General features: G+C 38.4%; 2 long non-coding RNA genes across 2 annotated transcripts; one reads left to right on the forward strand and one right to left on the reverse strand.

Moving 5' to 3' along the window:
- Nucleotides 1–19765: 19765 nt before the first annotated feature.
- On the reverse strand, nucleotides 19766–57625 carry LOC137850074 (uncharacterized). The gene is made up of 4 exons (XR_011092240.1): nucleotides 57257–57625; nucleotides 56388–56541; nucleotides 28741–28828; nucleotides 19766–21050 (listed from the first exon to the last, which is right to left on the reverse strand). It is a non-coding gene; the product is annotated as an uncharacterized lncRNA (long non-coding RNA).
- LOC137850073 (uncharacterized) lies at nucleotides 24033–59416 on the forward strand. Its single transcript, XR_011092239.1, has 3 exons — nucleotides 24033–24327; nucleotides 53909–54053; nucleotides 58144–59416. It is a non-coding gene; the product is annotated as an uncharacterized lncRNA (long non-coding RNA).
- Nucleotides 59417–144179: the final 84763 nt, after the last annotated feature.

Consider the following 144179-nt stretch of genomic DNA (forward strand, 5'->3'; position numbering starts at 1 on the left):
TATAATGTTTTAGCTGCAGTAAACAACATTGCCGTGGCTTCGTGACTCCAGAGAGTAATCCTGCTAGCAAATTCTCCCCTGCTGCTTCAGAACTGTTAAATAACTATTTTCCTGCAATTTATCTAAGGCAAGACCTGGAGTATTTTCATAAGCACCACCAACTCAGGCACTGCATAGCAAGATGATACAGAGCATCAGAAACAGGACCTTAACCTTCCTTTGCAATCACTGGTGGATGTTTGGGCTTCCATAGGAGCCCCGTGCTGAACTGGGGGTTTTCTTCAGATAAGTGAAAGGAAATTATGTCAGTACAGTAGTGTGTAGACTCCTTCAGTGTTCTGGGGTGCATGTGAGAGCATATGGCTATACCTAAGGCATCCCTGTCCATTTTCTGTTTTTCAGTGAATGTCTAGTTTATACTAGATGCAATCCAAAGATAAGGAATCAGAAGCCAAGTCTGGTCCTCACTAGTGCCACAGGAGACCATGTAAAGTCTGCAATAGACAGGTGGTGGCCATGCCAGTGGCAAGGCCTTTGTGCAAGCACTATCCCAAGGCTGTCAATCAGTGCAACTTCACATGGACCCCGTTACAATCTCAGCTAGAGCCTACTAGAAATCTTCCAGAGTCCAGAAATGTTCTTGGAGGTCTGGCAAGCACCACTTGCAATAAACAGCTTGACTGTGGCAACCCCCTTCCAGGGACTAAAGAGCAAAAGGTAATGCCGCATATGCATGGTCTTTCCACTCCAAGAGATCCTTCAGAAAGGAATTCAATGTGTGTGATGAGTGATGCAACCACCAACGTGTAGGGTTTTTGGGTACTTTTTCTTGAAATAAGATATCTAAATGCTGCTCATGCCTGCATTCCATGTTCTGAGCTACATACTCTGCAGTTTGCCTGAGAGAACAATTATTAAGCCCTTTATAAAGCCATTACAGCCATGTGTTTATAGGCATAATTAGCTGATGGCATCATTGCCTTTCTTCATTGATGTGTGATTGTACCAATTGAATAGAAAGCTGATATTGAAAGGAGTGATCTGTACAAGGAGCAAAACTGCACCTGTAATTATTCTGGATCACAAACTTTTGCACAAATAGGAGACCTGGTTTTAAAGCTGTTGTTTAATACAGGGATTTTTCCATCTTGGCATTTCTATCACACAATATGAACTGCATTTAGCAGTTTATTTTCTGCTTTTAAGTGGTTATAAGATTCCGAAAACTTGTAAGAATTACACCCTATAAACCACAAAAGAGAATATATTCTTTAGATGATTAGGAGAACAGAAATTAATATTAAAATATATATATGTATTATTTACATCAAAATGTGCTTTGCTAGAAAGTATTAGTTCATCCATGCAACAGTGTAAGACATTGATGTTTTAATTCACATCTGTAGCATTATTACACTTAAATGAATAACACTGAGATGCTGAAAGAATAAATCACCACCTATCAAATAAAAACCTATCATATCCTAAAGATTTAATGGCAAATAGCTCACCAGTGCTCAAAAATAGGATAGCTAACTGCAAAGCTGTAATAACGTCTCTGAAGGAAAATGGGCATTTTATTAACTTTGCAGAAGCTGATGCTATTATTGATAACCCATCCTAAGAGATGATTTAATGGGATTTAGCTAATATCATAAAACTTTCCTACAGCATGTGAAAAAATAGTCTAATCAATATCTAGACAAAAGAAAGGATGGAGAGGAGGAAAACACTGAGAAGGGATGATGATACAAGACCAGGTTAGATGGGATTTTGAGCAACCTGATCTAGTGGGAGGTGTCCCTGCTCATGGCAGGGATTGGAATTAGATGATCTATAAGGTCACTTCCACCCCAAGCCATTCTGTGTTTCTGTGATTTTATAATGAGGAGAACACTAAAAATCAGAAGCATTTTGCATTTCTTGTATCACCCTTATTCTTGTATGGTTTCTTCCTCTGTAATATCCAGAAGTGGTGTCTGGGTTGTGCCATACATCCCTGTCGGTTATAATGTGAGATGACATTTTTAGTTCACACTACGTCAGTTCCTGTATCTTTATTTGGCATTGATTCTTACCCAAACAACTTCTATTGGCATGCTCGTTGGCACTGACATAGGTTATAAATGGAAAATAAATATATCCATTCAGATACAATTCATAAGTCATCAGGATATTGTTCTTTCAGTTCTACTCATAGTTATTTGTCTCTGGATGACAGGGAGTACTTGGTCTTGCAACTGATCCTGTTAAACCTTAATAACTGTGCTGTTAACAACCTTGGTACAGATAAAATAAGATAATTTTTGCTCATCACACAGAAGTGGTAATCATGGTCAATACAAAATACTATAGGATAACATAATGGATTTTTTTTTTTTCCTGGAACATTACAGTAATGGAAATGGGAAGAAATATAATACTACAAGGAGAGAGTGGTACTTTTAGAATGATAGAAAAGTAGAACTATAAAATATTTTTGAGGTAGTGGGAAGATGTATTCTGCTGTCTCTTCTAAGAAAGATGGATCTTGACATATGCTCATTTAACTTATTCTTAAACAATATCTCCTCTTCCTCCTTGCAGTCTATTTCAGTTCTTCACTATCTCTACTAAGGGAAAAAATGTCTTTTAAATCCTCTTTTACTCTTTGAATTTTTCTCAATACAATTTCACCCCCCTATCTGTTGTAATGGCTATTGTTAGCATGAAAAACAGATTATGCTTTTCTCTCTTTTTTTTTTTTTTCAGCAATTTTTTGTTATCAAATATCTCCTCAGTCTCCTCCTTTTTAGACCAAACAATTTAATATTTTTTCAGTCTTTCTGATTTAGTAGAGCTTTATAGTTCTCTCATCATTCTTGACATTTTCCTTGGGACTCTCTTCATTTGAAATGTTTTGCTCAAAACTGGGTTCAGCATTGCATCTGCCTCAGCATGAAAAGATGTTTTCACATTATGTGGGCTGCCGCCTTTTCTGCATGTCCTGTGGATATGCTATTTATTTTTTCACAAGTAGAGCACTGTTGACTCATGTCCAGCTCCTGTCTACTACAACCTCAGACCCTTCTGTGAAGATGATTTTCCTAACCAGTTGTTCTCTATCCTGTATTTAAACAGATTATTTCTGTGCAAGTGTAGAACTTGGCTCTTATCCTCCTTTGAATTTCATCTATTATTTCTACACTGTCTGACCAATTTGTCAAAATCACTTTCAATACTTATCTTGTCCTCCAGTATGCTTGCAGTCACTCACACTTTCACATCTATTGCAAAGTTAATAAACATAGACTCTATTTCAAATGTTATGTAATTAAGAAAAATATGAAACAAACCCAGAACCAGGTGAAACTTCATGCTAGGCATCCATCTGATTACTGGTAAATATTTCCAAGTCATGGTTAAAAAAACAGCCTGTGGTACTTTAATCGACATCATATGTGAATAATTCAATTGCAACAATATCATTTGAGCTACTTGGAGTCAATATTTGTAAACAACAGCCAGCTCATATCAAGAGTTGAGTATCTGATATCTATATTCTTGCTTATAGAAAAAAAAAAAAAGTGATTTAAGCTGTTCTTGACAAATACATAAAACCTGTTTTCCATCTCTTTTTCTATGTGTTTGTAGGTATCTAAACAGGTATCTAAACTAATTATTCATTACATAATTTATTTGGAATTTAGGTTACAGCGATCAGTGATCCATTCATGTTTTCTTTTTTTTTTTTTTTTCCCTTAAACATCAGCACTTTTACCTCTATGATTACTAAGAGATAAACACCAATAGCTCTGAGATTGCTTCTATCATTTATTTAGGTATACTAGAATTATTTTATCACACCCAATGAATTTAGATTTTATACAAAAAATTAGCAGAAGCTAGATGATACTGGGGGCACTGAATCTTTGAAGATGATAACAGGATGAGTGTGAAGCCCTGTGCAGTTCCCTTCACTCATAATGGGGCAAGTGCATGGATGAGTTACTGGTATGATCAGGGGAATGGAGACCCTAACAAGACTTTATGAATGTAGCTTCTTTATTCTAGCAAAATAAAAGCAGAAAGAGTACAAAGTTGCTGACAACAGTACAGATAGCTGTAATAATTAAGACAGCTGTAAGACAGTGCATACACAGGTTTTGCATGCTTGGCTCACTGTGGCTGTCATTAATACTTCTGTTAGGAGAGCTGCTTTTGATTAACTAGAGGTGAAAATTTATGGATTTTGCCATCACGATTGTTTGAACCAGAGTTGGGAATAACCTTAACTGCCAACTGTGATTGACACAACAAGTTGTAGAAAATCTAACCCCACTCTGCAAAATATAAAGGGAAAAGAAAGACAGAATGAGGAAGACTGAGAGAAGTATCCTTTGAAGTATGCTCTCCATACTAGCAGCTAGAGTAATTAATGTAAGTGATGTGCTGAACATTTATCTACATTATAAGACATGGGTGGCCAGGGAGAAGAGATCATGTATTGCTCTGTATTACATAAACTGCCAAGCAGATTAATGATTCCTGGAAAAATAATGATCAGAAAAATGACAAAGATTTTTTTTTCTCCTCTAAAGACAGATAGAGACAGCTCAACTTGCTACAACAGTACTGCCAAACAGACAGGAACATCTGTTTGTACTGTTGTGACAGTCAATGATTTTAAAGACACCAGGTGCCAGGATTATGTACCACTAAAAGATTCACTTTTTAAGCCCTCAAGTTCCGTGCTGGCAAACATCCAGAGGGATCAAACTGAAAGATAAATTCCCTGTGACATAAGTGTCATGCATTTGTTTAAACTGAAGGTGTGAAATGTTCCAGTGCTGCTATGACAGCAAAGAATTCGATTTCCCCTAATTATGGACCAAAGTTTTCTCTCCTGAGCAGCTCAGCACTGCTGTTAAAAGTAACCTGCCCTCACCATGATGAGAGTTGTCATGTTGTGTTAATGCAATCTCTGAATAAAGAACAGCCTGTCAAAATCTAGGAAAGATGAGTGAATAGTGAATAGTTTAATCAGTCATTTAATTTTCTTTAGTATATCTTGACAAAGTATTTTCCAAGAATAAGAGTTTATTCTTACTAATCAGTCAAAGAAAATGTAGGTGCAGTCTTAGTTCATTTAACTCAAATGGGTTCATGAACTGAAATTCACAGCACATACTGCTATCGGGGTACTGTTGGGATATAATGTCCATATTAATGGCTGATGTTGGAAGACCACAATCCCCAGTTTGCCAGTGTTTTTACAGTTCTTCCTCTCTTTCTTTTCCTGTGATGTAGCTGTGAGCTTTTCAATCAAATTCTCTAGCAAGTAGTATGGAGAATCATTCTTCATTCTTCATTCTTCCCTTGGGGAAGAGCCCTTACTTTCAATCTGCTTCCACTAAGAAGATATCTAGACGACACTTTGAAGCATGGAATGTCTCTGTACCAGCAAGTTTTTCTCAGATTAGCAGGTTCTCTGTGAAACTGTACCTAACTGATTAAATGGCTAGGATAAATGATTTATGAGAAAAGATTAAAATAACTTTATACTTATTGCTTGGTTAAATTACAGTTACTCTGCCTTTAATAACGATCTACAAGTATTATTTGAGGAGCATATGTTCCTGGGATGGAGATGAATTGTTCACTGTTATCCAGGGACCTATAACTAGAAATACAGCTGCAAGAACGATAGAAAACCAATCACTGAGATGATATTTGCGATCCTTTTAGTCACTTAACATCAAGATTCATGCAAAACCAATTTCCTTGACAAGCAAGTTCATCAAATATTCACATCAGAGCTTTACTATAAACAGAGAGTACCATTTACATGCCTAGATACTCTCCTTGCATTTGCAATAGCTAAAAATCAGCTTAAAATGTCTTTGAGTACAAAACCATCCACTACAGAAACAGAGGCAATAGAAAGTGGCTGGGCAGAAAACAAGTAGCCAACTATGAGCAGATGTTACTCAAAGTGGTAATCAACGAACACTTAGGGAAAGGTCATCAGCAAGGCTAATATTAGCCTAAGGAAGCTTCATGTCTATCCAAGGACAGGGAGAAGACACAAATTAGTGCAGAAGGCAGAAACTCTGGTGCTCTGAATTGTTCTGAATTGAGTACCGTCTTTTGTGTTCTGTTGGTCAGTTGTGTTCTCCCCAGGCTACAGATGGACTTTATGAACACCTTACTCCACTGTCTGAGGCAGGCTTCTCTCAAACCATTCATCATGCAATTGTACAAAGACTGAGATCTCTTTCATGCACAGCAGTCATGGACTAGCATATCCACTGGAAATATCCATCAGGATTCATGGATTCATTCAAATGTGACTGCTGCTCTAGTTTAACTCTAGTTTGTTTGTTTTTTTGTTTGTTTATATTCAATTTTTGATCAAACGAATTAATTCTATATATTTAATAAGTGATGCTAAGATATTCAAACCATTTTGAGTAGATGGGATATTCTGGTAGAGTCTGAGGCCACTGAGTGCATTAGAGATTTTCATTTCTGACCCAGTTTTAATGCTGAATTTTAGGACCAATTAAATGACATTATCCCCTCCTCTTGCTTCTTTTCTTCTTTCAGTCATGTCTCAGCTGTGACTGAATAATGGAATAATGGTAGAGATCTGTGGTGCAACCAGCAAAATTTCCTCTGGGTAGTAAAGGACATTTGGAAACACCACTGTGCTTTGTGTCCTGGATACTTTCCAGGGTGGTTAGAGGACAACACAAGCCAGGGAAAGAACATCATGAGGACAGAAAAGAGAAGAGTCACGGCAGACTCAGCCCTGTGATTCTTGCAAGAGCATATACATGTATTTGTCCTTGGGTTGGACAGGTTGGATAGGGGTTGAGCAACATGATCTAGTGGGTGGCATCTCTCCCCATGGCAGGGGCATTGTAACTAGGTGATCAGTAATGTACCTACTAACCCAAACCATCCTATGATTCTGTGATTCTATGATTCTGATTGTGGACTGCTTCAGAAAATTTTAATCATATATTCCTCTTTAAGGCATGTATCTTCTTTTGTGAAGGGGGCCAGTAGAATTAAAATGAGGATGAATTACATAAGTATTTTACTACTAAAAAGCCTGCCACTGTATAGTGAAGAAAACTTTACTGCCAGACCCATGGATAATAACTTGAAACCCTGTTGAAATGTAATAAAATCAATATGATTGAAGATTTTTTTTGTCCTTATGTGAAAACCAAATTTTCATTGTTAACAGATTTGCTTTTTTTTTTTTTTTTTTTTTTTTTAATACACATCTACCCTGGTGTAAAATATTGGAGGAAGCAAGGCGCAGTTACTTTTATGCAGTTTCTTGAGTTGTAAGTGCTCTGAATTTTACACTGAGATAAATAGTTAATGTGAGTTTGAGTGTGTTTTATGGTGACATGAGAAGTTTGTGAAGGCATGGCCATTGCCTTTTTTTAGACCTTTCTGACAGATGAAAGGAGCCTTAATAAGAATGTAGAATAAGAATTTATACCCACTTCAAAGTTCCTTTATACTGCCAAAGCGGCAATTAGTGGTGTTTGTGCAAATGGCAATCAGACCCATGTGGTTTCAAACTGTTTTTTGATGTGTGGAGAACATCTCCATAGAATTATGTTGTGGGAAATTATATCTCATAGCTACAACAACATTATGTTTCGTATGGATAAATATGGAAAACAAATGTAATGCAAATTTATCTAGTTTACCTACTGTTTGTCAAGTGAAAGACTTTGGAGAAGAAGAGAAATTATTTCACTTGGTGAAAAAAAAAAAAAAAAAGTTTGGGGGTAAAATACTGAATGGTACATTATTTTGTTTCCGATCTGATCAGCCTCTGTGCAGCTTTGTCAACTTCATAAAACGTGTTGTTGTTAAGGGAGCTGCTCCTAACTTTTGCTTGTTTACTTTACCCTGCTGCGACTGGTGTTTGCTTTCTGACACTTGACTTGAATCTTGTCTGGGGCAGGGGGTGATCTCGTGTTATTCTTTGAATGCAGCGAGAACACAGAACTTCAAGGAGATTTTGAAGTAATGTAATAAGTAAATACTGATGACTACAGTATTATGATTACAGAAACAATAACCATTTTTTGGTGATGTTCCAGGTACAACAAATGCACCACAAAAGATCAAGTTAATAACTGAGCTAGAAAGAAAAGTCAGGGTTTGGTTCAAAAGGAGTCAACTTGAAGACTTGTTAGACTACCTGAGACTGAGGAGTCATTTGTTATTCTAGAGTAAATGAGATATGAAGTTGCAATTACTGATGATTTATCTATTGCATTTCAACCTCCTATAACTTCATCTGGCTAGAACTGGCTTCTATTCCTAATGCATTAACTACACAGATTAGGTCATATATTCCGGCCAAGATGAAGTCAGTGAGATACAGGGAGCAAAGTGCATGTTCACTTGGAGTAGGACTGGCAGTTTAAGTAATTTTTAAGTGACATTTCTGTTCATGTTATGGCTCAGAGGACCTCCCACTATCAGCTAGAAGCCTTAGAAACTCCTCCACAATGCTGCTGCCTGGAAGATGTTATTATATTAGTGCCATTACCTAAGCACCTACTGATGGCTTCAGATCCCAACTGCTTTGCAGCCTCGGGAGAGGGCTCCTGAGAGCTCCATCTTGTAATATTGTGATGCAAGATCAAAGTGAAAGAGTGCAAAAAAGCAGTGAAATTTTGCTTTGATAGACTAAGGAGGTACCTAGCCAGGATCAAATGTTTTCAGCCATGACTTTGAAACTTTGAAGAATAGGGAAATGGCTTGTGAGAATAAGGAAATAGCTTTGATAATCATAGGAAACTCCTTCCTTAAAAGAATGCCAGTCATGGAGAAGGCACAAAAGTACTTTTCCAAAAATGTAGTGAGAAACAGTCTTGGAGCATCTGGAAAATGAAGACAGTTTGTTTGATGCAATTGAGAGGCAGGTGGTTACGAATACCACCCATATGGAGGAATTTGAACCCATATGGAGGAATTTGAATGCAAGATTTACACAAAAGAAGGTACCTTGCCGTCTTGAGAAACAGAGATCTTTACAAGCGTTGGACAAAGAATGTTGCATGTGAGAAGCAATGGTGCTGGATTCATGGCTAGCTCTACCTCCTCCTCAAGTCAGAGTGAACAGGTAAGCGCCCTGTGCCTGACCCTCAGTGCCTGCTGGTGGTGAGGGTGCTGTGATGTGGGTGTCAAACAGCTATGAGCTCTGAACATCTCCCTGCACGTCAGCTTGTGTGCGTGGGCACCTGCATACTTTTGAGAGTCAGTCCTACCAAGATACAGCAAAAACATAAGACTCACTTTCTTCTAATTTTTTTCATCTCTGAGCTGCTCTTGTCTCACTACTGTATCCTCTCTCTATCTCCCTCCTTGCCCCCACCACAAATGGGGTTTACATGTTTTTACAGAGAAGTTTTCAATTCTTTATGGGGGGAATTTCCAAGGGACTGAGCTGCAAAGCCCAGAAAGAAGGAAATCTTCTTCCTCCTGGGTTTGTACGTTTTGCCCACTAGTACTGGGTCCGTGGAGATGAGGCCACGCAGGAACAGAGAGTCTGGGGGGAGCTGCCGCCCACCCGTGGGGGACCCATGCTGGAGCAGTTTGCTCCTTGGGGATGGATCCTGTGTGATGAAGACGTGTGGGAGCAGTTCTTGAAGAGCTGCAGCCTGTGGGCAGCCCCCGAAGGCTCAGTTTGGGAAGGACGGCATCAGGTGGGAGGGACCCCACGGGGAGCAGGGGCAGAGAGGGACCATGAAGGAGCGGCAGAGACGAAGAAGCATCAAGGGCTGACTGCAGCCCCCATTCCCTGTTCCTCTGTGCCACTCGGGGAGGAGGTAGGAGAGGGTGGGTGTGGGGAAGGTGGTTTTAGTTTGCTTTTAGTTCTCATTGCTCTAGTCTGTTAGAAGTAAACAACAAATTATGTTAATCTTGCCATGTTGACTCTGTTTTGCCTGTGATGGTAATTGTTGAGTGATCTCCCCATCCTTATCTCAACCCTTGAGCCCTTTCCATTGCATTTTCTTCCCCTCTTCCTCTGAGGAGGGGGAGTGAGAGAGTGGTGTGGTGGAGTTCAGCTGCCCAGCAAGGTAAAACCACCACACCACTGTGAACTCCTGGCCTAGGCCTGAGACTCCTGCAGGGACATCCACTGCAATGCAAACAGTACAAGACTAATTACTTTAGTCATTACCAACAGGGACTTGGATTGCTAGGTGGTATTAGGTTTGTACAGGATTCGGACTGAAAGTTATGTTAACTATTCTTCCTTCCATCATGCTGCACTTGCAATCTTGTCAGAAACCATATGTCAAACCAGCCTGGTGGGAATTTTTGTATTTGAGGTCTCATCCCTTCAAGACTAGGATTTATAATAACTATTATTATAAACTATAATAATTAACTATTTCAATCCTACTGAGCACTGCTGTAAATGGAAATTAATAGGTAGAAACAGATTATAGATAGATTAGATAGATAGATAGATAGATAGATAGATAGATAGATAGATAGATAGATAGATAGATGAATATTTTTTCCCAGGACAGACTCTTGCATGTTATTGTATTGATTGACATTGAACTGACTGGGACTTTGGCAATATGTAGTTATTGAATGATTTGCTATCCCTTGCAGAGTGAGGACTTCAAACATACTGATGCATATGAAGAACAGTACTTTAAATCGTTTAATATCAATAACAAAATTTTATTAAAAACAGGAGAAAAAAATGAAATAATTAATATAAAACTTTTTAAATAGAAAACTTTATTAGCTGTGAACCTATATTATGAAGCTAATTTTCTTCAGCATGCAAATTGATTTGTTTTACTCTTGCAAATAAAAAATAAAGTTGGATTTTGGACTTTAAGGGAAATTACCTTGACTGAATAATTATTTAAAAATGGGAGAAAGGGGGGGAAAAAGTTTCGACTGGAGATTTGAGTCCTCTAAATGACAAAATGATCATTACAGGGGGTAGTCTATTTACTGATCTCTTAATTTTTTTTATTAATAGGCTCATAATTTCAGCACAAAAGTAATTTCAGATTTCTCTGGATATAAATAACATTTTTCCTTGAGGTTAAAGAATAAAACCATGGTAATAAAACCATGGTTGCATTTCAAATATGTGCTGAACAAATTATACAGTCATTTAATTGTGTTGAGCTTTTACAAATCACCTAAATAAATTAATCCCATAACTCCTTTTTGTTTTCATCCTATCTGCTACTTTTGAAGATGGACTATACTACACATTACTGCATAGGCTAGAAATGCTTAATCATCAGACTAAACTGGTCCAGGTAGCTGAAACAAGTCCAGCCAAGGCAGCAAAAGCTATATCCAGATGGATTAATGCAAGTGAAAAGCATTACACAGAGGACAGTGATGCACTGACTTGTTTGCTTATAGTTCTTCATTCAGTGTTGGCATTGATATCTGTGCAGCCTCTCTGTCCTGCAATGGCTTGGCTTCACTTACCATGCTCTCCCTGCGCATTTGAAATATTTTAACAGTACATTTGGAATGTTGATTTCTGCTGCTTTACTCATCTGAAGAAACAGCTTGATTGTTAAAAATGTTAGTCCAATTTTGAATGTAGCAAATTTATAAAAAAATAAGAGAACTGGAAAAAGATGTACATTAACATAGTCATCAACATCACCAAAGTATTGGAAATGACAAGCACTGAGCCAAGTTTTGGATACAATTAAGTGACCACGTCTGTGATCCATATCGAAGTCATTTAAGTTTAACAGGCAAACCATATCTTTTTCTTTTGAACTCATTAATTTCCTCACTCATTTCTACCCTTTCATATACAGCTGCATATATATGTATATACACAAAAAATACAAATTAGTGTGTTTACTATGCACCTTTTTTTTTTTTTTTTTTTTTTTTTTTTAATGCAAGAGAAAATTCACAACATTCTTTGAGTAAAAGGAGAAGTGGGGGGAAGAAGATGTCAAAACTAATTTTATTCTTTACTGAGATCCTTGGAAATATAATGGAAATTATCTTTCTGTGATAGTTTACAATTACTGAGCAACCTTGGGAGATCAAGCAGAAAATCAATTTCCAGCTCTTGTGGATGGATGCATAAAATTTCTACTGGCCACACCAAATAGCTCTACATAATACAATATATCTTATATTTAAAGGCTATAACTTACAATCTTAAAAAAAAAAAAAAAATACAGTTATCCCATGATTTAAGCATTGACCTTTTAGTTTGGAAGTAGACTGTGGACTGAGAACCTGCTAGAGAACAATATAAAAGGTAAATGCAGTGTAACATGTTACCAGATTGCATATATATTTGTACAGTCTTGAATTAAGGTAATCAAATGGCCAAGGTTCTTAAGAAATGAACAGAAGTCCTTTTTGTTTTTTTTTTTTTTTTTTTTTTTTTTAATTTCATTCTGGTTCATTAAAGGCCTTTATTTAATCAAGGGCTGAAGATCTGTTGTAGGGACCAGCCTGACCTTTTGAGGTTTTATCTTCTGGTGCATCAGTTCTTGAGTTCTTGAGAGAATACGAAAGCAGAAGCTATAATTCCCTTTCCAAATGGCGTGTAGAAAACAGTCCTTTTTATGTTACTGTGCTGACAGCAGTGAGCCACGTGCAGTCCCATTCACTCACAGCTTTGCTTTCGTGACTTTCACTTGAACAAGGGAAACTACTTCCTACAGTAACTTTTAAAAAGACTTCTTTTTACTAGGTATTCTTGGGAGGGAATACTTTGATTTGAAACTACTTAAAACTATTCTATCACAAACTGCAGATTTTGTTAATCCATTTGCAGAAAAAATCACTTGAGGCATGGAAGTGCCAGACAATAAGAAGTCAAAGTCAGTTAAAAATGTTATAAAAGTAAACACCATAAGCCATGTAAGAGAGGACCTTTAGCCTCATGTTTGCTTCCTCAAAGTCTATATTTAGAATATATTTAGTAATATTTAACTATATTTAAAAATACGTTACTTTAGCTATATAGGGTCTATACAGCTATAAAATCGTCAGCAATACCCTCTGTAGCTAATGTGTTGATGGAAGCACCAAGTGCCACATGTACTTTTTCTGTCCTTTCACTTCTGTCTCGGTTCTCCATGAAGGTATAAAATCCACCTCAGGGAATTTCTCTGTAGCCTTTTAATATCTCGTGAGATTTTTTTTCCTTTTTTTTTTCTTTTTTTTTTCTCTTTAATTCCTCCTAGGCAAAAAAAAATACTAATTCTAAGAAAGCTAGTGATGATTAAAATGCTTACCTTTTTAATTATTATTATTATTATTATTATTTACTTTTTTCATATTTTCACATTTACTTTAATCAGAAAATATAACATTATTTTGTAATGATTTTCCTTAATTCCTTGCCTAAATTTCTTTGCCTTGCTAAAGGTCAGTGACTCACTGATATACTGTGTTAAATATATTGTACTTATTTGAATACCAACAGGTGTCATTCAGCCACCTGGCATCTGACAGACATATGTCTATGCTGCATACTACAGAGTTGCAATTATTGTCTATATAAAAGCCCACTGTGCAATCATCAAAGCCAGTAATTGCACTGATTTCATGGGGAATATAATGAAATCTAGCATGAAATCTTAGATATGTGGAAATGTTCATTTTTTCTCAACTGGCAGTAGTTCAAGATACATCTGGATGATGTGGTAAATTCTCTAACTTACTTCATAGTACTAGTGCTGATATTTTCAGTTAGAATTCATACTATGTATGAACATTGTATGTGTTAAGAAGGATTTACTTAATGCCTGGACAGTTAAAAGATTAAAACATCCATCAGTTTGTGCAAGAAATCTGTTCTTACATGTCATATCCCATTTCTTACTGCTTTGACTTTATCAGAGTTGCATGGGCTCATCAGGAGATGGGAACACCATTCCCCCCCCCCAAATTAACATGTAATTTATGTAATTTTACTCACTGTTCAAGAAATGTGATTCAAATTAAAATGGAATTGTAAAACTTCCAAGGTGATGCAAATTGAAAAGTTTTAGTACCTATGGGTCTCTTACCTCCTGTGAATGACAGTTGAGGTGATTGTCATGCCAAAATGAAGTGGCATTGGAAAGTGGGATGCAGGAATGAGCACATGGCAAAAAGCAAGACAGAACACTAAAGGGAAAAAAAAATCAAGACTGACAAACTATTTCCACATTTTCATATGAAAAGTAAATAGAAAGTTATATTGATATTGCACACAGATGCCTGAAAATTCTCTGGCTAATGCAGCAGAATTAGACATGCATGAATACTTAAATCAACAGAGTTTTAATTCATGGCTAAAACAAACTCATAATGACCGTAGTATATCAGCTATGTTGCAGCTGTCTCTGGCTATCAAAGCTTCCTTTTCCTGACCTTAGGGGACAGTAGCTCACTTTTAAAATGTACAATTCAAGAAAAAATAGAATTATTTAAAATACTGTGAATAAAATAATTGTATTTTGGTCACAAAGTAGAATATAATGTCAGGTAATACACACATGGACAGTTCATAGAAGACCATCTAATTCCTTCTTCTTCCATTGTGTGGAAGGGAACAGAAGGGCCTAAATCTTCTAAAGTACCTCAAGCCTAGCAGTTACTTCTTAAGAACAGTTTTGATTGAAGTCACTAAGGAAGACACCAAATGGGAGAGTGGTGGTGGCAAAATGATGAACAGTATAACCATTTCAGGATACTGCAGTTTATAATGTCAACACACTTCAAATGTTATTGCTTAGGGACTGTATCAGACTGTGAAAGAGGTTTGGGTACCAAGAACTGTGGCTTTGCACAGGCAAGTAATACTTTCATATCTGAGAACGGAAGAGAGATGGTGGACATGAGTGGGATCTTCATCTTCTTATTCTAATTCTTGTAGATTTACAAGTCATGCTCAGTCATCATTACAAGTCATCCCATTCCACACAGCTGCTAAACTAGGTGTGGGTTTACAGTGAAATTTTGAGAGGGTTCTGTTTTCTTCTCTTCCAGTTTACAAAGGTGCCTTCCAATTATTCTATTATTTGCAACCTGCTACAGTAGTGGCCAGGACTGGCAGTTAAGTCTCATTTCTGCCAATCCGGGTTGCCCTGCATCCAGACTTAGAGCCTGTCGACTTCAGAGAGGTGATACCTCAGGTATGTAGGGCTTGCAGTAAATCTGTGTGTTATTTGCCTTTTCCAATGATTTCTGCATAAAAGGGGTGCACTGTCGGTGTTTTAATGGTTCTTTCTTCCAATATGTGACGTTCATTATGTTAAGCTGCCAGGCTTAGATGTCAATGAGATTTTCTCAGAACAATTGTCTGCTTCATGAATAATCACATTTAGTCTGTTTGACCTGATAACACCATTTAGTTACATCCTATTTGTCTCACTAAGCTTGTGGAGGCATAAAGGAAAATGGAAGCGAGATGACTAAATATTTTTTTCCATCATGATGAACACTTCTTATTTTCCCTGTCTTAAACCAGTGTAAATGATGCAGAACACTAGCAGGAATCAGGTAGCATCAGCATCCAGTATCTATAACCCAAAGCATGAGTCTTTTGGTACAACCAAAATATGCCACTCAGGAGCAAAGTTAGGTGTAGAAAACTCACAGTAAAATGCTCAAAAGGTATTGAAATTGATTTGAATGTAGGAGTTGCTTTTGAATGTGAAAGAGTATAAGCTAGTAAATTTATAGAAGTTTTTCTGCTTGGTAATGCTTTTCACTATAGACATTGACTTCCTACGTATATACCAGAGTTTTATTACAGTTTTGACACAGACTAAAGCTATGTGCATACAACATTGTTCTGTCTTCTTCAGATTCTTGTTCCTTGATAATTAAGAGTTCTCTTACTTTGTGCTGATATTTTGCTATAGCATCTAGAATTGCTTACTGGACCCCTTATATTAAAGATGTTTGGTTGAGAGAGATCCTCTGACTTTAGCAACTTTTATATTGTTGAACTGCACTAATGGGGAAGAGTGTAGTTATATCTGAAGACAGAAGATCTTGTATTGTGACATGTTGACAATAGTGATGATGGTAGTAATAGTTCATGGAGACTGATGGTTACAAAATACTAGATTTCTAACTGTAAGTCAGTAAGAAAATTAAAATATAGGATCTTCTCAGGTAAGCAAGATAAAACACAATATTTTGAACATCATATTTTTACAGAGAATAACGTTATTTTCTCACAATTAAACAGAACTTTCAAGAGTATTGACTACCTTTATTATCAGCCTTTCATGGAAGTGACCATAACTACCACTCCCCTTTCTCAACCTTTCTGTTATTTTTTGAGCAAGTATTAGCCTCCCTTTCCTGCCCGACTGATTGATACCTGCTTTGATTCAGAGCAAATGTTCTTAGCCATGTGGCAGCTGTGGAGTTTCATACTGCTTTTTATAAATTTGGTGAACATTGTTGGTGCCCAAAATCAAATTTCTCCCTTTTTTATGATGATGTAAGTTAGTCTAATCAAAGACATTACCTTTCTAGACCTCGCTTGGCTAAGAGAAGAAATAACATGCTAGGTTCTTTCTCTGACTCTTTTCTCAGATATTTCCAAATATTTTATTGTGCTAATACTCTTGTTTTTCATTATGCCTATACACAATTCCAGGTTGACTTGGAAAATGGGACAGAACTTGTGACAGCTCCCTTTTCATTATAAGGAAGTTTTCTTAGCAATCTACACTAAGTGTTTACATGGTCCTCAGGTAGTGCCTTGCATATGTCACACTCTATGATGTTTTCCTCTGAGGCAGTGATTATCATCCCTTTTATCAAGAGAACATCATGACAGGAAATGGTCATGTGCCAAAATCAAAGCCCAAGACAGGACAGGGACTCTGCCTTCCTTGACCATGACAATGGCTCCCGAGCTATTCTTCTTTGCTAATATAGTATGGTCAAGTTTTGCTGGAAGTACTAAATTCCAAGGGGTTCCAGTTGAACAGTCTCATTGCAGTAGTTATAACGATTTCAGATTGGTCACTTATCATAGCACTGCACTGGAAATGTTTGAAATGAGGTGAAGGACAACTGATGCAGAGAAAGGTGTTATATTAGAAATGCCATATTGAATAGAACTGAAAGCACTGACCAAAATATAGATGAAGCTGGAAACAGCTTTTGCTTGTCTGTGAAATCCGTGATGGAAGGGCTGAGCTTCACTGATTTCAAGGCCACTAGGAAACACAATGGCCATCCAGCCTTAACCACTCATAAAGACACAGTGAAGAGTTTGGATGGTTAAAGAACATTAATCCATAAAAGGATAGTGGTCCAAACTACAATAATCAAAAATATTTTAAATCTATTAGAGAATATTTGTTGCATTCTATTCTTAGTAGACCTGGAACAGATGACAAATTCAGTCACAATTTTTGGAAATTCTTGTTACCCTTTTATTATTGAGAATATTAACTAATTGCCCTGTAAATGTGCAAAACATTCCCTATTTTGTATTTTCCTTTCAACTCTTACATCCTTAAATATTTTGTAACTGCTGGCAGTGTAGGTCTTGTTGCCTCCTCTGTGGTAAAAGTATACATAATAGATGAGCTCATTCAGTGTACCTCCTTTCCTGCCACCTGGTGTCTGTTATTTTCCCCCTTTCCTATGAAGGTCCAGTCTCTCCCTTGGATGTTTGTGTTCTGTGCATTGTAATGTTCAGCATACCTTGTGAATTTGGATCCACAGATACTCATTAAATCTGTAAAAGTACAGTAGAGTCTATATGGGCTTCTATAAAATCCAAAACATTGCATAACCTTCTTCCAACAATAAAATAGTCAGACGCATGCTTGGTCTTTTAAAGTGTAGGAACCTCTGGGAAAAATCAAATCTACTCCCTTGAAAATCCTTAGTTATTACTTGTATCATTACTACTCTGGAAATCAATAGTTTCAATGTGACCAGCTAATATTCCTTCTTTGTTGTCTGAGAAAATGATGATGATCCAGAGATGCCTTTCTGCATGTCTTTTCAATCTTCTCAGTGCATTTTCAGCCTTTTCAGTGTGATTTCAGTTGCAAAACTGAAAATTATATGGATTCCATCATTCTATCTTTAATTAGCTCCTTTTTTAGTGCAGTCAAGGAGATAAAAGAAGTATGATATTATTCTCTTTATTCCCTTAATTATGATAAATAACCTTAGAGTATTTTCTTATGTTGGTATGACTCTCTTACATGTTTTTTAGTGCCCCAAAAGCTTATATTAAAAGGACTTTATTGAAGGACTTCTGTACTATCATCTATAGTGGCTGAAGCATTCATAAAGGGTTGCTGTATAGTTCAGCCTTAACTGTATGGTATTAGAGTGTTTCTGTGGTGAGTATGAATAGCTGAGCTTTTAGCTCATAGATTTTATGAAAAAGGGACAAGTCATTTGCTCTCGATTTATATAATATTAGCCAACTTCCAACTTCCTTTTTTTTTTTTTTTTTTTTCCCTCACGACTTCTCTGGACATCTTATTTCACTGTATTCATTTGTCACTTTAACATACCTAACTCAAAATATATCAAGACTGGGGATTAGAAAGTAGTTCATCTTGGTTATTTAGGCTGTGCCATTTAATTTTATAGACCAAAAGAAAATGATATAAGGTTGTATTTGTTCTTTGATTGGATAAGCGTGCAAGCACTTATCAAATAAACAGTTATAGAAGCAAGTTCAGATGCATGAAATTGAAATTTGTTTTGCCATGAACATAAACTGTGAACAGAAATTAAGTCCAGGTGGGTGAAGAAAAACATAGCTGGAAGAGATTCAGCTACAAACATAAGTCTGCATCCTACTGGCATTTTATCCAATATCTTCTTAGCTTGACTGTCTCTTCTTTTGGTTTCATTTCTGCCCACATCTGAAGTCTCCCTGCTGCATCTTAAGCTCATTAATTCATATGCTTCACTCATTAACTAAAGAGTAGAACGGTACAAAAAAGCCCACTTTTTCTGGTTTAGCAGCAATACAAAAATCTATGCAGAACAGAAACAAATGGGAGGTGGAGAGGAAGCAGTTTAGACAACCAAATACTGCCTTCCTAACTAGTTGCAAAGAAGAAAACTGAAAAATTGGATTTTTCTTGAATCATTCAGAATGAAATGGAGCAATTTGGTCAATGTGGTTCACTTGAGACATCTGCAGAAAACAAACAAACAAAACCCCTGGAAACAGAAAGTAGAATTTTCATAAAACAGAGATAGGGGTGAGTCTCCCTGTGTGCATTATAGCTGTTAAAGTGCATTACTCATATAACAGTGAGTAATACAGTGAGAACAAGCACCATAATCATCTTTCTGAATGTACGTAATCTTAGATTACATAAGAGTTATTACTTCTGTGATACCCATTGTATTATTATTATTATTATTATTTATTTATTTATTTGCATCATAACTATGTGACGTGTATATTAAGAAATGCTGAAATAGAGGAGCTCTGGCGTAAGAGCTCAGTTTTTGTTGACTTCAGCCGTGGCCTTCTGACTCCTTGTTGATCTGACAGCTGGGCAGGAAAAGCTCAGTGTTGCAAACAGCGGGGAAAGAAGGGGTGCTTGAATGATAATTCAAAACCACACAGCTTGTTCAAACAGCTGACACATTGAAGGCAGCTACAGGAGGAGGGCAAGTAGTTTTTAATTTTAATTTTTTTATTTATACAAAATTCAGTGTATTTCTCACATGTTCTTATTTTGCCACCTTTTTAATATTGTTCCTGTATCTTAAACATGAAGTCTGAATCTACTCTATTAAGCATAACACAATAGAGAATTATTTAAGAGCAAGATTTTTTAAATTTATCAGTCAAGTGACCTGCTGATATTCCTTACACCCACTGACCACAATTTACATTGCATATGTGTGTATTCTGTTGTGCCAAACAAAATTGTCTTCATTGGAAATTCGCTAAAATGCACAGAAATAACAAACCTGAAAAGTCTTTATAAATGACAGAAAAGATTAGGAAATGGTAGATTGAGGTAATGGGAAACATTTAAGAATGGAGTGCAGTGCACTTTGGAGGAGAACAGTCCCTGCCTTTAACATCCTGGGTCCTGATGAAGGACGTTGGTGTCACTGTGACTTAGTAGATAGCCTTCTGCCTCCGGGACTGAAAGTTTTTGGCTCAGATCCATTTAGTGCATTACTGGGGAGGCTGTGCACATCCAGAGGTCATGTTTTGCGTGAGATGTGCAGTGGAGGTGGCTACAAAACTTTTCGACATCTTCCAAGCTCTTATTCCTGTTTTGCTTCCAGATAGAGCTCAATATTGTCCTCTGTTGTTCCTTGCACTTCCAAAGTGCACTCAGCAGCTGAGGTTAATTCTGAAAACAAATACGATAGCCCTCTTTTCCTTTGGATGCTCCATGCCTTTGCATAAGCATAGTCAAAAAAAAAAAAAAAAAAAAAAAAGTTCTCTGTCCTATTTAGTTTTGTTCTTCTTAATACTGTGGTGGGATGGGAAATTCTCTGGAGTAACCCAACCCTAATATTCCCCCCCTTTTTTTCCATAAATTTTTGTACATCACACAGTCTGTGCAGATTAGGGGTCATGGGTAAATCTAGGAATATAAACCTGCTTAAGGTCCTTTAGTATCAAACTGTCAATGTTTTACCGTGTTCTATAACGTTAATTCTGAGGAAATTCTCATCTGCCTGCATTGCCTCAGTAATGAGATCAGTTGTGACAATGAGTGACATCAAAATTTGGAGAGAGGGGTTGAAGTTCCATTTTGGGTGCTTCTGGAGGTTTCCAATGAACGGTTTTCCAGTGCTTGGGTGAATTTCTCTTTTTCACTCAAGCAGTCAGGTTTCTTTTCAGGTAGAGAGGGAGCAGAGTGTGTCTGAGGGTGCCTTATCAAGGTTTGCTGGGGGATGATCTTGAGCAGTGGGAGTCTGCCCGGTGCTCAGCAGGAGGAGTTCAGGTTGCCAAAGGGCAGGGGAAAAGGGCTTGGTGTTTTTTTCTGTGGGTCCATGGCTGGAAGTCCAGCTCTTGCTGCAGCACCCTGTAAAAACAAGATCCTTACAGAAAGGCAATTTTGGTTTTGTGAAGCCCTTCCATGTAATTATCCAATATAGAAAACGTGAAAATCTGTGTCAGCAGTGAGCCTGCTGGGACTCACAGCAGGGAAGAGTGTGATTAACAGACAAACACAGCAGCAGGCAGCCAGGAAGGGCTCAGCACAGAGGGAGAACTGGCTGGCTTCTCAAGGAATATGTCCCAGCCTGGAAACAAGAAGTGGGTGTATGTGTAAAGCCAGCGCCAGGAAAGAAAGTTAGAAAAATGAAAAGAATGGGCTTAAATCTCTGTTCCTGTTTCACTGTATATATGTGAGTGGACAGGAAAAGGGTAAGGGTAGGAAACTGGTAGAAAAGAGGTAGGAACAAGCTGTGTGGCTCAGAGCCTGGGCCTCAGATTAGACTCAGGAAAGCCTTTTTTTTTTTTTGACTGATGACATAATACTTGACTTTTGGATCCATCATGTATCTTGATGCCTCTGTTTCTCCTCCTCTCTTGCCTGCCTTGTTCTGATGAGATGGTACTGAAGCCAGTGGCAGTCTCTGAGGGCTGTACACAGCCAAAGACAACACAAATCCTTTCATAACTATGTCTTGCAGGTAATCCAGCACTATGCATATAGCTAAAGACAATCACAAAACCCAGAAACACATTCAAAAGCATTTCCACTACATTTTTATGGGCATTTCCAGAAATTGGCACCGTGGCACAGGCTCAGGTCTGTGTGAGACATGAAGACTCTGTGTGCATAAACTGATAAGCTGCATAAACTGAAGCCATGTGCATTTTCACTTTTTCTCCTGTCCATATAGAAGGGATTCATCTCACCTGACTTTAGGGTCTAGATGCAGTTGCATGATCAAAGGTGTCTGTGGTTGTTTGAAGCCATTGTACACTGTCATGAACATCTCCATACTGCTGCTATCTCAGTTTTGCACCTCTCTGAAATGGCTGTAGAAGCTGCAGGGAAAATACCACAACACCTAAAATGACATCTAAACTTAGGCCAATGTGTTTGTGTATTGGGGATCTACATGTATATCTTAAACATAACATTCCTGCTCTCCTTTAATAGGAAAGTTCTAGTTAAGGAAAGTTTATTGACTACCTCAGCAGACAGGAATTGCATCTAAACTCCACTGACTGCATTAACCAGATGTCTACTGACTATAAAAGAACTGTGATGGCTAGTTCAGATGTGGAGACATGCACTGCAGACATCCAGAGTGAATCAGGTAAATCTCAGCCGATACCAGAGCACTTGCTGAAGGACAGAAGCCTGTAGCTGCTCAGGTGAGGAATAAACATATGTAACAACAACAAAGTCATGCCAAACAAGTAGAAAATAATGGGGTATAAAAAACAATGTAAATAATAGGGATTTATGCACTTTTCTCATTTCATTTGATTTGCTTATTTGCTCTAACAGCCTATGTTGTAATCTCAAACTATTTGACAGCTGGCTCTTTAAGGATTTCAGCTCAAAGTGTATAGGATGAAACAGAAGAAAAAAAAAAAAAAGAGAGAGAGAGACAAAAAAAGGTTTTTTATGAAATCACTTTTAGTTTTTGTGTAAGTAAAAAAGCACAGAGAATTAGTCCAGAATTCTTGTATCAAGGTGTGTTAGAAGTCACATGGAAACAAATAAAACATCTAATCTTACCATGTGGGAGGAAGTAAGCCAAACTTTTAATTTTCAAAAGATACCTTCAGACTTTTCCCTCCCTTTGAAATATGCATGTAACTATGAATCTCACCTCTGAAACTTTAGAGGGAGAAAGTTCCCTTGAAAGTCCATAGCCTTTATCTCAAATGTGGAGCTTGTCAAGCTGTTTGATCAATGTCTGTGGATTAAAGCATTAGAATTTGAAAGGAAATTATACTTAAAATTGTTTGGGCCTGATTCTGTAATCACCTTCTGTAATCTATCATCAAGGTGAAAGATGGTAGTCACCCATGATGTAGAGTTATTACAAGTTCACGGTTATTGACCTGAGTCCCCCACACAGCCTGCCAGTACTAGGAAAGAAATATACAGGAATACAGTCATGGATTTTTTTTTTTTTCCTTAGCAAACCAAGAGAAAATCATCACTCCTACTTCATCTCTTATTTGCTAAATAGTGTTCTTCAGGCCATTTGCATTTCTCTTTCGCAATCAAGCCTGTTAAGCACAAGTTAAGGCTGCAAGAGCTTTCTACTACAATTCTGTCTTCTGTCCTCATTCATGTGTATCTGAAGTGATAAATTAAGTCTGAAGTTACAATATGCAAAGCTGTAAAATGCACCTCAGCCCACTGAGTGCTCTTGTCACCAATACAGAAATGGAAGACAGCTTCTAGGCTATTCAGGAGCATCATGCTACCAGTACAATTCCTAGTCTTTACAACAGAGACTCACCAAATGCATACAGAATTAAAGTATATAATTCAGAGTAGGTAGTGGGATGTTTATGCTTGTGGCCTGTGGAAAAATGTCCACTGGTATTTAATTCTATGCCTTTTGCCTGGTTAAGCAGTCACTTGGCTTGTTGGAGAATTCTTTAGGCACTCATTAAGCAGAGAGAGCTTCTATTGAAAAGAGACAGGGTCATAGTTAGGTTAAAATGAGTTCAATGTGTGTTTTCACATATACTGCTGGTACTGACAGAGTCACTCCAGGTTTGTGCTGATACCACTTACTTTTACATACCCATCAGAGCAACACAAGGCCCCTCACCAGGGTGCAAGACAAGTGAAAGATCAGCCTTTGAATCCAGATGATCTTCAACAGAAAAGTGTCCAGGAAGAGTTTTGGGGGGGTGGAGGTGGGGTACATATTTTTAATTTTCTATTTTTTAACCCCAAATAATTTGTGCATCTTCCCCCACTCTTCTCTAGCTAGACTGGTAGGATTTTTTCCTTTCATCCTTCCTGAGCCACACAGAGAGCTTTCCATCTAGCCTGTGTGTCCTCAGGAGGTCAGTGCTTGGTGGGTACAAAGATGTTTTGGCCTTGCTGATCCACTCATCCATCAGGGCCACTTCTCCAGTGCTGCATTAATGGAGATGGCATGCTGGGGGACAGGGCAAGGACACCAGGCTTTCTGGGTGGTGGGGAGGACTGGGAGGAGAGCAATACTGGGATGTGTTTGAAAAGGTGACCTTGGAGTATCTATACAGAGACACAGAAGACGTTGCAGCAGAGGGAGATCTGACTCCAACATCTGTGACGGAAAGCAAAGACCAACAAGTCCTATCTGGAAACTGGTTTGTTGATGAGTCAGGTTGGTTGATGTATCAAGTTTGTTTTTAAAAACATTTTTCAACCTGTGATTGTTTGCAGCAAGTTTCAAACCAGATTGTACTGGCAGAGCAGAGTATGTGTTCAAACTCCGCTGAAAGCCTGCAGCCAACAAGAGAGATAAAGGCATTCTGTTCCTTGCACTGCACAATAATAGAGAAGGCATTAACAATGCTGAACTGAAAAACAAGCACTCTGTTTAGATAGCTTTGTGCAACAATAACAGGAGCCTGTTCATGAGCTCAGTGTACTCTTTATTTACTAGGTACACTATGTACAAATTACACAAACTTACTCAAGCCCCTGGAATTACAAAATTCACAAGGTAATTAATCAGAGCTTGACAGCACAGCAGCGGCCACTTCACCTCAAATCCAGTGTCAAAGAGGGAAGATAATTTTGTGATGCAGGCACAAGCCTGTGCTAGAGGACAGCTGTTTTTTACTCCTAGCTTTGTGCAGTCAATTCTGCTTGAGTTCTCATGGGAATAATATTTCTGATTGAACAATCTGTCTGTGTTAATAATATACATGTGAAATTTGGGAGTGAGGGGGCAGGGTTATCTTTGGACATAGACGAATACTCAGCCCAATCTGTGATTAATCTTGGAAGTATCTATATGTTTCTCTAAAAAAAATAATTGCATGTGATATATATATATATATATATATATATAGTATGGATGACCTACCTAGTGCAGAGGCAGCAGCATCTGTAAGGTAAAGTGAGGGTCATCTTGCCTTCAGAGTTTCTTTTAGGATGTTTAGATTTTTTTTAAAAATTTTATTCTTGAAGTTCAAATCATTCATAAGGCCTGGGAAAACAGACTCTTGGTGTATGATTTTGTGAACATCTTCGTTGTCCAAGGAGCTGAGTAACTTGCTATTTATATGCCAAATGGGACAACAGAAGTATGAGTATTTGCAGTAAGAGGTCCTCAGCCAGGAACTATACTAAAAACCAAGTAGTTGGTTAGTACTTTTTGTGGTAATCATAAATTGCCAGGCTGCAAAGCAAATCTCTGAATAAAACTAAAACAAAGCAATCAATCAAACAAACTCCATAAAGCACATTTATGAAGTTGTGGAAATTCTGAAAGGAACTGAAATCCTTTTGGTGAGCAATGGTGTAGGGTATCCTGTCTTTCATAAAATTTTGCCACGTTGGCCTCTCCAGAGACTCCAGGCTCACATGAAAAAGATTTTGTCATTATGTTCAGCTTTAGTTTTAGGCTGTTTTGTTCAGTCACTGTGTTCCAACACTAACCACAGCAATGTGAAGTATGAACTAGTCCAGCACTGCTGCAGATTGTGAACACTCTAACAATGCTAGTCAATGTTTGCCTGTATCACAGATTTTAACTTTCTGATTGTTTCCTCTATAATGAAATATCTGAAAAACTTCCTGATGCTATAATTATCTCATGTAAGTCAGTAATAAAGTTAAATGTGTATGTTACTTGCAAAACCCAAGCTTTTGATAGATGTTTACAATTTTTAAAGCATGTTGGTTAGATTATATTTTTTTTTGGTCTCCCACTCTCAGAGGTGTACCTACACAGACCCATGGTAGCAGGTACATCTGTTTGGATATGAAAAAGGATATGAAAAATCTTCATAAATTTTATAAGAACTGACATATTTCAAAATTATTTTCTGTAAAATATATGGCCTATACAGAATAAGTGGTGGGGAGGAAAAAAAAAAAAAAAAGAAAGAAATTTTCACTGGCAGAATGCAATGGCAGAATGGCAGAATCCTTTATATGACTCTCCAGTGTCATTTGTTTCTATATATTTTTAATGAAAAATGGGAAATATGAACTGGATTTTATTGCCTTTTTGAAATAGCAGCATATGGAATTCTGCTCAGACTAGCAGTCTCTGAAATGCATGATCAAACTCTCTCTTAGATTTCCTTTCTAAAGATTTTTCAAAAAGGCTCAGTGGTGAAAAGCATCTTTCAAAAAATGTTTCTATAAAGGGTTAGATTCTAAAGAGGTTGGAATCTTTGTGCATGTTAACATATCCTGCTGTTACTATCATAGCATCTTCATGTAAAATAACGATAAGAAAAATGGTCTTCCTCTCTCAGCATTTTTTGCTCTTTTCTGTAAGAACAGATTGCTGTTCTACTATCTGTACTGAGTTTGCACCAGCTGTATCAGAAATTCAGCACAGGAAAGGAAAAAGGTCATTCACCTTGCAGATCCAACAGCAGAAATACTCCTCATGTCTTTGGCTTGAGACAATCAATATAACAAAGGGTTTGTTTCAGGTTATGTAACATTAGATGATGGGGTCACACATTAGGAGCTACTCCAAAAATAAAAAGGTTTAAAAAGAGAGAAGAAATGAATGAGATGTTCTATCTTAGCCCTAAGTTTTGCAGTGTAAAGGTACTTCTTGACTTCTGTGTCCAGCCTGGGGATTTTCTAAAATATCACAGTTTGAAGGTTTAGTTTGAAGCTTGATGCTTCATAAATCTAATTTTCTAGTGGATGTCCTTTATGACAATGAATGTTTTGCACATTCCTCTGAAAGAACGTAGAGAATTGAGTTTAACTTATAGAGCTATCTGTGTGGACATATAGCTTCTTTGATGCCTAAAATAAATTTTTCTTAGCTGCAAGTAGTGGCAGCTGCCAAAGAAAATGGAAAATACCAGCTTAAAAATAAGCAGAAAGCAAATGGGAGCTTCAAGATATATTGCATAAAAGAAGAGAATGTCTTTAGATATCCCTATCTGCATTCCCCCACAGCCTCACCAGCTTAGAGACTGCCACGTTGTGAGGTCTGTGAGGGAGTGTCTTCCCTCATGGTGCTCCACAGAAACTATGGCAAAAATTTTAAGACTGTTGAAGAAAAGAGGTCTGTGAATGATTTCACTGCAATGGCCTTGAGTAGCTGTAAGAAACTTCACAAGTTATAATGCATTGTTTGTTTGTTTTTTAGCCAATATAATAATTTTGGATTTTTGGCTTAAAGAACACTTCTACAGGGAAAGTTGTATTTTTTCTGTCCTTAGTCATGTCTCAGGTTCTCATTTTGGTTAAGTGGATGCATCTGTGCCTTTCCTGAGGTTTAGATGTCCTGTTTCATTATTACTTTAGTTTTCTCATAGCTGTTCACATAGATCCTACCCACTTCACCTAGCAGCCCACCTCACTCCCATCTGCGCTGGGTGTTTGTCCTTACACCAGTATGCTGGAAAAAAAAGAAAAAGCACAGTGTGGCAATGATTTACAAAGTCTGACAAAATGCCGAAACAATATTTCACACACCCCTCGGATCACAAAAGAGAACTTAATTTCTAGAGGGAACAGTAGCCATCTAACTAATTGATTTAAGCAGAAAACTCACTGTCAAGGTCAGACTAAAAACACAGTGAGGCAGGATATATTTTATTACATGGAACCTCTCAGTGTTTTAATTTGATTATGTTATTAGTTCCATGTAAGTGTATTAACCAAAAAGGCACGATTAGCTGAATACATTTCAGAAGTGACAAGGAGGCTGGTGTCAACATTAGCAATTCCACTATTAGCATCCAGACACTGTTTTTTTATCTAGGAAGGCAAGTAATCAAATTTTAAGGCAGAACTTCTCAGAAAAGACACCTGAAAAGTCCATCATGGAAAAGGAACATTTTGGGGATTTCTGCTTGTCCAGAGAGAGTAAAAGCCTCTGGTCAAATGGTCAAAAAAGGACAGCTAACAGTCTTTTGAAGGTCAATTTAACCTTGAAAAATAAAACTGGAGAACATGATTCTAAACAAAATTTCCAACAGCAGAGAGCAGCACTGCCATGAGGTCCTATCTGAAAAATCTTTGCACACTGACAACTCATGATCACTTTTTTTTTTTTTTTTAAAAAAAAAGCACAATATGTAATTTGATATTTTAAATATAAAGGAAGTTGACTATGCATCAAGTATATATGAGGACATCAAGGGTAAGACTGAATTCCATTAGACCACTATGATATTCTTCTGACCATTACAAAGGCAAACAATTTATCAAAAACTAAATCTGCTCTGAACCCTGAAGCTGCTCCTTATGCTTCTCTTAGCATTTGGGCTAATCTTCTGATTTTAAATATCCTCACTGAAGAAATAAAAAGCTGAGAACATTAGGAATCAGACTACATCTCTCTGGACACCAAAAGGCAAGGACAGACTGGGCACTATGTTGAAAAAGTACAAATAAATAAATAAATAAAACCAGTGATGTAAGAAGGAAATAAACCTGAAATTATGCAGGAATTATATATATATATATATAAATATTATTATAATATTATGTATGTAATCAGATCTGTGTTCTCCTAGGGTAAAATCTTGACTCCCTCAAAGTGAACAGCAAAGGCCTCCTGAAAATAAAGTGACCTTGATCTTACCTTTGATCAATCTGCAAGGTGTCAGGAGTGCTCAACCTTGGTGTTGTTGGCAGAGGCCACGTACACCTCCAACCCAGACCTACAGAGCCTGCAAAAAGGAAAGCAAGGCAAAACGTAGTGATGTGGTAAAAAAATACCTTCCCTGACCACGGGAGACCTCTCCAAAGGGAGGAAGCAATCAGATGGGATGAGAAGCCTGGAGGAGAAACTAGTGTCCTTCAGCCAGCATAGGTTGCTCTATCCCTCCAGCCCAGCAGCCTGTTTCTAGCTAGGGCATCACCAAACCTGGTCCTGAATACCCCCTTTTAACATTTTGCTGCAAAAAAAACTCTTTTTCCACTTCCTTGAGAGGTGAGAGGAGATGTCAGAAGAAATTCTTTGCCTCTTTGAGTTTAATGTAAGGTGAGTAAATCAGATGCTTTGGAATCACTTCATGGCTGCTCAAAACACAAACATTTGTCTTTCTGTTCTTCTCCTCCTACATATTTTGAATGAATTGGCTTTGTCATCTCAATGCAGAAAGGACAAAATCCAGGCTACCTCTTTTTAGTACCCTGATTTTGTCCTACCTGGACTTGGATATTTCATACCACTTTTCATTTGCAGGAAAAAATACAAGTGGTACTGTCTTTAGATTAACTCACTTATCTTAGAGTTGTATTGTTTAAGAAAGAATTTCTTGGACCTCTGTTATGTAATATGTGGGACATATGTATTGCGTATGTGTTATGCAATATGTGGGACAAACACCTTTAAAGGTTGAAGTTGTTTTACTTCCTTTAGAGTAGGTACTTGGACTTGGCTGCCTTTGTCCAGGAACAAATGTCTTGGGAAATAGTGATCTAGAGTAGGTTTTGTATCCATCAGATGCTGACGTAAAGTTACCTATTGGAAAGCTATGAAGGTCTGGGACACAGAGGGCTAGGTGAATGAAAAGCAAGGCAAAAACTGTAGAAACAGAAAAATATGTGCCAATCATACGTCTGTGTTGCTGTCCAAAAGAAGAATGTGAGCATATCAAACTATTTATTTAGAAAAGGTTGTAAAAATAGTGTACATCATTAAGCTTTTATCCCTGGGGAGGTAAAGAAAATATATTTGGATCTCTCTGTCAGACTGTCTATGAATTATTGAGAGGGAAATCGTCAGTGGCAGCCAAACTGAAGTCATGGGTTTACCCTTAAAACCTCGTCATACAAGCCATCATTGTTTCAGGAAATCCTGCTGGAATCACTGCGATTGCTACCATGAGTCCTTATTTTACAGAACTAGACTCTTTGGTACAGCACAGGAAACTCTTCGTGGTTTTGTGCTTATTGAAACAGCTATAATGTATATAAATTGAACTGAAGTCACACCAGTCACTGATATGAATAGAACAGATCAAACTATTCATTATGAACCATACTTATTATGAGCTCTGCTTTTATACTGAGTAATAAATTACCAAAATCCCAAGAATGAAACAATTTAATGTGTCTTCCTCACTCAATGATCCTTTCTGTAGATTGTATTAATATTAGTTATCAAACTCCAAGGTATTTTTGGACTGTGAGCAGGCTGCAAGGAGTTGTAGCTGTAAGCGAAGGCTCTCTGAGCTGGCCTCTAACTGTTTTTTCGAGCTTACCAAGACATACACCAGCTGGCACATTGTGAAATGTCCTCTTCTAGCTCAGCTGGAAGTGAGAATGAGACTTTGACAGTTTTAAAACAGCCCATCATTGCCGAAGGGAAGAAAGGTAACATGCTGCTCCAGGGCACTATTCCAGGGTTGAGTCCTCCACCTGTGTTGTTTTACAAAAGGTTTTTCCCAAGAGGCAGAGATACGACCCAACAATGGGAGGAACAGAATGATGTTTCCCACTAAGTTGTATGCAAGCAACAGGATAAAGTTATTTCTGGGAAATACAGTCCTGAAGATAACAGCTTTGGAGTGCTTTACTTGCCTAGAATAAAGAGAAAAAGTTAAAACTGTTGTAACATAACTTGCAACGTATTGGAATCATTTTTAAAGCTAAGGGCTGAAAAGAAACTGTATTATGTGATAGAAACTTAACACTAATAGTTGAAGAATTACTAAAACAGATACAAATTCTTAAGCTATTGGACATCAATAAATGCATTAATTACTATAACTACAAAATCCATGAGTCTCATAGGAAAGTATAGTCTTATATAAAACATTCAAATGCCCACAACTGATTAGCTAGTTAAGTCAAGAGCTTTTGAAGGCTGTAATGTAGTAAGATTTACTTCAAGAAATGGCACAGTTAATTTCTTATCACTGACAGCTTTCTGTTGCAAGAAAATCTATTTTTCTGCCTCAGGACTGTAGCTGATATGCCAAAGACTTTTTATTTTCTAACATATTTCTTTGGGCAGTGACATTAATGCTCTGACGCATTCTTGTAAAATTCAAGAACTGATCATAAAGTTTAAGAGAGATAGTTTTCCTTTGGAAATGTAAGTTCTTCCAGAAGAAAAAGAGTCCATAGTAAAATGTCACCTTTCATTGATTTATTTATTTATTTATTTAGTTTTTTTGGGAAAAGCAAACCCAATTGATTGGTCTTTGAAAGTAAAATTATATTAAAGATTACAATGACTTTTTTTTTTTCTTTTTTTCTTTTTTTTTTTTTCAATCTGCAACAAAGAAAAATATAAAAAGTATCTTACAGAGTATTAAAAATGTATATACTACTTTTGGTAAGACAGCGTGTTGCAGAAAGGCTTTAATGTCATCAAGTGATGTACAAAATTCAGATATCCCTTTTTAGCTGTAAATCTCCAGGCTTTGTGGGCCATATTTCCAATTTATGGTAATCCCCAATGAGAGTCTGAGGTTGGTACCCTAACTCACTTCCTGTGCACACTTAACCCCAATATCCCAGACCTGTCTGCCTGCCCACCTGCCTGGAATTCACAAGCTTCAGGGGTAGCTGCTTTGTGCCAATGGGCACCACAGCTGTGCTTTGGAAAGATACTTCAAAGCAAGGCTCCTCCAAATACCTTCTCACCTCATTACAGGCTTCAATTTCTTCTCTTTGCTGGTTAATATTGCAGGGTCTTTCTGCTGGACTAATACACTACTCTCACCTCAAACATTATAAAATGATTGTTCCAGGCATTAAAAGAACAAAAAAATCTCCTTAAAATTTGGCATTATTTATTGCTAGCAAGTATCTCAAAAATAGCAAGCTCATGAATATGAAGAACAAAAAATTACTTGAACTTTATGGATCACTGAAGAGATGAGCAGCCTTAAACTGGATGTTTTATAATAGTTATGAGAAAGGCAGTGTGGTGCAGTGTGGCCATACCCTGAATCCCCTGCTTCGCATTGCCTCTCCTCTACATTTTGGTAACAAAGTATTTGGTACCTTTTACTAATCCATTCATAGCTGGCTCTGCATTAATTGATTTTTTGAACACAGTCATCTATTAGTTAAAGCATGCAGCACAGCACATGTGGCAAATATGAAGTCGCCTTGGTGATTCTCACTAATGGCATCATCAGGTAGCTGTCACGTTTCCTGACTATCTCTAGTGAGCTTAATGCAGAGGATCCAGTCTCACAAACAGATTTTGCATGGAAAACAGGAAACTCAGTGCCACTAAAACACTAAATATAGGTGTCCAAATGTAGCTGTCTACATTTGAGTGAGGTGTCTAAGCGCTTGTTACAGTCAAAGTCTGGGTGTGATTTTACCTGCCTACTCAGATCACTTGGGATGCTGACCGTTGTACCCACCTGGCTCTTGATACCAGTCAAGGAGATGTCCATGGGTCTTTTCATAACCTTAATGATTCTATGATTCAAGGTGGGAGTCTTAAGTATCCTGAGGCATCTCAAATATCACCAGACACTTATCTGAGGGAAACTGATGAATCCTAGACCTCCACTGTTTGTAATGGGAGTTTAGTCCACACATAAACATCTGTATGCAAATACTCAAATAGGATGCATTTCAAAGGAGTATCATGCATACAAAAAACATTAATATAAAATATAGGTTTATGTCCTCAGCTTGAGGTTTTATATCCCCTTCTAGTGCTTTTATTTATTAAAAGAAAACCAACGAAAACAAACAAACAACTTTGGAATTTTGGTTATCCTGTTCATAGATCAAAAGAAAAGCAATAACATTTGCAGACACTTGCTAATCTCTTGATTACCATAACTTTGTGTACCTTTCCCTACTAAGACAACATGACGAATTTTATCTGAGTTAATGAGGTGGGTAGCTCTTAGCTGTAGCCCAGTCCTACCAAGACAGAGAGTGCTGAAATTGTGCATTAGGGTAGTTTCAGACATGCTGTGGCATGAAACAGGATCATGAGAATATACCAGGGATGCAGTCTATGTCCTTACACCAACTCAGAAAATTAAAGCCATTTCATGTAGGGTTACCCAATTGAGGAGAAAAAGGTCACTTTGTAGGGTTGATGCTAAATACCCTAAGGTGCACAGGATGAAGATATGCAAGGTTTCTGGATCAATTTAGCAGCCACTTGAACACAGTCATTTTAATTCCTTGGCAAAATTAGCAGCATGCTGTGTTAATGGTACAGAGAAACTGATGAAACAGCCTCTCACTTAGATTAATTCCTCTGTGCCTGCTTGTTCAGAGCACCTTGTCACTGATCCGCCTCGTGATGGTCGTCAGGACAGTACAGATAGATCTGACCCCAATGGCATTCTGTCTTCTGCTGACATATGGTAATGTGGCTTGTGCACTTACATAGGCCATAATAAGAAATATGACTGTTACATGACATTTCTATGACATGCAAATACCATGTATTTTTCCCCAGCTGAACAGATAACTTCAGTTTGTTAAAATGTTTACTTCTGGAACACAAAGAAACAGTCAGGAAACTGTTTTGCTATGATAGTATTGTTTGTGTTTTGATGTTTGTATGAGAATTTCATTAGGAGGCTTATATTTTCATCTTAATTTGGAATCGATATAATTTTTATTGTATTTGTACTGGTGTCCTAAAGAAGAATTTGGCCCAATGTTTTTAACATCATGGTTAATTCTCATACTTTGGGTTCAACTGGGAAATAAGAAAATCTTGATTACTCCAGGGCTTCTCAAAATTGACCAATCTATGAAGACATTAGGACTTCATCCTTTACTTGCACTGAATAACACTTACTTTGGGGGTTGGCTTGTATTGCTGAAACCTATGACCCAAATGCTTAGGCATTTGCTTCCTGTTGACTGCAGGGCTGTAAGGGAGCTATGAACTTTTAATCCATCTGGGCTAAGTGAAGGGACATTCCACAGTATTTCTGAGGGATGTAGGACTAAAGCCATACTGGAAACAAAAAAAAATATTAGCGTCATTAACAATGGTGTAAAGTGCTGATTGGGAATAACAGCTTTTATATATTAGAAATTGTGAAATACTGAGAAGAGGGGAAAATGTTTGAAAAACATTAAAAAATATTTAGAAGAAATGTAATTGCTGTTTACACTAGGGAGCTCACTTTGTCTTGTTACCTTTGATGTGGTAATTGTGATGAGATTGCAAAAACTCCTAGAGGTTCCATTTTGCTACCTCATATGTAGGTTCTTGAAAAGAGAGGTCCTTGAGTAATAATCTTGTTAATGAAACACTCTGAAGGAGAACAGCTGCCAAGAACCATGTCTGTATTCCTAACATTATAGAGCAGGGGAGGAAGCTCAGTTCGTGGCTGGGATTGACTGAAAAAGCAATGTTACATCTTAATATTACAAATATTAATGCAAATCATAAGGATTCATCACCAAATGGGAATGGTTCCAGTACTATTCTGCACAGATCTGTATAGCCAATATACACAGTGATTCAGAAAACAGTGGAACTAAATAAACAATAATGGCAGATTGATTAGACGACCCCTGAGTTTCACACCGCTTGGTGAGTTGGGCCTATCTGAAGTGTGTTTTAATACAGTCAAATGCCATGTCATACATGTAGAAACAGCTAATGCAGTTAAGAAGCTGGATTCCTAAGAGGGATTCATCTCACCTGATATCAGATGCCTTAAATATAGAAGTTAACACCTTATCTGGTCACACACCCCCATTTATAGTGTGTAGATAAAACCTTAAGTGTCCAATTAATCCAAGCCTAAAAAAAATATATCTAAGACCTATGAATTACTCCTAAAAGTATTTATTGTCTTTCACAGATTATAAAGGGAGTCTAGATACCTATAATTAACCTGTCTTGTGTAGATATTTCCCACATATGCTTCAGAAAACCAATTTTCTCTTTGCTATTGATCACAGTAATCCAGCATACAAGAGCACAGGCAAAGGTGGGCTCACTACAGCTTGAATTATTGTCAGTTTATAAATGCTATGAGATCTTACACCACTTTGGTAATTATTTATTATTAGTAGTAGTATTAATATTGGTATTGTTTGTTTTAAGCTTAGTAGGGAAGGTTCTAAAATAGGAACATTGTTTTGTCTGTCTCTTTGTATGCTCACTTGGTTAGGCTTTTGAACCACACAGAGCTGAGGACTCAGCTGGGGCTGTATAAACATGGGAACAATACCGAATCTCTGGCTGCAGGAAGCAGCAGGCCAGAAGATGTGATGAGGTGGATTTTACTAGGATCTTGGCTGCATGTTCAGCCTGATCTTATTCTGCAGCAGAGTTAGGATTTTGGGAAGCAGCTGTCATTGTCTTCTTGTAAAGTAATATCACATGTCCCTTTCTCTCAGGTCTTGGAGAAACAAGACTCCGGCACCTAAGGTCTTGATATGAGGTTTGTGAGTCAGCAGTCATAGTCACTCCTGCACTACAGAGTATGCTAATTAATTCAAAAGTGCTGTACTGCATATACATCTGTTAAATATAAGCTCAACCACAGAAAGAATATAAATAACATGCCAGTAAACCATGAAACAGCAATCATTTTGACTGCCTACAAATCCTCACAATTTCAAGACTGTTTCTTCTCAGTCCTGATATTGTTCCCAGAAAGGTTTCTTTTAGTGGGTAACACAGCAGGAGCATCTCAGAAAATATCCCATGCAGCAGTGGGTGTACTGAGAAAGCAAATGGCATGATCAAGTGGCTTCCCTATTGTTTTCTTGCTCCTAGCTTTTCTGCCTCAGCTAACAATGCAAATGTTGTTGATATTGTTTGTGCTCTGTGAATTCCTGCACAGACCATTTGATCTAATTTTTCAGGATTTTGTAGCAGCTAATCTAACTTCGGCAGAATTTTAATTAAGATATATGTATGTGGTATCTGAATAATGATTAAAGGATTGGGGATGCACATGACAAATCAGATGAGGTGCTACCTGTGGCAATGATGCTTGCTGTTCTTTTATCTCCACCACACAGTATTAGATGTAGCCTTTAGAAAAGTGGCTTGTCCATGTCAAACAGGAGATAATCTGGAACCTCTTTTTTTAACCATCTGTGCTTTGCTGAAGCCTTGTGAAGTGCCCCAGTGTCCTTGTTCTGTCTCTAATTACAATGCTGTGAATTCCTCTGGCATCTTTAGGCTTCAAAGACAAGCATGTGGGGCTACACGGTGTACATTTGTCTGCCAGATAAAGCCCTATTTCCTACATTCCTCTGATGTGTTGGTTTAGTTAGTTAGTTAGTTTGTTTCTGTAATGCAATATGGAGTACAGGCTTATGAACTGCAGGAATATTTAGCCCATGTGTATACTTACTATACCTCAGATTTGCATAACTTATTTATTTATATATTTATTCATTTATTTATTTATTTTCTGGGAATAATTAGATCCTCCTCACACTGGAGAAGTGGTTTGCAGATCATGATAATCAGAACTACATCAATTCAATTAAAGCCCAAAGAAAATTCCTGTTATTTCTCCTGTTATTATCAATGGGAAGGCCAAAAATAAGTTCCTACTGCTGCAATACCTTGCTGCACTAATATGGGTGACAGGAAATGTTTTTTCACATTGCCTAATTGAATGCCAGCACTGCTAAGAACTGATAGCAGCTGCTGGCAGATGATGCCATTTGTAGAATACAATAGCAAGTTTTATTGAGCCTACAAAACCAGAAGCTATGTGACATACTAGACACTCACAAAAAGCTCACCAAAAAATGATACAAAAAAAACCTACCTACACTGTGACAGGTAGGATGTCTGTCCGATGGATGGTGATTGTAGGAAACAGTATAGCACCATTCCAACTGAAAACTGCAAGGTTTATGACTTAGTCCTTGGGCTATGAAGCAACATCCAAGCTTGGCATCCCTGGAACAGCTTGAGTAATAGTAATATGGAAAATCTGACTCATGGCTACCCGAGGTTCCAAAGCAAGGTTTGGAATGAGACCTGTATTTATTTAAAGATATATTTCTTGGCAGCATTAGAGGGACATTACCACAAATTCTTTGTTTTCTAGCTAATTTATATGGTAACAACAGAAAGTTTTAGACCAGAAACTTTTTTTTTTTTTTTTTTTTTTTTTTCCTTTAAGGAAATATAAATTAAATTCCATTTTAAAAATTAATTCCTTTGAAATATTTACAGTTATACCTTCCAGGAGAAGACATAAAAGCTAAAAGCCCTTGCTAGGAAACTTGCATTAGTTTAGAAAACTTATAACAGTTTAGTGCATGATCACACATTTGTAAGCAGCATAGACTGAACTTGCAGTGTTGGGAATTGTGCTGTGGAAAGCAGTAGCCTGGAACAGAGTTAAGTTGATCAATGAGCAATCAGTGTGATGTTATGTCTGAGGGAGCTAACATGCATGGGGAAGGTACTACTGAGCAGGCATACAGGTCTGGTATTGCTACTCTGTAGGGAAGCAGTGAGGCAGGGGGTGTTTGGGGTCTGTTTGGTGGCCAAGAATCCATTGGAAGGTCAAGGGCTCCATGACTGATCTGGAGTGTAAATTCAGTATGGCATTTTTTTGGTGACACTTGTAGTAAAGTCACCCTTTTTAACTTATCCAAGAGAAATTTTAAGGATAACTTGATAACAGAAACTTAAGTGAATTGAATATTGGAGTGAATGCAGATCAGTTCAGGCTTGAAATATCCAATCAATTTTTAGCAATGAGGATAAGAGGTTATTGGAAGACAAAGTGGTAACACAAGAATATCTTTGGAAAATCATGTACTATCACAGGACTGTGTCAAATGTCTTGGCCTTAAAATAAGTGAAAACATACTTTCCTCACACACCCAGTTTCAATGAATAGATTTGCTATTGCTCCTTTCTTAAAGAAAATTAGAATTTATTTATTTTTATTTTTTTTCTAGTCCAGCAGTGCTGAATTAAAACTGAGTCATCACCAAATTTAGACACCAGTATTTTTTACCTTTTAGATACTGGAGCTTTCATCTCGTCCTCATGAATGGTCTAGCTGCACAAAACTACTCAGGAATAAAATCTCTGCCTAATGTATTCCATGCTGAATGAGCCTGTTTGCACATAAGGTGGGTAACTTGTGAGTAGTTGCCCTCCATAGCTCTATCTGCAGACATGCGGAGAACTTTTGACTTCATTTTAACATTGAGAAGCTGTCCATAAATGTAGACTATAGGCATATATTCACATTCTGTGAAGGGTCCTTCTACCAATGTCAAATAACCTTAATTTAACAGTGTAGTCTAGTGCACCTCTCCTTGATCCTCCTGGCATCATCAGTCTATGCCTGAGGCAATTCCACAGTGCCAGTGAAAATGCTAGGGTAAAACTGGAATATGCTTGGATATCAGTCCCATGGGTCTGGTTCTGACTTCAGCACCCTGAGACAGTGCTCACTTGTTCTTTTTAAAACTGCTGAGAAGTGGTCTGAGCACTGAGCTACAGAAGAGCTTTCCTTTCTAGAAATCAAAAGACAAGCTGAAAGGCAAGGAGCTAATTAAAATCATTTCCTCATAGCCAGCTGACATTGGAGTGCTGTTCACAAGCAATTGGGCCTAAAACATGTTGAGATTGTTATAGAAATCACAATTTTTAAAGGCAATATATTTTTTTCCTTGTTATTTGCTAGTTATATTTTAATCCTTTCAAACTATGTTTGTACAACCATGAAGGTTAGAATTTGTTTTTTATAAATTAGAGCATAAAGGAACAGTGAATTTTAGAAAAAATTCAAACACTTATATTATTACAATAGAAACTCCAAATGTCATCAATATTGAAATAAGGAGAAGTCAAGGCTCTCCTGACTATTTTCCAGAGAACCAGTGTGTCTCTTTACCTTATAAAGGACTATGCCATCCATCCACTTCAGCATTTTATTATAACCTGTGTAATCACTTAAAGATAGAAGATATTTTGGCTCCAATGGCATTATACAAAGAAATGAGCAGAAGCTTGTAATATTCACAAAAAGAGGATTTCACTGCAACGTTTTTACATGAAAAGCTATTATAGCCCCTTCCATCCTAGAGCTAAAAGGCAGACTGCTGTCCTCATTAATCAGCCTTCTCAGCTTAATAATATTTAGCAGTCACATAATACTTTGCATCCCCCAAGCACTGTACCAAAATTAAAGATCCTATTTAGCAGTTAGGCATGTAACTACCTGCTAAGGGAATGCTGATAGCAATCATAAGTATAAGAGGTTTTGAGTTAAAAAAAAAAAAAAAGAGAGAGAAAAGAGAGAGAGAAAGAGAGATTGAGAGAGAGAGAAACTGGATGCCTAAAATAATGCACACAATCTTAGAGGACTGTTATTTTTCCACTCTTACAGTGATTAGATATCATGTTGATAAATGCCTTGGTACCTCTGAAGAAAAATAGACCATCAGGGTGTTGTAATTTTCTGAGTTCCTGGGAATAAAGCATCTGAAAAAGCATCCGGACAGTAGTTTTTACATAGTCAGTTCACTTATGTCTGTCTGGAAAGCCTAGTGACTTCATCTCTGGCTACATTATTGAGTAATGTGAACAAATAAGATCTAAAGAAATAACATTTAATGTTTAGGGCCTGACATTCACAATACGCACACTTCAGAGGTTTTATATTAGGACTAAGCTGATCCCATGACCTGAGAGCCCTTTTACAGCTGCTGTGCATTAAGTGTGCTCCCGGGAGTACATCTTCTAGTTCAGCTTCATCCTGAAGGAATCCAGGTCACACACCCTGAGATTTGTGGTGCAAATCAAAGCATGGTAAATAGAGATAATAGTAAAATTGCTTCAAAATCTCAAACTTCATCTAAACTGAAACACTACTGTAGGCACCCTTGTTGGACTGGGGTGGAATGTGCTGTCTCTAACCCAAGAGTATAATCTGTACTGGTACACACTAAGGAGCACATATATCATTCTGAAGCACTGACTGGCCTGTTTTCAGGGAAAAAGGATATTCATCTTTCATTATGGATTATAATTGGCAGCTGGAAATAGAGGTGGGCGAGCTGGAATGATAGACATTGATATAACAAATAGTATAAGCATACACGTTTCCCAGAACTCACATTGTTTCTTTGCTGAATCTGAACCCCTGAAATTTCATGCTTGGGAAGACTGAGTTATCTACAATAACATTTTCCTCTGATGGTCCTCAGACATCAATTCGTACTGTGAATTTGGCCATATGTTGCCATATGGGCATGAATATGGTGCCTGAGGGGCCAGTGTGCTGCCTGGGGTCGGGTTAAGTTTTCTCCAGAGTAAGGTAGAGGAACCCACAGCAGTAGGCATCTGTGTAGCAGTCTGCCCCCAGCATGAGATCTCCAGTCCTAAGTAAGAGAGACATCAGGCTTTGAACTAAAACACAATTAACACCTGCTCCAGAGTGCTATCGGCAGCAGTTCAAACTGGGTACCAGCCAGAATCGCGTGGTGTGTTTAAGACCTGTCCCTATGGCAGGAGTCATCAGGGGTCTTTAGACTCTTCAGACACATCTAGAAAAGAGTTGCCTGTCAGTGACCAGCTCATCACTAGAATTGTCCAAATGTACCCAGAAATGTGCATATGAGGGGACAACCTGCATAAAGTACATATGATTGTTGGCAATAAATATAGGCAACCACCAAAAAGAAGAGTCATTTAATGGGATTATATGGTAAAGTTGCCTTGAGTAATAGGAGGATGGAAATCTCACAAGCTGTTCCCAAGGAAGAAGCTTATTTCTTGTTACATTTTAAATCTGGCAAATATCCTGAGGCAGGGGGCTTCCATCCTTTCCAAATTTTTAAATTTGTTCACAGTTTATAAGCCTGTAACTTTGCATGGTCTCATCCATGCAAATGTTCAATCCCTTTTTGAGTCATGCCGAGCTCCTGGCTGTGTTGTTGCCTCATGAGAAGATGTTCTATAGGCCAAGCAGGAAAAACACATTTCCTTTTACTGGTTTTACATCTGCTGCCTTTCTGTTTCCCCAGATGTCCCTCTGTTATGACAAAGTAATGGAGAAAGTATACACGAGTGTTCCATTTACCACCTGACTGATCCTCATTAGTTTGTGTTTCTCTATTTTGCACTTTCTTATTTATCTCCTCTTTATCCTTCGGTGAAAAAAAGCAGTCCCTGCCCCCCTTTCTTTGGGGGGGGGAGGATTTTTTTTTCTGTCATGTATTTTATCAGAAAGTATGAACAGCCATAGATCTTAGCCCTATCTCCCCAGTATCACACATATCTCCTGTTACCTTCATCAGTTGCTATCTGTACAGTATCCCATTGCTTTTAGTCCCAGTTTGCAATATTTCTTCCTCTCTTTCTGCCCATCTTCTTTCCCTCTAACTCCTAATTTCCTACCCAGATACAAACCACTGCTTGCCTTTACACTGCAGTATCCTTCTGTTGTTTTCCTTTTTCCCCATCTTGCTTTTTCCATTCTCTATTAAAAACAAACAAACAAACAAACCAACAAACAAACCTGCTTCTCTCTCCCCTCCCCCTCCTCCCCCCAACCTGGGTGCCTGAAAAACAGTCACAGCAAGGACAAGCTTCCTCTCAGGCTCAGTGGTTGACCCTTCCTGGTGCTCCTGTTCCTGAATATAATCAGTTTCAGTATAGTTGCGGCACTGGCAGCCCTCCTGCCCCATGGCTGTTGAGAGGAATGAACTTTGCTGTGTGGGGAGAGGATATAGCATTAGGAGCTGAAATAGGTTCAAGAATATTTCTTTTGGTTTGTAAGAAAAACAATTTTTCAAAAGCTCTTTTTGGTCAAGTTTTCATTGGAATTTAAGCTCCTGCTCCACAGAATAGCTTTACTGCTGCTCAAAGAAAATGTCACCATGATTTTTTAACATGGATCAAACCATGTATTATCTCCCCCTGATGCAGCCTTGATGCAGGCTGAACTGTTTCTGAAAGAGAGAACAGGTCAAGGTCCATTATTAATAATAAAAGGATGGATTTGCAGTGAAAGATGCCTGCCAACCTGGATAGAGAGAAATGTAAAGCACAGTCACAGTATGAAAACTGTAATCCACAAGCTGAAGTGGAAGAAAATCTACAAACCCAAGTAAAATGCTTTTACATTCTCAGAGAAACATTTATTGAATGCAATTACTCAAATTCAAAAATTATTCAGTTACTCTCCATGAAGCACTTTAAAATCACTTGAATTAAACTGTGAGATTTAAAGACTGCCTTTTGATACTTGTTTGTTAAAATCAATATGTTCCTGAGGCAAATTTAGGTTCTGATGGAACTGACTCTTCCAGTGGAGAAAAATTCCATTAAAATCAGAACAAAATGCTAACCACCTCATTTATTTATTTATTTATTTTATTTTTATTATTTTTTTTTTTTATCATGATAGAAGCTGATAATGACACCAATTCCTTGTTCCAAACATTGCCATACTGTCCAAGTTGGTCGTAATCCTTTGTGCAAGGACAAAGTGCTTAAAAGTCTTCAGTTTTTAAATAATGAACAAAGTAGCTATTTCCCATGTGGTTGTATCATTATTATGTTTGAGGAAATTGCAAACTTGAATATGCAGAGTGTGTTATGAGAACCAACAGGCTGTGCTCAGAGCAGTCCTGTTCCTCAGAGAGAGCATACTTCTGCTACAACATAAAAGGCTGATGTTTCCCAGTTGAAAAAATGAATAATAAAATTTCTGTGTAGTAAGGAGCAGCTTGTGTTTTTAGGATTGTTTGTCTCTTTCCATAAAGAATGGTTTGGTAATATTTAATACCCAGGCATCACATTTCTATGCATAGAATGGTTCGATAAATGGACGTTTTTGAGAAAGGTTGGAAAGGAGTTTTTATGTTATCAGAGTAATTTCACCATATTTTAGATACCTATAGTTTTTATAATGAGCAGTAGCTTCAATAGGCATTTGTACTATTTTATTAGTTTGTCTTAGAAGAAGTATCTGTGTATTTCCGTCTCTGGTAGTCTCAATGTTCACTGACTGCATCCTCAGATAAAGACATTTGTACATAGTCAGGTGAAGGTTCCCTTGGTGCTCTTCCTCTTTAGAGGCTCTAGTGTCCTATAATTTCATACATAGACTTAGAATTTGTATTGGAAGGGTCTGGCCTCCAAGACCAGATGTGCCATTTGTCATTTTTGAAAATCTGCCAAGTTACAAGTCTTTTGGGAAAAAATGAAAATTATATATGCCAAGCCTTGCCATCACTTCACAATTAAATCTTCTGAAAAGTCCTGTCCTTTGTACTTTCCTATACAGAGCACTGTTCAGGCAGGACTTTTCTTTTTTCCTCAGCTTTTGTTGTTATAGACCTAGTTTTGCCTGGGTCCCTGTGCCAAGGGACCCAACATCTCTTAAGGCTCTTTAGGCTGGGAGAAAAAGCTTTCTTTGGAGCCATTATACCAGGAGAGAACTAGGGTTGACAAAGCAGGTACAGGATAAGGAACATGGGAACGGGAGAAGGGTGGGAAAGGGGCTGCAGGTCTGGTTCCTCCAGAAGCAAGGACGAAGTGCAGAGATAGACCCGTCACAAAACAACGAAGGACCAGTCTGCGGGCTGCTCCCTTCCCGACGGGGCAAGAAACAGCCCCCAGGGTCAGCACGGAGCCCCCAGCCCCAAATGTCACCAGGCAAAGGGTGTCTCCCGCCGCCCTCCAGTGGCTGGCCGCCGCAACGACGCTCAGTTGGGCTCTTTCGCGTTTCAATGTGTTTCGGCGGGTAAAGGCTTTGCCTTCCCCCTTCCCTTAGAGAGATAAAAATCAACTGCATAGTCAGAAGGCGATGCAATTAACTTGTGTCAATAAACCAATGGCCTTTAAACTTATGATCACAGTATATCTTTCCTCTCTCATTAGTTCTCTCTATGCATTTATACCATGACTATTGGCTATCTGGATTATCACACCCTAGTGCACTATTGCTATAAAATGCAGAGTTAATATCTGTTATCTCTGGTATTTATTTACTGACAAAAATTAAATTAATTACCATATACAACTGAGCAAAGATGGTGATATTTGTCACACACTAATGCATGGAGTTAGGTTTTGCCCTTCAGTCTTCTCAAAGATCCTTGGACAGGATCTTTAATAAGAACTCAGATAGGTGGAGATCTGCAATTACGGAAGGGACCAGAAAAGGTGGTATTACTGTAAATACATCAGCCAGGCTCTGACCTTGCCCCAGGGTCCTTGTGAATGGAGCTGCTGACTCTGCCAAAACACTTAGTTCCTAAATCCAGGCCTGCTCTCTCCATCACATCTCCAGATAAAGATGTTCTCCATGGAGAATCTGAATCTCTGGGGACCTCTGAAGGCACAGCAGGCTATGCTTCTCTGCTTCCTGCTAAGATATAAGAGGTTTTATGGAATTGTCCATGTGGGCATTTGACACGTTCTCCAAGTGCCATATTGTTTAGGCTTTGTTCTTTTCTTTTTCCTGTAAACTCTTTGTTCATGTGGAGAAAAGAAAAATGCAAAAACAACTGGAACAATGAACAAGCCCCTGCAGAGACCTGGGCCCAACAAAAGCAGCAGCCTGATAAAAGCCTCATGGATGCTGCTTTGCATTCTGCTCTCATCCAAGGTATCCTAAGGAGACTTGCTGTGAAGAATCCTGGGAAGATGCACCCTGTTTGTGAATGAATAGCAGCTCTTTCCATTTACAGACACTTTGGTTCATTTCCCTACATAAGCACAGAAATAACCACTTTGGATCTTTATTGAAGGGAGGGGGAGGAAAAAAAAAGATCCCAGAATTAACTCAGGGAAAGAAAGCCAGGTGCCATCTTTGCATTATATCCAAATGAGATGCAGCTGTTTAAATGTAAATATTAAACAAGGGAGAAGAATGCCTTAATTAGCCCTCAAAAGGAGACAGGAAAGCTGTAAGAATGCACCTGACACTAAACAGTATGAGATAAACTCATTCCAGCTGTCATTGAACTGACTGTTTGAAGGCAAAGCAATGCTATTTTGTGCAAACAATGTAAAATGCTTAGGGAACTGCAATTAGCATCAACATGCATAGTGTAAGTGAATGCAGCCTGCTGGTGTTTACTTGGCTTTGAATTGCTAGGGTTTGGAGTAAAAAAAATAAAATAAAATTAGCTATGCATTACACACTAGAGATTTTATTCCAGGGTTTTATGCATTACCGAGAAAAAGGCACAGGAGAATGAAAAGAAGAAGAAGCTATCAATGACTTTAAAAGAAGATATTCTACTCAGAGGTCATTCTCAGATTTTCCCTTCCTACCTGAGCAGTATCATACAGATTGGATCTGTGAGATAAATTTTCATACAAGCTGTCCATCACATAAACAAACCTGAAATGTCCCACACACTGTGTCAATATAGCATGTCTTACTGGGTGGAAGAAAACATGGATTTCACTTAAAAAAAAATAATACACAAAGGGCAAAATCAAGGTTATTTAATATCCTTAAAATCTTTAATTTAATTTATATATTTATATCTAAGTTTATATGAATTAATTATTATGTAAGTTACAGACTGTATACCAATGTGTACAATAAACCGAGGTGTATAGAAATGTTGATCTACCCAATATATTCTTGTTGTAGGACATGGTACCCTCTCAATAACCTTGACTGTAAGCCAAATTTTGTATGCTTTCTATACTTGTCGGAGTTCACCTCAATACTCAAGGTTTTCTTATCTAATCTCTCACTAGACTTGTTTTATTAGAGCTGATGTTTCATGCAATGGAATGATACTATACATAAAGACCTTCATTAACTACTATTATTATTATTGCCAAGTATTCTATAAATACATATAATTTGTTGGAAAATTAAAGCCCTAAAATAATTCAGTCTGCGAGTTAGAGATTTACCTCATGATGAAAAAAAAAAATAAATCTAAAGACATTTTACAGGGAGAAAGAAACAAACGTGTAAATGGTACTTTTCCTGCTTAAATCACCCATTTTGATCCAAAGCAGGTATATACCTGATATTTTGATCCATTAGATGACACTGAAGCCTAATCTTTCCATGTGATGTTTTGGATCAGAAATAATGACTAAATTATGCTGATCCCTTGATCTGGCATTCTAGATATCTGGTTTATCCTATCTGCTCACAAGACTTGCTGCTATAGTTTGCAGCAAGTCTTAAAATTGTGGCTTTTTTTTTTTTTTTTTTTTTTGCTTTGAAATTTGACAAGCTCTCTCATATGTACCGAGATAACAAGACTGGAATACAAAAAGTCACAGCAGCTATTGTTCATTATTGAGTAAGTGCACCTGATGGGAAAGACAAAGCCAGGAACTTTTGTTGTGGCACCCACAATTCAGTGCCACATCTACAGGAAATACCCATTTGTAAACACAGCAGCAGACACTATGGCCCTGAACACAATATTGTTGTGGCATTAATGCTCTAGTTGCTGCTTGATTTGCAGACTTCACAGACACATAACTACTGCAAAACATCTACTGTGGAACCCGGTGGCTCCCTTGAGGAGAATGAGCAGTTACATTTATGAGACCCAATTATTCACATATTTGCATGCAAAATAAATCTTTAGCCAGAAAAGTCTTGATTTTTTGTGTTATGGAAAAAAAAAAAAAAAAAGTTTATGTTAACTATTTATAATATTAACAGATCCCCACATGAGGGAGCAATTGATAAGAGATAGGTAGTATCAATAGGCATGTGCAACTGTATTCTGATAACAGATAAAAAAGTTATCTGTTAAAGTTATACATAACTTTATACATATACATATATATGTATATAACTTATACATAACTTTATAAATATCTGTAAAAGTTATACATAAAAAAGTATGATGCTTATAGAAAGCTATAGGATTTGAGTATATATAATGCCTCTTGATTGGTAGGGGAAAAGGGGTGATGCTGAGGGCATGTAAATTTTAACCTCATTCCAAATTGTATTATGTTCGTAGTACATAAAATACTTGCAAATACTATAGAGCAAAAACACCTCGTAACATTGTAAACTTTCCATTTAAGACTAAATGCATGTGTGTGTGGAGTATATAGGGGCTGGTATCTTGGGTCATGCAGCTGGTCACTGGCAGAAGTAGGAATGGAAATTAGGTATTCTGACTTCCTACCCATTTACCATACATTGCTGTCTCAGGCAGCACAGACTTCAGCACAGACAGGTATTCTAGTGGAGAAAAAAAATATGTTTGAATTGGAGAAAAAGGCACAATTAATGAGGAACACCTGGATGAAGAACCAAAAGAGTAACACCCAGGGTGACTGGGTGAAATGGCCAATGAGAGACCTTTGCAAAAAAGCCACAGTGTATGATCTCATATTGCCTATTCAAGCTGATCCATCTCAAAACAACAACAAAATAAAATAAGAACTTTTCCTGATGATGCAGCAGAAAGCAAGAGACTTCCTCCTTTCCAAATTAAACCTAAGAAACTTTGCTTTTGTGTGAGAATAGCAGCAATTAGGATAGATTGTCTGAAAAGTAAGTTATTCTTTTTTTTTATTGTCACAGATGAGTCACATAGCAATAACTGCATTGTCTTTCTCATTGTCATTCCATCTTCATAAGCTAAGAGAGCTATCCTTACCTATTTTTAGTCATTAACTTGTGACGCTGTAGTCCTTCATTAGTTCTTCAAAATACTGTCTTCCAAAAGAAAGCATTCACGTTTTGTAGGAAAAATCCCAAGTTTGCCAACTGCTCATGCTAGTGAGCCACAGGAGCACCCTCCAAACTTCTGTTCAGATGCTCAGCTGTCATGTTCACCCTAGTATGCTTGGCCTGGCTGTCTGACAAGGAGCTCCCAGACAGATGCTTGGGGGGTTTTCAGTTCACCTAGCCATGACCTGATGCCAAATTGTATTTTGTGCCTCTTCAGAAACTGCAGCTTTTATGCCATTCAAATAAGGTTATTAGTGACTCCCAGAAGCCAGGAAAGATGACAGCTGTGCCACAAAAGACCTGACCTCTCTGGAATGATGACATTTTTGTTGTAGCCTGCACGTCCCTGCCTAGTAAAATGATGCCCTGATTTGTACCTTGATGAGTCTACAATCATACTGTTAAGGAGTTCTTGAATGCCTCACAAGACCAGATGATGCTATTGGTACACCCACCTTCTGGAAATCCTCTGCATGGAGGCTACAGTTTATCCAGTAACTATATATGACCCCTTCTTAGCAGGAGGCCAAGCCATACACTGTTAGGACACTGCTTACTGTGAAAAGTAGGACGGGCAGAAGCACAGATGGCCTGGGCCAGCCAACATGTTTCTGTTTGAGGAGATGGAAGCAGTTCATTTGTCCTGAAGCTGATGGGCAGTGTGTGACTGCCCACAAGACCTCTCCTAGCCCAGACTCAGCTGCCAGACATGATTATGATGCCAAAGAGGAGTTGCTAACAGTGGCAGCAGGAAGGAATATACGGAGGTAGCCTGCTGGCCAAAGAACCCAAATTGTAACCTAGCACAAAGGTAAAGTGACTGCAGCTTCAGAATATTGGACACAAAAGGAGATGCAAGACATAAGAGGACCCAGAGGAAAGAAGGGGAGATAAAACCAGTGTAAGAAGTATGCAAGGGCTGAGGAGGAGCATCAATTGGTAACATGTCATGTGAGGGTGTAGCATGGTTAATTTCCAAGTGACAGTATCCACCCGCTGCTGGACTTTGGGTCACAATCCTGTTCTGTCCAGAAAGGTTTTCCTCTGATCACAGACCAGGGATGGTGTGGCATTTCTGCTAAACCTCCAGGATCCAAAAAGAACACAGGCCAGTGTGGGTGTTGTCAGGCCATGTTAGATGGAGTGCCAAAAGATGCCCCTTCCTATAGGTCCGGTGCAAATGAAGGGACAGTTATCAGAGAGTCTGTGACAGATACAGGTGCTGTGCAGCAAGAGGGTAGTAGGCAAAAGCTTGTAGAAGAGCTGACATCCCCAAGGACATTTCATTTGGAGTACATGTGTGAAGAAGAAATGAAGAACATCATCAAGGGTTGTGGGGCAGCTCTTGAGGATTCCCTGGAGAGGTGTGGAGATGTAGCTACCGATAACAGCAGGCTCTCTTCAGTGAGGTCATTTCCAAAATTACTAGAGCTTTCTATAACATGATGCAGTCAACACTAGATTGCAGCCTGACAGCTGGGTTTATAAATCAGTTTTCCTCGGCTGCTGTATAATACACTTAGTGGTGATTACTCCTGGCTCTATGAAGTAGTTCATGCTATTATTAAGTAACACTGGACAGATTAATTGTTATTATTTACTTCCTTCTTTGATGAACTCAAGCCCTGTACATACTGATGAATGATGCAGGAGACTACTATAAATGCAACATAAAATGAAAAGCATTATATTAACAAGTTCTAAGCATAAATAATAATAATAATAATAATAATAAAACACTGCTTGGTATTTAATAATAAGATGAACCAAAGATTCTCCACAACCCCTCAAAACAGGCAGATGTCTTAATAACTTGCCTCTATTCCTCTCTTCAGAGACATAAAAGTCATTGTGCTTCCAGCATTTTGTATGCCACAGGGAAAGAGAGGAGGGGGACAAAATTGGTCTTGCATATTTCATAAACAGTGGAAGATTTCCTATCCCAAATGGCAATTGCAGTGCAGACACCATTGGCCTCTCTTTATAAAGGTCTCCCAGCAAAAAAAAAATTGACTTAATAAAAAAAAGAACAGTCAAAAATGCTCTTGAGATTAATGTTGCTGATGCTTATAGAAAGTGTTTGTAATTGTTACCTATGGTCACAAATAGTAAGGTAAAGCTGTGAGTATATGTCCATGCCATAGGGATGAAATGGGAATGTACACTATTCTTTTCTTGAGGAGTAAATTTTTCATTCATGTTACTGCAAGAGAATAGGTTTTGGGAGTAATGAGAATGTTTTCATTGAGAAGAAGGCTTTGTACTGGTGTTGAGTAAGTTGATATGTCTGCATGTTGCAGTCCATGTGGGAATGCTATGTAGACTCTGAAGGTCGTATAACTGTGGTTTTGACAAGCTCTTGGACAAATGTAATGAAAAGAACTTTTTATTTAATGTAAGCTGAAGAACTCATTTTGGGATTTTATCGTAACTTTCTTTACCCTCTGCACAGAGTATGAAGTCTACAGTGTGTGTTTTTGTTTTTGTTTTTTCCCCCTGATGCTGTTGAAATGGCTTGTTTAAAGAGCATGAGAGCTCTGACTTTTTCTGCTAATTGGTCATAAAAGGTATGTCCTTTCATTGACTTCCTCGACCTTGAATTAAGCTCATAATTCTCACTGAGATACATTTAGTACTTTTCACAGATTATAGACAGTATAATGAATTGTTACTACTCACTGAAGCTGAATTTTGTATTGTTATTTAAATTAAAAACATGAAAAATTTGATTTTTTTTTGGCCACCTTTCTATCCCTTCTGTCATCACCACCTACACACAAAATTCTGCTAGTTCTATTTCCAATGCTTTCTCATGCAGGCAGCAGACTGAAAGAAAATGAATATATCATCCACTATTATACATGCTGACATGCCATTTCAAGCAGTCTGTTTGTCAAAGAAATTCATTTGTTTAGATTTTGGAGAGATAAATGTTTATCTCATAAGGTCTCAATCATAACCTAAATCCAAAATGTCTGTTTGAGTTGAATTTGTGCACACAGACAATGAAGAGTTTGGTCTTGAGGTGATAGGAAATTGTGATAGATGAGAAAGAGAAAATGACAAGATTTCAGGATGTAAGTGAAGTTTTCATTAGAACATTGACTACTGAGGAATCTTTGAATGAGTGAGACTTGGCTTTGGTAAACCAAATACTTTAGTATGAACACTGGCTACATTTCAAGAAATAAGTACACGAGAGAGAACAAGATTTCTCTCCTATTTCTCTCTCTCTGTCTCAGCAAAACTGAAGTATGAACTCTCCTTTCTGTACTTCAATTTGATATTTTTTAAATTGATGACAAAAAATCTCATCTCCTATAACATGCTCTTTATGTGAAAATACAATTGCAATCCGTTGAAAAAGCTGCTGTATAAGCCTACATCTTATAAACCATTTTTCATTTATTCTCAAAACTTTCTACAAGTGAAGTCAATATTATTATACTCTTTCTACAGACTGAGGGAAATTGAGGCAAAAAGCAGAGAAGTATATTACTCAGGATTACCCAAATTAGCCATTAGTTAAACTAGGATTGGAAATGGGATGACACTGAGTTCAAGAAAAACTAGAGTCAATCTAACCATTAAGTGAAATAAATTGTGTGGGGCATTTTAATGAAATGTTCAGAGATATCTTTGAAGATGCTGTGCATAGCTTAGCCTTCACTGAAGAATATATAGTATTCATTATATGGTATTCATTATATGGTCACACATACACACATAAGTATGTTTCTATACAATACACAATAACAGAATGTATATAATACACGTGTATTATATAGTATATTTTGATGTGGTTTACTTGGATTGAATGGTTGTTCATGCGGTACAGAATTTACATGTAGGTTCATCTAAGGAAAGGTTTACATTGTCTAGTTTACGTCTTAATGAGCCAGATAATCACCTAGTATAAATAAGCATAAATCTAGCAACATAAAAATCTCAGACCCCTTTCTCAGGTCTGACTGGAAGGGTAGCCAAAGCCTAAAGCTCAAAAATGGCTAACCTCACAGTATTTGTCTTTATCCAACATATCTTTATTCTACTGCTCTTTTGGTCATTGTGCAGATCATGAACTTGTCACTTGGAATCATAGCGAAGGTGCTGTCATAGACTGACTTATCTGCAGATCTGTACACATGCTCAGTTATTTGCTCAAGTTTCTTTCTGGATAATGTCTCATCTACAAAGGTAAAATTCATGTAGACTAACAACATTTTATCATAGAACAGTTTGGGTTAGAAGGGACCTTAAAGTTCATCTAATTCCACCCCCCTGGCCATGGGCAGAAACACCTCCCACTAGACCAGGTTGCTCAATATGGCCTTAAACACCACCAGAAATTGGGCATCCACAACTTCTTCGGGCATCCTGTTCCAGTACCTCACCACCCTCACAGTGAAGAATTTCTTTTTATACCTAATCTAAACCTACCCACATTTAGTTTTAGTCTAAAGCTCCCTTGTCCTATCACTGCACCTGCTGACAGAGTCCCTCTCCAGCTTTCCTGTAGGCCCCCTTTAGGTATTGGAAGGCCATTATAAGGTCTCCCTGGAGCCTTCTCTTCTCTGGACTGAACAACCCCAACTCCCTCAGCCTGTCTTCATTTTAGCCATTTTATGACAGTTCTTGCAGCATCCTTTTCTCTTGCTTGAATAAATGAAGTTTGTCCCCTTCCTATCCATGCAGAATGCTTTTGCAATGATAGTCTAATATTCAACTAGACTGATATTTGTCTATATAGCCCTTTCATTATCTTACAACTACTGCATTACACTTAAGTAATTTATTGTGGATTAACCCTGTTAAGCAGCTAAGTACCACACAGCCATTCACTCACTCACTTCCACTTTCCCCATCTGGATGGAGGGGATAGAACTGGAAAGGTACAAGTGTGAGCAGTTGTGGGTTGAGACACAGACAGTTTACTAGGTAAAGCAGAAGCTTCAAGTGCAAGCAAAGCAAAGCAAGGAATTTTTTCCCTACTTCCCATCATCAGGCAGGTGTTCAGCTACTTCCAGGAAAGCAGGGCTCATCATCCATAATGGTTTCTTAGGAAGACACATTACCTAATTCTAAACATCTTTGCCCTCCTTCTGCTTTCCTCAGCTGTTATTGCTGAGCATGATGCCATGTGGTATAAGGACATCCCTTTGGCTAGTCTGGGTCAGCTCCTGGCTGTGTCCCCTCCCAGCTTCCTGTGCACCCTCAGGTACCTCTCTGGCCGGGCAGCACAAGGAGCAAAACAGACTTTGGTCTGTGTGAGCGCTGCTCTGCAACAACTGAAACATCCCTGTGTCATCAACAGCTTTCACTAAAAATACAAACCACAGCACCATACCAGCTACTATGAAGAAATTTAACTCTATCCCAGCTAAAGCCAGGACCCCTGATATTTGGCTATATAGCCCTTTCACTGGCTTACCACTACTGCATTAGACAAAAGTAACTTATCTTCACATTCACAACATTTCGGACACTATCCCTAATCCTACAAGTCCTGGGAGGTCAAATTTTCATTGCCAGCTGGTTTATGCTACCAGCCTCCCTTACCCACTTGTTACATTTCCAAACAAACTAACTTTCCTCCATTTTGTCTTTTATGCTTGCAAGCAGCTCCCTTTAAAAAAGCTGCCTCATTTCAGCCTCCTCTTTTCTGTTCCTCTTCCAGCCTCATTAGAGATGCTTACAAAAAAATCTTTGACTGGATTTCAACCATGTTAGGTTGACTCCAGGCCACGCATGCCCACACTGTTCCACCAATACTCTCTACTCCTTTTTTTTTTTTTTTTTTCCTTTGTGCCTTACTGTTGCCTTCTGTCTAGATGTTTAACTGCTTTCCTGCAGAATCATGCTCTACTTTTGCACTACAGTGAGATCTGATTTTATGAGCAGAACCAGAGCTGGCTGGCTTTAGCTTTGTCAGCTCCAGGAAGTAAGCAAGATCTGAACACAGGTATTATACAGCTGCCATGTCGCCCTTCCCACCTTCAAACCTTATTAATGGAGGGAAACAAACAAACAAAACCAACCAAACAACAACAAAAAAGCACAAACAAACATTGGTGGACAAGTTTTAATTTCACCATGGCAATGTGCTGTATGTGAATGATTCTCAGGACTCATCTATGTCTGCATTACTTACAGGTGCTGAAGCAATGACAACAAAACATATCCCGTGCGGACCTTGTGTAGATGTTTTGTGGATGCAAGGAATGCAAGACTGGACTTTTGTCAAAATGAAGTTTATATACACGGTTCTAGAAAGAGCATCTCAAGGATTAGGCCATGGGTAATTAGTCCCATTAAAGTTACTTCCCAGAAGTGTATTAAGGTTATTTTTCTAATTGAACTGCGTGCTTTATTCTTGCATATGCTTAGTTGCATGACAACTGTGTTGCCAGAATAAGCAGCTCATAACAAAGGCTTACCTTCATCTATACATTTTGTAAATATCCTCCAGCAGATGTGACTTCTGTTATCTGCTCTAGGCTATTGTACATACTTTTCCAAACAAGCAAGTATACTACTCCCATTAATTTACAGATAACTGTCAGGGCTGGGAACTCCTACAACAGACCTTATTATAGATGTGTTTTATCAGTGCAGTTTAAATTAAAACAGCCACAAAAGCACTAGGATTATTCTACCTCTCTCTTCCACAAAAATACAAGCATGTTCTGAATCAAGATCAATAAAGACCCTGACTTAGAGGATTAATTTACATTAATGTACATTATGGGAAAATGATAGTCCTGCTTCTGCCTTGTTTAGGATAGCCATGAGTTAGTTCTATGCATCTTTTCAAGAAGGCAAAAAAATGCAACAGTTTTTGACAGATCATATCATAACATCACAGCACTTTTTCATCAAACTAAACTGCAAGTGTTGGTAACTTTCTAAGCAATGTGAAGTCTGCTGAAAAATTTCTAGGCTGTTGGGCCTACGCTGAAATTTCAACAGCTAACAAGAAAATGTATTGTCATGCAAAATCTCTCTCATAACAATTTAATCCAAAAGATTGTTGGAATCAGGAATGCTAGTGCTTTGCTTCAAAGCAGGAACAACAACAACAACAAAAAAAAATTAAAAAAATGGGGAGAGGAAAGGGAGAAAAGGAACAAAGAGATTTCTGTAACCGTTTCTTGAACAAAAATGTTTAATTCAGTCCTCTTTCCAGCAAAGAAAGATTAAAAGCTTCTGGAAGCTTCCTAAGCTCTCGGTCAAGTTCATGATACTGTTTTGTGCCCTGAAGAAAATTGTAGCCATTTGTTTAAGCAATGAAGTTTCCATCTGTTCTGTCTTGGTTTAAAGAAGCAGTATATTTTCAAAAACCTCAAGGCAATGTTTACTGAAAGTATAAAATGTCCCTGAAGTGACATCACAGAAGCAAAATAGATGGCAGGATTTTAAAACTCACAATCACAGAAAAACACAGCTATGGTTTCAACCACACACACATATGCATATTTGCATATATAGTTAAACACGGACAGAAGGAGCACTGTATTTGCTTTAAAAACGTTGTTAAATGACTGGTTTCAGCTGACATACCTGCCTAGCAGAGAATCCCTCTAAATAAAAGCATTTTTATTTTGTGTGACAAGCGAGATCTAAATAAAACATCAACTTACATGTACTTTATGAAATATTCAAATTCTGTGTTGCACTACATCTTTACTTAGCATATATGTAATGTGTTTTCAGGCAATTTTGGAACAATGTTAAAAGTCTCAAGATATATTCTAAAGAGGGTTAATTGAGGCTAATTTTATTTATACCATGTGCCATCTACAGAAGTGACAGTAGAAAGAATCTAAATGCAACCTTGTCAATACAAGACTTCAGATAGCAGATAACAAAACACCTGAGCAGCCTCCTGAGTTTTCAGAATGATTTGCTTGAAGTCAGTCTTCTTGAACTAACTTTGCTTCCATTATACCAAGAGTGATGTAAATTCTAATATCCTGCAGCAACAGATATACAAAAGCATCCAGCATATTACAAGGGATCCTTTAGGAGCTGCAGTTGAGGAATACACTGAGGGATCTGTCACATCCTGCTGAAGGCAGTGCATCAAGCTGCCTCATCTGCCAGTAGAAAACAATGGCCCTAGGTACTCTGGATGGAGAGACAGACTTTTTACTTGTTGACAGAAAAGTAATTTAATTAACTCAGGGCATAATTCAACCCATAAGATCATTACAGAGATACCTGAATATTAAGCTCCAGACACTGTTCTTGCATAATATGCCTAGGACAGCCAGTTTTTAACCATGACTATAATGACTAAATCATAAGTAATAGTTCTAATGTTAAATATAACATCAACAAAAATCACGAAGACGGAAAATCAGATTAAGTGGAACATTGCACAGGAGCCAGAAGAAAAGCTGAAGAGACCAAATAGGAAACTTAAATTCATACAACTTTTGAAGAGGAAGGTGTTCAGCTGCCTTGATAACAATCACAGGAGAAACATCTACTTCCCACAGCTCTTAATGGGAGTACCTATGTACTGCACTGGGGAGAAATTGGGGATAGGGAAGCTGGGTGTGTACACATATAACCCAGCGTCTAAAGTAGCCTGAAAAAAATGTGTGGTAACATCCACCACTGCATTTACCTCTCTTGTCAACCCACAACAATGTTTTCCTCCGTGCCTCTACTCCATCTTCTCCCTTCGCTCAGTCCTTCATCCTCACATCAGTTGTGGTTCTGGTTGCTCCTCCTGCTTCCTTCATGTGGGTCTCCATCCTGTGCTTCTTTGCAGGGTGTTGCTAGAAAGGAGTTAAGCTGTTTTGTTAGATGTTTTCTCTCTCTCCTTTTTTTTTTTTCCTTTTTTTTTTTTTTTCCTTTTTTTTTTTTAAGTTTATTTTATTCTTCTGTAAGAATAGGCTCATGGGAGCAGAAGTTGGAGCTCTTTCCACCTTTTGCAATAGCCCTCCTGGCTCTTTTGCTCCTGGGCAGGAGGTGGCAGGGAGCCAAACAGGCAGATGGAAATTCTCCAGAGGGAGAGCTGGAAATATGCAGTGACCCACTTGCTGTTTGCAAGCTGCATTGCCCAGTTTTATGGTCTGCCACAATCTAGACCATTTTAAGCAGTGAGAAGTACAGTTAGCATATACTTTGTATGCACTAGAGGGTATATACAGCACACATATAAAGCTGGCATGCTGCTTTCAGATTAGTCACTTTGCCAACAAGACTAAAAACTTACATTCATTCCCTAAATCTGGTGTATGTTTATTGTCAATTTATGCACCTGTGCATCTAAGTGTAAGCCTAGGTTTCTAGGCTTAGTGAGTGCACCATGTTGTATCATTACCCGGTTTCTCAATAACTGTAATTAGATAAACTAAAGAAAAATACTTGATTCAAAAATTTTTAACAAATGACTTTTTAAATCAAGACAGTGCAGCTTCAGTCCAAGTAACATTGAATGAGTTTGAAGAAAAATGGTAACTATGGAATTATATTACTGTTTAAACTTACCAGCAACTGTTCTGTTTCTGCAGTTCCTTTCTATTACAAATTTTCTGCCTAAAAAAAAAATAAAAAATAAAAATGTTAGTTATGTTAGCTTATTTAGGGATGTTTTGCATGTGCGAGGCATAGATATGATTTGTGGCAGTATATGAAGTGGCAGTAATGTTACAAAGACTATTGATTTTGGAATGTTTCCCATGCAACGCTTGGCAACATGTTTTCAGATGAAACACTTGATTTTACCAGTACAGAGGTCATAGTTCATACTGTGTTACAGCACCATAAATGAAAGACTTCAGTAAAGTTACATTAGATTTAACCCATACTAACCAAGATCAGAATCTGCAGAAGCTTATCTTTTTCTGTTCAGCAGTTAAAAATACAAATATTTAGTAGCTAAGGAAGTTTGTTATCCATCCACTGAGATGGTGACTGCATCTTGTAAGGTGTTTCTAGTACTAAGAGCAACAAAATATCAAAACTGAAGCCATTGTAATTTGAGATAACCCATCAATCATAATTTTCTTTGTATCCCACCCCTTAAAAATTCAACTTCCCAAACAGTAAGTCTGTCTATCACATATGCTTCCTACGGTTAAATAAAAGCTATTTATCATTAAAGCCTTCTGTGGCTTGTTGCTCTACCATATTTTATTTATTTATTTATTTTTATAGCTGTTGTTGAGCCATTGCTCTCATCCTCCCTACAACTGTGATACTACATGTCATTGTACAGCTATCTATGGCTCATTTTCCTGGGAAGTCCTGGGGTCTACAAGAAGACTCTGTCCTAGGACTAGTCCCATTCACTACTTCAATATGTTACTTATAGAGTGTGTGCACAACGTCTGTATGACTAACTTCTACTGATGTGTGTGATTATTCCTCCCCAGGTGCAAGACTCTACACTTGCTGTTTTTGAATCTCATCAGGTTCCTCTCTGCCCAGCTCTCCAGCCTGTCCAGGTCTCGCTGAATGGCAGCACAGCTTTCTGGTGTGTCAGTCACTCCTTCCAGCTTTGTATCATTGGCATATTTGTTGAGGGGGGGACTCTATTCCTTTGTCCAGGTCATTGATGAAGATATTGGACAATAAAAACAAATAGCAAAATATTATTGGAAATTAATCCATTTCATTCATCAAAGTCTACAAGATAAGTGATAAAGTCAATTCCTGGTGTAACTTTCCTGTGAGACGCACCAGCCCTGCAGCAGGACGGTATAAACCGAGTACTATCCTGTAACGTAGAGAAGACAGCTTAACCATGAGAAATCTACCAGAGTTCCTGGATAGTTTTTGAACAGAACTGAGGAAACATCTGGTATTTAATTAAGATTTAGCTCATGGTTAAAGACACCAAACTGGAAATTGTTTTAACACATTAAGATACTGCTGTAGAGACAGGAGGGGGGAATCCACTCCTCAGAACAGCACTGAGAAGGAATAGAAGACTTTGCATACCATTACAGCCTGTCCTTCCATTTTATGTCCTACCCAGACTGACCAAAGAAAGAAATCTCTTTGCTCCCCACATCCCTTCATTGCTCTTCCAAGGGAAGTCATGGTGACTGAACCTCATGAAGTTTCCATGATCTGAATTGTTGTGTAGACCTCTTAGTGCCAGGAGTTAGACTCGTTGATCTGTATGTGTCCCTTCCACCTCGGGATATTCTATGATTTCATGACTCTATGATACCAATTGGGCCTCCCAGAAGCATGAAGATGAGGCTCGTTTGGTGCTGTGCCAGTTTTTGCCATAAAAGTTAGAGGAAATGTTCCCTCAGTTTTACTGAAAAAAGGTGCAGATACTATTAATGCTTACACATTGAAATAAATGGTAAATATTTCACTGAAAGATTGTTTTTACGAAGAACTTATGATGTAAAAGGCCTTGTGTTAAATCATACATTAAAATAAAGCTTGCATACAGTTCCCATTTATTATGGTAAAATTGTGACAGATGGAAAAACATTATTTCATCAGAGATTACATTAATGCAATGTGTATTTTTTTCAGTGACAGTATGCTTGTACGCTTACTTGATGGATGGAAGGCATTTATTTATAGCTGGCACATAACTACACAACTATTTACATATCTAACTGCCATTGACATGTCAAAATACTATTGTGTTTTTCTATTGTGGTACAACTAGAACTTTCCCCGGACCTGGTAAAAAAATATAAAAAAATAATTAATAAAAAATAAATAAAAAAGTAAACTGATGCCCTTCATTTTACTTATAAGTCCCAATTGTTTCAAAGCCTCATGGATCTCATTGAAAGCCTGAGGAAGAAGCTCAGTCCTTATGCTATTGTAGAAGGGAAAGATCTATGTCAGTCCAGGTTGAAAGAGATTTCCATTGCCTAGGAAATAGCTCATAAGCAGTTCCCAGGCTTTAAGATAGCTATCCAACTCTGGCCAGAACTCCTCGGTGCTCTAGAATTACAGGCAAATAAAGAAACAGAAGTGTTAACAGCAAGGAATTAGCACTTTCAATGCTCCACCATCACCTCTCATAGCTGCTATCCATAGGGAGATAATTATTTAAACCAATGAACTTCATGACATTTTGGTCCTCACAGTGCTTAATCAACCTAAATTGCACCTGGAAAAAAAAAAAAAAAAGGGGGGGGGGGGGAGCTTTGGCCACTGAGCACACAGGACCCATTCCCACAGTAATTGAGAGGAGTGACACAGAACTACTACATCACTCTCACCTGACCAGTCCACACTTCTGAGCAGCTCTGAAGGTAGCTGTAGGTAAAAAATGCTGTACTGGCTTAATGTAATACAGATTCATAGATTCAGTCAAAGCAAGTGTTGACTTGACCTGGTAATTGGTGCATATCATTTAAGGAAAAAAGGCTCTTGGCAGGAAACAAGGAAGTGTTCTTCTAATCAATTACACTGTGTGTTCATCAAAAACACCAGGGGACTCAGCTGTACCCTTGGGGAGGGATTTCAAGTACCAAATTTTAGGTGACATTTTTAAATGGCAGATACAACAACTCACAAATTCTGTACTCTCTTATTTACATAAGTAATTGCTGTATAATTAATAACCTATTGAAAACCTTGGTCTTGCCAACATACTGCCACATATATGCAACCAATATTTTCAAACAGTTGGAAAACAAGCAGAAGCACTGCTCCTGGATGAGATTTGAGCTATTTCTCTCTGAGGTCAGAGTTTGCTCAGGTGTCAGCGCAAATTGTGGTAAATCTATGGATGGTATAGCCCTTTTCACCCCCCTTTCCTGGGCCAGGCAGGGGACATGGAAGGAAAACTTAGGAGGACAGGCAGTATCTGACTGTATGGAAAGCATATCACAGGCCAGCTGGGAAGCAAGATGAGGTGTAGGTGCACATCTATGACACAGGCCTGATTTACATTCAAAGGGAGCACCTCTGTCCATGCTCATCAGCTATTGTATCCACCCTCATCAGCTGTTATGGACAATGTCATGGGTCACTCCAGCTGACAACTCCAATTTTTGATATTCAGATCACAAATCCCTGTTTTTCCTTCCTCTTAACCAAAAGAATGATGGAACTCAAGGCAGGAGTCCTTTTGAAAATGTAGTGATGTCTTTCCATTTATTCTGCAAGTACAAGATATTTCTAAGCCATTCCTTAAAAAATACCCCAATACATATGAGAATAAAGGCACAGAAGATCACTAATGAGAGAAGTTGAAATACCCACACCCATAGCATCCCTTTAGTGTTGTGGGAACGTTCTCTAATGTACGATTTCCATGTTTTCTGCCATTTCACCTACTCTCCTTACATCCATCTTCTTTCTTTCTTTTTCTTTCTCTCTTTCTCTCTTTCTTTCTTTCTTTCTTTCTTTCTTTCTTTCTTTCTTTCTTTCTTTCTTTCTTTCTTTCTTTCTTTCTTTCTTTCTTTCTTTTCTTTCTTTCTTTCTTTCTTTCTTTCTTTCTTTCTTTCTTTCTTTCTTTCTTTCTTTCTTTCTTTCTTTCTCTTTCTTTCTTTCTTTCTTTCTTTCTTTCTTTCTTTCTTTCTTTCTTTCTTTCTTTCTTTCTTTCTTTCTTTCTTTCTTTCTTTTTCTTTCTTTATTTTCTTTCTTTCTTTCTTTCTTTCTTTCTTTCTTTCTTTCTTTCTTTCTTTCTTTCTTTCTTTCTTCCTTCCTTCCTTCCTTCCTTCCTTCCTTCCTTCCTTCCTTCTTCCTTCCTTCCTTCCTTCCTTCCTTTCTTCCTTCCTTCCTTTCTTCCTTTCTTTCTCTCTTCCTTCCTTCCTTCCTTCCTTCCTTCCTTCCTTCCTTCCTTCCTTCCTTCCTTCCTTCCTTCCTTCCTTCCTTCCTTCCTTCCTTCCTTCCTTCCTTCCTCTCTTTCTCTCTCTCTCTCTCTTTTTTTTCTTTTCTTTTCTTTTTTTTTTTTTTTTTTTTTTTTTTTTTTTTTGTGCTCCATAAAGGAATAAAGACTATAACATAACTCCTGAGAGGGGATTCTACTAATATTATTCTACTAATATTATTTTCAATATTATTTTCTGTCATTAGACCTCTACTGTCATTCTTCATATCAAGTATTTCCCCTGTTGATAAGTTTCAAGACGATTCTCATCTACTTCATTCTGTGAATCATCTCACAACTAAGTTACAAATACTCACTGATTTTAGTCTTCGGTTTTAATTTTCTCATTGCTCAGTGAGAGTAAGTGTTCAGATAAATGAGTTAGAAGGCACTTTACAAAACTTATGTTGCATTTTGTTCTGGCTTTTGTTCTCTTTCTTTTTAATATTGAGGGGAGGGTATTACTTGCTGCAAACTGGATTGTTTTTTAAAGGGTTCACCCCCACCTAGTTAGAAAGGTGTTTTGCATTTACTGTGGATGTTCTGCTCAGCTCTGTTAGAAAGTGAAACAAATGCATCAAATCTTTGAGTGATGTTGTCTTGGAGAAAGTAGGTGTCTACAAGCAGGCTTGTTTTGGAACATAAAACAGGGTTTGAATGAAGATCTTCTTTATTTGTGAGAGCTCACAAAATTAAGACAGTTAAACAACTGAATTTGCTCAACAATGAGCAAAGTCAGAAGATGTACCGGTCAGAAGTTCAGAAGATGATGAGAGAAAGGTTACAGCTGCAGACGTGACAGATACAGCTGAAAATTGAAAAAACAAACAGAAAATGCACTAGGTTGCCCTGACAGGAATTTAAGAAGGAAAACTCCTTCCTCCTATGTCTGGAAGAAGAGGCTTAGTGCTGTGAGAAGAGAGGCTGTTACCCCTATCTGTCAGTGTATCCAAAGAAACAGTCAGGTTGTGCAGACAAATAAACCAAACCACATAAAATAAATATGTATATAAATAAATAAATTTTATCATCGGCTTCTTCTAACAGGGAAAAAATGCCTCAAACGCTGAATACTAACGACACAGAAAAAGCAATTAATATATTTTATGAGGAACATAGGAAGCAAAAATAAACAGACATGACAAGTTATTCCCAGGGTGGTAGGACTTTTCTGTGGCTTTTGTCCACCAGCTGCCCTCCTTTTAGTTGCCTTTCACTGCTTTGCTAGCTTTGACCTGATTCAACACACACATGTGCTAGATGGCTTTCAGTACAGACACATTGACTAAGTGCTGCTAGGGAGGTTTAATCACATTAAATTGCACAGAAGCATGCTAGAGGAGGCACTGATTTGTGTGTCTCTCTTCTGCCCTCCTGCTGGTTTTCACAAAATGTGCAAGAGTTTATTTATAAATTGCTATGAGGTACAGGCAAGGATGATGCATCTACAATAGTGCATTTTGTGGAAAGGGGTATTTGTGCTCTCCCTAAACAGCCTCTCCCACTTCCACTGACTAAGGCAGAATTCCAGTGGCTAGATGTGCAATTGTGTGAGCTGGGAGTGTATTTGTTGTGTTCGTAAATGTGAGACATCTGTACCTGTCAAATGTGGTTGATGTTGGCTGACAGCTTCAGAAGTTATGGGGACTGTGGGAGAATTAATAGGAAGAGAGACTGTATCAGCTTCATTTCCTTAGGAACCAGGCAAAAATATTCCAACCCATTATCTCTTTATGAATTATTTCTGTAAAGACTGCCTTTACATGCTTTAAATATCTAAGCTACACAAGTAGAAAATTCACAGTGTGTAGACCAGTCCTAAATGTTTTGAGATGATGTTTTTATTTGCTTGAGAAACACAAGAAAGCACAGATAAATATAACATATTTTTGTACCTGCCTAAACCTAGCCAGTGTATTTCTCTATGTAGCTCACCAGGCCTGAGGTAAAGGAGGAATGTGATTCACAGCAGTGCTGCACTCACTCCAGATGCTGTGTCCTTGCAGGAAGAGGGGGCTTGAAAGGGGTCACCCCTGAGGCTGCATCCTCCAGCAGACCGTCCGTGAATGCCATCACATTTCATGAGATTGTCAGATTCCTTGCAGTGCAACAAGTTTGCAGTGAGTGCACTCTTCCCATGCCACAATTCCAGAGCATTTATGGCTTTAAACCTGAAGGAAATATCACTATTGCAAAGGGCCCGTAAGATGTAACTGGCTTTTAGCCAGTCAGTATATGCAGCTTTTGGTGTCTCTGTAGAGGTATGCTGTGCTTCTAATTAAACCTCTGGATTCCTTTTCTCTGCTATGACATGAACAAGCTTTGTGGCTTGAAGCAGGGGTTGATATTTTTGTAATGAGTTCTTCCAGACACTTGTGAGCCTTAGTTCAGCTCAATCAGGGAATATGTCAAATACAGGTTATCACTGATAAATGCAGACTGTTATTAATTTTGTACAATTAGCTTTACTAGAAATTTTTCTTTCTTTCTTTCTTTCTTTCTTTTTCTTTCTTTCTTTCTTTCTTTCTTTCTTTCTTTCTTTCTTTCTTTCTTTCTTTCTTTCTTTCTTTCTTTCTTTCTTTCTTTCTTTCTTCCTTCCTTCCTTCCTTCCTTCCTTCCTTCCTTCCTTCCTTCCTTCCTTCCTTCCTTCCTTCCTTCCTTCCTTCCTTCCTTCCTTCCTTCCTTTCTTTCTTTCTCTCTCTCTCTCTCTCTCTCTCTCTCTCTCTCTTCCTTCCTCCTCTCCTCTCCTCTCCTCTCCTCTCCTCTCCTCTCCTCTCCTCTCCTCTCCTCTCCTCTCCTCTCCTCTCCTCTCCTCTCCTCTCCTCTCCTCTCCTCTCCTCTCCTCTCCTCTCCTCTCCTCTCCTCTCCTCTCCTCTCCTCTCCTCTCCTCTCCTCTCCTCTCCTCTCCTCTCCTCTCCTCTCCTCTCCTCTCCTCTCCTCTTTTCTTTTTCTTTCTTTCCTTTTTCCTACTACTTTATTTTACCATTTCATTTAATATACAGTAGCGCAAATATAACCAAACCTGAAATTCATTGGCCTAGTTATAAATCTTCTTTTACAAATTCCTTTACATATGCAATATTATAATAATGTTTGGAACTTGGGTGATTCCTTATATTAAAAGCTGGCAGATAGGTAATACCAATTTTAAAACAGAAAATAGATGTATAAAGATTCAATGGTGAAAATGAGACACTGGGAAAAGATGGCTAATGAACACTCACAAGTATGTTTAGTGATTAGTCTCTGCCGAACAATTATAGCAATTATTCTTTAATTATTATTATTATTATTTTTTTTTCCTGCGCAGAATTAACACTGTCTCTTTGAAATAGATATTTCAGAAGCATCCAGAGCCAGTGTGATACCCATCCCTTGGAGCAGGGGTATCACAGTGAAGAGCTCAGCATAATGCCAGCTACAGCCCTTTATGGGCTGAGCAGCTCAGCTCTTTTTGGGGCTGTCCTTTGACTTTTCACTATGTGCAAATACTGTTTCATTAACAGCACATATTTATCCTGTCTTACTGGGGCCAGTGAAGCTTATGTTATCCCTTTCAGGAGTATTCACATAAACAGAGTCTGATTTTTTTTTTTTGTACAAATAGCCCCAGTGATAGAAATAAACATATTTCAATGGTGAGGTTTATTGGCCATAGGGACAGTCCTCTGCTCTTCAATGTCTACAGGTTATGATTAGATCTCTTTCCATGGCATGTTGTCTCTCAAAATAAATTCAAAGACCTGAAGGAAAATATTAGTGGTGGTTCCTAAGCAAACACTATTTACCACGGCAGAGTAATAATCCCCAATAATCTTTAAATTTCAGAACTGCTACAAATTCTTTTTGAATTGAAACAAGGGACTATTCTTAAATGTCCATATTCTGCTCCAGGCAGTTTGACAAAGGTAATGATGTTTCAAGTAATTTTCTGAATTTTTGCTCTTAGTCTTTGTGTTTGAATGTATGGCATACCACTGCATAATTAACATGAAATTTTGATATTTTAAATTCAAGTATCCCACACTAATCCTCCTCTTAAACTAGCTTAACAATCCTAAAAGGAATTTTTGGCATTAAGAATTAAACATGTAACATAAATATTAAATCTTTACGATTTCTGTCAAAATTTTAAACTGGTCTTAAACCAGATAGAAACTATTTATTAGTTTATTTATTTATTTTAAATAATCTTTTAAAATAGTTTAAGAATCACAGGAGGAACACTAATATTTAATATTTAAATAAAAAATCTTAATATTTAAATGTTGAAATATATTTCCTATTGTTAAGGATAAAAAATAGAGCTGTACTAAAATAAAATAAAAAAGTAACATATAAAGAAATGAATAGCCCCTATTCTAAATAGCCCACTGTAGCTGAATTTTTATTTTAATAATAATAATAATAAGCATTAAAATGATATTGCACATAAGTGTATTAACTTGCAGTTAAATTTTAAATCCTTATTAATTGTTTTTGGAATCTTTTTACTTTGTAACTTTGAGCTTTTTATTAGCTGTGTTTACAGCCTCTCCTTAAATTGAAAACTACCCAAAATATCTCACTAGGAAAGCAAATTATTCGGCAGCAGCAGTAGCACAGAGAAATGCTGTCTTAGATTTTAATTTTTTGTGATTATTTATTAAGTTTCTGATATTTGGATTTAGCTACGTAATACAGAAAAAGTAATTTGAATTAATCCTTATTTCTCCTTCATTTATTTATTTATTTATTGGTTGGTTGGTTATTTTCTTTGCTTGTTTGTTTGGTTGTTTTCTGACCCTATCTGCTATGCTAATCAAAATATGTTTGGATTTGCAGAACTTTTGCTAGACAATGCCATCAGAAGGAGATTTATCATGAGAGAACCAGCCTGTCATTATTTCTTTCTTTCCCTCATTGATGGACATTTTCCGAAGTATATGACCCTCTTTTTTTTCATGTCTTCTAGCTCATGAGCAGATCAGCCAAAATGCACAGGTACAAAAAATCCAACAAAGATATTCTAAAATAATATGCTTGCAAGCATATGAATGAAGCTCTTGTATTTTGTCAGTTTTTGTTGATTTCAAAAAATTCATCAGAAGGCCTCACTGTGGCTGTGTGTGTGAAAACAAAGATCTATAATATACCTTTATTACATAGTTTGCCATTTGTGTTGTTAAATTCCTCAGAATTCTTTGGTGTAAGTACATTTCAGTGCACTACACAATACATCACGGGTAGTGTCGTAGTGTATTCAGATATTCTCCTGTTCTGCAGCACCAAATGTTGAAGATGCTCCCATTGAAATTAATGGAAACTCCCCATGTATGAAGCCCTGACAGGAGGTGGCTTTAAAGGAGCCAAGTGTCACTTTCAGCATCACTGTGCTTCTCTGGTGGAACCCTGCAAGCTACCCTTGGTTCTGGCAGTCTCTGATGTTGGTGAAGATAGATGGTGCAGGTTCAGAGCAAAGTTCCAGCAGAGACCCCCTTTCTGCAGGGGACATTGACCCTGCGACAGCTCCAGCCTGGACATTGGTTGGTGGGTCCCAGATTTCCTCCAGTGGACCTTCCATGCCTAAGCTATCCCGCTAGCAGAAAGCTGCTCAGAGATATAGGGTGTGGAGTCTCTTTCTCACCACCTTCAGACCAATAGATAATGATCATACTGAAAAGAAGCCTTCTTGGTTGTTTGTGCGAATGGTGTTCTCTGGATTATTCTGCAAATGCCTTTCTTTAATGTGGAAGATGGAATAATTTCTCAATATTTTCTGACCAGGAGAAAAATGCAGTGTACTCACCTAAGAGTGATCCTAGCTCTTATTGTTTACAACTGATTGCCCGGAAAGAAAATGACTGAAATAAAACAAGTTATTTCACATGCAGAGAAGAAAAGATGACAATATATAATAATGGAAAAATAATAATAATAAAAGAAGCAACTGCAAATACATAGTTAATACGCCCAATAAAGTTAGCATAGTAAGGGAAAAGAATGCAACCCTTTGATCTTTTAATAGATAGACTTTGTGTTCAGAGAAATTTGAATAGTTAAAAGATAATATTTCCTAATTAGCTCTTTCTTTAGCACTTGTTAAGAAGATCTAAGATTTCCGTTTTAGGGAATATAACCCAGTGAGATTCACATGGCTGATAACCCTCACTGTGTTACTTGATTGCCTTCTGCCCTTGAGTGATGCTGCAGTGAAGTCTGTGCATTCTGCTCCCACTTGGAAGCCAAACCTCACAGATGCCAGAGAAAATTCTCAGTGATGTTTCTTTTTTCTTAGAAGAACTTTTTTAATGGAATATTTTGCCTCAGCAAGTAAACAAGATTTAAAGCAAAGGCTGGCAAATGGGAATCATGCTGTTGGTAACAACAGAATAGTCATGCATGTGCTAAGCAGGGAACATGCCACATTCTTCCTGAATTGTTCCCACTTGGCTTGAATTGTCCTATGAGGAAATGGTCTGTACAGTCAGAAAAAGACCCTGGGTTAGAGTTTTGAAAACATTTTTTCTCCTATTATTTTTCTCATATTATTTCTTCCTCTAGACAAGCAAGTCACTGTTCCATGATAGTTTTGAAAACAAATGAAAAATGGTTGCACATATTATTTAGCAGACATATTTCTGCCACCTTTATAGTAAATCTCATTTTTGTGCTCACTTATATATACGGAAAGGAAATCAGTAGTCTTACCTAAAAAATGTTTTAGAAAGCAGTAGTGCATGGCATCCTCTACTGCAGGTATTGAGCCTAAGCTAGGCGTTCAGGGTAATTCTGTGCATCAGAGTGGATCTTTGCAGAAACTCCTCTCCATTCCACCCTCATCCAGAGGGCCTGTCACTCTCTGCTGAATATAAAGGGAACTCAACCTGCCAGCTTAGACCAGATGCCTAACTTCTAGGTAGCTAAAGTTAAGTGAGATAGTCCCACGGATAGTAGGTGGAATAAATATGTCTGAGATATAGATGCTGAAGTTCTACAGCGAGGTAGAAGCAAGTAGAGTGGGCTTGTGTAGGCAAGTATATCATTTATTCCAGATGGTGTTTTGCTTCACTAAAAGCTGCAGACTCTCTTAAAGACTCTTCTGTGTCCCTCAACATAGAATCTGAACAATTTGTAACTGATGTATTTGTAAAATTTGTGAGACATCACTAGCAGAAGAATGTATGGTCAATGTCATGAAGTACTTGTCTTGGCAGGGAAGAAGATGAAGGAGGAGAAATTGGTGTGGCTGCATTAATAGTGAGAGAACTCAGAAACAGCAAGCTGCAGCACAGGAACGCAGCTGGGGAGCCCCTGAAGGAAGCAGTTAACTGTACTAACTGGCCACAAATGCAGCTGCGTCTGGGGCCAGCTGATACTCAAGAACAACCTCTAGTGAACACACGGGATGTTCTGGAGAAAAATCCAAGTGTTTTGAACACAGACTTTCTGTAGAAATCATTTCATCAACGCCTACAATAATTTGACTCAAAAGTGTGCATTTGTAGAAGGTGCCTGGGGAGCTTTTTAATTTGTTTTTCTCTTTAGACAAAATTCTTTACCCAAAACCTTAAACAAGGAGTTTAAGAAGGCAGAAACAGAACTAGAATATGCATGCACATGGATACACACACACACACAAACATTTGTCCAGACGATGTGATGTGCCTAAGTCTAGGTATGCCCAAACATGATTCCAAAACACAGTGTGCAGAAAAATCATCTGGTTTGGAAATAATCTCAAATGCAAATTGACTGAATTCCCCTAGACAGCCTTAGCTATAACAAGAACTTATCAGGCTGTGACATGAATATTTCTGCTGAAATCAGAGGTGCTTGCTGACCTGTATGTTATAAGTCGCTTCACTTCTTTCACTTCTTTTGCTTCAGTTTCTTTGCCCATTCTTTTTTTTTTTTTTTTTTTTCTTAGACCCTTAGACTCCAGATTAACCCTTGGATTAGACTTTATCTTGGCCATTTATACTAGTATTAGCATAATAGAAAATATAAGTAATAAAACAATTTAATTTATGTGTGAAATTATGTAATTGCAAACCTACACAATCCAACTACTTTAGATTTTGTTAATTATTAAAATGTGAATAGAACTTTAATTATCACATCTTTTTTTGGAAAGAATCAACAGTAGAGATTCCTACTCTTATTTCTGGCAAATAAGGAATGAATATGACTTCACTTCCTTACCCCCAAAAGCACAATGTGAAGAATACTCTCTGCAGTGTGATGTTCCTAATAAGTTGCATGTGTCTTCTGGCTGCCTTTATCAATGTGACTGTTGAAAACACTGGGTTATGTCCTTTTCCTGGCTCATCCAAAAGGAAGCAAAACAGAACATTAAAGGTCCATGGTGCTGTAGTGTGGTTTTATTTTTCATAGGAATTGTATATCATGTACCACTGTGAAGAGATATTGCTCTGTTCCTTAAAAAAAAAAAAAAAAAAAAAGCAGGGATGACTCCATTGTATGACTAATAGCAGAGTTCTGAGGAGATACTTCAAACTCAATTTATAAAAGCTTTGCTCAAAAGGTGGCATAAAAGTTGAAAAAGATAAAAGAACCAGTATTTTAAATGGAAATAAAAAAAGAGGTGCCTTTGATACGTATAAAAGAATAACAGCAATTTCTGAAACACAATAATTCTAACCAAGCAAATGTAGTTTAATGGCTATTGATAATAACAGATAGCATGCAGCTATGGAGCTAGTCATATTAAATTGATCAAAATAACTCCCTAACAGTCACTTCTGTGTGTGATAACCAGAAGGTAAATAAAGTAGAGATGAAGATTTGAATAAGGTTAAAGAAAAAGAGGAGACAAAATAACATTAATGATGAAGTAAAAAAAAAAAAAAAAAAAAAAAAAAACTAAATATGATAAGAAGGGTTGTTTTGTCCCTGTTTTACATATTGGCCTTTTGAGTGAGTAAAATTAAAAAAAAAAAAAAAAAAAATAATGCAGTAATAACATTTGGTAGCCTTACCTTATAGATAAGCTGTGGAGATTCATTAAGCAATTTTCCTATGGTAGATGAAGATTGAAAATACTGTGCAAGCACAAATTTTATACCACTGATAAAGCAGCTCAAATAAAACTACTATATCCAAGAAGAAATAAAAGCCACATGACATTACAGAAAAGGGCAAGGTGAGATTTAAGAAAAAAAAATGGGAAAAGAGGAAAAGCAGATTACAAGGTTTAAATAAAGAAAAAAAAAAAAAAAGAGCTTTAAGCAGAATATAAATAAAAAAAAATAGTCACATACACAAAAAATATAAGGAAGGAAAAAAGGAAGAGGTACTAATGTCACAGTCTGAGATTTATTCACTGAACTGAAGTGTCCCAGTCAGGATCCTAAGCTGGAATCCAGTCAGCCAAGTTTGCAGCCTTAAATTATCAGTCACCCACTGAAGCAGTCCTTCTGAAATAAATGAGCAAGCTGTCTAACTGTGAAAAGACAGGAGTAAATGCCTCTTCTAGAGGAAGAGCCAATCTGCCAAGGTCCATTTAAAATTTCAGCTGAAGTTTCATGCTTGAGGTGGGGGGCTGCTTTCTCTCATAGTTTCCTAATTTAGCATGTCAATGAAGTGTCTGTAGCCTAAAGGCTTCAAGTCTGCAGCCTGAAATTAAATAATGTAGTTACTTTCCTCTTAAATAATTAAATTAACAAACTGTGCAGGTGCAGTGTGCAAACAAAATATTACAGTTTTCCACAGTGTTAGTGCCCTGCTTCCAGGAAAATGAAATCATGCCATGTGAGTATGTGAGTGGTTTTGTTGCCAGTGTATGAAGTCCAGCATGAGATAAAGTAGTACTAGGATGTTATTAAAGATTTTTGGTCCTAGTCATTGTGGTCCACATCTTAAACAACACTGACTAAATAATACAAGAGCTAAAGAGGTATGGTGCTTGCATTTCTACATTCTCGCAAAACAGAAGGCAAAGTGACATGACAAAGTGACGCGCTGGGTGGATGAGGGAAAGGCTGTGGATGTGGTCTACCTTGACTTCAGCAAGGCTTTTGACACCATCTCCCACAGCATTCTCCTCAAGAAACTGGCTGCTCTTGGCTTGGACTGGCGCACGCTTCGTTGGGTTAGAAACTGGCTGGATAGCCGGGCCCAAAGAGTTGTGGTGAATGGAGTCAAGTCCAGTTGGAGGCCAGTCACTAGTGGCGTCCCCCAGGGCTCGGTGCTGGGGCCGGTCCTCTTTAATATCTTCATCAATGATCTGGACGAGGGCATTGAGTGCAGCCTCAGTAAGTTTGCAGATGACACCAAGTTAAGTGCGTGTGTCGATCTGCTCGAGGGTAGAAAAGCTCTGCAGGAGGATCTGGATAGGCTGCACCGATGGGCTGAGGTCAGCTGCATGAAGTTCAACAAGGCCAAGTGCCGGGTCCTGCACCTGGGGCGCAATAACCCCAAGCAGAGCTACAGGTTGGGAGATGAGTGGTTGGAGAGCTGCCAGGCAGAGAAGGACCTGGGAGTGATGGTGGAGACAGTCGGCTGAATATGAGTCAGCAGTGTGCTCAGGTGGCCAAAAAGGCCAACGGCATCCTGGCTTGTATCAGAAACAGTGTGACCAGCAGGGCTAGGGAAGTGATCGTCCCCCTGTACTCGGCTCTGGTGAGGCCGCACCTCGAGTACTGTGTTCAGTTTTGGGCCCCTTGCTACAAGAAGGACATCGAGGTGCTTGAGCGGGTCCAGAGAAGCTGGTGAGGGGCCTGGAGAACAAGTCCTACGAGGAGTGGCTGAAGGAGCTGGGCTTGTTCAGCCTGGAGAAGAGGAGGCTCAGGGGTGACCTTATCGCTCTCTACAGATACCTTAAAGGAGGCTGTAGTGAGGTGGGGGTTGGTCTGTTCTCCCACGTGCCTGGTGCAAGGACGAGGGGGAATGGGCTTAAGTTGCGCCAGGGGAGTTTTAGGTTAGATGTTAGGAAGAACTTCTTTACTGAAAGGGTTGTTAGGCACTGGAACAGGCTGCCCAGGGAGGTGGTGGAGTCACCATCCCTGGAAGTCTTTAAAAGACGTTTATATGTGGAGCTTAGGGATATGGTTTAGTGGGGACTGTTAGTGTTAGGTTAGAGGTTGGACTCGATGATCTTGAGGTCTCTTCCAACCTAGAAATTCTGTGATTCTGTGATTCTGTGAAAGGGAGAATTTTGCTAGCTGTCTATTAATAATCTGAACTGCCGTGCATCACCAAAGGAGGGACTTCTGCCTGTATAAAGTAAAAATCTGCTTGAACTCAGATCCAGCAGTGAGGGGACATGGAAGAAAACTGTGTGAACCAGCACAACATCCTCTGCAACTCTGCAGACCAAAACATAGAGGTTGTGTAATGAATGTACTTGTACTCCAAGTAAAACAGAGCACAAAAGATTAAGCCTTCATGGGTTTCCTCATTTCCAAATAATTACTTATTTTCTTAAATTGATTTATCTTAGTATGGACTCATGTTGGCAAGTCCTTATTAAATCCCTGTGTATGTTAGCTAAATCTCCACAGACAACAGAACTCTTCTGTTTGACTGTTTCTGCAGCATGTTCCCATAAAAAGAATGCATGAGATTGTTAATGTGACAGTCCTTCGAGGCAAAGTCTATTTCATCAGTTGAGAAGAAATCTTTGTGGAATACTACTAGAAGAGATGAATGCATTTCAATTTTACGAGACTTTCATTATGAAAGGAATTTGAATAATTTAATTTGAAAGTATGTTCTCAAGTGATTTTTTTAAATAGTTTTTAATTTTTTTTTTGCTTTTTAGTGTTGATTGTGCCCTGTGAGAAGTCTGAAAATAATTTTTCCCTATAGACTTTTTTCCCATATGACAAATTTTATTTATTTTCCTCCTGTTGTTTCAATGCAGTTGAAGTGATTATGATGACTTTTATTTAATCACAGTATCTCAAACTTATGTGTATAGCACCTTATGTTGCCAAAATTCATTTTCTCTGACAACAGCCAAACTAAAAGCATCATTTTAGTGATAGCTGGTTGCCATGACTCCTACAGCAGAATCATGAAAAAAATTATGTCTCCAATGTTTACACAAATAGTGCCTACTATTAGTATTGCTTTATGCTAAAGGAGGTAAGAGAGGAGTTTGTCCCCCTTGTAACCATCTGGAAACACCATATTTAATAGCTTTGGCTTAACATGACAGCAGTAGATTTCTGGCTGTACTATAGCACTAACACATTCAGTGAGGAACAGATAATGTGATATTATTGTGCTTTTCATGTCAATGAAGCCCAAGGTTTACTCAGGATCATCCAGCAGCCAATGCTCTGCAATGATGAATGTTGAAAAAGAGATTATTCGCCCCAGTTCAGTCTCTGAGGAATCTGTGCAACAGTTGCTGAGACTGATTTTATATTGTAACATATTCAACAACAATATTTGCTGTTGCTCTTTTTCCTTTTCCTTCCCTTTTCTCCATCCACCTCCCCTTTCCCATTTCCATTTCCCTTAATTTTCTTGGTAAGGGATTTATATTTCATGTTGGATATGTGTTTTCATCTGCTCCAGAGTGATGAGATGAGCTAAACCTCTTCTGTTGAGTCCCAGTGAAGGAATTGCTGATGTTTTTTGAGAGCCCAAAGAAAGAGACTATGCAACTTCTGAATGTTACAGTGCTGCTTTGTTAGTTTAGCAGTCTATGGAACAAGTAGTTTAATGTCTGAGAAAAAAAAAAAAAAGAAAAAAAAAAGAAAAAAAAAGAAAAAAAAAAGAAAAAAAAAAAAAGGGAGTCTTGACAGATAGACCAGTTATAAGAACTCAAACTTCATCCACAAACTGGCATCTGGGAAGCCAGTAAAATAGAAATTATTGCAGCAACAATTCCACCTAATACTTAGATGTGCTGGATTAACGATTCCTCACTCAATGAATACTTGAAATGGACATCAGACCTAATAATTTTCTCAGTCTGCACAAAGAGTATAGATTAAATTTTGGGTGCTGTGAAACTCTGAAAAGTCACACCTGTAGGTTGCTTCATACCACCACACTGCTCTCTCACTTCCTTCCTCAGAAGGCCAGTAAGAAAAAATGATGAAAAACGGCTCAAGAGTTGAGATAAGGACAAAGAGAACACTCGCCAGTAATTGTCATGGGCACACCAGACTCAGTGTAGCAAGATTAATGTAATTTATTGGTTATTTCTAACAGACTAGAGCAGTGAGAATTAAAAGTGAATTAAACACACCTCTCCTCCCCACCCCTCCCGAGCAGCACAGGGGAATGGGGGCTGCAGTCAGTCCATGACTTTCCATCCCTGCTGCTCCTTCACAGTCCCTCTCTGCCCTTGCTCCCCGTGGGGTCTCTCCCACGGGATGCCATCCTTTCCAAACTGAGCCAGTGGGGGCTGCCCACAGGCTGCAGCTCTTCAAGAACTGCTCCCACATGGCTCCGTCCCAAGGGGTCCATCCCCCAGGAGCAAACTGCTCCAGCACGGGTCCCCCACGGGTGGGTGGCAGCTCCCCCCAGACCTCCTGCTCCTGCGTGGGCTCCTCTCCACGGGCTGCAGCTCCGGCCCGGGGCCTGCTCCTGCGGGGGCTCTCCATGGGCCGCAGCCTCCTCCAGGCCACATCCACCTGCTCCACCGGGGGCTCCTCCACCCATGGGGGGGCTGCAGCGTGGAGATCTGCTCCATGTGGGACCCATGGGCTGCAGGGGGACAGCCTGCTCCACCAGGGGCCTCTCCAGGGGCTGCAGGGAAACTTGTGCTGCCTTGTGCCTGGAGAACCTCCTCTGCCCTCCTGCTGCATTGACCTTGGGGGCTGCAGGGCTGCTGCTCTCTCAGCTCTCACCCCTCTCTCCCAGCTGCTGTAGCACTGCAGATTTCCCCTTCCTTCAGTCTGCTCTCCCAAAGGCCCACCCAACATCACTCATGGCTCAGCTCTGGCCAGCAGTGGGTCGCTTTTGGAGCCAGCTGGAGTTGGCTCTGATCTGATCTAAGGCAGCTGCTGGGCTGTGCTCACAGGGACCACCCCTGCAAAAAAGGCAGAGGCCACTCTGCCTTTGTAGGAGTGGCCTTTGTAGAGGCCACTCCTACAAAAATCTTGTCATGTAATCCCAATACAAGAGGTTTTAAAAGTGAGTTGGATTTTGGAAAATTCATGTCACTCAATAATAACTGAAATCCACTTCCACATTTTAAAACAAATTTGTCTTAAAAAAAAAAAGTCTTTTTTCCTCATATAACTCACAAGTATGTGCATAAGTTTTTTCAAGGAACCCATTTCTTCTTTATAGGCAAAAACAGATGAGACAGATCTTTAATTAATTATTTTAATGCATTCAGTAGATCTCACACTATTAGAGCCATTAGAGCAATGTAAATAACATAGGAGTTTATCGTTAATTACAATGTACTTCAGATCTCGGGACCCAGGAGCATGAGACTTCCACTTTTTAACAACATTCGATCAGAGGTGTATTTGTGGTTTGAAAACATTTCCATCCCAGCTTACTTTGATTTAATAAATTTATACATTTATGCAATGTGCCATAGAATGACACGAAGATGTGTTAATCCACACAGTCTGTTCCAAGTCTCTTAATTATTCAATTTTTTTGTTAATGTCTGAAATCTGCATAAATTTATCTTGCAGTATAAAACTACAACATTTGGTAATGCCCTTAGAATTTCTTCTGATCTATAAATGTTTTCAGCTAGAAGAAACCTTGGCAATCTCTTTCTTTAAATCTTTAAAATGAGCTTCATTAAAATGAAAGTTTTCAAGTATTTATATCCTGCAGGTTTCCTTTTTGCAACATCCATAGCTCTTAGGACAATGCTTTATATTCAGATCTGTGCCCGTGGGTTTTGGTTTGCGAATGTTGTAACCTTGATTACCCCATTATGGTCTCAGTGATAGACCTTTTTGCCCTAAGAGAAATTATGTTGTGGAAATGGCTCAGAAGTATACAGAATGATTGCTAAGGCTGATGAAGTATAACACCAAAATCCCACAAGCCAAGGCTTTTTACTAGAGGCTCTCATGCCTTGGAGAGAGCAACAAAGAAGACAGTGCATTAAGCAGTTTTGCCAGCTTCCCAGAAACTTTCCCTTAGAGACTTAGAAGCCATTTTACTTTAGGTACAAGAAGTCAGTTTTCCAGTTGTCAGTACCCTCATCTATGCTATTTGATTTACTCCTGAGCCTATTACCTCTTTCTTTCTTCATACTTGAACGTAAATTTAAAATAAATATAATAGTTATATATATATATATATATATATATATAAAGAGTGGGAAAGAAAAAGAAAGAACTAAGCACAGATGTGTTGCTTACCCTCCCAAACTGTATCTAATAGCTTTGCATTCTTGGCTTTATATTCTCCTGGTTTCTTATGTCAAACTCATCCTCCAATACCAGCAACTCCTACATATACAATTGTGTCCCATAGGAGATAATCAGTTTGTCAAGTTTCTCCCTTGTCTAAGTATATGTTGGATTTCTTACCTTTGACTGCAATATCCATAAGACAAGAAGGTAAAAGCCAATGGCTATAGTAGTAATTTCGAAGATGATTTTGACTTAAAGCCTACAAAATTTCAGCCCGCTTAAGTGGGAGTTTTACAAAAAGACAGAAGTGGGGATTACAAAAATAGTTCTGACAATCTTTTTTTTTTTTTTTTTTTTTTTTTTTTTTTCTTTCTCATGGTTTCTGCATTATACCTGTGTTTTTCTGTGGATTTACATTCTCTTCTCTGGCGACTTGCAGCCGTAGAAGGAGAAGAGTCCACTTGATGTCTTCCTTCCTTCCAGTACAGTTCCTAACCTCCATTTTTGCCATTCTGGGACATCACTCTTAAGTGTGGAAAGAAAGAAACAATACTATGAAGAACACAAAGCCCTTCACTTCTTTGTATATTGCAATTACTTTGTTCCGTGTTTTTCCCCTTCCCTTTCTTCCACGTGTCCTATATCTCTTCTTACCGTTAGATTTGATCCTGGCAAAAGAAGCAACAGAAAAAAAATACTAATAAAAATAAAAAATGAAGTGACTTCTGCCACCTTCTGCTGCTGTGAAATAATTGTCTACAGGAAGGAAAGAGGAAAAAAATGCCTGCAAGGGAATTTATTGGTAAGGGAGTCTTCCTGAACCTTTCTTCTACTTTAGACAAAAAAAAAACTTTTACCCATAAAGGTGCCAGCTCTCCACTCTAGGTTTATGGAGCCCAAAATCAAAAGGTTTTAAGGAGATAGAAATTATGATTTATTTTTATTTTTTATTTTTTATTGGAATTATTCTTCTCTCACTGAAATAGGCCAACTCATTCCTGACTGGATGTACTGTGACACTTGCAGATTTGAAGAACTTCTAAAATCACTTTCCCAAGAGTAAGCCAACATCAAGGCAACATGTTTTCAAGTCAGTTACAGTATCAAAAAGTTTCCCAACAAGACTCTGTTAATGGTGTTTTCCAGATGGGATGAAATTCCTTGAAATCTCTGTTCTTTTTGTGCCACTAATCTTACCTCATGACTCAGAGATTGAAAGCCATAAATAACGTTGATAATCCACTGTAGTCTCTTATCAGTCTTAGCAGTGCCTGTCCTCTAATGAAACACATTATATGCTTTGTAGAAGAGATCCCATGATTATGATGAGAAAGTGTGCTGTCTTCCTGGGACAAGTGTCAGAGACGTTAGGAAGGCTCTGCCATGACTCATTAAACCAGAGAACTACTATCCTCTTGTAGTCATTCAGGTTGGATCCTGGGAAGCTGCTATTAGAAAAATGAAGAATATTAAAATGGACTTGCATCCCTGGGGAGGTTGTTGAGGGGATCGGGAGTGCAGGCAGTGTTCTCCTCTGTCCTCCCGCTGGGTGACTGGGATGTAGATAGAAGGAGCAGAACAAGACAGGTAAATGACTGGCTGAGGGGTGGTGTCTGGACCAGGGATTTGGGTATTTTGATCTTGGACCGTCCTTTGAGAGGCTGGGTATATGAGCTACGGACAAACACCAACTGAGCAAGTGGGGCACAAGTGTGTTGGGGAGCAAGCTGTCTGGGCTGATTACCAGGGCTTTAAACTAGGTTTGATGGAGGAAGGCAGGGGAGCTAAAGGTGACAGAGAAAGGCTGGGGGAAGTTGTCACTACTGTCACTATTGAAGACAGGGAAAAACTTCTGAGCTCTCCCATAGAGAGGCTCCTCAGAGAAGGTAGCTCCTCGGAGAAGGTAGCATTTCCGGCCAATATCTTCTTCTTGCATCCCCCCAGGGGTAACTGCATCTGCTACTTCCCTAAAGTGCCTGTACACCAATGCACGGAGCATGGGAAATAAACAGGATGAGCTCGAGATCTGTGTTTGGTCGCGGGGCCACGATCTCATTGCGATCACTGAGACGTGGTGGGACAGCTCGCATGACTGGAACGCAGTCATGGAGGGCTATGTCCTCTTTACATATGTCCTGTCTCCCGAGAAAGGCTGGGGAAGCGAGGGGGTGGGGTTGCCCTTTATGTGAGGGAGCAAATAGAGTGTACCCAGCTACAGCTGGAGGAGGGTGAAGGACAAGTGGAGAGCTTGTGGGTAAGAATTAAGGGGTGGGCTGGTATGGGAGACATGGTGGTGGGGGTCTACTACAGGTCTCCACATCAGGAGGAGGAAGTCAATGAGGCCTTCTACGAGCATCTGCTAGTAGCCTCACGATCACGAGTGCTGGTCCTCATGGGGGACTTCAGTTACCCAGACATCTGCTGGGTAAGCAACTCGGCCAGGCACGAGCAGTCCAAACGGTTCCTACAATGTGTTGAGGACAATTTTCTGACGCAGGTGGTGGAGGAGCTGACGAGGCAGGGGGTGCTCCTGGACCTTGTTCTTACCAACAGGGATGGCCTTGTTAGGGATGTGAAGGTTGGGGGCAGCTTGGGATGCAGCGGCCATGAGATGGTGGAGTTCCACATGGAACTAGGCAAAGGAAGTAAGGCTAAAAGCAGGATTGCTACCTTGGAATTTCAAAGAGCAAACTGACCTCTTCCAGGACCTGCTTAGGAGTATCTCATGGGATAGGTTGCTAGAAGGCAAGGGTGCTTGTGAGAGCTGGGCTACCTTTAAGCAGAACTTCCTCCATGTTCAGGATCGGTGCATCCTGAGGAATAGGAAATTGGGGAAGAGGGGCAGGAAACCTGAGTGGATGAGCAAGGAGCTCATCAATAAGATCAAAAGGAAGAGGATGGTCTATGAAATGTGGAAAAAAGGCCTGTCCTCTTGGGAGGAATATAGATGTGTTGTCAGGGCCTGCAGGGACACAACGAGGAAGGCTAAAGCCCACCTAGAGATGAGGCTTGTGAAAGAGATAAAGGATAATAAGAAGGTTTTTTTTCAAGTATGTAAACAGCAAGAGGAAGACTAGGGAGGGGGGTGTCCTGGTCACGGGAGACGCTGAGAAGGCAGAGATACTGAATGCTTTCTTTGCTTCAGTCTTTGCTTCAAGGACATTCCCCCGGGACTCCTTGCCCCTGGCAATAGGACAAAGGGTCTGGGAAGTGGAAGGCTCCCCCCTGGTGGACGTGGGAGTGGTTCAGGAGTGTTTGAGTTGGCTCAGTGCACACAAATCCATGGGTCCCAATGGGATGCATCTGTGTGTGCTAAGGGAGCTGGCAGATGTGATTGCCAAACCGCTCTCTATTATCTTTGAAAGGTCCTGCAGAATGGGTGAGGTGCCTGAAGACAGAAGCCAACATCACTCTGGTCTTCAAGAAGGGCAGGAAGGAAGATCTGGGAAACTATAGGCCAGTCAGTCTCACCTCTGTCCCTGGAAAGGTATTGGAGCAGCTTGTTCTGGATGCCATCTCCAAGCAATTGGAAGAGAAGAAGGTTATGAGGAGTAGTCAGCATGGATTCACCAAGGGGAAGTTGCACTCGACCAACCTCGTTGCCTTCTATTATGGTGTCACCAGCTGGGTAGATGGGGGGAGAGCGGTGGATGTCATCTACCTTGACTTTAGCAAGGCTTTCGATACTGTCTCCCATGACATCCTACTAGCAAAGCTGAGAAAGTGTGGAATAGATGAGTGGACTGCAAGGTGGGTTGAGAACTGGCTGACTGGCCGAGCTCAGAGGGTGGTGATCGGCGGAGCAGAGTCTGGTTGTAGGCCTGTGACTAGTGGTGTTCCCCAGGGGTCGGTGCTGGGTCCGGTCTTGTTCAACATCTTCATCAATGACCTTGATGAGGGAATAGTGTCTGCCCTCAGCAAGTACGCCGATGACACAAAACTGGGAGGAGTGGCTGACATGACAGAAGGTTGTGCTGCCATTCAGTGAGACCTGGAACAACTGGAGAGATGGGCAGGAAGAAACCAAATGAGATTTAATAAGAGCAAGCGTAGAGTCCTGCACCTGGGAAGAAACAACCTGAAGTATCAGTACAGGCTGGGGGACGACCTGCTGGAGAGGAGTGCTGAGGAGAAGGACCTGGGGGTCCTGGTGGACGACAGGTTGACCATGAGCCAGCACTGTGCCCTTGTGGCCAAGAGGGCTAATGGGATCCTGGCGTGCATTAAAAGGAGAGTGGACAGCAGGTCAAGAGAGGTGATCTTCCCCCTCTACTCTGCCCTGGTCAGGCCTCACCTGGAGTACTGTGTGCAGTTCTGGGCTCCCTGGTACAAGAAAGACAGGGATCTCCTGGAAAGTGTCCAGCAGAGGGCCACAAAGATGATACCAGGCCTGAAGCATCTTCCCTATGAGGAAAGGCTGAGAGACCTGGGTCTGTTCAGCCTGGAGAAGAGAAGACTGAGAGGGGATCTCCTTAGTGTATATAAATATCTGAGGGGTTGGGGACAGAAGGATGTAGCCAACCTCTTCTCAGTGGTTTGTGGGGATAGGACAAGGGGCAATGGCTGCAAGTTAGAGCACAGGAAGTTCTGCACTGACATGCGAAAGAACTTCTTCATGGTGAGGGTGGCGGAGCACTGGAACAGGCTGCCTAGGGAGGTTGTGGAGTCTCCTTTGGAGATATTGAAGGCCTGTATGGACACCTACCTGGGCAGCCTGCTCTGAGGAACCTGCTTTGGCAGGGGGTTGTTGGACCCGATGAACTTTCGAGGTCCCTTACAACCTCTATAGTTCTGTGATTCTGTGATTATTTTTGCTACTAAGCCTTCACTCCATGCTAACTTACATTGCAAGTCATTTTTCTGATTTATATCATAGAGTAGGATTTAGAAATCCAGAGTTTGTATGTATTATATGATCTGTGTTGAATAAAAAGTTTAATTTTCAGAATCCACAGAATATTTGTCATGCAACCTAGCTGGTTTCTCTGTGAAAGACATAATGATTTTATGGCTATATCTGTGGCACCTAACTTCAGGGTTAAATACACGAACTCACAAGTAGCTATCTAAGTTGCCCCTGTAGTCAAGAAAGATTTGTGTAAACATGGGTCCTTATTGCCACCTAAGATACCAAAGGACAACCAAGATACCTATAAATGGCTGGTAGATGGGACACAAGACTTGAAGGAGGCTTGAAGCCTCAGACGTAGTAGCTGGAAACTGGGTAAGATACCTACACTGACAACACTGAAACAATCTTAGTGAAATCACAGACACAGGCACCTACTATTAAACCTCTTTGAAGATGTCTCAGGTATCCTAGATGTATTTCAGATACCCATGTATGATAATGGAGTCAAGCCCTTTGAGTGTGTGTGGTAGTGATGTGTTCTCTGTTGGTACAACGGGATTGTTTTAACATCTGTAGGAGTCAAAAGGATGTTTGCTTCTCTATTAGACCTCTCATGGAGAATAATTAAGCAAATGGTAAGCTTTGTGTGTGTTAGTTAAAAAATTAAATTTACGGTGACTATGTATATAGTGTTGTACATTACAGTGCAAACCAGCTCTTCCGATTAATATGCTCAAAAGATAATTGTCATCTGTGCATTTTCTATGTGGCTATGATGTATAGACCTCAGTGAAGATGACAAAAAAAAATTGTGTGCCTACACAAGTATGCTGGGAGTAGCTATTCTCTGACTTTTGTTAAGATCCGTGAGTAAAAACACACTGAACATACACGCACACACATTGTCGTGGTTCCGCTCGAGTGGGCAGCCGAGCTCCACCACAGCCGCTCTCTCACTCCCCCTCCTCAAAGAGGAATGGGGAGAAAATATGTGAAAGGGGCTCAAGGATTGAGATAAGGACGAGAAAATCACGCAATAATTAGTGTAACGGGCAAACCAGACTCAGCATAAGAAGACAGATAGTAAGATTTATTGCTCATTACTAACAAGCTAGAGAAGTGAGAAACAAAGGAAAGAAACCAAAAGCAACTCCCCCCCCATCCACCCTCTTCCACCTCCTCCCCCCGAGCGGCGCAGGGGAACGGGGGAATGGGGGTTATGGTCAGTCTACAGCACTTCTTCTCTGCCGCTCCTTCTCGGTCACTCTCGTCCCCTGTGCTGTGGGGTCCCACCCACGGGATGCAGTCCTTGACGAACTGATCTGGTGTGGGCTTCCCACAGGCAGCAGCTCTTCCAGAACTGCTCCAGATATGGGTCCGTACCACGGGGCCCATCCCTCAGGAGAAAACTGCTCCAACCTGTCTCCCACACGGGCAGCAGCTCCTGCCAGGTCACCTGCTCCTGCGTGGTCTCCTCTCCACGGGCTACAGGTCTGGCCCGGAATCTGCTCCGGCAGGGGTCTTCCACAGGCGGCAGCCTCCGTCGGTGCAGGGCCACCTGCTCCACCGTGGTCTCCTCCACGGGCTGCAGCGTGAAACCCTGCTCCACCGTGGTACTCCATGGGCTGCAGGGGGACATCCTGCTTCACCATGGTCCTCACCACAGGCCGCAGGGGACTTCTGCTCCGGCGCCTGGAGCACCTCTCCCCCTCCTTCTACACTGACCTTGGCACCTGCAAGGCTGTTTCTCACTCCCTTGACTCTCCCGGCTGCTGTGTGTCGCAGCGTTTTTTTTTTCCCTGTCTTAAATATGCTCTCACAGAGGCGCAAAACAACATCGCTTATTGGCTCAGATCTGGAAAACAACGGGGCCCTTCCCAAACATGGGGCGGCTTCTAGATCTTTCTCACAGAAACCACCCCTATGGCCCCCTGCTACCAAAACCTTGCCACGTAAACCCACTACACACATGCACACACACATACACACATTCAGATGCAGACACATTAGCACATTAGTAACATCCAACTAGGTATGGATTAATCACTATTTTACTTCTTTAATTCAATAAAGTTTTATGTATCTTCTTTTTTGTAATTCATATTGTGGAAAGGAGCAACTGTGTAAACAATAGACAGTGACAGAAGTAACTTTCACTTCACATGGAACTTGATAAATAATAGCACACTTTCGTAAAAGCATGTGCTAAAGGAGGGAGTCCATTACATCCTCAGTTCATTCTGGGATGAAAAAAGAAAAAAAAATCATTCCAGGGATATATATATATATATATATATATATATATATATATGTATATGTATATGTATATGTATATATATGTATGTATATATATAAAAAAACTATTTTTGGGGAAAAAAAAAAAGACTAAGGAAGAAAAACATTAACTTTCTGTACTAGCTGGTGAGATGCTCATAAAAAAGACTAACTATCTATTGACCCTGTGCTCTCAGAGCTGCAAATAGTCTGTACATAATAGAATTGCACTATAAAAGCTATTTTTGTTATGAAAAAGCTCTTTATATGTGCATAAATAATTTAAATTACTAACTCTGTCTTAGGATAATGAATATTCATATCTTCAGTAGCACTAAAGCTGGACAAAGTGAAAATATGTATTTGGTTCTATAAAATACACAATCAAAGGATATCTATCAAAATATATAATCCAAAGGATTTTTTAAGTTCTTTTAGGTCATGGAGAAGTTCAGCTCTGTGAACCTAAAGTGGATGGAGTCTCATAAACGGGAGCTGTATAAGATCTTGAAGGAACCTAAGTAAGACAAGTATCATTCAAGAAAGCCAGACACAGATCTCCACCAGAGGGATCACAGAATCAGAGAATTGAAGGGGTTGGAAGGGACCTTGAAAGTTCATCGGGTCCAACCCACTGCCAAAGCAGGTTCCTCAGAGCAGGCTGCCCAGGTAGGTGTCCATACAGGCCTTCAATATCTCCAGAGAAAAAGACTCCACAACCTCCCTGGGCAGCCTGTTCCAGTGCTCCGTCACCCTCACCATGAAGAAGTTCTTTCACATGTTGTTATGGAACTTCCTGTGCTCCATCTTGTGACCATTGCCCCTTGTCCTCTCCCTGCAAACCACTGAGAAGAGGTTGGCCAAATCCCTCTGTCTCCCACACTTCAGGTATTTATATACATCGATGAGATCCCCTCAGTATTTTTTTTGTCCAGGCTGAACAGACACAGGTCTCTCATCCTTTCCTCATAGGGAAGATGCTCCAGGCCTGGTATCATCTTTGTGGCCCTCCACTGGACTCTTTCCAGGAGATCCCAGTCTTTCTTGTACCAGGAAGCCCAGAACTGGACACAGTACTCCAGGTGAGGCCTGACCAGGGCAGAGTAGAGGGGGAGGATCATCTAAGCTTATTTAGTCTATTTTAGGGTATGTTTTCTGTTCTAAGGTTGTCTGGCTTTACTCTTTCTTCTTGGCAAAAGACAATTTACCATGATGAATAACTGAATTTCTTCCTGGAGGTGCCTATAGACACTGTACTTTGCTGCAGACATTGCTATTGCATGTCATTCTGTGTCATTGCAAGGGTGTCAGAGTGACACGATATTTAAGGAACATCAAAATAGAATTATACTCAGAAGGACTGGTCACTAAGACCCTGTCTAGATTGAATGGCTGGGGCACCCCACAGTGAGTCCCTGAGTCCTGGTCCCCTCCATATACTGTCCCTGTAGGGATCACTGCTGATGAATGTTCCCACAAGAATTTCAAATGCATGGGTATCTGGCTCACAGGTTAACTTCTATCTGGATAAAGGATAGGACTTAGGCAGGCGGGATTCCTCAGGACCTGGTCCTCGTCCTCCTGCACCAGATCACTGGCAGCCCAGCAGTCCCTGAGGCTTTCACACTGTTCTGTACTAAGGAACTAGCCTTTCCCAAGCTATCAATATTGCATTATGTGCAAGCAAACGGATCCTATTCTGTTAGGTACAAGATACCATCATGGAAATTATGAGTCTATCTTTATAAAAAGATGGTTTACCAATAACGTCCCTTACATTCACTGAGTAAAATATGGTTGTAAATTTATAAGGGATATCTCTTCCTATTACTTGCTTTAGAAAAAAACAGGCTTCTGGTCCTCTGCTTTTAGAAAATGTGGGTTACTATGCAGAGAGTTCAGCTGATTTGCTATATGGATTATATTGATTCTGCACCTTTAACAGGCTGGCTTAATTTGATGAGGGATAAATAGTCTAATTAATTAGTGAATGTTTCTATCCATAAAACTAAAAGATTGTTTTCAGATCACCAGAGACTTCAGTGCTTTGGAAGAACTTACACAGAATTTAAGTACTAATGTGCTATTTCAACTCTCTACAACTCAGGGTGTCTTAGTGCAACTAGTTAGAAGTGTATCTTTAGAAGTGTGAGAAGTGTCTCAGGACAAAGACCTCTGACGTCTCACCTTTACAAAATGCAAAAAAGCCAATGGGAAAGGGCCCAGAACCTGAGATCTTTCCTACCTGTGGAACTGTCCCTGTAAGTGAAACAAAAAGGCAGGCTCCTCCTCTGGCATGTTCTTTCTCTAGTCTCACACATTTGTGTCCACAAGAAAGCCTGGTGTCATCATGGAAAAAGAGTGGCCCTATGTCCTTTGCTGAGAATATGATTGTTATAGACATTTACCTGTACTTCTCCCTTAAAATAAAGAAACAGTTCTCCACCAATGTTTCATCAAAACTGATATATTGCTTCAGAAATTTTTGGTTGAGTTGAACTGAAACTTTCCAGGAAAAAAAAAAAAAAAGTTTTGCTGTAAGTTTCTCACCTTGCTCTAATAGCAATATTGTATAAAGTACAAAACTACAGGACAAATGCCTGCTACAGGAAGATTAATATCTATGTATAGTCTCCATCTCTTGGTCCAATGTAGCTTTAAATGTCTTGGAAAACAGATTTTCTACAGTTGTCTTTGAGATTGCTCCTGCCTTGCAGACCTCACTCATTTTCAGCTCCTCATTTTAAAATTTATCTTTTCTTAATTTCATCCCATTACTTAATTTGTAACCATTACATAGGTTCATAGCTGATGGTTAGAATGTCAGTGCAATATCACGCTGATAAGACTGACAGTATCAGGGCACATTCCTCCTTTCTGAATGTCTTCCTCTACCCTTAGTAAAAATTAATTTATTGCTGATTGGGGTTGTCAGGCGCTGCATCAATGCCACACAGCTACATCATGTTCTGACTCCTGGCCGGCTTGGCTTATTAAAGCTTTTTAAAAACTTGGCATCAGCCTCTACTGGGGCTGTGAACTGCTCTGTTTTAGCAAAACAATCTTTCTGTCAATTCTGTTGATTTTAGAATGAGACTGGTCTGATCAGACCTTTCACATATGGAGGTGCACAGCTGGTTCTGTTGCTTTCAAATGCATCCAGAAATATGCCCACTGGGGCTTCATGGAGCTGAAGGGAAAATGTTATCTCACAAACCAATTTTCCGTTCTGAGGTAAGATATATCAGCTAGTAATGACAGCTCTGTAGAAACAAGTCAGGTAAAATATGTTACAAAGATTTTCAGCATATTCATATTTAATTACAGTGGAGCTGAAATACTGCATCCTTTTAAAAAAAGAATAACAACCAAGGAATGAATGAATTCACCTTGTTTGTGAACCTTTGAAAGGAATTTGCTGCGGACTGATAAAAGAAGCTTAACCAATATTTTAGTTACTGCAAATGCTTTTCCACTTTCTACTCTGAACACATGACAGATGATGCTGGATCTGCTCCCTGCTGCATTAATTGTAGGATTACGATTTAAGCACAGTAGTTTTATTTTCTACTGTTATGGTCACAGTGTAGGCTGAGGTGATTTTCCAAGGGAATAGATAAATGTGTGAGTGTGTATACAGGTACTGGCAAGATGTGGAGATGATAAGGCTGTCTCCTGTACATCCTAATTTACTAACATCTGAGTTTTAGCAGTGATTCTGGGCATCTGTAATTTGAAGAATTGCTAACATGATTCTCAACTTCACCATCTCTGCTGGTACACAGTTTTCCATATCCATATGTTCTAACATATGGATTTTATTATTATTTTTTTTAATTTCATAAAAGAAAATGTATTTATTCCAAGGTATGTGTGTGGGCACACCTCTTCCTGTTTAAATCCTTTAAAAAAGAATGTATAGTCTCTCGGTACATTGAAGAAATATTAGTGAAAGTTATACTACAGTGCAGTAAATATGCATGTTACAAAGACAAACTTGAATTCTACCACATAACTAGGGACCCCATCCTAGGGTTTAGCTTACACATACTTTGAGCAATTTCCCTTGAAGGAGAAGATTGTCATTGTTTAACTCCTACAGGATGAATGGCTTTCTTTAGTGTGGTTTGACAGATCCCACACTCCATTTCTTATTTGTAGCAGTGCAAGAAATGTTTGAAGTCTAATACAGAGGTGGCAGGTGACATTAATGAACTCAGATACCACTATTTCAGAGAAGCATGACAGCTTAGACTACTTGACTCCCATAAGGAAGTCTTCCTCATAAAGCCAGGACCAGCCTAGCTCACCATTTTCTGACACATTTTGGCTTTCTTCTTGGCCTTCTAGAGACATTTGTCCTTCATGTTGATATTGCTATCTCATCTTTGTAAGCAAAAGACCAGGAAAGGAAAACCCGACTTGAGAAGGGACTTGCCTAGAAGAGACTGGAGTGGAAAGGCACATTTTTCAGGCACTCTGGCATCCCAGAACTTTCATAGAATAGCAAGTTTCTTCTTGTTCTTGGAACTCTCCTTTTTGGTGTTTCAGGGCAGATTTAAGAGACTGAGGAGTTTCTTTTTCATGTGGATGACAGATGGATAGTGGCAAACAGGTTGTAATAGAAAAAAGACATGACAAATGAGGCAGCCAACTTTGTTCTCTACGACTCTCCTTAGCATCAAAAAGCATAGTAATTCAGAGACAGACTGTAATGTAGTTCCTATTATAACAGCAAAGAAAGTACATAACAGAACTATGGATCTGATTGGAGGGGGACAATTCCACTTGTTATATATGGAGTGGTAATTAGTGTCGAGAAGATGGTTAATATTAATAAAGAAGAGGGAGATGTGGGAGTGTGGCCATGGGGATGGGCAAGCCCTGTGGTTGATGATAGCATCAGACTTAACAATGAGGCCATCAGGAATGTAAAAGAGTTTAGAGGGAACAAAGAAGAGTGATTCAGGAGACTCCATGCAGTCTCCAGTTCCTTGTTCTCCAGCCATTAAGGCATGGAAGTGTCTGGGTGTTTGCTGTTTCTGTTATATGCAAAGTTGCTTGACCAATGAAAAGCTGTTTTGAAAAGAACTGCTGCGGGGTGAAGAGTATAAGAGGGGAGCCTGTCCTCAAGATAAAAAAAAAAAAAAAAAAAAAAAAAAGGCAACACAATGTGATGAAGTTATGTCATCAATAAAGAAGTAGAAAGAAGGAATGAAAAGGAACAGGCAAGCAGGACAGAGACCAGGATGGGAACAGGCACATTGATCGCTTCATGAAGATAGGTTCAGCCAAACTCAGCAAACCACTCAAAGAAGCTTGTACTGATAGTCGCTGGAAATGGCACACTGGAGCTGGAAATAAGCTCAAGCTGAGAGAAGCAGACCCACGCACACAACTGCCCCTCACTGGTAAGCAGTTGCGTATTATGGGGAATCATACATCCTTAGAAACAAAGACTGTCCTAGTAACCTTACAGCTTATTCTCCTTATTAACAATCAGACAGTTTATGATCCTGAAACATGGGACCAAATTGAGGTCAAGGTGTGGGACTATGCAACTAAAAATGACAAGGTTGTGGTGGGATTGCTCAGCACCTGGCGAGCAATCTCTGAGGCCTTAAAGAGCCATTTGTGGCCACAGTCAGAAACGTGTGGTTTGCCAGACAGTGAGGGGACTGCGGGCTCCTTTACTGATCCAACTGCTATGCCATCGGCCCCTCTGCTGCTACAGCCATCGAAGGCTTTTGCTGTTACACCCCCTGGTGACCTGGACATGCCTTTTGACCCAGGCCCTGTTGGGATGGATATGCCTTTTTGGGATGGATATGCAAGGAGATGGACATGCTTTTCTTCGATCTGGGAAGAACGGGATACATAAGGCCTGAAGGCCACATTGCTTGACAACTTAAAGCAAGACATACTGTTCAAAAGGAATGGAAAATGGAGACTTGTTTGTAATCAAGAAAAGAAATGGAAAATGGAGACTGTTAAGTCATAGAACTTAAAAAATTGTTTGTTACCTTTTCTGATTGCACATATGTATAGGCATACTCGGGTTTAGTATGTAAAAGCAATGTTCTATATATTTAGAATGTTTTATGTTCATGTGTGCATGTTGGTAGTGCATAGACTCCCCGCACACCCCCATGGCCACACTCCCACATCTCCCCCTTCTTTATTGGTATCAACCATCTTCTCGACACTAATTACCACTCCATATATAACAAAAGAATGCAAACTCATAACAACCCTGGCTGCATTAATTTGCATTTCTTGAAAATACTTGTTTCCTGTGCATTAAAATGAAAAATGAAATCTTTCAGTTTGGGAACACATGAATGCACGAGTGCCATGTGTATGTTGAGGCAAAAGAAGAGCATTACTGGATGAGATCTAACATTTGATTAGCACTAGTGAGGTTAGTACTCTGTTTCCAACAGTAGCCAGTGGCAGCTCCCTAAGGAAGAATACTGGGAAGGGACAGGATAATGACTGATAGTTATTGATAGTGATGCAGTGATAGTTCCCCAGATCTCTCTTACCTCCTCCAAAAGCTGATTGTTCCCAGGTGACATCAAGGGGATCTTGATATTTAGCAGCTCTTGGTGGATTTCTCTTTGCTTTGTCCATTTGCTTCTTAATCTTATCCAGAAGTGTGCATACACATCATGCAACAGAGGTTCACAGGGTAACCATTTTATGAAAAAGTACGTTTTTTTCTTCTTCTTATTATTATTTTATTATTATTTGTTTATTTTGAATCTGCCACCTGCTGGCTTCAGTTGATGTCTCCTAGTTCTTGTATTGAAGAGTCCTATAAGCAATCATTCTCTATCAGATTTTCCAGTCTACTCATTATTTCCCAGATATTCTGGTATCGTTTTGGAAGTTTTCTGTTCTCTGTCTATAGACATCTAGTACTTGGATGAAGACCATTTCCTATCTTTTATCACTGTGTGTATTTTCCAAAGTTGCTTTACTGTTTTGGGGTTCTTTTGAACAATGTATAAGCTGTACAATGAAAGAACACCCTGAAATATTGATTCATTTGTTTGTTCATTTATTTTGACTTTGTTCTATTTGTTATTTAGTTCTTGGCAAATCTGTAATATAAATATCTTTCTCCCCTGTACTGGCTTTGTATGGGTTAGTCACATGCATATACTGTGGAGACAGTCTTTCTCACTCTGGAAAACCTTTTCTAATAAACGTGATGTTTAATCAAAATATAATTTGGAAAAAATGTCCCAGTCCTATTTTTGAGAAGCTTGAAGAACACAATTCAGGGAATGCAATCCAGGGGTTCTTTGGCTCTAATTCACTTTTTATGGATATGTGATTTTGCACAGGGAGTGGCAAGTCTGTCTTTTCCATGTGACTGCTCTTCTATCTTGCTTCCCCTGTACCTATATAGTGTACCTATCTGTACCTATATAGTGAAGAACACAGTCATTCTTTCTTCATGGTAGACAAACTTACTTTATGCTTTAGACTTTGATTGGCAATAGTCTCTATAGCAGAATTTTGTCTAACCAAGTATTTGGTGCTATATCTTAAAATTACTTATAGATGAATGTAAATTTGGACAAAGCTCAAAACAAATGTTTAATTCTGTAAGCAAATACTTAGACTCAGCAATGTTGTTTGGAAATTCCTTCATGAATTCTTTAGTCAGCTGTTAGGAAATGATACCATCCAGTATGAATGAATCAACTAAAACAACAAGCTGCAAGAGTGCCGCCAATATATAAAATGCTAGCATTTATTTCTAAACATAACTGAACGGTAACGTATATTTATATATTTATTTTAGAAACAACTTTTTTTTTTTCCCCCCACAAAATGTCAGTGATGAGTTTTAATTTTACTCAGAGAACATCCATAATGAGAGATTAATTAAATTCTATGGACAGTGGATTGCAACTCCAGTTTATTTTGACTGGCAAGCTAGAAAATAGTCAAACTAGAAAAATGCTGACTAAAATTCAGTCAAGTGCCAACTCCACATTAAAGTTTTAGATGTAAAAACTTGCTTACTAAAGCCAGGGAAGGACAAATAAAACTCTTTTTACAAGATGCATCCTTCTTATTGCTCTCTAAATAACAATTTTGCATAGTTCACTATTGTGTTGTTTTAAAGAATTAACATTTAAAGCATAAGAAAATGTTTTGCTTTCAGAATGAGGTACATATCTTTCCTCAGTGCTTGCAGAGAACAACAGATTTTTTTATAAATTATTTACAAACCATTTATGAGCCGGGATTTGCAAGCCTCAAAGCAGTGAGTTATAAAATATCATTGAACAAATTCTTTTACATCCTTCTGTTATGTTCACACTACTGGATAGTACAGACAGACCAGTGCAGGGTGTTTTGTTTTTCATAATGCCCTTTAGTTCTTAGGAATTTGACCTAACTTCAGAATGAGAAAGTCAAGGGGTCACTGAAAAAAAAAATGTAAATGATGATTTTTTGCCCCTCTCACCTTATCTGTATGTTTATGATAGATATATGTTTATGATAGGCTATATATATCTGGAAGGCTGTAGTTGATAGAAAATAAAAAGCATATTCTTAAAAAAAAAAAAAAAAAAAGAAAAAAAAGTGCTGATTTTAATTTCAAGATGGATTCATTCTGACAAAATGTACAAAAAGCTCTTTTCTCCTGAGCCACCATTATGTTCCAAGATTGCAATAAGGGCATGCAACTGGTTATTATTCCCTGTAGTGAGGAAATAGTCTGCAAAACATATATCAATATTTGAGCTCCATCTGCACACTCTGCAAATCTCAAAGGCATTTTTCAGAGCCACCAAATGAGCACTAAGAAGGTATTCTGACACAGCAGGAGTGGTGTCTGCTCATTACCTCTGAACATTGTCATGTAAGTGTTAAAACAACAACAAAAATTTTATTCATATCCAGGTTGCCATTGAAAAATCAATCCACATATCATGGAAACATTAAAAACCTTAGATTGGAAGGAATTTCTGGGTCTTTCAAACTCCCATTCATGGTTTTGTTCTAAAATTAGATAGAGCTGATGAGACATTGGGCAAGTGTTGAATGTCTCCAAGGATGGAGATTCCCAGACTTCTCTTGGAACACTGTTCTAGCACTTGAGCAATCTTATTGTGCATACTTTTTTCCATAAGTACATTTTTTAAATTTTGTTATAAAGTCCAAGAGTTGCCTCTGCCATTAGTTCTTCTCTACCCCACCCCCACTATCTGTTTTGTTCACTGAGCTTAAGAAACTTAACAAACCCAAGAAATCCAGTTTCCTCACCTTTTCCTTATTGCATGGAGACAACAGACTCCAGGTCCCAAGTTATCTTCCCAGTTCATAGTTCCCTCTGCTCTATTGGGACATTCAAAACTGGACACAACATTCCAGATGTGGTCTCACAAGTGCCAAATATAAGTGAATAATAACTTTCCTTGTCTTGCTGGTTACACTCTAGACTATACAGTGCCAGATGTGGTTGGCCTTCATTGGCTGTAGGGAACACTGCTGTCTCATGTTCAACGTACCCTCTGCCAGGACTGCTCACTCATTTTCTTTGGAGCTGCTTTTTAGCCAATAAGTCTCCATCCTGAAATTGGTATTTGAATTTAAGTTCCTGTCAGCCGCATCTTTCATCCTTGAGGGCCCTCTGAGAGGCAACCCTCGCACCATTCCTCATTGTCTGGTGTTTGCAAATGTGCTGAGAATGTGCTACATCCCGTTGTCCACCCTGTCAGTGAAGGTGTTATACAATACTAATCCTTAGAAATTCCAGTCATTAATGGAAACCAGTTGGTATTTGAACAATTGACCACTAAAAACCCTTTAAACCATGGTCTGATATTTTTTGCCTAATTTGTAAGTTACACATGTAGTCCATATTTTGACAGGCTGACTACAGGGTTACTATGACAGAACAGGTCAAAAGCTTTGCTAGAGGCCAGAAAAATGGCATTTACTTCTCTGCCCTTGTCTTTTGAGCCAGTCACTTCACCTCAGAGAAATTTGCCCTTCATAAATCCATTCTGTTTGTTTCCAATCAGCTTTTGTCCTTCAAGGGCCTAAAATAACTTCTGTAAAGACTTGTTCCACAATGTTCTCATGGACCGAGGAGAGCATGACTAGCCCATGGATTTTCCCTCTGGAAGAAAAGAAGTCCTGTTGCATTTTATATTACTATTATTATTATTATTAATTTTGAAGATGGACATAAGCTCTGATATTTTCCATTTGGGACACGTCATTGGAAACATCTACGTTGGTTTCACTACAGGTTTTTAGAAATCATAGAGATTAACTTCACAGGGACATCAGCGAGTCCTCTAAACTCTCTCAGATGCATCCTGCATCCCAAGGACTTGTGTGTATCATGTTTATTTTCAGACAATGACTAATTTTAATTTATTTTATTATGGTGGACAACACTTCTTCAAGACCCTGATGGTCTCTGAGTCAAGGGAAACAATGATGTCTACATATTCCCAACAGAAATTAATGTTTGAAAATGACAATTTTTAATCATGTTTTTAAACAATTCACTTGATTAGAAAATAGTCTTCACAAAGTGATGATACTGAATACTATAGTATGACTATGCAGAAGTAGTATTAGACAATGAAAATGCAATAGACTTTCTTCTATTCTTGCCCAGTATACACTGCCAGAGGAATGAAATCTTGTCTCATATAACGTGAAAATGTAGTTACTTTATGTCTAACCATAATCTATACACACACAAATAATTATATGCAGAAATAATTATTCTAATAAATCTATCCTTCATTAATAAGTGATGAGGGTTGTTTTTATGGTACACCTGATATAACTCTTTACTGAAAGGAAATACAAACATCCCCATCCCACCACCTCCTTATGACTTTCTTGCCAGTAAACTGTTCTGAAAACATTATATGGCACTGCTTGTAAACAGAGGGACTTATAGAATGAATGAAGCAGTTATTAGCTAATACAAATGGATTTGCATTTCCTTGCTTTTCCTGTTGTTGCTATTTTTTATCCATCTATTCCATGGGCAATTACAGATCCTATATTCATTTGTAATTCCCATATAAATGGTGCACACTCATTCAGAGAAGGTAGACACTAGAGAAAAATAAAATAATAAATAAAATAAAATAAAATAAAATAAAATAAAATAAAATAAAATAAAATAAAATAAAATAAAATAAAATAAAATAAAATAAAATAAAATAAAATCAACCTAGAAGTGCCTAAAGGCCATTCCTTACCACTCTAGGAACGATTTGTATTTTTTTATTTTTATTTTCCTTTTTTTTTCTTCCTTTGTCCTAAAATTCCAATTTTCCATTGGAAAAACTGTCACAGTTATTTCATAGTCAAATATCTCTACATCTCCAAGGGTCCACTTGTTTTCAACCACCATTTAGTTTTTCATGATTTGATTTTCTTGTTACTATGTCTACCACGTGAATCATACTGGGAAAACAGCTCCTCTTTAGAAACATACCTAGAGATGTCCATATGTCAAAAATATCATCTGGCTACGCTGATGTTAGAATGAACATTATTTAGAATCATAGAATGGTTTGAGTTGGAAGGGACCTCAGAGATCATTTCATTCCAACCCCTTGGCCATGGGCACAGACACCTCCCACTAAGTAAGGATGCCTAAAACCCCATCCAGCCTAGCCTTGAACAATTCCAGGAATGGGGCATCCACTACATCTCTGGACAATCTGTTCCAGTGCCTCACCACCCTCATAGTCAAGAACTTTTCCCTAATGTCTCCCAGCTTTATTTTAAGCTCCCTTTAGGTACTGGAATGCCACTATAAGTTTTTCCTGGAGCCTTCCCTTCTCCAGGCTGAATGACTCCAGCCCTCGCAGCCTTTCTTCATAGGAGAGGTGCTCCAGCTCTTTGATCATCCTCATGACTCTCCTCTGGACTCACTCCAATAGGTCTATGTCTTTTTTATGGTAGGGAGCCAAGAGCTGAATGCAGTACTCCAGGTGAGGTCTCACAAGAGTGGAGTAGAGGGAGAGAATTACCTCCCTTGACCTGCTGTCCATGCTTCTTTTGATGCAGCCCAGGCTGGAAACATACATTGATAGCTCATGTTGAGTTTTCCCAGGTCCTTCTTCTCAGGGCTGTTCTCAATCCATTCTCTACCCAGCTTGTATTTGTGCTTGGGATTGTCCTAACCCAGGTGTAAGTCCTTGCACTTGGCCTTGTTGAACCTCATCAGGTTCACATGGACCCACCTCTCAATCTTGTCCAGGTCTCTCTGGATGTCATTCATTTCCTCTAGTGTGTCAGCTGCACCACTCAGCTGAGATTGCACTTGATCCTACTGTCCGTGCCACCAACAAAGATGTTAACGCTGTTCCCTGAGGAATTCCACTTGTTATTGATCTGCAGCTGGACACTGAGACATTGACCTCAACTCTTTGAGTGTGAACGTCCAGCCAATTACTTACTCACCTAGTGGTCCATCCATCAAATCCATGTCTCTTCCATATAGAGATAAAGATGGTCTTCTCTGTAAACTCAGCCTTTCTCCTCCTGCTTTCTTCTTCCAAATTCTTTCCAACAAGGGCATATCTACTAAGAGTTGCCTAAAAAAGGATGCTCAGATGCTCAACAATTTGTAGAAGGACACAAGTGGAAAATCTGTTGAACCATGGGGTTCATTTAAAGCCTTTGTGTCTTTTGTCATTCAACATAAATCTCTTGAAGCACCATAAGCACCATTAAAAAGTACTCTCTCTTTGCTATATGACATTTGCAGGTATGTGTATAACTGCTTTCTACAATTTTCCCTGGGTTTGGAAGGAATTGTTTTGACAGCCTACTTATCAGGATGATTAGCAGCACATATGAAGCAGTAGCAAAACACCAGCTCTTAACTTTTATTAAGAAAATAAATTACCCTAGAAGGTAGGTTAGCATATAGTGATAGAAAACATCAATCATTGTTTTGTTCAGGGAAAGACAAAGTGCAGATGAATGAAATGCTGTGGAGTATTTGGTGATGAGGAGAAATGGGGGTTGGTAAGATCTGTTTGATGCTTCTGGGAAGAGAAGAATCCTGAGTGCAGCTGTAGCCAAGATACATGAATTACACAACCTTCTCACTCTGCTGCTTTCAGAGGAGAAAAAAAGAAGTCAAGAAGAGAAAAGTCAAGGTCTCCCAAAATGCTGAGAATAGAGTTCACAGCATAAACCATTAGGAACTGTAATTGCAGACTGAGTCCAGTACACAGATCTTCCACTGGCTCCCTGACTGGTAAGGATTTCTGGAAAGAGTAAGATAATTCAAATTGTTTCTGTTCTGAGATTCATCTTTTCATATGCAGATCATTTGTCTTAACCCTGCCCAGTTTACCGGGAGTAAAAAAATCTTATTATTTTGCAAATTTTCAGTCCTGTGCACAGGTGGCTCCTGTGCACAATTTGGTGGGTCTTAATTATGACTTATTCCTTGAAAAAACATCTTCCTGGATTTACATTATCTACGAAATTGTAGTGAGGACAATAGCTGCATGATCCAGGAAGACTAATGAAACTTGTATATTCCCCATGGATCAGGACTGAATCATGGCAGTAGGTATGTATCAGAAGTTAGCTTTACAGATCAACACTGAATTTAATTTTTCTGAGTACAGCTCTGGTACCTCCTTCTAATACAAACTTCACAAAAGATATTAAAAATAAACATTATTGCATAATGCATATTTATATGCAAAACTCATTCAGTAATTTGTATAAAGTTTCACACAAGACATTCCACAAAATTCAATAGCTATATTAAATGGTTCAGTGATCTTTGTGGAAATTCTTAACAGAATCCTGAATTGTTTAAGATTTCATTCTATCATGTATAAGACTGTTTTTTATTATGCTGGAAATGCTATTTTAGAAACAACGAGTTTTATACATCAAAGCTATGGTTCCACCTTTGCTAGCAAGATCATGAGTGTAATGTTTGTTTCTAGTGCCTTTCAAATAATCAGAGAGTGCTTTGCTTGCCCAGTATTTGAAAAAAATGTGGATTGGAAACTTTCTATTCAAGAAATTGTCCCCAGAATGACAGGCTGGCTTGGAATATGTTTTATTTCATCAGCATTCAGGGAGAGATAGAAGAAGTCTTTGCACAAACACAGATGAAGAGAATAGATAAAAGGAGAACAGTAAGAAAAAGAGTTTGTAAGTGCATTATGAATAAAGACAGAGCAGACCTTTCTTGTCAAATAGAGTAGAATAAGAAATAATTGGCTTACTTTGTATAAAGAAAAAAGATAGGTTCAATATTAAGAAATTCTCACAAGCTTACAAACTGTTAGATAATGGATGCAGTGGCTGCAGAATGCTGGAGAATCAATATTATTGGAAAAGTTCAAAGAAACATTTAACACTCTTCTATCTTTGATGAGTTGGGAGAAATCAAACTGCCTCTGTCCATCCAGGGGTTGAATGGTAATATTAGTTTTCAAATGCTAACAATGGAAACAGTACAATACTGATGAGCAATGATTGTCTTCCATTGGAAAAACTCAGAGGGGCCAATCTATGATCAGTGCCAAGTAGCCTGACCTAATAATGCACAGGGCCCCTGCCAAACTGGGGCTGGGCAGTGGAAAGATGAAGGGTAAGAATACATGGAATAATAAGTAATAAAAGGCATCATGGAACATTGACAAGACAATGAAAAAGGGGGAACAATGTTGCATAATACAAAGCAGTGTTGCTTTACAAAAGGTCATACACATTTCTGCACCATTTGGATTATTCTTAAATGATTTTGATACTAATATTTCATCATAGCAAATCTGAGGAGGGCTTATGCAGTACCTCAAAGAGGGAAATGTTGGAGAAGATAGTGTCATCGTGGGGTGGGGATAAGTCACACCAAGGAGATGAGATAAAAAAAGTACAGCAGGGCTGTAGAAAAGAGGAGAGAAAATGATTGTGTCCAAACAAAAGGAGTGAGTCATTTAGGACTCCTTTCAGCCCCTGAAATCTTGTGCCAAAAAAAAAAAAAAAAAAAAAAAAAAAAAAACAAAAAAAAAAAACACCGAAAGGTCTTTGGGGCACAGCTGTACCACAAGTATGTTAAACAAGTCTGATCTGAATAGTGAAGCTCACAATATTAGGGAAAGATTACAGAACTGTCTGATGAAGTCAGGCCTTGAAAAATACAAGTCTTCCCTAACGGAGATCAGCTGAACTAAAATGCCAGCACCAGATTGCTGTTATTACATTGCACTTTAACAGAAATGCACTGGGAATCCTGACAGCATCAGCCTGGGTACAGATTGGAAACATCACACCAGACATTGCTGTCCTGACCTTTTGAGAGAGACATACAAAACACATTAAAAACAAGAAGAAGAAGACAGGCCTTTGTGAACTGAGTCAGGCTTGGGAGAAAAACATTTTTTGAAACCCTTTCTACCACCTCATATCTCTTCCTTCATTATTTTTGACTTGTATATGTTTTCTGATATTTGATGCAGGTAGAAAGTCTTGGTATTCTGCAGAGCAAATAGTCCACTTTATCCATTCACCTTTAATCATAATTATTACTGCAACCCTCTCCTATTTCTCTCCAGGTCGAAAACTACTTACTCACTGACCTATATGTCATCTCTCTTATTTCTGTGAAATTGTATTTTAAGACATACCTGAGCAATTCAGGAGGACAGCAACCACACCATCAGGAAAATCAAAATAAAATGCTGCATGGGTGGGCAGCTTACTGTTAAAGGAAGCAAGAAGGTACAGCACAAAGTCTTGGTTACCTGCCTGCTAGATGTATCCCTTTATCTTGCCACATCCATATTCACAAGATCACTCCAACTTGAAGCACCATCTCCACTTGTCCTTCACAGGCCAGGAGGAGAAAAGAAGGCTCTGCCCTTGCTTTTTGCTGCCCACTTTTCTGCCATCACTGAGTTGAGACACTGACTGCTCAGAGATTCAGCCAATTCCTCTGTCAGCATCAAAAAAAAAAATAAAATTGTTTTTCCATACACAGTATGAGCCAAGTGCATTAATTCCATCCCTTCAAAGTGCTGAGAGCTGGTGGGAGCCAGAAGGACCCTGGAAGGGCACATGCTACTGCTTTGAGGCAGGGCACATTTTCCTTCGTGGCTCTGGCTAGGCAGTCTGAAAAATTTATCTTGGTGATGGCCAGATTTAGGGTCAGAAAGAAGAACTTTTTTTTTTCTTCTTCAGATTAAATCAGAAAATATCACCAATATTTTACCTTTCTTTTCTGAATTTAATGTTATCTGTGCATATTGTTAGGGAATAATTCATTGCTGTTTTGGTGCCACCTCATTCTACCTTGTTTGCGGTGAATATCCCATCAGTCTCCCCAGCAAATCGTGCTTTTCTTTCTGGACTTGAAATAAGATAACTGATGTATGTATAGTGAGTACCTCATGACAGTTGAAAACATGGGACTGGGTGGCTTCATGGTCCTTTCTGTTCTCTGTGAAAGAATGTCAAAGAAAGCAATCCCTCCCACAAAATTACTTAGAACATAAATAAACCATGCCTATATACTTTAAAAGGAAGACTTGCCTTTACTTACTCTGGTTTTAATTGGGAATAAGCCCATGGCAGTGAACAGAGTGATATTGCTGAGATCTTGTTTTAGTAAGTGATGAGTAAAATGTGTGTAGTGCAGTGCACTGCTCTCCCTTCACCCTATCTCATCTCTATAAAATCACTGTCTCAGTAGTTATACCATTCCTGATTCATGCAGGTAACTTCATAACCCTGGCACCACACAGACCACAGAATTATTCCCTAATGGGAAATTTCATGGGATGGTGATAATTATCTCATCACTTTCATAAGCGTTAACTGGATTCCCGTTGTTGTGTTTTAGAAGTTTTTCTGTCTTCCTATTGCCCTTCCTATTATCCTCTCTTCAGTGCAGCCCATAGATTATGAAATAACCTGCTGAAATTCATATTGTGAATTTCAGATTTGAAAAGAATTGCACTACTATGAGATCCGTTTTCTCTAGCAGAATACAGTACCTTCAGAATGTAAAACCTTAAGACTCCAAATATGAAACCATTTATAATAGGAACAACTTATAGCTCAGAAAAATGACAGAAATTTGCCTAGAAATGGAGAAAATGATCAAATTTGAAATGTTTGTTTGTCCCTGAACACAGATCCATGTGTCTGTTTATCAAAGAAAAACAAATCATAAGTAAATATATACAGAGAGTAAGGAATTGATCCTATCTCTGCTCAAATAGACTACTTACTGTACTGTGGTTTTATTTCTTATTTATTTTGTGAAATCACTTGATTTTATCATATTTATGAATGCTATCACAAAATCAGCTTTTCTTAATGAATACTATTAACACTTGTGGCATAAAGCCAAAACATGATTTGGTCCTTGTATAAACATTCTGTACTTTGTAAAACTTAGTGAAAAATGCCAACTTATCATTGGTAATCATTTTGGAAAATGACCAGCTGAATGAAATGAATAGCCTCTGTGATTACAGATTCAGCATCATTATTCAAGGACAGGAGAATGAGAGGAAGAGATGTCTTCATTTTATAGAAACAAACAAGAAACTGAATGTAGTCAGAGGTGCCTAAGGAAGAGATGTGACTGCATCATCTAAACCCCCCAAGGTGCAGTTAAGGTCCTTAGATGATTTAGATGATTTAGTATCTTCCCTTGGATAGAGGGAGTTCATGCTGTCCAGATGATTTTATTCTCCCTCCTTTCAGACTAGCATACCCTCACAAATAAAACAGAGGAGAATCTGGTATGGGGAAGCACAGCACAATTCTGCATTACAGAAGGTGCTGACTACTGAAAGGATTCAGGGGAATAATTTCTTTGCCCATTTTAAAAATCTCATCAGACCGCACATAGAATATTTCATTCAGTTCTGGAACCCCATCATAAGAAGGATATGAACATGTTGGAGCCAGTCCAAAGGAGGGCCATGAGGATGATCCAAGGGCTGGAGCACCAATTCTGTGAAGACAGTTTGAGGAGTTGGGGTTGTTCAGCCTGGAGAAGGCTCCAGGGACACCTTAGAGCAGCCTTCCAATACATGGAAAGCTGGGGAGGCACTCTTTGTCAGGGGATGCAGTGATAGGACAAGGAGTAATGGCTTTAAACTACAAGAGGAGAGATTTAGACTAGACTAGACTAGTCTAGACTAGATTGTATTAGAGAAAGAAGTTATTGACTATGAGTGTGGTGGTAGACAGCAAGTTGAATATGAGCCAGCAGTGTGCCCTGGCAGCCAGGAGGGCCAACCGTGTCCTGGGGTGCATCAAGCACGGCATCGCTAGTAGGTCAAGGGAGGTGATTGTCCCGCTCTACTCTGCGCTGGTGCGGCCTCACCTCGAGTACTGTGTGCAGTTCTGGGCACCACAGTATAAAAACGACATGAAACTGTTGGAGAGTGTCCAGAGGAGGGCTACGAAGATGGTGAAAGGCCTGGAGGGGAAGACGTACGAGGAACGGCTGAGGGCACTGGGCCTGTTCAGCCTGGAGAAGAGGAGGCTGAAGGGAGACCTCATCGCAGTCTACAACTTCCTCATAAGGGGGTGTCGAGAGGGAGGAGACCTTTTCTCCATTAACACCAGTGACAGGACCCGCGGGAACGGGGTTAAGCTGAGGCAGGGGAAATTTAGGCTTGACATCAGGAGGGGGTTCTTCACAGAGAGGGTGGTTGCACACTGGAACAGGCTCCCCAGGGAAGTGGTCACTGCACCGAGCCTGTCTGAATTTAAGGAGAGATTGGACTGTGCACTTAGTCACATGGTCTGAACTTTTGGGTAGACCTGTGCGGTGTCAAGAGTTGGACTTGATGATCCTTATGGGTCCCTTCCAACTCAGGATATTCTATGATTCTATGATACTAGTGTTGTAAAATACTGAAACAGATTGCCTAGAGAAGCCCCATCCCTGGAAGTGAAGACCATGTTGGATGGGGCTTTGAGCAACCTGGCCCATGATAGGGGGGTTGGAATTAGATGATCTTTTAGGTCATTCCAACCTAAATCATTCTTTATTTCTATGAGAACTTGTGGCATTAGAAATCTGAAGCAACTGGATGGAAAAAAAATAGCCCAAATAGAAGGAGGTTGGAGTAGTCATTAAAGGTGTTTAGTATAGCATAAGCAGAAATTTTGGAAGAGGTATATGGAAGGAGAGATTGTTTTGAAGTTGACATGTGTGATAGGGCTTAATGAAAAAGAGCAGACATAGGATTTTTCATTACAGAAATCTGAAATTGGAATTTGCCTCAATTCCCTTTTGTATATTATTGGTTTTTTTTAGGTTCCTCTTGCCCCATGAACATCCATTCACATTTTCCTACTTTACGCATATTTCCTCACAATTATTTTCAGCTTGATGTGACCTTCACAGAATTTCAGATGCACAGTCTTCAGAAAAATATCCATGTGTAGCTATCATCTGAAGACGTATGACACATTATTTATGTCCTTTCCCAACACGTTCATTAAGATATTAAGTCCCAACACATAGGTGACCCATGCAGAACTTGACAAGACATGTACCATCTGCCTTTGGGATACATATTTATCATTATTCATTATGCCTTATTTCCACCAAACAACTGTTTTTCAGTTTACATCAGCATTACTGTCAGTGGTAATATGATGGTATAAACAAATTCCATGGGATAGAATTCACAGTAAAACCTCATACATTTTATCACATGGTTTCAGTTTGTCTGCAATTTTGTCATTCCATTAAAGAAGTAATCTATTCTGAAGAGAAAGATATATTATTTTATTTCTTGTTTTCCTTTGTCAGTGAAATGAAGGTCCAAACAAGAGCGTTAGAGATAACTCAGTAGTAGCCTAGGAAGTACCTTACCTCTTGCTTGTGGCTAAGAACCTTCATTGTTGGGCTGCTGCAGTCTGAGACTTTGAGTTTGCTCTCCTTCTGATCTGTTAGTCTTGATTTGAATTTGCCTGGTTTTGGCAGGAGGCCTGAACCTGCCCTCCTCCCCATCACACATAGTCCTTCCATCAAGATAAAGGTCAAGGTAAAGGTAACCAGGCTAGGTAAGCCTGGTTGCTGGATACATCTCTGTGTTTGATATCCCTTGGATTCAGGAGGAACCTTTTTCATACAAGATGACTGCCTGGACAGTAAGCTTAAATTTTGAGGTCTTCCATTTCAGATTAAAAACAAATCTAAATAATCACAAAAAAGCTGCCTTACTTGTGGATGGCATCCCAAAGTTTTATAGAAATCCATTTCATACTTTCTTCTTAATATTAATTTTTCTTCAAGTTATTCTCTGTAGTCATCGACCATATTTTAAACAAATCTGGAAATGTAATATATACTTATATTTCTCTGGGTAGGACCATTGGAAAACCTTGTTAATGATAACAGATGAAAGTACCTTTCTTTAGATTCCATCTTCATTTCTTAATTTACAGAGTAATTGGTATTATTCTGGAAAGACAGTCCCTTTCTATTGCAACAACTGGACAGAAAGAATGACTCTCTTGATATTTTTGGAAGGATGATATATGCTCTTCACATTACTTTTCTTGTTCGCTATAAACCATAAAGATACGGGAGCCAGCTTTTCCATATTTGACATTCCTCCTAAAGTTATTTAGGCTTTTTGCTTAAATGTACTTAATTATTTATCTGGCTAATCAGATCTGCACAATATCCCCAGAAGAAATAAATGACATAGTTTAGATATGCAAAGGATGCTTATTTCTGAGAAAGAACAAAGCGTTTACAAACTCTTCCCAAGAGAACATAACACTGGAGAGAGATCAAAGGAGAAAACACAGTCCAACACTATTAGATGGATTAAATTTTATGTGCAATCTTGCAGTGGTATTGCTCAAGTTTCAGGAGCGGAAAGGTTTTGTGAGCATTCCCAAGAGAAAAAGAAAGAAACTGGCATGATTTGTTCAAGATATATTCCAAGGGCAAAAATGAACAGGTCTGTAATTTGGAGCTTTCTGTGCAGTTACTTCTCAGCACCGTCTTGGTGTGACAACTAGATCTAATGCTCATCTGGGGGAGGCAGAGATGCAGTCCTTAAGCAGAGCTCCTTTAAGCTCTTTTCTGGGGATTTTTATGACTTGTTCTTCTGTGCACAGGGATCTGAAGAAATGGTTTATGTGAAAACTTAATTTGGTAGACTTATCTGAACATGTTCCCTCCTAACAGCTCTGCCTTCTTATATTCTTTCCTGATCTCTGTCAGATTTGTTCATGTCTGTAGATGTGGGACGGAAACGTCTTACCTGACAGTATTCCTCACCATAATTTGCTCTTTCATGAGCCCTTTCAGGGGAAAAAAGTGTGTGCCATCCTCCAAGCCTTCCCTTACTGACCACTGCTTGAAATTTCAATTATCAATAACTTGTGAATTTCTAATTGTCTACTGTAACCGAACAAGTGCATGTTAAGAATTTCTACTCCACAAAACTGTTTTTTTTTGTTTTGGTTTGTTTTGTTTTTCCTACCATTTTACTATAGAAATTATAGCTATGGGCTATCTAGAGTAGTAATATCACAGTTCCACCTTAATCCATATTTCTCTGCTGTAAGTGTTAACAAAAAGAATGACAAAAACATCACAAGATCTGACAAGGGACCAATTTATTTATTTCAAGTATATGTAAAACGTTTATTTTTACTCTTTTGTCCCAGTTTGATACAGAAGGTTTTGCATTATGCCTTGAAATATGAACATGCCCCTTGTTGTTCTTGGTCGGCATGTGGGAGGTTAATATCCGTAAAGCAAAGTGACAATAGTGGAGCAAAGCAGGGCCCTTGGGATATATATATAAAAATAATAATAATAATAATAATAAAATTCAAAATGTATAGCCTTGTCATAAAAAATATTTCAGTAGGACATAAAAGACTACATGAAAAGGTAAACATAATACATGTGATCTTGGATGGACACATTTGTGATGAGAATTATTTTCCTTGGTTTTGGGATATAATATAAAAAAATATATAATGTCTGCCATAAGGCGTTATCATATTTAATCACTTTTCACATGCTATTGTTCCTTCACAAAGCAGTGCTTTTCTAGTACTGTAGGCAATTTGGATATGTCTCACATAACTCTGCAAGATATTGTGCTCACTAAGAAGTGTATGCTATGCTTGGATTTGAGTGATATGATTTCCTTGAGAAAAACAAACAACCAAAACAAAAACAAAAAACAAAACAACAACAACAACAACAAAAAAAAAAAACAACAAAAAACAAACAAACAAACAAACATAACAATAAATGAAAAAACACCACTAAATGTCATGAGCAAGTGCAATGGCAATGCAGGTATGTGTTTAAATTTTCCATTTAAGCTCATGACAATTCATCTTTATAGTTGTGAAGTAACTGGATAATATAAACTTGGGAATTTTGTTGAGTCATATCAAATAAAACATGCTTATCTGGCTTGCAGAGGTTATACAATGAAACATTTTGAAATGAGTTACCCACAAAAAGTGATAGGAATTTGTGGTAAAAGAGGTAAAATTCAGAAATTAAGAAAAAAAATTTCAGAATTAAGAAAAAAAATCCAAAAATTTTGTCTCTGTTAAGTCATTCTAAGCAAAACATTGCCCTATCAGTCTCCCTTTTTTTCATCCTGGAAATTCATTTTCAGATGAGTGCATTAAAACATTGTTTCTGTTAGAACCACACAATCTAATGTTGTAGATATTCAGATAATGACATGTGGATTTGACCTTAAAGAACTTATTACTTCAATACTCTTTTTATTACACAAGTCATTGGTCTGCTTAATTTCAGCTCAGCAAATCACTACATAAATATATAGCAGGTTTTCTACTTAAACAGAAATGTGTTTTGAATTTTTGAAAGAGAGGCAACATTATCTTGATTAGGTTTAATGATGTAACATACAGCATCACACATGCCAGCTGAATTCCAGCTCTGAATCTACAGAAACATAAATCAGCGTTTTATATATATTACATGCTAAACATTCCATTAATATTACACTATGACATTGTCCTGCTTTTAGATGGGATAGAGGTTTTTTTTGTTTGTTTGTTTGGTTTTGTTGTGTTTGTTTGTTTGTTTTCTAGTTTTGAGTTTAGAAGAAAAAAATATTCTGATAACACACCAATGTTTCAATTGTTGCAGAGCAGCGCTCACACAGAGCCAAGGACTGTTCAGCTCCTTGTGCTGCCCTGCCAGTGAGGTACCTGGAGGTGCACAAGCTCCTATGAGGGAAGCCAGGGTAGCTGACCCAGACTGAACAAAGGGATGTCCCATACTATAAGATATCATAAAAAACAATAAAACTGGAGGAATTTGGCCAAAGGGAGAAAGCCACTACTCAGACACTGGCTGGGCAGGTGGTGAGAAATTGCATTATACATTTTTTTCTTTATGTTCTTTTATCATTACTATTATTTTTTTTCCTTTCTTTTTCTGTTCTATTAACTGTCTTTATCTCAACCCATGAGTTTACCTTTTTTTCCTAATCCTGCCCTATTTCTCTCGTGTGTGTGCGTGGTAAATGGCTGTGTGGTGTTTAGCTGCCTGCCAGGTTAAACCACAACATATGGGCAACTACTCTGAACTGTTATACAGGTTAAAATGAACTTAAGAAACTCACCTCCTGTTTTGTAGAAATGTCTTGCATTTTGCCTGGGCCTGTATAAATTGCACTGATTGCTATTATTTTCCCTAAAAAGTAGCTTAATTTCTTGTAAATTTATTACCCATAGACTGTGTAGACATTTTGTGTTGCTTACATATATTGACTTAATTGGATAGTGAGGTTCAAGCTTCTCTGTGTATCTTGACACTATTTCCATCTGTAAGTATTCAAAAACTGTGAGTCAGGCTATTAAAAAGTAACAAGGATGACCTAAAACAATGATGCAACATTTCAGGGTTGTTCCTCGTTTGTAATTTTCAAGTCCTTATGGAATATTCAAGTCATTTTTTCAAGCTTCTGGAACCACAGAGGACAGAAAACAGAGAACAGAACACAGGCATTTTAAGTGGGAGGACTAGAGATACAGCTGGCAGTGATGATTTAGTCCATATGTGGATTATAAGACTTGATGAGGCAAAGAGACTTCTTTTAAAGATTTGCCGAGAGACCTTGAACAAGATACAAAATGACAGTTGTTGGGGACAGAATTACATTTTGACCGTTCAGTCATGGTGTAGTACTAAAAATAAAAAAAATAAATAAAATATATATATATATATATATATATATATAAATATATATATATATATATATTATCAGATTATTAGAAAATCTCTCAGGAAAGGAGAATACAAACAAGTCTAGCAGAAAAAAAAAGTAAAATAAAATAATAATAATAAAACAAAAATAATGGAAAGACCAGCAGTTCTTTAGCAAACACTCACTGAGCCACCAGAAGGTGATGCTGTTCCACTTGTTCTTCACTAGTAGTGAAATCTACATTGGAAAGACAGAAACATGAAATGAAGTTAAGAAACGGATAAAAAGACTGCTAGCTAACATACTGTATATGCTGATTTCAGTCTTCAGTCCTATGTTCCTAACTGCTATTCAGAAAATATTTCAAAATGATTGATTATACAAAAAGAATTAAAACACTGGGGGAAGGGGCGGGGGGCATGACACGATGGCATAACACCAAAAATTACACCAAAAAACACCTTCCTCTGCTGATATCAACATCGGAGTTACCATCCTGGTTGCCCTTTGTAGTCAAGGGAAGGTGAGAGGCAGTTCTAAGGACTGATTCATCCTAGCTCAAAGGAAATACCCAGAAGGTTGAATTGTGCCTTAAATGCATTGTGCCTTAAATTAATTGTGCCATAAATGAATTGACAGAAGATGACTAACTCAGTTGTAGATGTCTGTTCCTGAGGTCTGTGTCTCCTGAGGTTTATTTGCTTTAATTTATTTGCTTAAGTACACCTAAAAGAGATTTCATTATTTAAATTTTATCTACACCATTGGATTTGTCCTGAAATAACCAGATGACAATAACAACACATTTTTCATTTGTTCCAAGCATGCCAGATGAGAACTGAAAAACATATTCTTTTTAAACCAGAGTGAACAAGGCAAATTGCCAAAGAGAAAGCTCTTATTCAGAATTTACAGAATAAGTGGTGGTTGGTACAGTTTAGTTTAAATTTCTTCTTGCTGAATGACTCTGAATAATATGTTTTCAGATGCTACAAACAGTGTCATAAAAACACCAGAGGACTCTCTTCCCACTGGACAATATGCCACTTAAACCACTTATGCTTCTACCAATTCTGGGTTTGATCATCGTTTCTTTGACCTGATCCTCTGGTTGCAAAGGGTGCAGTAGTTGAACTGTGGATGCTGGACTTACAGAAGGGAGACCTGGGAACAACTACACCCCACAGCCCGAGGTGCTTGCTGGTAAAGCAAAACAGGATATACTTTTTTCTGCTGTCTATGTCTTTCACTGGCTGCTGGGTAGTCTGAGCCTCATTTTCAAATTGAAGTATCTGGGTCAGATGAAAACATTTTGATTAGTTAGCAACTAGTCCAAAGCTGCTCTGGAGTGCTCTTATGGTCTTCAACCCATCAGGGCTTTTTGGTCAGATTTTTTGTTGAATATGTGAAACTCTTTTCTGAATATGTGAATATGACAAATTTTCTATGTACAGTCATTAAATATGATAATAACTGAAGTTGTTAGCATAGCAAATACATTTAGAAAGAAAGATAAACTGGACAAAGTATATTTTCCCTTTCTTGCACTCTTCTGTGGTAACCTGCCCGCTGGCCAGCATGCAGATTCTTTGCCTCCTGCCAGGAACCTCCAGTGCATCCCATCAACCTTTTCTGTTCTCCTTCCTAATAAGCATGCTCCAAGGGGGCTTTGATGTGTTTTCACAGGTTTGCTTGACATTGATGCATTTGTTAGTTCAGTTTTTGAGAGGTGGTGGGACTACAGTCCTATTTATCCCCTCCAGAAAATCCTGATCTTCGCCAGACATAACCCTCACATGACCTCCCCCAAACCAGGCTTCTGGAATACAACTGGCAAAGAACATGATATGGAGATAGAAAGAAGAGGTTTTTAGTTTTGCTACTATGAATACATCATATAAGTATTAGGAACTAGGGATGCTAATCCACATTAATCATCCAAACATTTTCATGCACCCATATTGATGATTGACTGAAATAAATATATAATTCACTGAAATCCCTTGACAGAAAGAAGATGCTTGGTGTGTGAATAACAAGTGATGTGTCTTCTGTATATTAAAGCAGAGCTGGCTGAGTAACATAAAAGTGCATTAACATAAAAGTGCAAGTGATATTGTCTTTTTGCATCAAAAATGCTGGTGTAGTTACCTCATTTTATTTATTTATTTATTTATTTATCTATTTATTTATTTAGTTAGTTATTTTGTCTAGAAAAGTGTGCATTATCTGTGCTGAGAGAAAAACAACAAAGAAACTTGTTTAGACAAACAAAACATAGAGGTAACTAGCATTTGCAACAGCCAGAAAGAGATACAATGACAAGATGCTCACCAGCTTTCATGCAATGCAGAAACTACAGGGTTTTGCTGTTTGTGTAGAAAGCAAGTGATACGTAGCATATATGACATTATAGTACTTAATGTAGAGGTCATACAAAGTAATGTCTTGAAACTTACAGACATCAGTGATGCATTTCAAACAAAGAATCTGGCTTTACTGAAAGGGGCATAAAATAAATAAATAAAAAATAAAATAAAATAAAATAAAATAAAATAAAATAAAATAAAATAAAATAAAATAAAATAAAATAAAAATAAATAAAATAAATTGCCAGTGCTTTCTTGCTACGAATTGGCATCAAGCTTTCTAAACATTACCACCTGGAAGACAAATGTCATCACTTCGGTGGAAAATACTTCAAGCATTGTTTTTGACATTGTTTGTTACTACTCTAGAGGTTGTTTTAAGTCCATTTACAGTATGGAATCTTATTAAACTAGGACATATTTACATACATGATTATTATCCTCATCCCAGTGTCCCTTCTTTAGAGTTTGAATAACAGAAGAACAATTAAAGGGCTGCATTCTCCAAACAGCAAAGAAACCACCTAAAGAAAAGAAAAAAATTCCTGTGCTTCATGACTGACAGTAAGTAGAAAACAAATTATCTATATTCTTGGAAGCTGAAAGAGAGAGACAAGAACAGCACAACTGCTCCTTTATAATAATCTGTACTTAAGTGACCAGGCAGTGACGAGTGTTTGGTGTTGAATACCAAAGGGAGTAAGGAATAGGCACACTAGTGAATGTAGTTTCCGTGTTATAGGTGGTGGTACAACCATTCCCATTCATTGTTTTTTACCCCTATGGAGGATCAGGTTGGTCGTTTCTTTCCACCCAGCCTTCCCTCTGTCTTAGACCAGCTTCTCCATTTCTCTGACTCACTGGTTTATGTAGAGGTGCTCCAAAGCTGTTCCTTGAAAAGATTTGGTTTAAGGAAACAGAAGAAGCCACACCACACCTTTTTAAAAGATAAAAATCAAAAAGTATGTTTTCCTTGCCTCTCTCATACAAATATTATTTTTGTTATTTTCCCATTTCTATAATCAAAAAAGGCATTATATGTACTAAAGGTTGTAGGCCTTTTGGTGAGTTCCTTAAAGCAAAACAACCAAGGCAACATACAACAAATAATGAATAATACTGGACTGCAATTCATTTGGACAATAACACATAAGTACACTAAGGGAAATCATATCATTTCCCAGAGAGTGTTCAACGAGAAAAATAGAGAAAATGCTTGGCTCAGTAAAGAAATTGCTTATCCAACTCCAGTAGTAACACATTTAAGATTAATTTCCTCTGCTGAAAGCTCTTCTGCAATGGTAGGTCTGTCCTTTTCCTCCCCTGTGAAATATGGAAATGTGTCTACAAAGATTTGTGAAAATAAACAGCTTTTTTGCCAAGGAAAACATAAGTTGAAAGTGTCCTGTTTTATATTTATATGGATTATAATCCATCCCCTCCAGAAATGTATCATTTGTTATCTTAAAGACATATGAACTGTAAAGCAAGGTATTGCTCAAATGCATTGTTTAAATGGGACTTTCATCCGTTATGTCACTTTAAGGCTTCTTGAGGGAGTTGGCTGTAAATTGCTATTGGCAAACCCTAAAAGATGGAAAGGAAAAAACGTGTTATTTATTAAGTGTGGACCGTGTGTTTAGCTCTGCACAACAGAGAAACCAAACCATACCGTTCCCCAGGAGAGTTTCTCAGTTTATATTAGGTGATTTAATACAAGCACACAAATTTCTTGCAGAACAAGTATAGTCCTGGCTTCAACAAGATGTTAAAGTATAGGGTGAATGGTAGACATTCAATTGATAGTGGAACATCTTGGGGAGGTGTGGTGGGAAAATATAGATTTCTATAGAGGGATCTATAGATTTCTAAGAGGGATTTCAAAGAGCAAAAAGATAAAGAGGAAAACATAGATAGAGAAATGGGTTGAAAACAAAGACTCCACCCAGGGAACACTTTTCAGGTACCTGAAAGTTGTTGTTTTTTTTAGTATTGAACTGTTCTTTAACAAGTGCAAACATTTCACATTTTTTCAACATTCTGGTAATAGCTTATGAGAAATCTCTGTGCTCTATGATTTACACATCTGTTATACTACTGAGCAAAGGGGTACATATTTAAAATGCATATATTTGCATGAATCTGAATGTATTTGCATATTTTAATCTCATATCATTGCTCATTTACTGGCTTTGAGCCTCTCAGTTTTCCAGGTTTGTAATACTTTCAGGATTCTTTACTTTCCTTTGTATACTCTGTATCTCCTTAATGCCTTGACCTTTCAGTACCTTTATATACTCAGAAAGCAGAAGAAAAAAAAATGCATTAAGTAAGGAAGAATTGATCTGGGGAAAGCAATGACTGAGCAGATGTGAGAAAAAAAACAGAGGATTTCCTATGCGTTAGAGATTTTCCTTTCACTATTTAAATCTATTTTACATAAGACTGTCTGGCCCCTTCTTTACTCTGTCTCCAGCATACCTCTAAAGCACGTGGAATCTGATTCAAATCCTCCCATCATAATTTTAGATTTTGCTGTTCCATTATGTTGATGTAGCACACAGACTTCCTCTCACTCAAAAACCTCCCCAAGCTTTTAGAGGACTTCTGCTCAATTATCAGTATCTTTCCCCTGCCCTTTTTGGACTTCCTAATTTCATGAGGATTCTGTGGTCAAAAAGAATTCTAGACTGTCTGCAGTGCTCATGCCAGGGTGAGGGTTGACTTCTCAAGGACAGAAATAGAAGGTAAGCCAGCAGCCCATTAGCAGTGCTAATAGCATTTTGCTATAATTTCCAGAAGGAGGTAGAATGGTTGGTAGTCCGGGGAGTCTGTGCTGTTCCATATAGATGCATACCACAGGAAATTTTTTATCTATTAAGAATGCCTGTAGAAAGAGTAAATCTGAAATGCACATTTTATAGTCTCTGTGGCTTTAATGCTTTTTCTTATATGGTAGAATTTCTGTGATAAATCCATTCCTCATAAAAATGTGCAGACAAGATATGGCAGGCCAAAAGTTTAAGGATCTTGTTTGTTTCCTACTTTTGCTGGTAAGTGGAGTGAAAACAAAAGGAGTTTATGATTTCAGGTACTACTTTGCACTGTACGGAGTAGCTACAAACCTTTGCATTAAAAGTAACAAATAAAGAAGGGCTGAGTCCGCATTACAATCTCATCAGTTTTAGGTTTAAAAGGAAAAGACAAGATGAAAAATAAAAACTTTTGCCCTGTCTGCAATGTTTCTGTATAAACAATTTCTGTCTCCTTGATCTCTACAGATTTCATGTTTAGACTGAGGATTTATCTAAGTTTTTTAAAAAAAAAAAAAAAAGAGAGAGAGAAAGAGAGAGAGAGAGAAGAGATCAAAATCACATCTATTATTGTATGATTGGATATTGGATGATCTAGCTACACTGAGAATGTGCATAAGATAAGCTTTGGTGCCTTTCTGTTATATGATATTAATTGTGCTGTTCTAGACAGTGATCAGTGATGATAGTTGGGAGGCTAAAAGCTATATCTATTTTGATATCTATCTATTTTGGTGCTTTGGTGCCGTAGCTGTGTTGCATATTTTGTCAATATTGCATAGAATCAGTGCTGAGGAGACATAATCATTGGTCTTGCATTTTGATTTTTCTACAGCCACAGAAAGCAATCCCAATATTGAGGTTCAGTGCTCTATATGAGACAGTCAGGTGTGATGGAACCTGGAGAGAGGAGTTAAAAGGAAAAAGAATAGCTGAAAACTAGGGATGCAGTTACTGCATGCTAGTCACTGATCATCAGCTAATTGGTGTGCTCAGTTTGGCCTTTGTTGGGCCATTTTCATTTATAACTACAACCAAGTTATGGAATACGGATAGGCTGGCTTGAAATTAGTTATAATTCTGGTGCAGAACAAAGTCTGTAATTTGTAATATAACTTCACGAAAGTATGCAAGAAAGTGTTTTTGCTTGTTTGTTTGTTTGCTTGTTTTTAAAGCAGCCCACTGAGAATAAATATTGGCTCCTCTAATTTCTGAGAAATGCAGATTCAAACAACAGTTCTTCCAGTGCCAGTACAGGGTCTCAGAAATGTCATCTTCTTAAGTGTGTTCTCCTGGCACACCTTGGAAACCTCTTCCTTGCTGACATATGGAAAAAAAAAAAAAAAAAAAAAAAAAAAAGTTAAGCTACCTGAATTTGCTAGATAGTTTTAGATTGGATGAGAGAAAAGAGAATATTCAAAAATGTCCCAGAGAAAATATGAACCCCATTTTATCCATAGTCCTGCTAATCAGAGTATTAATATGGGATATGGGAAGCTCTGATTGAATTCAGTATTCTTCTGGAAAGGATTTTAATCCACAATAGGTCTTTTTTGTCCTATTATTTATTGTAGGTTACTCTGAACTGGAAAAGTGTTCTTAATCTTAATTGAGGTATTTCCTTTTATATAAACAATTAAGCATGACAGGAAAGAGGTTTTCCACCTCCTGGTAGCGCATGAGTATCTTTCCCTTCCTCCTGTTAGCTGCATCATGATATTGTTAATTTGCTTTTCTTATTTCTTCCCTGCTCCCTATTCTAAACAGTTCTCAAACTGGAGGCACTGCTACTTCTGGCCAGGAAAGAATTGTCCTGGAGAAGGACAATTTTGTGCCCTCCCCTGAGGCTGTTCTTAGGGACATAATAAACCACTTCAGTTGTAACTAACTAAGAAGCTCCTGCACTTCAAATATTTGTATTTATTCTCACGTGAAATCCATCAGTACTATCATCTCAAAGATGTGAAGGTTTATTAGCTGAAATATTTAGAGTACTTATTCCCAAACTAGACTCCTATTAAGTGTCTAGATAATGACACACTTGAGCACATCAATCACCTAGTTATAGAGCAAGCACTGCCATCACGTTGTTAAGACTTCCATTACCCTGAGTGAAATGGAGACACAATGTCTGTATGTCCTTCCTTCTTAGCATTTTTAAGGATAGTTACAGAGTTGTGAGTCAATTCCAAGAGGACAAAATGGCTGTATTAGTATTTCTGGGTCAGCTCAAACTCATTTCCTATCTAAACTCTGATCTTCCTCAGAAAGGTTGTGATATTGCACTTATTAAATGAGAACCAGGTGTGGAGTTAATTACATGAGTTTTCTTTGATAAAGTCTGTTCATATTCACAGTTTCATGGAGCATACTTGAACAGTTGTTTTTTTTCTCTCCTCTTGGATTCCAATTTATTTATCTAAAGTTAAAGGTCCTAAGCCAAGGAAAACAAACTTTATGCTGATTTCTAATCAATATTTTCTTTGCATCCCTGCAAGCAATAGCACAGGGTGACAATGTCATATTCAAAATAAATGGGCTTTGGAAATGCACTTTCCCTATATAATTGAAAACAGAGCTCTCCATTAAAAAAGCATTTGCTTTTCAGTGTCCTCTTGTATAGGTGAAATTGTCTGACAAAATGACTATATGTCTGCATTTCACAGAGGTAAGGTACCTTTCTGATCTCTCCCTAAGCGTGACTCCCTTCCATCAATCTCTCTCTGAAAGAGTAATATGCTGTATTCTTCCTGTTCTTCCAAAACAGGAAGTCCAATACTTGTTATTTTCTATTTTTTATTTCATCCAGAACTTATATTTTAAAATGAACATCTTAAGAAAATTTAGAAAAATTTATTTCCAGAAAATAATTTTAATAATTTTCTCTATTACAAGCCATTGTGAAAGTGAATAGGCTTGAAAGGTTTTTTTTATTATTATTATTATTTTATTTTATTTTATTTTATTTTATTTTATTTTATTTTATTTGTAATCTATTTCTTATAAGGAACTATTTCAGATTGTTCATAATACTGATATGTCTGTCTTAGCTTCCATATAGTTCAAATGTATTTTACTTCATTGCTCTGCAGAAAATATTATATTTCCAAAAATTATTCTATGAATTTTATGCATTTATTTTTTGAAAGAAAATGAATATACTAAAAGCATGACTAATATTCTAAGTTGTGACATTGTTTCTCTTCATTGTGTTTATGAGAGGAATCCTTCAAATAACAGAAGGCTATAAACTGGATACCTGAGGCTGTTTCTGTCACGGAGAGTCTTGACAGCTGTGGGAAAAATGAAATATTGTTGGACAAACATTTTCAATAGTTTCCTTTCTTTGACTGTGTAAACCTTAACTCCAAAACTTGCCTTATGCCTCTTTTCATGCTAGACCACAGTAAAGTAGAAAAGTAATGGTAGCAAAAAGAGATGTTGCTAGCTGAAGATCAGATCAGATAAAGATAGAAGCAGTATCTTGGGTTAAAGAAATAGATTGTAATCAGATTTTATGTCCACCTCTTGGCTAAGCACCTTGTTGCTCTGATTGTTGCTGGAAATCTTATTAATCTCACACAGTCTCTGTAGGTCCACATAGTGGTAGTAGGAAGAAAAAAAAAAAAAAGTTTATTGGATTTTTGAAAAATCATTTGTTTGGAGCTACTGTTGATCTCTGTTCAGATCTCTGGAATTTAGCATGGTATCATCTGATTGGGAGTACATCCTTGGAGTCTGCAGTCACTTCAACTATTTTCTGGGCTTTGGCTTTAATACATCATTTATTTCAGTTCTGTCTGTCATTAAACAAATTAAGTTGTAAACATTTATGGTAAAAATTCTGGGACTGAGGCATCTCAATTTGCTATCTGCACCTCAATTTTTAAATTATCTTCTTGTTATTCCAATCACTAAAGCCTACAGAAACAGCTCAGGATGTTGTATTTTTGTGTTTTCATGTTAGATTTCAGTTTTAACACTTCCTCCATAGGAATTACTCTTCATGTTTTAGAAGAGGAAATTAGAATACTCTTAGAATCTTGACAAACCATCATTAAATATTAAATGAACATTATTTGGAGAGTTGTCTGTCTTTTTAGTCTAGGTCTTGAAAAAGGTATTTCAACAGATCAAGTTCCATCCCAAATCCACAAGATTTCTTCCCTTATGCAGAAGCATGGATACCACAACACTGAGCAGTAAATACAAATATCAGTCTTCTCTAAAAGTTCTTCAGGGTTAGTGCACATGTAAGTGAAATATTTTCGTGTCCTCTACTGGTACAGAAGCATTTGTTACATGAGAGAGCAGGATACCTATGGGAGGGTTCCTATTCTTGCCTCTGTATTTCTGTCTCAAAGGTGATTTTGAGGTGAGCCAAAAAAACAGCAATGACAACTAAACCATGAATTAGCAGGTGCACCTGCCAAGCAAAACAACATGGTGCTGGTTTCTCCTATAATTACCTGGTAGAGAAAATACAATCTAATCCTAACCCATTGGCTTTGCCAGCATACTTGGAGTAAATCTTAAATGCAGGTGCATTTAAGATATATGATGCGCATTGTAGTGTCCAAGTTCCTAAGACTCTCAAAGAAATAAACTAATCTTCATTTTCACTGTTCTTGAGTAACAATTCTCCATTTCTTTTGTTCTGGAGTTTATCTTCACCGTTATTTAAATTCTCCAAATCTTCTTGTTTTATGAGCTTTTCTTTTTCTGTAAAACCTCAGTTTACATGTACTAAGAATGAATTATCATTCTTACTATTCTGATTATGGCATACTGTGGCCCATTTTCAGTACAAGGCTTGGTTTTGAACTTTAAGTAGTCCTTCAAGTTCAACCACTCTCTCATACTTTGATTTAGAAGTTAAGAAATCACTCCCATATTAAAGAAGAATATCACTCCCCTAGTAAGAGCTTGAGTAATTTTAATTTTTTATCTCAAATGCATTAACAATACACAAAACAATAAATGTGATTTGATTTTGATGTTTTAGTTGGAAAAGTGTTAAATGTAAACATGATACAAGAATAAGTATGACATGGAAATCACAGGAGAAACAGAACTAAAGAATGACGAGATTTTTTGCAAAATTGCTTTTCTGATAAAGACACATTTTAAGTTGAATGATTAACGCTTACTCAGCAGATCACCATGCACTGACCTTGGCAATATTGCTGCGGTCAGATTTGCATACATATTCACATGCATGGATAATTCTCAAATTTTCCATTACATTAGGCACAAACAAGTTTATTTTCTCTATCGTTATGCATGAATGTCTTCTCTTGCCACCATATTCCTCTTGAAATGGAAATAGCAGGTTCCCTCTTACAGTAACTCATCATGCTGGTGTTGTATTGCATTATAGCTGTCTTCCTTAAAAGTCTTGTGTTATATTAAGCCTGGTTTTCATTTCCTTTCTTCTGTAGCTATTAAGTAATGAGAAAGCCGTGGTCAGCCATGCTTAGGATGTGGTACCACATGCTTTTGGATCATTACCATTGATAAATACCATGGTTGCTCAAACTCTAAGAGCTTGATATAGCCAGTCCTATTAACAGGTATTACCTACTAAAACAAGTTGGACCAAATTAGTCTTTGGTCCAGCTAAAATTAGTTGGACCAAAACAGCAAAGGAGGAAAGACTGGATCCCTTCTACCAAAAAAAGGTGGGAGCTGAGGTGCAAAATCTTTTTTTTTTTTTTTTTTTTTTTTTTGTACTTAGAAACACCATGGGCACTTAGAAACACCATGGGCCTATGGGCACTTAGAAACATCATGGGGATACCACATTCTATAACAAGTGGCTTATAGACAAAACTTCACATTCAATAACTTTTTGAAGGTTACTTAGCTCTTTAGCATAGCCACTTACTAGAATTGCACAGAAGATGAAAGTTGCACTTGAAGGGTTTAAGATATGGATTTGCTTCAGATCTAAAGAGCTTCATTTTATCATTAATGATCATTTTCAAATTACTTATGAAGAAAATAATTGTCATATTAGAGTATTTTGAATTTTATTTTCATTATAATGTTATATTATTTACACAAACTATGCAAAAGCACCTGCAGTTTTTTTTTTTAATTAAATATTTTTTCACTAGTAAAAAAATTAAATATTTCACTCTAAAATCTGCCAAAATGGAACTAAAACTTGGAGTATGATTCTGATGACCAGTCAATTTGTGTCTACCATAGCTGAACTCAGAGGCTCTGATGGGAGTATCAATGTAACACTTGTTTATGGGTAAAGATCAGAGGCTCAAAATTCGATGTGCTTCCCTACACACAGGAATTTAACACCATGTGAAATGCCTTTACATATCCTATCTGACTTCTTGGCCACCACAGGATGACACAATCCTTCAATAAACCTTGAATCATATATCAAGAGCAACAAGAAAGGCTTCTATAGGTACTTTAGTGATAAAAGGAAGACTAAGGAAATTGTGGGCCCTCTCCAAAAGAAAACAGGAGACCTGGTTACTCAGGATATGGAGAATGCTGAGGTACTCAGTGATGTTTTTGCCTTACTCTTCATGAGGGAGAGCTCCATCCACATAGCCCAGGCCCAAGGAAGTAAAGAGAGAAAGAAGAACTGCGTACTGTAGGAGAATCAAAGAATCCTTCAGACCCCAGTTCTGAGCCCTGGGAGACACCACTAGTGACCGGCCTCCATTTTAACTCCGTTTTAACTCCTCCGTTTAACTCCATTCACCACAACTCTTTGGGCCTGGCCACCAAGACACTCTTTCAGGTTGCTCAATCAGGTTTACACTCATTCAGGTTGCTCAAAGCCCCATCCAGATTGGTCTTAAACACTTCCAGGGATGGGGTATCCACAGCGTCTCTAGACAACCTCTTCCAGTGCCTCACCACCCTCATAGTCCATAAATTATTCCAAATATCTAATATAAATTTACCCTCTTTTAGTTTTAAACGATTATCCCTTGTCCTATCACTCCACTCCCTGACAAAGAGTCCCTTCTTAGCTTTCCTGTAGGCTCCCTTTAGATACTGGAAGGTGTCCCCGGAGTCTTTTCTTCTCCAGGCTGAACAACTCCAACTCCCTCAGCCTGCCTTCACAGGAAAGGTGCTCTCTTATCAATGTTGTGGTCCTCCTCTGGACTTGCTCCAACGTGTTCATGTTCTTCTTATGCTGGGGTCCCAGATTTTAACACAGCAGTCCAGGTGAGATCTCATGAGTAGAGCAGAGGGGGAGAATCACATCCTTCACCCTGCTTGCCATGCTTCTTTTGATGCGGCCCAGAATACAGTTGACTTTCTGGGCCACAAGTGCACATTGTTGGCTCAGGTTGAGTTTTTCACCCACAAACACTCCCATGTCCTTCTCCTCAGGGCTCCTCTCAATCCATTCTCCACCTAGCCTGTATTCATATTTCATATTGCCCTGAATCAATTAGCCTTTTTCAACTTCATGAGGCTCACACATGCCCACCTCTCAAGCCTGTCCAGGTCCCTCCAGAACGGCAACCACACCACACAGCTTGGTGTCATTGGCAAGCATGCTGTAGGTGCACTTGACCTCACTGTCCACGTCACTGACAAAGATGTTAAACAGCACCAGTGCTGATATTGAACCTTGAGGAATATCTGTTGTTACTGGTCTCCACTTGGACATTGAGCCAATGACCACAACTCATCTATCATCTATTTCCTATCATCTTTGTGTTTTTTAAACAGTTAACTTGAAGGATAAGGTTTGTTTAAGCTTTGAAGAAAGCTTGGAGGAGAGATCAGGGGAAGGAGGTCACCCACTATGCCAAATTATGGACTTGAGACACAACTATATATAAGCATATAGTTTTACCAATGTGTCCACATCAATGTGACATTTACCAATGTGACAGCATCACTGCTATTACCAATAGTTGCACAGATCAAAGCTGGCAGATGTGTCCTTGAGTGTTTCTTTTATCTTCATTATAGAAGAACATCAGTGTCCTCTCTGGTCCAGAGGAAATACTGTAACACCATCAAAACAGTTGTAGACCAAAACTAAAAGATCAGAAAAAGTTTATGTTCAAGCCAGGAGCAGAGCAATGAAGTCAGGTTCTGATTTGCCTGTAGGGGATTAATGTTTGATCTTTAAAACTCAGAATTTTGTTTGTCCCTTGAAAACCAATTGGTTTCATTGCTTTTTAAGTTCTACAGTTGTACACACTCTGAAGTCTTGTCATGTTACGGGGTCACACTTGCTTTGAGCTGAACTGTATTCAGTCTGTAGATACTCTGCTGCACACTTACAAAGAAAAATGCAGGGTCCAGAAGTTAAATTTAAAATATACAGGAGAGAGGTCTCCCATATCATTGTTTTTTGTTTGTTAAGTAACAGATTCACAGAACTGGAAAGATACATGACTACAAATTTTCTTCTTGTTGCCCTGGTTTTATCTGGAATAGATTTAATTATATTCCTAGTAGCTAGTATGGTGCTGTCTTTTTGGATTTAGGTTGAGAATAACGCGTTGAGAATAAGGTTGAGAATAACAACACACTGATGTTTTAGTTGTTGCAGAGCAGTCCTCGCACAGAGCCAAGGGTAATGCAGTAATTGAGGCAATACTGTAATTAATAATATATTTCTCTCATGTATGGAATTACACTTGTGAATGAACAGAATTGGAAAGCTGTTGCTACATTTTATCGAAAGTCCCCACACTCGAGCAAGATACAGAACAAAAAGTTCGATATTACAGCTAAAAGATAAAAACAAGTGTAGATCAGTTACAAAAAGGAAAGGGAGCTATGACTGAGAGAGGCAGAGCAAACATTAAATGTCTTTGTCTCAATTTCAAAACAAAATATTGACTTTAAACAGATATTTAATGACATTAATTTCAAAAGTAAGTTGTACAAAAATCTAGGCCAAATATGTTTTAGATGAGATAGAGGTATTCAAGTAGGAAACTCCTGAGCCGCCTTAGGGCTTTAAAGGAACTAAGCAATATAATAACTGAATCACTAGCAATTATGTTTAAAGATTTTGAAGGACTGAATAACAAACATATCATTTAACCTTAAAAGGAACAGTATGAGGGACTTGGAAAATTATAGCTCACAGCACTTAAATTTAATCCCTGGAACAAATCATTAAGCAATCAGTTTAAGTATCTAGGAGGTAAGATGGTGATAGAAACTATCCAACATTGATTCTTTAAGAATAAATCAAGTCAAGTTGTGTATTTGTGTGTGTGTGTGTGTGTGTATTTGTATGAGCTTTTGTTTTATTTTGTTTTGTTTTGCTTTGCTTTGGTTTTGATAACACAAGATGTTTAAAGGAGAAGGGAAAGGTAGTAAATGTAACGGTTATGTAACAGTAATGTAGCATTCAGTATGAATTACAGCACTGCCTCAAATAATATTCTCGTAAGTATGCCAGGGAAGCATGGTGAAGAAAAAATCCTCATCAGGTAGGTATGCAGTTGTCCAGAAAAAAAAAAAAAAAAAAAAAAAAAAAAACACAAAAACCACCACTGTGAACATGTACTTATCAATGGCTCAGCATCAACATTGGAACTTACACCTTATTACTTCCACCTACCTGTTATTCAAAATCTGATGGCTTTATTTGCAAGAGTTTTTATGGTCTAATTTAAATCACAGTTGACATGAAAAAGATCACAAGGTACATTGGGGTAGAAAAAAAGTGGGAGTTCATAATGTTTGCTGTTGTTGCTGTTGTTTATTTTAATTTATAGATTTTTATTATCAATTATTTGAAAGTGATTATTCAGTCCTGCATTAAACTTATTTTGCAATCTGTTTCTGTAGCCCTTCATGAAATCCATCCATTATAAACAGAGCAAAATGTTTTCTTTACTAGATCCAGAAAAAATATTATAGATATTACTGGTTTTATTTTTTTTTCCAGAAATACTGAGAGCTAATACAACAACAACAATTTTGAAAAACTTTTACAACATTCAGATGAGGTCAACTCACAGAACCACAGAACAGTTGAGGTTGGAAGGGACCTCTGGGTCCATCTGGTCCAACCCCTGCTCAGGCAGGGACCCCCAGAACAGGCTGCCCAGGACCATGTCCAGGAGGATTTTAAAGATCTCCAATGAGGGAGACTCCACAACCTCTTTGGGCAACCTGTTCCAGTGAATTCTACAATCATTAATACAAATAATAATTATGAATAATCAATAAATAAATGTCAAGTAATTACACAAAAAGCATTAACATAAAGTAGAAGTTGTCCCAGAATTTCAAAAGTTCTTAAGTGTGTGATTCTGTGACTTTTTTTTTTTTTCATCAATTTATTTTAAGCTTTTAAAATCAATTTATTTTAATTGAAAAAAAAAAAAATAAAAAGCTTGAGATGGGACTTACTAGCTTTATAAGAAAGCAGTTCTGATTTATGAGGTTCTCTGGATATGTTACATTTCCAGTCACTGAAATATCCCTACGAACAATCATTGCAATTGATTGCGATCCATACAAAACAGGGTGCAAATATGACAGATAAGGTAAATGTGAGGACCATTGTGCGTGTTTGATAGATCAATGAGTATATCAGACCTGGCATTTAGTGGGGGCAATATTATTGTGAGACACAGCGCAATGGATCAGATGTTTAGTCTATGGGAGGTCAAATTTTATCCTGATTGCTAAGGGGTAGATCACAAGTGAGCACATCATTGTCAACTGAAGCAGGATCCAGGGTTAGAGCAGGGAAGGGAAGGTGAGACTTGTACATCTCGTAATGGTCATTAAATTGTACCATTGCATTGTAATATCCTGACACTTCATCATTTTTGATGTAGAATTGTTGGAAAAGCTATTTCCTACCCTAAAGAGTGGGAAAAAAAAAAGTAAAAAAAAAAAGTACAAAGACCAATTCTGAAGCTCAGATCTGTACAAGTATTTTAGTGCTTAATTTCCAATAAATCAGTTGTTATTAGGTTTTAATTAAGATGAAGAATTTGAAGGAATCTATGGTTCCTGGGATTCAAGTATTTCAAGCAAATCATGAAGACATGGGACTGCCCTCTTAGCTGTAAGTTTTAGTGTCTGAGGACAGCAAAATCTTCTTGTGAATCTTTATATTGTTTTAATTTTCCTTTGAGTTTTGGATCTTCAAAATCTGCCAAGCCATGTTTCTTCTCAAGCAATATCACCAAAGTTAGAATCTGTGCTGATACATCATGTTTTCTTGTCTTAGCACATACAAAAATGACAAGATGTGACAGATGGGATTGGAATTGTTGTTATAATTTTTATTCATCTGGGAATGATTTGGCAGATTCATGACACATACTCACCCCTTCCTCATTCCCGTTGTCAGTTTATGCCCATTCCAGTCTGACACATTTTCTTACTCAGGCCCTTTCTCCTCATGTATGGTGCTTCAGCATGGAGAGAAAAGCATCCCCTCATTCACCAAAGCACAAAACAGTACACCTAGTCTCAACTGCCATCTGTTTTAGAGGCAATCTTTGCAGTCTGCTTCTGCTTCTAATCTGCTGGGGACCTCTCCATCACTCTGCATGCCCACTGACCAGCAACAAGGATAAACCTTGGATAAGACCAACAAGGTCTAAGCTGCTAAAAATGACTTTGGGTCCTCTGTGAAAAAAACAAACAAACAAACAAACAAACAAACAAAAAACAACCAACCAACCAACCAACCAAAACCAGTCTATCCCCACCATTCCAGTTTTGAAAGAGAAAGTAATTTCTACTCTTGAAGTCTCATAGACTTCATTTCTACTCTTGAAATTTCTATAGAAGATCACAAAAAGTCACTCCCGCTCTGATATCATGTCTGGGAACTGCTGAGCTGTGTGATAGCAAGAGCTGTTTCTGGCAGAGCTAGGCATAGGCATTTTGCCCATTGCTCATCATATTTTGTTGTCTCTCCATAAACTCGGATAACACGTAATTGTCCTCCTTCCTAATTCTATGGTGTGGTGGTTTTACTCAGGTAGGCAGCTGAGCTCCACAACTGCTCTGTCACTCCACCTCCTCAAAGGGGAAGGGAGAGAAAATCCATTGCAAAGGGCTCAAGGGTTGAGATAAGGGCAGGGATATCGCTCAACAATTATCACGACAGGCAAAACAGACGCAGAATAGAGAGACAGTAAAATGTATTCCTATTAATAACAAGCTAGAGAAGTGAGAAACAAAGGAAAGAAACCAAAACCACCTTCCCCCCATCCACTCTCCTCCACCTCCTCCCCCTGCACAGTGCAGGGGAAGAGGGGAATGGAGGCTGTGGTCAGTCTATAGTACTTTGTCTCCGCCGCTCCTTCTTGGTCATGCTTTGCCCCTACTCCCCGTGGGGTCCCTCCCACAAGATGCTGTCCTTTCTGAACTGAGCCAGTGGGGGCTGCCCACAGGCTGAAGCTCTTTGAGAACTGCTCCCACATGGCTCCATACCACAGGGTCCATCCCCCCGGAGCAAACTGCTCCAGCACGGGTCCCCCACAGGCAGACAGCAGCTCCCCCCAGACCCCCTGCTCCTGCATGGGCTCCTCTCCATGGGCTGCAGCTCTGGCCCGGGGCCTGATCTTGTGGGGGCTCTCCTCTCCCATGGGCCGCAGCCTCCTCCAGGTCACATCCACCTGCTCCACTGGGGGCTCCTCCACGGATTGTAGCATGGAGATCTGCTCCATGTGGGACCCATGGGCTGCAGGGGCACAGCCTGTTCCACCAGGGGCCTCTCCACGGGCCACAGTGGATCTTGTGCTGCCTTGTGCCTGGAGCACCTCCTGCCCTCCTGCTGCACTCCCCTTGGGAGCTGCAGGGCTGCTTCTCACTCCTCTCTCCCAGCTGCTGTTCCACAGCTGATTTTTCTCTTTCCTACATATGCTCTCACAGAGGCACAAATAGCATTGCTTAATGGCCTGGCTCTTGCCAGCAGCAGGGCCCTTATCTAATATGGGGCAGCTGCTGTGCTCTTCTCACAGAAGCCACCCCTATGACTCCCCACTACCAAAACCTTGCCACGTACATTCACTACATACCAAAAGGGGAAACTCTTCCAGAGTCACTATTCTTTTCACTCTTCTCAGTGAAGAAACTATGATGGAAAAAAAAAAAAAATCATATTTCTACAACTTCACATTGGCTATTTTAAACTTCATTCAAAAATCTGAAGTGAATAAGTTCTTTCTCATGTAGGTGCACAGGAAGTTCCTCACCAACATGAGAAAGAACTTCATGGTGAGGGTGACAGAGCACTGGAACAGGCTGCCCAGGGAGATTTGTGGAGTCTCCTTCTCTGGAGATATCAGGGCCTGTCTGGATGCCTACATGGGCAACCTGCTCTAAGGAACCTGCTTTGGCAGGGGGGTTGGACCCGATGATCTTTTGAGGTCCCTTCCAACCCCTTCAATTCTATGATTCTGTGATCTGCATTTTTATTTAGCTAGTATTTTCATGTCCACATCTAGAGTGCTGGCAGTATGTTACCAATACATTATCCTTTTTGCCTACAATAAATTAAAATGCAGTACCTTAATGACTATATAAGAACTTACTACTTTATGATAATGTTTTTCTATATCACTTCACTTACACCAACATGTTATTTTTTGTTTGTTTAAGAACAGAAATCTAAAGATATATCAGATTCTGAATTGAATATTAGTTTTATATTAAAAGATACATGCTCATACTTTGTTCTCAACTTCCTTTGATATTTCATGGTTGACGTTACGTATATGGCTTACTTCATAAAGTCTCAACTGAAGTTAGCGAATAGGAAATTCGAAGTGACGGGGATAAATTACAATAGCCTATGAAGCCAAGGCATCAGAAGTTATGATGTGTTGAGGTTTTTAATTTAATTAGTGTTAACAGCATCAGTTGGCCATCAATCCTGAATTAGACTATGGATTTCTGAGATGACTCCTGTAATATCTTGATCTTGCAAGGACTTATACATATGCATATTTTCCTGTCAGAGGCTAATTTCTATGATTCCACTGGTAATGTTCACTCAAATAAAATTAAACATATGCCAGAGTGTTTTAGGTAATCTTATATGGGAAACATAACAATTTTGATCCCAATAGAAAAATTAATATAACTATATTGCATGTAAGTATATATTTATGATATTGCATCCATTCAACATCATAAAACATGTTATACTAAACAGTTTACAAGAAAAAATGAGCACAAAGAATACTGCATAGCTTGCAGTTTTTTAGCATTATTCCTAGTTTTCATGGCAGATTTTCTTAAGAGATTCTGAATAATTTTGCTATGTATATTTCAATGAGACATTTTTGTTGTTTATTATGTAAACAGTCAAAGTGGAAACAGCTTGTGTCAGCAGTGCCAAGCTGTGCACGGAGAATGAGAAATAATGCTACAAAATTGTGGAGTGGTCCATATAATTTCACAGTGATTCTACAGTAAAAACAATAGCGTATGTGAGGGTGATGATACATCCATGGAAGTTTAAATGGAGACTAATAATAGTAATATCATTTAGAAAAAAAAAAAAAAAAAAAAAAAGTAATAAGTGGGATGGCTCTAAGTATAGGAATCACAGAAATTGAACAAAATATCAGTTTGAAGTATAAGCATCATGTATATCCATATTCCAAAGTTTGAAATATAAACTCAGAATTCATCAAGTGCAATTCAGAGGTGAAACACACACACACACAACCACACTAACAATCACAAGACTGAACCATCCATTTGAGACTGAAAAAAAACATTGTAGGATGTGTCAGTTGAGGAATTTGTAGCTGAGATACAAAAATAATCATGTCATAGAGATAGTGCTTTCTTAAGAATATAGTGAAATTTTAGTCACCCTCTTCAAGAAAAAAAAAAAGAAAAAAAAAAAGAAAAAATAAAATTAGAAGCAGTGGACCAGAGAACTGTCAGGGGAACTGAGCTGTTTTCATACAAGGATTAAAATATCCTGATTTATGTGGTTTTCTTAAAAATACAAATATATATATATATATATTTAAGATATAAAACTGTTCTTTTAAATGTATCATAATTCATGGGGAAGATGTATATAAACTCAACAATAATTTACAACAAAATGAATTGATTTGAACTGGAAAACAACAAAAAAGTAGAAACCAGAAATTACAATGGTATAGGTGTGAAAAGACAAGGAAAAAAAAAAAGAGTATTTGAGCAGCACTGGAAACCAAAACCCTATCAGTTCATGATAACTGGAATTTAAGGAAAAAACTGCAGTGTCAGAGATTTAAACCTTATGACAAAAAGTAATGGCTGTAGTTGGACATGACTTCTGTATTCCTTAAAAAGGTGAGAAGGGAAACCCATGCATATGTAGCAAGTGAAGCAGTTTTCATGTACTCTTTCCAATATCCACATGCAGATTTAAACTTCAGACTTTTTCTGACTGTAAACTTTTTGGTAAGTAAAATGTGCAGAAATCTGTAGCAGAAACAGATTTTTTTTTTTTTCTTTCAGATTCAATATATATTTTTATATAAAGCCCATGAATAAAATAGTTTTACCTCAAACAACTGCATGTCACAGAATTTTGGACACTTAGGTTGGAAATAAAATATTCTCATAAAAAAAATTGGGTAAACTATTCCAAAACAGTTCATACGTAACAGCACTGAACAATCGGGTCATGAGACACTGATCACATACCAAGTTTACACTAGTGTAATACCACTGACTTCATAAAGATACATCAGAAAGAAACAAATTGGATGTGGCTAGGAATTCAGACAACCTATGCAAGAAAACTTTGAAAGAAGCAACCTGAGCTTGCACAGGGAAATATCAATAAAGTAAGCCATGCAGGAAGTGATCTTCTGCAGACTTGATTAAGGTTTCATGGTCTTTATACTGCATGTGTGTGAATGGATATTTTCCAATTTTCAGAGGCGTATATAGTATATGAATCTCCATTGTAATGGGATTTGTGCTTTTTATTTAATTAATTAATTGTTTGTTTGTTTGTTTATTATCATGCATTACCATTATAACATCCTGTTATAAAAATCACAATTTTCATAACATTGTGAAAAAAAAAAAATGAAAATGTGTCCAGCTGCATTTATTTCAAAGCGCTTTTTTGCATCTCAAATTAATTGTCTATATGATTTCCATAACACAAATGAAAGCACAACATAATTACTATTTTGTAAGTATAAATTTCAATTAAAAGAGCAAGATTATAGGATTCTGAAACTTTTAGAGTGTCTTAAATACCAGCTATAGGGAAAAAAATTCTAAGGTGTACTTCCTTTCTAGACATTAAAAAAAGATTTCTAAAACTAGGTCATATAATAAGCCAAATATGACTGAGAAAAGAAAAGAATTGTACAGCTGAGAGAGTTTCTTCACCACTCGATAACAGTGTTTAAAAAGTGTCATCAATACCATTTTCAAAAAAGGACCATTTCTGCCAAGCTCTGAATTTTCTCCTAGCTGGCTGCGTGCTCCAGCTGCCTGCGAAGGTCTGTGTTGTGCTGTGATACTCCTCTGTGTGCTTACCTCCCTGGGGTCAGCAGCAGATGAGTCTGCTCAGAAATAACCTTTCCAGAACCGGTCGGGTCAAATGCCAGCCAGCCCCAACCTTGGAGCTCCCTGAGCTCAGTCAAAACTGAGTCTTAGTTTTGACTTCAATCGAAATGAACAGATTTACAAGAGGTGTTCAGTGCACACTAATGTTTAAATCCAAGATAAAAAGGCTGTGCCAAAAATCCTAAATAAAATTAAGTGATGGAAAAAAAAGAGTTTAATTCTTCCTTTTGGGGACACACTCCTGCTGCTTTCCTGATGTTTATGGACAATTTATAGCAACATGTAATATATATGGAATAATTTGTTTTGCTGAGTCAGCTACATGCCCACATTTTAAATTCTGCCATGACAGGAATACAAAAAACTGTATTTTAAAAAATACAGTGTTCAGCTAGTAAAATGTAAGATTCAAGAGGAATTTGAGCCTTCATCCTTTCTCTGAATTCTGTCTGGATCCTTCATTATTTCATTATCTAAAACTGTAATGGTATTATTTCTTGCCTATCCCTATTCAGACGCTCTGCACCATCTAAATTTCATCCATTAAACAGGATGAGGATGTTACCACTGTATTGTCAGTGTCATTGTCAGCAATGATTCATGTGCTCAGATGCACGTGTGGTGGCATTGTCCAGAAACTTGTTCTCATTGATGGAAAAAAATACATAATTTATTTTTAAATGTCTCTTGTTATCCTTTACTTTAGCTTTATTAAGATTTGGTTATTAATCTGCTAGCCTTTTGCAGTGTTTATTATTTCATCTCTTGTTATCAAGTGCTGAAATTACTATCCCTGCAGTTTGGAAAGAGATGAATGTTCTTTCATTCAACAGATAGCTTACCAAAATCTGGGTAAATCTTTGCCATGAGGAGAAAACGCACCACAATATTGGCTCCAAGAACAATTTGGTTTGATGCGGGAAGGGAGGGGAGCTAAAGGTGACAGAGAAGGGCTGGGGGAAGTTGTCACTACTGTCACTGTTGAAGACAGGGAAAAACTTCTGAGCTCTCCCATAAGATTATATGAGGGCTCCTCAGAGAAGGTAGCATTCCCGATCACCTGGCCAATATCTTCTTCTTGCATCCCCCCAGGGTTAACTGCACCTGCTACTTCCCTAAAGTGCCTGTACACCAATGCACAGAGCATGGGAAATAAACAGGATGAGCTCGAGATCTGTGTTTTGTTGCGGGGCCACGATCTCATTGTGATCACTGAGATGTGGTTAGACAGCTCGCATGACTGGAACGCAGTCATGGAGGGCTATGTCCTCTTTACATATGTCCTGTCTCCCGAGAAAGGCTGGGGAAGCGAGGGGGTGGGGTTGCCCTTTATGTGAGGGAGCAAATAGAGTGTACCCAGCTACAGCTGGGGAGGACAAGTGGAGAGCTTGTGGGTAAGAATTAAGGGGTGGACTGGTATGGGAGACATGGTGGTGGGGGTCTACTACAGGTCTCCACATCAGGAGGAGGTAGTCAATGAGGCCTTCTACAAGCATCTGCTAGTAGCCTCACGATCACGAGCGCTGGTCCTCATGGGGGACTTCAGTTACCCAGACATCTGCTGGGTAAGCAACTCGTCCAGGCACGAGCAGTCCAAACGGTTCCTACAATATGTTGAGGACAATTTTCTGACGCAGGTGGTGGAGGAGCTGACGAGGCAGGGGGTGCTCCTGGACCTTGTTCTTACCAACAGGGATGGCCTTGTTAGGGATGTGAAGGTTGGGGGCAGCTTGGGATGCAGCGGCCATGAGATGGTGGAGTTCCACATGGAACTAGGCAAAGGAAGTAAGGCTAAAAGCAGGATTGCTACCCCGGACTTTCAAAGAGCAAACTTTGACCTCTTCCGGGACCTGCTTAGGAGTATCTCATGGGATAGGTTGCTAGAAGGCAAGGGTGCTTGTGAGAGCTGGGCTACCTTTAAGCAGCACTTCCTCCATGTTCAAGATTGGTGCATCCTGAGGAATAGGAAATTGGGGAAGAGGGGCAGGAAACCTGAGTGGATGAGCAAGGAGCTCATCAATAAGATCAAAAGGAAGAGGATGGTCTATGAAATGTGGAAAAAAGGCCTGTCCTCTTGGGAGGAATATAGATGTGTTGTCAGGGCCTGCAGGGACACAACGAGGAAGGCTAAAGCCCACCTAGAGATGAGGCTTGTGAAAGAGATAAAGGATAATAAGAAGGTTTTTTTCAAGTATGTAAACAGCAAGAGGAAGACTAGGGAGGGGGGTGTCCTGGTCACGGGAGACGCTGAGAAGGCAGAGATACTGAATGCTTTCTTTGCTTCAGTCTTTGCTTCAAGGACATTCCCCCGGGACTCCTTGCCCCTGGCAATAGGACAAAGGGTCTGGGAAATGGAGGGCTCCCCCCTGGTGGACGTGGGAGTGGTTCAGGAGTGTTTGAGTTGGCTCAATGCACACAAATCCATGGGTCCCAATGGGATGCATCTGTGTGTGCTAAGGGAGCTGGCAGATGTGATTGCCAAACTGCTCTCTAGCTCTCTATCATCTATCTATCTATCAGGTGAGGTGCCTGTATACTGGAGGACAACCAATGTCACTCCGGTCTTCAAGAAGGGCAGGAAGGAAGATCTGGGAAACTATAGGCCAGTCAGTCTCACCTCTGTCCCTGGAAACGTATTAGAGCAGCTTGTTCTGGATGCCGTCTCCAAGCAATAGAAAGAGAAGAAGGTTATGAGGAGTAGTCAGCATGGATTCACCAAGGGGAAGTTGTGCTCGACCAACCTCGTTGCCTTCTATTATGGTGTCACCAGCTGGGTAGATGGGGGGAGAGCGGTGGATGTCATCTACCTTGACTTTAGCAAGGCTTTCGATACTGTCTCCCATGACATCCTACTAGCAAAGCTGAGAAAGTGTGGAATAGATGAGTGGACTGCAAGGTGGGTTGAGAACTGGCTGACTGGCTGAGCTCAGAGGGTGGTGATCGGCGGAGCAGAGTCTGGTTGTAGGCCTGTGACTAGTGGTGTTCCCCAGGGGTCGGTGCTGGGTCCGGTCTTGTTCAACATCTTCATCGATGACCTTGATGAGGGAATAGTGTCTGCCCTCAGCAAGTACGCCGATGACACAAAACTGGGAGGAGTGGCTGACATGACAGAAGGTTGTGCTGCCATTCAGTGAGACCTGGAACAACTGGAGAGATGGGCAGGAAGAAACCAAATGAGATTTAATAAGAGCAAGCGTAGAGTCCTGCACCTGGGAAGAAACAACCTGAAGTATCAGTACAGGCTGGGGGACGACCTGCTGGAGAGGAGTGCTGAGGAGAAGGACCTGGGGATCCCGGTGGACGACAGGTTGACCATGAGCCAGCACTGTGCCCTTGTGGCCAAGAGGGCTAATGGGATCCTGGCATGCATTAAAAGGAGAGTGGACAGCAGGTCAAGAGAGGTGATCTTCCCCCTCTGCTCTGCCCTGGTCAGGCCTCACCTGGAGTACTGTGTCCAGTTCTGGGCTCCCTGGTACAAGAAAGACAGGGATCTCCTGGAAAGTGTCCAGCAGAGGGCCACAAAGATGATACCAGGCCTGGAGCGTCTTCCCTATGAGGAAAGGCTGAGAGACCTGTGTCTGTTCAGCCTGGAGAAGAGAAGACTGAGAGGGGATCTCCTTAGTGTATATAAATATCTTAGGGGTTGGGGACAGAAGGATGTAGCCAACCTCTTCTCAGTGGTTTGTGGGGATAGGACAAGGGGCAGTGGCTGCAAGTTAGAGCACAGGAAGTTCCGTACTGACATACAAGAGAACTTCTCGGTGAGGGTGATGGAGCACTGGAACAGGCTGCCTTGGGAGGTTGTGGAGTCTCCTTCTCTGGAGATATTGAAGGCCTGTATGGACACCTACCTGGGCAGCCTGCTCTGAGGAACCTGCTTTTGCAGGGGGGTTGTTGGACCCAATGAACTTTCGAGGTCCCTTCTAACCCCTACAGTTCTGTGATCTGTGATTCTGTAATTCAAACTACAGTTATCTCAATATCAGAATATCAGAAGCAAGAACCTTTAAGACAAATGGAAGCTGAAAACAATTGCTTTAATTTTAACTTATGGTTCTTAAAGAACTGGGAAAAGGGGGCAGAGGAAGAAAGTATCAGGTTAACAAAGGAGATTTGGTAAGCCAACAGACCTTTCTGTATGTACAAGTACTTACTGTCGACAGAAAATTCAGGGGTTAGCTGAAGATCTGGGATTTTCATAGCCCGTAACTTGAACAATTAATTATTCATGAACCATCTTACTGAGAATGAGCAGTTTTCCCCAGAAAGTGATTTAAACTTACCACCTTCAAGACCAGGAAAGCTTGTCATTGAGTAAGAGTTCGGGATCTGGCCATAACTTAGGCCTGGATGGCAGTTTTGAAGATTTCATCACTTTTAGCCCTGAGACAAGCTGTTGCCTAAGATTGGGTCTTGGCCTATTCTGCCACTGTTAAACATCATCTCCTTATCCTTGGTTTAGGGTGGTCTTTTGCATCTACACACAAGAAGCATTGGGATGATATGATTGCGGATCTTGGGGATATTTGTCATCCTTCTATTCTTTATTCTCCTTCCTCCTCTTACTCCTTTCACAGTCTTCAAGCAGGCAGAGATGGGAGAGGGTCTGGGGGGGGGGGGGAGAGAAGGGTGATTCCCCACATGCCTCCAGGAATGAACTGGGGAAGAGGACAAAACAATGAGCCCACAGTCTGCTGTGCTGTTCGTTTCAGTTCTGGCAACCCTGATTTTACATGTAGTACTGGTGACAAGGTGCTCTTGACAGCATATTGCTCACTCATTCCTGCTTTCCACCACATTCAGTCAATATGAGAAAGACCCCAGGTACAAATTCTCAACAATGTCTTCTACTTGGGAGTTATCTCTTCAAATAAATTCCTCACTCCAGATCTTATCTATCTTCACTTTCTTTTTCAAATTGGAACATCCACTGTATTCAATGGGAGCTTTGTTTGATTATGAAGAGAAGGGCTTAATTTGAAAAGGAAGGCAGATATGTGTCATTGTTCTCTGATCATTGCTGTCGCATTCTCTCTCAAACATAACAGAGAGATTTCTTTCAAACGTGTTTGAAGGTTTGGAGAAAAATGTTCTAGTCAATAGAATCACTTTCTTTTTGTAAAAAATGCTCGGTACCAGCTATACACGAGAATAGAAAAAATAATATAGCCTTTATGCTAAAATAAGCTAAATATGGTTAACTGAATATTGAGTAATTTAAAATATGCCAAGGAATTGACTGATTGGGAGAAAGACAAGAAAATAATTATGTAACTTTTTCTTAACTCTGCCTTTCAAAAAGCTAAACCAATGTGTTGCTATGTAAATAAAGTATGGCTGAGCCTGAAGCTGAGAAGCACAGCTAATTACATGATTTTCTAAGACAAGTCATGCTAATTTGTTCTAATGTTTTCATTTTCATTTTTATGAGATTCTCTCGTCTCCACAAAGTTTCCAATTCTGTTCCAAATTTAATGAAAAACAGTTATGTTGACACTTGGCTTGTAACAAATGTACTATTCTATGACCTCGTGATTTAAAGTACATAGTATGTACATAGCAAGAATGATATTTTAAATGGTAAGGAACACTTCATAAAGTACCTCAACAGAACCTGAATAATAGAACTTAGACTGACTGGACACACCAATCTTACAGTAAAAAATGTGTGTTCGTGTGGATGTCTGGATACATAAGAGGAAGCCAATAGCTATTAAACAGGCAGGTATACTGTCCTTTATATATGTACATTTATATGTACATATATACATATATGTACAGATATACATGTATACATATACATACATATATGTACAGATTTGTGTTGACTTCTCCTCCATGTTCCTCCAAAATGACCAGAAATACATTTTACCCTGGGGATCAATAAATTAAAATTCAAGTGCAAAAACAGAAATTGGGACGATATAAATTGTTAGGCTTTTCTCCTTTACACAGGTTTCTGACAGTAAGTTTTAAAGGTGAATTGGTTGGCAGAATGATGCCTACTGCTTTACAGTCATTAAGACCAAAACAAATGGTGTGTTAGGTGGATCCCTCCTGAGATTCAGTCAATCACTAGCTGCCAAGATCTAGGGTAAAGGGTCACACCTGAATGGCAGCACTGAAAAATGAGAAGCCCATTAAGCAGTCCAGATTATTTGAGAACAATATGCTGATATGATAAAATAGTGTCTTAAACTTTGAGGAATGCTACAGCTTTGAGGGGAAGCATTTAATAAAAAATAAAACTAGTAAGCCCAAAAGTAATAATCAAGGAGAGCTGAGGGAAAAAAAAAAAAAAAAAAGACCATTAAATATAAAGTCAGTATTTTCTCTGACTGATAGTTCTTTTTCAAATTCTTTTGATTGGACTTTTATTATTTTTAGAGCTTTTATTATTTTATACTTTGCCTGTTATCCCTGGGGAAAAAAAGAAAGTGCCACTCATAAAGTTAGGAAGTGCAACCTACTAATGAAATGTTTTCCCTTTGCATAAAAAAGATTGTAATGAAAGCAGAAAACTAACCATTTGTCTTGGTGATTATTACTGCTTCAGAATATGGTAAGTGAATTGAATAGTATGTTGTGCATATTTAACATTTAAACTGATCTTCTTCATCAGGAGGCACAGAACATTTAAGTATCCAAAGCTGTACACTTGAATAATTATTTAATAGCCATAAAAAATGGTTCAGCCAAGTGGTAATTATCTGCAGAACAAATTATTTTTAGGAGACTGAATGCTTGCTATACTAGATTGTTAAATGTCTTCAATTATGCTTACAATAAGTTTTAATGGAAATGTTTTATGGGATTTTTAGACGGTTCTAACTTTGCTTGACATAATTAGTATGACTTTTTGTCAGTCACTTTTCTGGTATTCAGAAATGTTTCCTGCCTTATCCTTGCTGGTCCCTCCATGCTTACCCTTGCACACACAATCATTTGTGTCCTTTAACTACTTGATTGTTTGAAGTTACAAGGCAAAATACATAGGCAAAGGAAATTGTATGAGAAACAACATATTCACACCTTCATTTTCATCCTCAGTTCCTAAAGATATTACTAGACAGCTCATGGACAAGAGGTATGTTAAAAATCAAGGGTGAAAGGAAGAATCCTTCAATGCATGTAGATTGGTCTGGCTCCATCTAGGTTAGTGGATGTATTGCAGATTTGCATCAATATTCATAAGTGTCTGGTCTGGAAACCCTTCAATGACAGTCGTTAAAAACTACTTGTGAATTACTGGCTTAAAGCAGTCACAGATTAAATAAAAGTAATGATAACAGATTTGTATTGTGTCTTTCCTCATTAGGCACACCCGTCAATATCCATAAATGGCACTGTCTTTTAATTACTAATAAATAAATGTTTGATGGGAACCCTGATTGCGTGGCCTATCTAACAGGACACTGTTAAGGACAGTCTCTGATTATTAAGGTCAAACTCCATTAAGGACAATCTAAATAATATGCAATACGAACTGCTCAATTCCCTCTTAAATTTAAATGTTATACTGATCACAGCATCCAAACTAGACATTTGTATGTAAGAAAACACCACTTAATTTCTCTTTGAATATTCTGTTTATGGATTGATTTCTAAGAGCTTTATGATTCTGAGGTTTATGCAGTTCACCTTGGAAATTACACTACATACAAAATATCATTTATCTATTTATTTATTTATTTATCTATTTATTTATTTATTTATTTTGAATTCCTATTTATTTATGTATTTATATTTATTTTCCTGGAAAGAGTGCTGTCAAATGAGCAAATGGATTATGGCTATCTGTTTACAACAGCTCCCATAGTAGATATTGCCATCTCCTCTGATCCACTGATGGTTGTTTGGATGAGAGCTCCCTAAACCACTCCAGCTAAACTAAAGCAAGGCAAACTAAATTAAGTGGTTTAAAGGATAGCTTTTTACTAAGGTGGGTACTTTGGTTAGGTTCACAGAACTTATTATCTTGTCAAGGGGACAAACACTAGGGAATGAATGAGATGAATCGATATGACTAGACACTCTTTCATTTGAAACAGGGTGTTTTCAGCCAGAGTGCCTGCAGGACATTTCCTGGCCCATGTACTCATCCATGAACCATGACTGAATATTGTTGGTCAGATGTCTCACCAAAACTGTGCCAGAGAGTGCTAGCAATTAAACAGTACAGACAACTCCAGGACAATGTTTCAACCTGAGTTCTAGCCCTATTTAACTTAGTAATAGAGAGGTTTTGACTAGCACAGTGTGGGGAATAATCCCATGAACCAGTCAATTAAAACCAAGAGCCAGTACCTGTACCAGGACTAAGTTGAAGACAGGTGAGACGGAGGAGCAGAAAATATCTCCTTTATTATAGAAATGTCCTCTCCCTTATTTTGAATCAATTCCGATATCCTCACCTTTTCCCATTCCCCTTCTAATGCTGAACATGCAGAGTATGGCAGCCTGCTGCAGCTACCCACTATCTGATTAACTCAGTAAGACAAACCAGTGTGCCTAGAAATGCCAGTCTCAATTATTTGGAGAGCTAGGAAACAATACAACCTTGCCACATTTAAAATATATATGTAAATAATACTAATACTAATACTAATACTAAAAATACTAATAATAATGGGATAAAAAGAACCATCACTTTCCACAACTGAGTACTCAAAGTAGGGAAAATGTCTTTTTTAAAGCTGCCTATGTGATTTTATTCATTACGTTTAACAACATGATTAACAAGAAATGTTTCTGATTTCCTTGCTTCTGGTGTTCCAGGGATGTAAGATGAAACACATGTAATAGCTGGTACCTTTGGCATGGAAACACTAGCTTAAGTTGCAAGATATAGCATTAGGGTATTAGCTTTTAATACTTTCATATTGAAATATAAGCAGGAAGATGCCCTGTTGTTCTCAACCTTAGAACATCTTTTTTATTTTATTTTATTTTATTTTATTTTATTTTATTTTATTTTATTTTATTTTATTTTATTTTATTTTATTTTATTTTATTTTATTTTATTTTATTTTATTTTATTTTATTTTATTTTTTAAGATAAAATACATTTTAAAGAAGGTGGTATATGATGAATTTTATGCCATTATTTATCACTTTCAAAATGTAGGAGTCAAAGCCTGAAGTCACTATGGGGAAAAATGGCACTATCATTTAGCATTGACAGTAATAGGGTAGCTAAGATAATTCTGTTACTTCATATTTTGATATAAAACATAGATAAGCATCATTATTCCTTAAAGCCTTGATTGAAGTCATGGACCACAAAGAAGGACCACTAATCCTCATGTTGTCCAGTCAAAGCTTAGTTATGCCTGTGCTTTGTACAACAGCTGCCTTTTGTTCCAGATACGAATAATGCAGGTATAGTTATGCCAAGGCCTATATTTTTTATCAATTCCAGCCACCTTGGTGAGCATTTTCTTTTGAAGAGCGTATGCTGAATCCACTTATCATACTTTAAACATTTTCTTGCATTAACAATTGGTATATTTTCTAAATAGATAATTTATTACCTAGTTTTGTAGTCTAGTTATATTTCATGAATTTCATGCAGAAAAACAAACATCTCTGTTTATTATTTCCATCTCTCTGAGTGAACCTGGCTCAAAAATTGAAAGTCTTGCCAGTCATAAATTACTACACTTCCTCCAGCAAAATGCTATAGGACACTTTCTAAAGAAAATGTAAATTAACTACATTAGTCTAATTCCATCAGTCTTTATACACACGCTAATACAACATTATGTTTAATTAATGAAATTAAGGAAGGCCACCAGGCTATTAAAGGGCATAAGACATTTATAAGGAAAACTAGAAATGAAGATTAATTTTTTCAGCATAAACATTCCCAAGTTTCAGACTTTGTGTTTGGAAACACATCACTCAAGAGGTACAAAAAGTGGAGGTGAAACAACTCAAAAACACTCCCTAACTCTCTGTTACTCCAGTCATGTGTCAAGGACAAGTTGCCTTTTTTTTTCCTCCCCTGGTTGCACTGATCACCACTGAGATGATGAATTGTGTAGAGAAAACCAAGAGACTTTCTATTCTGTCAGTTGGTTTCTTGGTCATAATTATAACCATTTTTAATTGAGGTTATTGCCCAAACCTTATAAAATATTGTTGGAGATGTAGCCTAGGCGATCAGCTCTGGGGAAGACATGTTCTGCAATGGAGTGGGGGATCACAGTGTGCAGGGGGTTTCCTACATCAAGGAAAGAACTATCAGATTTTTAGCATGTACCACCACAAGAATTTCCATATATGGAATCCTGGCTGCTGATGTTTTAAATATCTTCCAGGCTGTAGTATTGCTCAGAAGCAAAAGTCAGTTTCCAAATACCATAGCGGTTTTTAATATTATTACTTCTGTGTAATGGGCATAAATCTCAATCCCAGACTGCTTTCCCAGCAGTCTGCACATTAAGCGCATATACCCATTAAGTGCATGGATATGCTCTTACTACTGTAGTCTTCCTAGCCACATCTTGAACAAAAGGCAGTCTAAAAAATATTTTTCACCATGACAAAACCATAGCCAGATATTTGATTCAGAATCTTGCATTCATGGGTTGCTCTTCATAATGCTTTTTTAAATAATACCTTAAATTTTTCTAGTCCCATCCATTGATGCATCTCTAATGGGCTACCTATCCTTGGCCAAGGATATGCACCTTGGCCAAGGTGCATAACGTCCTTTTATATACTGGTGCAAAAGAAATGGATAATGACACTTTCTTACTAAGATCCAGTGACAGGTTTTGACAAAGAACAAGTTTTGCCAGGAATGAGTGAGGCTGTATACAAGGGATTAGTGTGATCGCCTTTCTGGTGTTTGAGCTGTAAGTGGTGCATTTGAGGTTACTCCATGGTGTTCAACTGCAGTAGGGAGTTTCCACCAGGCATCTTGGAAATTAGAAGTGTGGAAAGCTCCTAGGAGCTGGTAGCATGACTGGTCTCAAAAGGTGCTTTGACTCAACTCAGTCCTTGAAGCTATCCATTACAGACTAATGTAAGGAGATGATATCAGAATATGTAACTCTGAACAAAAATCTCCATGGAATTTGTGATGAATTTCATCATGAGATTAAAGGACATCTTAAAACTAAGAATCCCATAAAATTTTAATCAAAATCTGTAGTGTTCATCTTAGGTAGGACTTCTTTAATTATTATGGACAAGGTTCTTTAATTATCATAGACAGAGTACTAATGTTTTCCATAAAGCCATTTAGCACCTTGCAGCTCAAATGCATTCCCTCTAATAAGAAGTTTATTTTCTAGAAGTTTCTAAACACTAACAGGTCAGATTTATTTATTGTTTCTACTACAGAGAAAACAAAACCTGATGAACTCCACTTTCATTGGGACATGAAGCACAGCTTTCTGGAAGCTGACAGTTCAGATGAAAACCTGACAGGAGGTCAGCAACCCTTCACAAGCCTGTAGACACAGGGTGGTCAGAATAAACATAAACTTCAGACTTTTCCCAGTGGCTAGGTTTGTTAATAACTCCTGCTCACGCTGGTCTCATTAAAAGTCTGGAGTGCTTGCCTATCATTTCAGTTGTGAAGGAACCATAAGGCATACATAAGCAACTACACATTACAATAAGCATGGAATTAACTTCTCTGGGAAAAAAATAAAAATAAAAGAATAAAAAATAAGATTTTTTTCCCCCACTCTTCTAAATGTAATCTAACAAGCCTCCACCCTGCCACACCTGCAGAGTTAACAGATTTTTGTGCAATCTCTCTCTGACCTCAGGCAAGCTGTTTTGACTCAGAATACCAACAATAAAGGCAAAAATGTATGTACATGTTATTTGATAGAATAACATCAGTATTTTAGTTATGGTGTGAAAGGGGGATGTTTTGATATTAGAAACAATGAAAGAATCTAGTAAGGTGAGATTTTTTTATTATCATTTGATCCTTATATATTTATTGGCTTGGCATAACTCCCATTTATTGTAAGAACTGGAACTCATCAAATTGTACTTTAAAGCATAGGCTTCATATAACCACTATGATCTGTAAAATAACTTGTTATCACAATGAAATCTTTTTCACCAGAAATGAAGGAAGAAAGCAGTAGAGACAGCAGTTTCTAAATGGGATGAGAATTGCTGAATAGAGAAGACACAAATGAACAAAGAAAGTGAATTGGGTAACGGGATTTGAAAGAGGTGATGGAATGAAAGAGTTGAAAAATGACAACGTTAAATAAACTGATGAGATGAAAGATACTGGAGACCAAAAACAGATTTTCAAGTCTCTGAATGCTCACAACTGAAAGCTTACAGCTGCTTCTGTTCAAATTCTCTCAGGTCTCAGTTCATGAAAGACAAGAATAAAAATTTTGAATGTGAAAGTGGTAAAGAAAATCTCTTTGATGGATTTTTTTAAAACAAATTCCTGACCTTTCAAGATATAGAATATGTTTTCAAACATGGAAAGAGCTATGCATAAGAAGAAAAATATTTTCTTAAGAAAAAATAAAAATATTTAAGTAGACAAGCCAATAAGTTAATGCCACAGAAAAATAGTCATTTCTCCTATTCATATGGATTTGCTCCTGTGCTTAAAAGTTATTTATAGTAAGTGGTTTGTAGTAAGTTACCATATTTTAGACTACGATATATATTTCATAAGATTCCTTAATTTCAGTGATGTCTACTAGTGTTTGTAGGATACTCAAGAGTGGAAAAGAATCATAGAAAGGTTTGATTGGAAAATTCCAACCACCCTGTCATGGGCAGGGACACCTGCTACTAGACGAGGTTGCTCCAAGCCCCATCCAGCCTGGTCTTAAACACTTCCAGAGTTGGGGCATGCACAACTTCTCAGAACAGCCTGTTCTAGTGCCTCAACACCCTCATAGTCAAGAATTTATTCCTGATGTCTCGTCTAAATATCCCCTCTTTTAGTTTAAAACCATTACCCTTTGTCCTAGTGCTATGCTCCCTGACAAAGAGACCCTCCCCAGATTTCCTGTAGGTCCCCATTAGGTAGTGGAATGTTGCTATAAGGTGTCCCCGGAACCATTTCTCCTCCAGGCTGAGCAACTCCAGCTTTCTCACTGTCCTCACAGGAGAAGACTATGAGAAGGTTTCCAGCCCTCTGTGGGGATCATCTTTGTGGTCCTCCTTAGGACTCGTCCTAATAAGTATATATCCTTGACTTGTCCCCAGAGCTGAAGGCAGTACTCCAGGTATGGTCTCACAAGAGCAGAACAGAGAGGGAGAATCACCTCCTTTGACCTGCTTGCCATGTTTCTTTTGATGCAGTCCAGGATATGGCTGGCTTCCTGGGCTGCAGGCACACACTGATGGCTCAAGTCAAGCTTCTTGCCAAACACCCCCAAGTCCTCCTCCTTACAGAAGGACTTAGAGGAGGACCTCCTCTAGGACCTCCTTAGAGGAGGACCTTACTCTCAGTTCATTTTCCACCCAACCTGTATTTGTGCTTGGGATTGCCTTGACTCAGGTACAGGACCTTGTACTTGGTCTTGTTGAACTTTATGAGGTTATTTAGGTAAAAAATCAATGAAGTAACAGTAGTGGTAAACCCCCAGCAGAGAACTGATAGCACTGTCTAGTTATCATCTCTAATTACAGGACAAGAAGCCCCAAATAACAGCCAAATCTGATGTCAAGCAAAAGAAAATCAATATCAGAGATTATAACTTTTAACCTCTTTTTTCTGTCATATATTTACTTATATTCTTGGGTTAGTCTAACTGCTGCTCCATGCAGACAAATACTAACCAAGAGAAATATCACTTAATTGCATTTAAAAAACTTTCTGTAGGCTGTTTATTTTTTAACGACTCTGTACTTCAAGACGTGAAAATATTTGCCAGATTTACTTTATTAGTTCATAAGCATGACTGCAGACCCATGCAGATTTGAATCATAATTTTTTTTTGGATCATGTAGGATTGTAGATATTTTGTAGTTTGTACATTCACAAAATATTGAGGGTTTCATGTAGGGAAACTTAAACAAGTGTTAAACTGGTTAAACTTAGTTCATAAAAACTGAATTTTAAAATTTCCTTTCAGAAGATTTATACTTTGTGTCCTATGAAACTAAGCACTACTAAAATTTTCAGTATCAAAACTGCTCAGTCACTGAAAATAGAGCATAGGTTACTTACCAATTATAGGATCAAGGAAAAAAAATATATTCTGAAAATACTGGAGG

Source organism: Anas acuta, chromosome 1, assembly GCF_963932015.1.
Source record: "Anas acuta chromosome 1, bAnaAcu1.1, whole genome shotgun sequence".
Taxonomy (NCBI): Eukaryota; Metazoa; Chordata; class Aves; order Anseriformes; family Anatidae; genus Anas; species Anas acuta.